The sequence below is a fragment of the Megalops cyprinoides genome, chromosome 12 (assembly GCF_013368585.1).
Source record: "Megalops cyprinoides isolate fMegCyp1 chromosome 12, fMegCyp1.pri, whole genome shotgun sequence".
NCBI classification, from domain to species: domain Eukaryota; kingdom Metazoa; phylum Chordata; class Actinopteri; order Elopiformes; family Megalopidae; genus Megalops; species Megalops cyprinoides.
Genome location: NC_050594.1, coordinates 9952010 through 10067290, shown reverse-complemented (window position 1 = coordinate 10067290; position 115281 = coordinate 9952010). Strand labels below are relative to the sequence as shown.

The 115281-nt window shown below is 45.8% G+C and overlaps 1 protein-coding gene across 2 annotated transcripts; it reads left to right on the top strand.

Moving 5' to 3' along the window:
• Positions 1 to 36091: 36091 nt before the first annotated feature.
• Positions 36092 to 109041, top strand: mboat2a (membrane bound O-acyltransferase domain containing 2a). 2 transcript variants are annotated; one of them, XM_036542024.1, is made up of 13 exons: positions 36092 to 36280; positions 75198 to 75343; positions 79840 to 79917; positions 90055 to 90150; positions 91953 to 92008; positions 97404 to 97458; positions 100496 to 100679; positions 102971 to 103163; positions 104505 to 104608; positions 104731 to 104795; positions 105135 to 105267; positions 106905 to 107056; positions 108472 to 109041. In XM_036542024.1, exons 1-13 carry the CDS (start codon positions 36197 to 36199, stop codon positions 108659 to 108661), a joined length of 1536 nt encoding a protein of 511 aa, XP_036397917.1. In that variant the 5' UTR covers positions 36092 to 36196; the 3' UTR covers positions 108662 to 109041. The 2 variants fall into 2 exon arrangements, with proteins under 2 accessions (XP_036397917.1, XP_036397918.1); XM_036542025.1 differs by lacking the exons at positions 36092 to 36280; positions 75198 to 75343 and adding an exon at positions 76801 to 76818.
• Positions 109042 to 115281: the final 6240 nt, after the last annotated feature.

The window sequence follows — 115281 nt, the reverse complement described above, 5'->3', positions numbered from 1 at the left end:
TAGATCACACGACAGGCAAAATCGACGGCTCATTTCTGTCAGTTTATGACCTGATTGTAATGACAAAAACGCAGGAGGCTGGAGCTCTACTTAAGTTTAATGTTCATTGCACAAAAACGAAGATCACAGGTGCACTGTAGGTGAAGAACAATTATAAATAACGATCTTATTTGCTGTTATTTTACAACAATTCATGTATTAATATTGTTGGTAGCGTGACATAACTTGAAGCTAAATATCGGCATCATTCAATTGTCTGTCGAACAGAATAAGTTTTGACGTTGTGGTCACTCACAGCTTCCTTTTTCGAGGAGTTTCGACCAGTCGTGGTTAACCAATAAAATACAGACCCGCTATTTGCACCTTTCAGAACATGGATTCTGTGCTTGCAAACAATTCAGTGTAACAATCACTACTTTAGAACAAAGTCGTTAATCTCCAAAAATACTTAATAAAACGTATTATTTAGAGAGCAAACAACACTGATGTCTAATTTTTACAATTCATCCGCTGTTTCACGGGACTATTTTCTGTCTCGTTCCCTAGTATTAAGTGACACCAACAATTTGATCCTATCTCATCTTCTGAGACAGCACACGCGAACCATGGATACAAAAGCGGGCTTTGAGGAGCGTAGTCAATTCCTTCCAGCTTCAAACAGACTGAGATAGTATCTACAATAAGGCGCTTTTATGTGCAATGTGGCCCTGTCTCACTACGTGAATTTAATCAAGATCAATCCGAGCTTGATCGTTAGCACAAGTGACCTCAGAGGGAAACCGCGAGGCCAGAAGCGTAACACAAACAGTTTCAGCCCACCACATAAAATGGAGTATTGTATCCGTATAGAAGGTATGTGCATCATGTGCATATAAAGATATACTTGCATGGGCTAATAAGCTTGATTTATTCATCATTTGTCATTTTTATACTCAGTGTTTCAGTAAACATAACAGGGCTGTACTGTGGCAATTTTACTCTGCAAGCACACAATCCACCAAGTGGCTCTCTACCAGTCTGCCGGTCTTAAATAATTTCCTATAGAATCTGGAAGGTTGCATGCTGCTCTTTTGTTAAGTCTGTCTATTCCAATGTTGTCCACCCTATTGCATTTTCATACCATTTGCGGTGACCAGCAGATTTCTCATTAGTTTGGACCACTTGCTCTCTTCAGTGTGCCTTTTATTTATATATTTGACTCATTGCAAACCGTCTGCCTTGTCTACGCAACTGGAGCTTTTTTTAACTTTCCATTGGTAACTCCAGAATTCTGGGATTTCAATTCCCTGAACAGTCGTGCATTGTTCCTTTCTTCTGCTGACAGTGAAGTGGGTTTTTACAGCAGCCTCTTCGAGCAAACGCTTCATGAAAGCAAGAAGCCGATCGCAGCCTTTCTGCGAGCCATGGAAAGCACATGCAATTTTAATACATCATCGGTGCGCTTGATTTAGATCGTGCCTTTCTCCCGTTGTCTTTGATGCCCCCTGCGTATGGTGACCAGATGCCTTGAATCCCATGTGCAACTTTCTTTTGTTTACCGAAAAAAAAGTGTATCTTTCAAGGGGAGGATTTTGAAAATAAAACATTATTTTTTTCATTGAGGCCGTGTCAAATTCAAAAAGTCGCCACCTGACCTTTCCTTGTGGTGTGTCAGCTTCACATAATGGATTTTGATTATTGTGAAATGTTATCTTCAGATGAGCAGACGGTGGAATAAGGGCTGTGTGCAAACAAGTGTCAGGCATGGAGACTGAGCCGTGGAATCCTCTGTCAGGCTGAGCTTTATCCATCTCTCCCTGGACTCACTCATCAAGGTGATAAACAGCCACAATGCTGACTGTATGTCACCTGGTTTATCTGTGCACGCATTGAAATATTAAATTATTCATGAGTAGATGTTATTTTCAGATGCCCCAGTAGCAGCTTTTGAGACCAGCTTTTAATATTTGCACCATTGTAAATTCTGCTGCATTGAGATTATGGCATACAGTGGCCCTCACTGCTGAGAAGCCTTCCCCGCTGTTCACCAAAAGGATGATCTCTGGCTCACACTGTCTCTCTCTCTCTCTCTCTCACACACACACACACACACACACACACACCCTCTCTCTTAAGGATGCAACGGATTTAACTTCTGGCTTGACAGAAGTTATGCAGTGTTTCCAAAGTATTTTAGGGCATGAACACATAAGACCAGCTGTCCTTTCCTCCCCTTCTCTCACTGTTCCAGAGTAAAACCTGGCTTTAGGAATAACAAGGAATGTAAAATAAAAGGTGTATCGTATTTATAAGCCTTGTATGAACAAAAATGAAGAAAAAAAATAGGAGCTGAATTAAATAGCAGATCTTGAGAAATGAAAAATATAGCCGTTTCCTTTCCAAAACATATTCACAACCAATGCTAAATATTTCTATTACTGTGAAGGTTTTATTTTAATGAGGTCCTCGGTTTGTGGCAGGCACTTCTCTCTGAGCAGGATCATGGTCTGTAAGCACAGAGGATTGTGTCAGCTGTCCTGAATTTGAGAAATACAGTACCAGTAAAAAATATGTACATGCCTACTCATAGAAGGGATTTTTCTTTATTTTAACTATTTTCCACATTTTAGAATAATAATAAAGACATCAATCCTATGAAATAACAAAAATGGAATTATGTAGTGACCAAAAACCTGTTAAACAAATCTGAACTATCTTTAGATTCTTCGAAGTAGCAAAAAATATTTTTTTTATTATATATTTATTTATTTATTTATTTTTTTTGGAAAGACATTCATACAAAGGCATCAACTTCAACTTTATATTTGTCTAAGAAACAAATTTAAACCATTTAAGCATAAGTCTTTAAATAAAAATGTCTTCGAATGCATATTTCTCATTTTAATCAGGTCTGTCCAAACTTTTGACTGATACCATGTGTGGCCCTTTCCTGGCCATATGTAGGACAGAACATGAGGAAATGCACCTCTGTTTCTACTCTACTGCCTATTTCCCCTGCCAACTCTTTTCATTGTGGCCTGTCTTACTGGAGGAGCTGTGGTCACTTAGGCATATATTTGTTTGGGATCTTTTATTCTGACATGTTACTGTGCCAGGGAATAGCCCTGGGTCAGAGCCCAACAGCATTTACTGGTTCCGTTTATTTCATCTTGTGAGTGTTTGATATATTTGGTTTTGTCAGCAGCAGTCAATTCTTTTGAGTACAGTGTGGATCATGTAGTTTTACCACTGCTGTTAAGCTGTTTTTTGAGAAATGGTTGTGACAGGCCGTGACTGTCTGGGCATAGCTGGCTACTCAGATGTGACTTGTGCTGGTGGGAGTGTTGGTCAGGTCAAGACTTAGGCCTAGAATTTTGCTCCTTTCTTCCAGTTGTTGGCAGGTCTAGTCTGGCTCTGAATGCATTACTTGAAGAGCTTCTGCATTGTGTGAAACGTTTAATTTTCCTTCCAGTGTTTTGTGGTTGGAGTTTAAGAGTGGACTCCAAATTCACATCCATAAGGATTAGTCCAATCTGTATTGGTGGTTAAAGTTGTATAGTATTATTATAGCTTATTACTCCCAGTGTGCTTGCTCCTGACGTGCATTTATGGCTGATGTGAAGCTGATGATTGGGAAGTGTAACTGGTGATCTATTCCAACGTGGTGTCACCTAGATTGAAGTGGTACCAGGTTTTTGGTGAGCTTGGTATTGTCTGGAAAACCATCATTACAATGTAGTTCAGACTTACTGCCGGTGCCCAGGTGTGACAGTACTGCTGTAACAGAGCCAGGTTTCACTCCAGGCCCTGCTACGCTATCCAAAAACAACAGAAATGGGTCATCTGCAAATTTGATTTCTTTGTCCCCAGGCTCCAGACTGCTGTAACACTCCAGCCAATTCATTGATATAGATGCTTAACAAAGCTGGACTCAGACTGTAGCCCTGCCATACTCCATATCCCTGGGTGAAGAACTGTGTTCTTTTGTTTCCAGTTTTCATGCCACATTTGTTTTCTGTATACAGTGATTTAATAATGTTATAACTTTGCCCCCTCTACCACTATGAATAAGTTTTATAAATTTGTCATTCAGGTCAAGCTGTGGCAGTGCAGTGTAGTGGTGAGGAGCAAAACTTGTAACCAAAAGGTTTCCAGTTCAATTCCCCACTGGGGCACTGCTGTTGTACCTTCGGGCAAGGTACTTAACCTAAAATTGCTTCAGTAAATATTCAACTGTATAAACAGTTAACATGTAAAAAATTGTAACCTATGTAAGTTGCTCTGGTTAAGAGCATCTGGTAAATGCCAGTAATGTAAATCCTTTTTTAAATTCATCAAGGCAGGGTGAATATTTTTCCTTTATTTGTTTGGTGGACATAGTTGTTAAAATTTTTATTTAATTTATAAAATTTTTATATATATTGAGGTTCAGGTGGAATTTAGTTCGTAATTTTCTCTTCCTTTGTAGAGATGTTTAAATTTTTTTTCCAAACATAGCCACTAGTTGTGTTAGCAGTGTTTTATCTAATGTTAAATTTTCTCCATAAATCCCAAACTGAGTGGGCTTTGTTTAGCCCCCTTGTGTGATTTGGGACAGTTTTCCACCATATAGTATTTTTTGTCTGTATTCTGTGAGGGCTTGTTGGTATTTTAGTGTCACTCTGAGTCGTTGGGGTTCCTGTTCCTCTTATTGTGCTGTCTTGCTAATGCTAGAGGTGCCACACCATTTCGTATGAATGAATGTATTTATTTATTTATTTTTCCATGATTGGATTGATTTTATTTCAAACCTTGATTTTTTTTTTTTGCAGTTTTATAAAATGTTGCCTGTGTTTTTATGCACATTTATCTCTGCATATTGGGGTTGTTTATTCAGGAAGCTTGTTAGCATGCTTTGAGTCTCAGCAGTGTCTCCATGTCGCCTGCGAGTCTGCAGTGTTTCCCTGTCTTCCCCGTGCGGTCAGGAGTTTGCTTGCAGGGCTTTGATCTTCTGTGGCATGTTTTCTGGATTCATTTTCAGATACAGAGTTATCTGACTGGCCTGACAAGAGGCGCTTGTGGCGTGACGATAAGTGCGTTTATCCGTTCTGGGTCCGTGTCTGTAGTTGCATAGGCCACCATGCTGCTACCCAGCACTGAGCCGTGCGTGAATCTCCCTAAGAGACCGCCCGCGTCCTGCTGCTAATGATGCACAGACCAAGGCCTTTACGGATGTGCAGTAATTTGTTTCCACTCTGATTCACCGCACTGTCATAGCTGTGCCTTTGTGTGGTACAGAGGGATGCCTCTAAACAGGTGGGTATTTCCCTCTGTGCTGAGATAGGATATCTCTCTGCCACCCTCTCTCTCTCTCTCTCTGTCTGTCTGTCTGTCTGTCTCTCTCTCTCTCTCTCTCTCTCTCTCTCCCTCTCTCTCTCTCTGTCTGTCTGTCTGTCTGTCTCTCTTTCTCTCTCTCTCTCCCTCCCCCTTTCTCTGTTGGGTGTGTGGTGTCCATGTTTGTGATGCTGAATGGCATTCCATCAGTAGCTGGGACCTGCAAAATGGACTGTGGGTTCCCTGCCAAGAGTGTTTGTGCATATTTGTGAATGTCTTTGTATGTCTTTTTGTATGTGTGTGTGTATGTAAATGTGTATCTGTTCAAATGTGTGTCTATGCATGTCTGTGTGTGCATGTACACTTTTGTGAATGTGTGTGTGTGTTTGTGTGCATGTGTATGTGTTCAAATGAGTGAATGTCCATGTCTATGTCTGTGTCGGTGTGTGTGTGTGTGTGTCTGTGTCTGTGTCTGTGCATGTAATGTGTGTAATCCCACTCTGAAGCTGATTTTGAGTTTTATTGTTAAATATACTGGACACTCAATCCTCCCTGATATTTTGAACCCATTTGTTTTATGAATCTCCGCAGGGGTCTCTGAAAGTTGTGTGGAAGGAGCATAATTGGTTCAACTCTGAATATTCATTGCTCATTAAGATGCAGGTCATGGTTTATTTTACTTCACAGGTATATCCTTCTCTAACAGGCCAAGATTTCATCAACATTCAAAAGCCATGAGATTTTTCAAAAGCTCTGGGAAGAGTGCCACAAAACTAATTTTTAACCTGATGTGTTTCCTAAACTGTTGGCAGCTTAATTGCCACCAATTTAAAAGGATTCAAAACATTTTCTTTTCACAGCGCACTGATCCTGAACAAAGGACTAATTAAAATGATAATTGGAGGAAGGAACTGTTATCTCTCTTGCAGTGCATTCTATGAAAATGTATGTAATTATTATAACTAGTCAGCCTTTTATTACCATAACAAAGACCACTTGTCTCAAGGGGCAGACACTGAATTGCTTTTTATGAATATTAGTCATAAATAGTTAGGAGTATGTCTGTTGGGGGTGGGGCGTGAGGGCTTAGTATAGCACCCAAACATTAACAAGGAGGAGAAAAACAATTCATTCATTATGCAGTGGACTTTCTGAGGAGTCTCTCACGCCCGGGTTTTTCGCCGGCTCGGAGGAGCGATTCACTGGGTTCCCGGAAAGATCTATTTTGCCCGGGCCCTTTGTGATGAAAAAATCTGCTGACGTCCACCGGTTCATTCAGCCTCGGCGGGACAGACGTTGTTATAAATAGGGACGCGGCAGCAGTCTGCCGAGCTCCGACCGGGCCTGCAAATCACTGCCTCTGCGCTTCTCTCCTTCCTCTTGTCTTTTGGCTCCACGGTGCTTCACTGCCAAGTTGCCGAGTTAAATCGCCAACATGGAAAAAAAAAAACATCCCTCGCCGACGGCATATCGTTGAGATCAAAAGACGCACTGGTCCCGCGGACGTCTGCATAATAAGACAGACGAAGCAGACGAACATGGAGCTTCTACCCCTCAGCGAAACTTGCATCTCATTCATCAACTTGAGGGGATTTTGGAATCTTTTTTGTTTGTTTGTTTGTCATCCAGACATAAAGAGCTGAAACTCATAGTATTTCTGCCAGCGCTGGTGCCAGTGACTGTCAGGCTGCCCGATAAGTTGAATGCAGAGTCTTTATGAGTCAGCAGGCAGCCGGAACAAGAACCCTAAGAAATCTGAAGTCATTTTTGAACACTGTGGACTGAGCAGCTCGATGCATCATTCCCTCCGCTGACACGGTCTCCAACTTTCTAAATGAGCCAATCCGCTAAAGCAGGAATGTTTGCTCCAATGTGAGATTTTTCTGTAACATTCTGTCACCAAAACAGTCCAGTACAAGGCATTGAATGCAATGTGCGCTTTAAGGTCATTGGCTTGAAAAATATGTGCCTTGAAACAATTAAGAGGAAAAATAATGTTTGGTGACGTTTGACCTTTGCAGTGAAATCATTGTGTGTGGTCGATTAGGGACATTCCATCTTCACTTCATCTTCATTCCATCTGGAGATGCACATGCTCTCTCACACACATGCATGTGCACAGATACACATGTACACACACACACACACAGGTATACAGATACACACAGAGATGTACAGATACACACATAAACACATACATACACAGATACACACACACACACACACATAAATTTGCACACGTACACGTACAGACACATACACATTCACACGCTCACGAGCACACACGTACACGTCACGCATATATTCAGGGGATATTCCTGTAGACTTCCTTAAACCGAACGCCCAAGAGCGAGATAACAACGGCCCTGCCTCCAATCAAATCAGAGAGCCCTTACATAATGAAAGCCTCCATCAAAGGAAGAGAGAGGAAACTCTACATTGTCTGTGCTCAGGCTCTATGCTGCTGATGAAAAACCAGTGAACCAAATGCTCCAAGATGACCCTATTGTCTAACAGTCATTTTAAACACAAAAAATGTACTAAAGGTCTGATGGCTATTCAATTCCAGCACACAAACATATACACAAACAAATTTATTTTATTGCTATTTTCAATTTTTTTTTCATTCATACCTTTGGTGACTAGGTGTGTCAGGTACAAAAAGGTAACTACTGCTTAAGTGACAGTTGGTAAAATCACAGAGCTCCCCTGATCTGAAAAGAATATTCAGTATCAGACAGAGTAAGCGGAGGCTGATAAAATGCCCAGAACCAGACCAAGTTTTTTCAAGAAACAAAAGTCCTGGAAGATAAAATAGTGCACAGACAGTAGTAATGGAGGATGTTGGTTTAAAATGTAAGCCTGAGGATAAAGCATCAGAATGGGCAGGGGTTAGCTTCGCTTATAGAACGGGCTTCCAGAGAAAAACAGGCAGCAGAACAAGTTCCTCCACATTCCCTTGCTGGACCACAGTTTCTTGTTGTATCGTCATGAGAATGTTTTACACCAGTCATTGTACAGCTTCCCCTTCCCAAATTAAGCACTTTCATAGGTTATATGTAACCATTTTGTCAGCTTTTTGAAGTATATACTTGGGTGTTTTTAGTGTTAGTGTTTTAGTTTTTAGTCTCAAGAGCAAATCGTCTGTTTGGTATTGTACCATAATTTACTGTGTCCATATTTCATCCTGTGTTAAATAACACACAGATTAATCACATTGTTGCTGCCGTTACCATCACTCTGTAATTCTTCTTGTGCCGCTAGAACACCATTACAATTCTTTGAAGTTATATCCCCTACTGTTTGGCTTAAAATATGTTAAATGTGCTCTGCAATAATGTCTTTGTTGAGAGCACTATATCAAATTAAATCTGACTGATTGGTACACAATGCAGCTACTGTGATTTGCTCACATTTCCACGGTAGTTGAGCCTATTGCCTGCGACGAAGCAACACAAGAGAAGAGGTTTTGTGTGGTGACATCTAACCCTCCAACTGTCCGGTTCCCTTTCGTTGACGGGAACTGGATACGACCGGATGACCCATGGCTGTGTTGTAACAGTACTATCATTCTCCATGGGCTCATTGCCAGACAAACTCCCTTGTTCATACGATGGTGATATTCTGCAAGTATATGGCAGCGTGCACTGCAGGGATGTTATGCCACATTGCCTCTGCAAAAGGGAGGGGTACAGAGGAAATAAAATGCCATGGTACAGTGACTCTGCGAGACGATGCACAGACGATCAAGGTCTTTGGTGACATCACGCTCCACATAAAAGATCCCCTTGTGCGCCCTGTCCTTAATAGCACAGGGGATTAGAATTCTTCCCTCAGATCTGGAAATCACATTTCCCAGCTGCGAAGCCCAGCACGCAGTAAAACGTATTTTTGTTTTTTTTTTGTTTTTTTTTTCAAGGCAAAGATGACGGGTTTTTGTGCTGCACGCTTTACGAGCTGACAATGCATGACACTCATTATCTTGTTTGTGGAAAAGAGCAGGGGAGTGGGAGAGAGAAGGAGAGGGAGGGAGAGAAAGGGGGAGAGGGAGGGAGAGAGAGGGTCCTGCTGTGCTCCAGCTCTCAGGATCTATCAGAGCCAATTAGAACTGAAGCCATTTTCATACAGGACAACTTTTCCCATGTACCCAATGTATTTATTTACCTTTTTATCCACCTCAGGATAGTCTTGTGAGAATTGGCCTTTTGAGAAAACTTCCTAAGATTACACCTGACCATAAGTATATGGCTTGCCAGTATACTTGATATTCTTGTTCTCTAGTGCATCTTGGGAAAGTCAAATGAAAAGATGCGTTTATACTTGGTATGATAGTACATTTTTTGTTACCCGCTGTAGGATTGAGGTTCCTTTTCTCATGCTTTCTCATGTTTATTTTGGTTTGCAGGCTATTTATCAGTGTTTAAGTTGTAGTATTTTTGTTTATGAAAACATAATGCAGGAGTCATTGCTGGATTGTTTTGTAATAGAACCCACATCCCACCACTAAAGAACACGTGTGCAAGTAAATGAGTCCAGGAAGTGGCAAGTGACCAAGGGTGATGCGGCGGGTTAAATATCTAGGGAATCTCAGCAGAATGAGTCCTGTGACAGTAAGTCTACAGGCTCAAATGCAGTTTTCTTCACTGTGTTTAAGAACACAGTAAACATTTTCTCTTTCTATAGTCTTACATTTGGATTTTATAGGCATCTCTCTGATCATTTTCCATAATACAGCATTTTCCATAATACACATCCGCAGCAGATACATAACACTTCCTCTGTGACTGTAAATTTCTTCACTCATAGCTGAGTTCACTGGTTAATTGATGGGATGAGTGTGGTGTAGTGGTAAGGAGCAGGGCTTGTAACCGAAAAGTTGCACTGCCTTTGTACCCTTTGGCAACCTACTTAATCCAGAACTGCCTCAGTTGATGACAGTAATTGGGGGGGATGGCATGAATGGATCCAGCAACAGGTACTAGTGTTAAGAGGAGAGCTCTGCAGAGAAGAGGTGGCAGATATTTGTCAGAGAGAGACCAATAACTGTGCTGATCCTAGGGGCCTCTGGTTTTGTCATATACTGTATCCTTATATCCTTGTATATCCTGACTGCTGTCTAGGAGAGTTTGGCAGGTAATGGAACGGTTCAACGTTTGTTGATAAGGTCCCATGACCAATGTTTTATAAATACATACATGAATTTTTGAATATAATAATCTATGATAGAGATCAGTCATGCTATAATACTTACACTAACTATTCTTTCTCTTCTTTTTCTTCTTCTTCTTATTATTATTATTACTAATGTAGTTTGTATCCATTAGTCACTTCAGCCAAGCCGTACCTATGGCCCGTATGAATCCTACTTACTATACAATTCCCGTCATTCCCTGTCTTTGCCTCAAGGTCACCCAGAGTTAATGAGTCACAGACAATGCTGTTCTTAAGATGGAACACACGTCCTTTGTGTAGAGGAGGGCTGTAAAAAACCCTCCTCTCTTAGGCTGAACGCACACATCAGTCAAACATGCTCCGCTTCTGCAGAACCAAGCAGCCCATTTACGCAGCCCAGTCACTGTGAGAAATTAGCCTTCCTCGGGGACTGATTTCTTCCCTGGGTTAAAAAAGAGTCGGCCCCTTCAGCAGCACCATCTAACGTTCACACGGCAACGGAAGCTGGCCTTCCAAGCCCAGCTTTCTTTCTGGACTCTGTAGAAAATCTATTTTTAAACCCAGAGCCGCTTTCCCTCAATTTTTTATATTCCAGCCACAAATAGCTATTGTGGTGCTCACAGCGAAAGGGCAGAGGTATTTGTTTGTTTGGCTTTGAGGTTGGACAGACCAAAGACGTGGGTGTTCGAAATGTGGCGTTCCTCTGTCAATTATTAAAAAAAAAGTGACTTACTCATCTGATGTTCTCTAATACCCATGAACTTCAGACTATCTACAGTCTACGTTTATGCAACACATTCTATGCTACATGTAGTATTCGGGTAAATACTGAGGAGCAGGTAGCGAATGTGTTTTTAATGCAGCTGAGCTTGTTTGATGTGAGTATACAGTAAACTACCTCTCCTGATTGCTGAGGCAGAGTAGCAGTGGCCATGATGGGTTGTGTCCTCATTCCAGCAGTACATCACATTACATTACATTACATTACATCATTGAGCAGACGCTCTTACCCAGAGCAACTTCGAAATGAGTGCATCACCATGCCAAGAGTAATAATGGAGAAGTATTTCAGGGGCTGAGTAAGATACTGAGTTAACTGCTAAACTAGTGTACAGTGCTTTTTTACTAGAAAATAGGGATAGATAGGATAGATAGAGAGGAAGGTAGACTAGAGATACAGCTTGAAAGGAAGAGTGTTCAGCTTTCTCTCGAAGGCTCCCAGGGAGTTTGTTGTACGAGTCTCGACAGGAAGCTCATTCCACCAGTGTGGAGCCAGTACGGAGAAGAGGCGGGTCCGAGCGATGCTGCCCTTGTGTTTCGGGACACAGAGGCGACCCGAGGTAGCGGAGCACAGCGCTCTTACTGGCTTGTAGGCCCTGATCGTGTCCTGTAGGTATCGGGGGGCTGATCCATTTATCCCTTAAAGGTGACAGCAGTAAAAACAGTAAAAGTGAAGTGTGTAGGAATGCACACAGTATCGCAGGGTACAACAGCTGAAGCCACAAACACACACACACACACACACACAGTGCAGCCACTGAAGCCAGTGGAAGTGTGTGAGCAAAAGAGTGGCAGAGGCCATTTGCACACTGGCAACTGCATAGACACACACATACATACCAAATACACACACACACACACACACACACACACACACACACACATAGACACACATACCATATACACACACAAATGCCTACATATGCACATACATACACATATACACACACACACACACAGAAACAAACATGCATATGCTAGCAATCATTATTTGCTAGGCTGATATATCCCTGTAGCCAGGTCACACTCTTTCGAGCTTCATAAATGCGTGACACAGGTATTGTAAGGCCTTGGATTGTTTTTATCCTCAGTTTGTTGCAATGTGCTTTAGCCCACAGAGTTCAGTACCGACTTATCTCTCTTGTCCTCGCTCAAATTATGCTTAACTGAATACAAATCCAAGCTACGTGATTAATATTTCCTCTCAGTAATCGTCTGAGAAATGTCGAGGAAATTGTTTTTTTTTTTCTCACAAGCATGAGATTAGCCTGTGAACATTTTGCGAATGTATTCTCCTCTTAAACAACCTCTAGGGTGGTTGTATGAGAAAACAAACCTCTGGGAAAGTGTACAGTTGGATGTACCCATCACTTATAAATCTGCCTTTTAAGGTTGTTTGTCTTACTGTGTGCCTGGTATGTCTGACATTTTATCTCATTTACAAATAATTACTGTCTTTATCCAGCACACAGAAACTGCTTTCCAGCTCTAATTACATATACATGTTAAACGCTGGGTGCTGGTGTTTATTTCCCTTCAACAGCCCCAGGGGCTTTATGTTCCCACGCAGTATAAGGCGTGGAGTAAGGCAGAGTAAGGCGTGGTGTGACCTCTGTCACCTGACTTTACTCCCCCCCAAGGTTCTCTCTCACCCGTAGCATTGTAAATGCGGGGTGTGTGAAAACGTGTTTTTCTGACGTCGTGTTACCCGCCCCACCTCAAAGGATAAACAAAAAAAGAACCAGGTTGTCCTTGTCGCCGCGGCAACAGACAATCTCTCTCTCTCTCTCTCTCTCTCTCCCCCCCCCCCCCCCCCCCAGGGGCCAAGAGGACTGAGTGTGTTGGTCATTGCTTCGCACTTTGCGGAGTGAAAAAGTCGATCGAAGCTGGCGGTCAGTTGTGGATGCTCCCACCGCTAGCCCCTGTGTCAGTTAGAATTGAGTTATCAGGTGGAGTTGAATCGATTTCTAGCACATCAGAAAGGCTAATTGCAAGCACGGCGTCAGCCTCCCCCCAAACAGTCAAACTGGCCGTGAGTGATGTCTGTGGTGGTGTCACTGAGGAATCAGGAGATTGTGCTGTAACCAATCAGGGCCTTGCCTTCCACATGCTGTCTGTCGTTTTCAAATCGGTATCATCTCACTGGACACCTGATTTTATTCACACAGTACGTAATCACGGATGTAGAAGAATTAAAAACATATACACCTATGATCAGGATTCATACTCTCAGATAATATAAACAGGCAAATGAAGAGCCCATTTGATGCTTATTCAGGGCTGAGCAGGCATCTTTGGATGCAGATTTGTGGCTCGTTCATTTCGTTTTACGAGGAAGTTAAGTGTCCCCGCAGAACTCCTCCCATGGCAACATTCGTGCAGGAGTCACCACAAATGAGAAGAGAAGGCAGGGCCTTATGACTCATTAGTCCATATGGGAAACAAGCTGGTGGCTGTGAATGAGTGACACCAATCCGTTCAGATTAAAAAAAGAATGGCCATTGTGAGATTTTTGTCCAATAAAGTCCATTTTACGTACCTCCATTGTGCCAGATCATGTTATGTACTGTCGCCATCATCTTATATGAGACTATTTTATATAAAGAGAGATATGAGCAGAACAGCTGAATGGAACATGCATGCTATCCCATGCTTTAAATGGATAAATATTGTTATATTTCTGTTGGAGCATAACATAACTCTGCCACAGCTGGTGACCCAGAAAGGAAGGAGATGGTGAACTCTGGATCCAGCTCTGATTTCACTGATTTTGCTGTGAGAAATAAAAACTGAAATTACGCATCTCCTCTGACACAGACAGTAATTTGAATCCATGCAACATCTGAGGCTCAGGATAAAGCATTATCAACAGCTTTTCCTGGGCATGAGCTACCATTCTGTTTAACAGTTTGTATGCTGTATGGAAATATTTATGAAAGTGTCTGCATATGAGATAGCCAAGTAAACCTGGAGGAAGGATTCAGATAAGATTCTCCCAGCCAGAGTAACTCACAAAATAAGATATTCAATAAACTCGAATAATAATTATATTTTTGAATGGAAAACATAATGAAACAAATATAATTATCATGAAAGAAGTTTGACTGCATTCAGTTCACAAGCAGCATCTCTGTTAAAGGAAGAGTAAGGAGTGGTTGACCTCAAAGGAAACAATAATCTCAAAGGTAAAACAATCAGACTGTTAGAAAGACAGATTGTGTTCTGAAGGTATTAAAATGGTCTGAATGAAAGATCTGTTCAAAAGCAGGCTGACTGCAGAGGCCTGGATTGATGTTTTTGTTAGACATTTTAAGTTAATAGGAGACTATGCAATTCTAATGCTCGTGGGCAGTTCACTGGAACAATTTGAAGGCAAATAGAAGATATGGCAGACAAGCAGATAATTCCCATTCTCTCAGTGCAGTTTGTATTCAGGTACTTCATTGAATTTTTGCATGAGGTAGTATTGTAGCAGTCACGTTCTGTTGCACTCAGTGATCTCTCAAAAGAACCAGGCAAAGGCAGCAAAAGATATTAAAATGAATAAAATTAAAATTGTTTGGGGCTAGGTACGTACCGCAATGACAACCAGCCAAAACCTTGGGAAGTGATGAACGTCTTACGGCTCCTGCAAAGTAATAAGACAATATGGGGTGAAATACACCGAGGTACTAGACCGAAGACACAATCAGGTTATAACACTCAGCATCAGCGCAGACATCAGTGTGACTCACACAGGGGAACGGCAGCCGGATTCCACTCTGTTGTGACAATTCCCTCCCCTTTTGTGAAACATTTTGCCCTTGTGTTTTTCTCAGAATGACTCCATCCTTTTTGAACCAATCGCTGCGTGGCATGGTGCACCTCCTTTGAAAAGGACCAGCAGCAACCTGTCAGACAATGACAAACACTGATCAGTATCCAGTTAACAGCTCCGTCAAACCTAATTAATTAAGAGCTGGGCTGAGATGAAATAGAGGCATAGACGGGGTGCCTGCCTGCTGCAGCTTGGCTCGGGGAAACAGCGTGACGGGCATCTGCAGCACTGCGCGTCGGAGATGAGTGACACAGCACCACGCGCTCAGTCCGCACACCCACGCTGGACTCCGTCTGGGTCCCCTTAATTATCACCCCCAAGATTACTTCCTCTAAGCCGCTGGCATATGTTTTAGGGATTTAAATCTTGTGTCTGAAAGCTGACTGTTTGTGTCTGTTCTGCCTGTCTTCCTGTTTTCTCTTGGTCTTCAATTTAAGTGCCACCCCCCCCCCCGGCAAACACACACACACACACACACGCAGAGCCCTTTTCCAAGAATCTTTCCTTCGCCCTGACGAGAATTCGACTGAGCACCTCCCCCCCCCCCCCAATATGCAGCACGCTAAGCACTAAGTGCTCCCTCCACATGTAATGCAACATGACACCATGCATTCAGTTCTGCATTACAACGGGCCGCCGTACATGGTAATCTAATGCACGCTCTTGTGCTGCACTCTCAGGGAAAATGCGTACAGTCGACACATGGAGCACTGGCAAGCCAGCGGCCCGGGTCGCCATGACAAGAGTCGTGGCAGTGACCATGACGAGCGTATGAAAGCCTCTTCAGACGAACCTTCCCCTAATAGATGGGATACGAAGCTCTCAACTGGGGTTTTACTCTGTCTTTTATTTCCTGCACAACACTCGCAAATTACCCTCGTGCAAGGGATATAGGGAACATATACAGTCATGGAGGTCTTCTGTCTCAGAGGCATTTGTGCTGACAGCAGTTCTTGCTGTGAATTTTTTTTTTTTTTTTGTTGGAAAATCTGAAGATGAGGACGGGTATCTGTTATTGACTACAAACAGATTGAACCAAATCCCATCTGATCACAGAAAAACCTGCAGCAACAAGAAAAACAAACAGTTTAATCACTGACGTTTACAGCATGATTATATGTAAATACACAGGCGTGATTAAACATATGGGCATGTTAATGTAAGTATACAACCAATATGTGAAATTAATGAATGTGTCAAAAAGCTGACACCATTAAAGGAAGTGGTGCGTGTTCGCACACATGGACGCACTTTCCAACGTGTTGCAGGAGCAGGATGTGTTGCGGAGCATGCACTCGTTCCATCAAAAGAAGTCCGAGCTTCTTTTGAAGTGACAGAATGCTGTAGTCAGCACGACCCGATGGCGACTCTTGCAGCAGACGGAAAAAAAACTCAAACTCCGGCGGGCGCTGCCAGTCTGTGAGTGCACTGCCCCTTGAAGGCTCAGTGTCTGTGTGATTGATCCGTTCATTAGCGTTTCGCCAGCGCTTTGCCAATGTTCTGCCAGCGCTCTGTCAACGTTGTGCCAGCTTTCTGTCAGCGTTCCAGCAGCATTATGTCTGCAGCGGAGGGAACTTTCTCTGCTCTGCTCTTCGGCTTTGGCAGGTCACCCTGGGGAAGTCTATGAGAAGAGTGAAAAGGTTTAGCTGCGCTTATGAATCTCGAAATGACTTTTACTAAGCGTTTTCCACTGTGAAGCTGAAACCTGGCAGGCAAAAGTTGAATCTGAAACTGGCTGACCCTGGCATTGATTTCCCATTTTCCCATTATTGCATTACCTGCAATCAGAGATGCTGCACATGACGTTACCCTGAAATCTGGCATCTGCCCAGATCGAGATGACTGCCTGGACTACCCCTGCAGTCCGAGGCTGATGTTCTCTCCACTTTAGGTTTGTCTGCTGATGCTGATGGAAGCAATGTAATTACTGTCTTCAGCTCACTTGTACGGTGGAAAGGAAACTGTAATATAAAACCAGCTCGAACCTAGACTAAACCAGACTGTCCAGCGCTGTACTGGGAAAGCGGTATAATGAGCCAGCCCGATTCCAGCTCTACAGTGAAAAAGGGGTACATTGACCCAGCATGGTTCCGGCTCTACAGCAGAGAACAGGTATAATGAGCCAGCCTGGTTCCAGCATTTGACTGGACTTTCCAACACTCTTTATCTTACTCCTTCAGTTTTTTTTTTTTCCCAGCAAATCTAAATAATTTTCTGTGTTCCCACTCTCTTTTCCAGAGAAAAACTAGGTGCAGTTTAATTTGGTGGTGTTAAACCTTGTCATCTCAAGTGACAAATGGGATTTTATCAGACATGGCGGGCGAAATGAAAGCCGCTGTGTTTGACCAGCGAGCGTCACCTCCCACTGACTCCTGTGGAGCGGCCTCGTCTCCTCTTATTCCATTTCGCATCGAGCCAATTACTGAAATGGATTACCCTGTGTGGGAGGGGGGATGCTCCAGGGGGCGGGGGCAGTGTGACTTGTTTCGGCGTAATTTAATGTAACCCAGGGAAACCATCACAACTACATGAGCTCCCGAAGTCAAGGCGTCAGTGTCTCCCAGCTTTAATCAAAAGTGACATCACTGATAGCCAGGCAAAACGTTTCAGTGCCTGGGGATGTTGGTATTGTGTTTTTTTTTTTTTTGTGAATCCAGGGTGCCTCACAGAGGTTACTCTTTTTACACATTGCCCAGTTTTGATGGCTGGACATCAAAAACGGATCACATTTAGAACTTTTATCAGAGTGGTTGATTCAATGATTCAACCAGAAATCGAACCTGCAACCTTTTCTGCCACAGGGAGGATGTGAGTGGCAGAAAGGTAGTGGAGCTGTGTAATGTGGGGTTATAGAAAGGGAGCGCTGGCTGCCGCGGATGAACACAGATCTCTGGGGCCTCGTCACTCACTCGAATCACCGCAGCACCGGGCGTGTTGGACTCAATCCTGGTTAGTCACGCCCCATTCTTCACATCTGTCACTTTGTCTGGTGGCAGCACATACAGTATATTGAATTTAATAAACAGGTATCAAGCCCTGTGTTTGCTACTTTCTCTGAGACTAGGAGGGTACAATTAGTAGTAGTAGATTTCACTGCTGTCTGAGTTGCTACCTATGGATCGTCTGTCTTCAGCCACATTGATATTCATAATGAGAGAGCAAATCAAATCACTCTTTGCTGTGAGAATGGCACAGATGAAATTTCCAGTGTTAAGGAAACGGAGTGGAATATCTGTCCAGCAAGTAGGCTATCTGTGGAGGCTGTCACCTTGAATCTGTTGTCTGTGGAGTCTACTGAATGAATCTGATCAAAGAGTGGGAGAGGGGTTGGGTTAGAAGTGGGGCAGCCTCAACCTTCGCGATCACCACGGTGATAAATATGTTGTGGTTCTCAGTGGAGCCCGGGCCACGTGCATGGGTAATAGCCCATGACAGGGTCATCACCTCCTATATCCCAGTGTGGGATTACAGTATACTCCATCACACTGGTCTCACAGTCACTGACGGTTTACGGTGGATGTAATCACACACAATGGCCCTTGAGTAACATTCAAACCCATAAAAGTGTTCTGCTGGAAGAATGCATCTGGAAAACAACAGCAAACATTTCCTTCCTGGCTAGCATCTGATTCTTCTCTGACAGATCGGGCTCTTCTCTCTGAGCTACAGGGTAGATAAGCGAGATCTGATTTGCTGATCGATCGCAGAGACATTGGTTTATTGACCCCGCAGAGTATGAATGTCACCTTGAATGAAAGTCTTGTGTTCATCAAACCCGGCAGTTTTTTTTTTAAAAAACTGCTATTGTATGCTAATCATCCGCCGGAGGACACCAAATTAGCCCAGACCACCCACTCAGAAATGTAAAATTCGCTGTGCTCTCTCCCCTCTACAGCTGAATTCGATTCAGCAGTCTCACACCCACACAATAAAAAACCAGCAGGAGACGCAGAATAATGGACTCCTGTTGAAACACGATTACCGCAGATGGGCCTCCTTAAATTTTGGGTTTGTATGCACTCTGAGTGCTTTTCCCCCACCCCCCCCCCCCCCACCGCCCTATTTTAAGACGTGTGCAGGTCCTTTGTCTGTGTGCTCATTGTACTCTCAGCCCCTGCTCTGATTGTGCTCAGCTCTGCTGGAGTGAAAGTCTAAGGAACGGGTCTGAGAGACAGCACAGAGTATACCCAGGTGACACCTGACACACCCTTTCTTTGCCGTTGGGGATGCTTTATGTATTGTTTGTGTGTGTGTGTGTTTGTGCATGGGATATATATGTGTGTGTGTGTGTGTCTGTGTGTGTGTGTGTGTGTGTGTGTGTGTGTGTGTGTGTGTGTGTGTGTGTGCGTGTGTGTACGCGCCTGTGTGTGTGTGTGTGTGTGTGTGTGTGTGTGTGTGTGTGTGTGTGTGTGTGTGTGTGTGTCTGTGTGTGTCTGTGTGTGTGTGTGTGTGTGTGTGTGACAGAATGATTTGTGGTGGTTGTACCTCAGTTTGTCACCTGCGCTGTGGACTGAGCTGAGAGGCACTGCCGTGACCACCACCCCCCCTTACCCCTGCAGCACTCCACTCTCCTCTGAGCGAGGTCTTTCACTCGGTGAGCTCTTTCACTGAGCAAACCACAGCTGGACTGGGTGGCTGTGGGAGGCAGTGGCCAAGGTGACCCAGGTTAATTTCCCAGCCATTGCCGTTGTACCCTTGACTCGGGCACTGCTGCTGTATCCTTGGGCAAGGTACTTAACCCAGAATTGCCTCAGTAAATATCCAGCTGTATAAATGGATAACATGTAAAAACTGTAACCTATGTAAAGTCACTCTGGATAGGAGTCTCTGCTAAATGGCAATACTGTGTAATGTATTGTAATGTAACACCCTCCTGAATGAGGGCAGCTTCCAAGAAAATAACTGATGATGGAGACAAAGTCAGACTGACTGTTAACCACAGTTTATTGCGAGGAAAATCTTCAAAACTCAAAGATCTACCTCTGATACAACCCTGTTGGGTGTCTGTACAGCAAGACAGCCAGCCAATCGCGTTTCAGCATTATTTATTCCCTCCCAGGGTGGACTGAAGGATCCCCTGCAGGGCTTGTGCAGGACACGGGGATGCGAGAGGAACGTGCTATCCCGTGACTTTCAGACACGAGGCCGCAGACAAAACAAAAACAGCAGCAAGAGTCTCCCCGGCCGCAAGGCCCTGTGCTATTTCCAGCGCGTATGCACAGCGGCTGAACTCTGAATGCTCTCCGCACACAAAAAGACTTCCTGCCTCATCTTTGGAAACAGAGGCTTCCCCCCAGAGAGCCCAGGTCTGACAGAGGGCTGCTCTTTTGCTATATAAGGAGGAGGTGGGGTGACGCCAGCTTCCAGGGCGGCTTCTGCTGTGGTGAAGTGGTTAGGAAGTCGGGCTTGTAACCTAGAGGTCACTGAGTGGGTTCCCAGCTGGGAACGCTGCTCCAGAGAGCTTGACCTGAATTGCTTCAGCGAATATTCATATCTATAAATGGATAATTTGACAGTTGTGAGCTCTGAAAGTGGGCCTGGAAAAGGGTGAAATGAAAAAAACTGAAATGAACAGGAAGTCTGTTGCTACATTATGGGAGCAGGGATACAAAAAAAGATTGTGGCTGGAGGAAACGGTGTCACAACTTCTGAGCAGAAAGTCAGCAGTTCACTGCTCACAAAAGTTGCTAGGGATACAAATTTAATGATTACATTTTTGAGAGGATTGACTAAGTGAGTGACAGTTGGGTGAGTGAGAGAGTGAATGTGTGAGTGAATGTGTGAGAGTTAAAGTGAATGAGTAAATGTAAGTGAGTGTGTGTGTTAGTGAGGGATATGGATGTCTCTGAAGTTGCCTCCTCCAGGTGCATGCGGAAAAGGCTGCCATATTCCCCCAGTGACGGAGGGGGTTTTTCACAAACCGCATGGCCTTGACTGGGCAGCTGAGTTCAGCCACAGTGATGCTGACAGAGTCGGCTCAGCATAAAACTCTGAAAGGATTTCATCTCGCAGACAGCTGTCTGAAACACCGAGAACATGCTCCACCCTCCACTTCTCTCAGTCACACATGCCACATAACACAATCACACATATAGACACTCTCAAAATACAACCACACAAATACACACACACACACACACACACACACATGCTCCACCCTCCACTTCTCTTAGTCACACACACCACATAACACAATCACACATATAGACACTCTCAAAATACAACCACACAGACACACAAATACACACACACACACACACACACACAGACACACACACACACACACACACACACACACACACACACACACACACACACACACACATACACCACATACACACACCACATAGGCATACATACACATTTACACAAAACACACACGCATGCACACACACACCACATAAACACACAAATGCACATACACAAAAACACATTCCCTACCCCCTTCTTGTTCTCTCTCTCAATGAACTCTGGCCCATTCATTAAGATCTGTCCATGCTAATGAACAATGATTGTTCATTAACACAAAAGACAATAGTAACAGTTCCAATAGCAATAACCGAAATGAAAACAATGGTTGCTAGGCTGTAACGTAAATGTTTTATTTAATTAAACAGGACTAAAGTGTGCTCTCTCTCCCTCTCTCTGTGATTCTCTCTCTCTTGCTCCCTCTCTCTGTCTTTTCTCTTTTTCATTTTGTCAGGAAGTTTTCTTCTTCACCAGATCAATTTCAGAACCAGCATCATTGTTTCCACCAAATATCCTTTATCTCCAGGAGAACACTTTGTGTGGCAGTGTTCAGTCAAGGCCAAAGACTTCTGCCCTGGATTGATTTATTAAAAAAAGAGGGTTTTAAAAGGAAAAAAAAATCCCCTCCTTCTTGTCTCTCTCCTTCTCTCCTTCCCTCCTTCTCTCTCCCTCTCTCCTTCCGTCTCTCTCTCTCTCTCCTTGTGCTGATTGCTGGGCGGGGCTCCAAAACACTGGGCAGCATTGATGGAGTTTGTGCAGCAGCTGGAGGGGTGTTACCATGGAGACAGCAACACAGCCGGCAAAGCAGGACCGATGTGGGAGCTTTGGGGTTTTTAACCGGTCAGTCCCGTCACACAGGCTCCAGTGGCTCGGACGTTTATGAACGCGACACGCTGTCTCTCTCCCTCTCCCGGGGGTCCGCACGCTGGATAATTCACAAACGGACCTGCTTCTGAATTTTTTATTGCGGTTACGTAAGCTTCGGAGAGCTTGCTCCTTCTGACAGGCACATCCAAAAAGTAATAATGAGGGAGAGTGCTGCTCTACGGAGGCAGAGATGGCAAATGGAGAGCGGCGACTGAATTTCCAAATCATTTACAAACAAATTGGGCCCAAGTTGCTCAAATTTAGAAACCGCACCCAAATTGACACAGGCCTCTGAGCTGATAATTTCACTGTACAAGGTTTATCAACTGACTAACCTAAGCAGACACAGAAATACTCCACATCCTTTGAGATGACCCATGCTGATATGAGCGGGACACCCGTAGATCAGAACCTGCGTCTGGAGGTGGACCCACAATGCATCTGTGCATCACCGTGCTGACTGGTCAATTCAGTCCATCAAATCACCCCCCCAAGCCCCCCCTTCCCCCTAACTCTATCCCCTGACACAACCACGCCCACCCGGCATTTTTCAACATGTCAATATAAATCACATCCCACTGCGTGTTATGCGCCTCACCCTGTTAAAATCTCCACATGCGTGCGTTTCCTCTGATCGAGGGTCAATGCCGCCCCGCTAACTGCCCCATTCATCTGAGACCCCCTGCTAATGACGAGTGAGAGAGAGAATTGCCTGGGACTGGGAGCATTTCTCGTGCTTCCTCTCAGTTCTCACAGACTGCTCTGACAGCTGCCTTACTGATTAAACCCTCCACACAGGTTGTAGATAAACTTATCTGTAACGATCTATAATATCTACGAATACCCAACTTAGCTCCACCCTCTCCTAATGACCTCAGAAACCATGCCACCAATACCCAACTTAGCCCCACCCTCTCCTAACGACCTCACAAGCTGCCCCACCAATACCTAATTTAGCTCCGCTATCTAGATGAAATCTGCATCACCAAGACATTTCATGTCATGTCAGTCCTGGGAGATTCCTCCAGCAGCTGCACCGGAGAGAGTGAGTGCCTAACCCTGGCCTCTCTGCTCCCTGTGAGCGCGACCCCTAAGATCCGCACGCTGTCCGGAATGAATAATTCAGAGCTCCTTCCTCCTGTCTTGCTGCAGGCATGACAGCTGGCTCCCGCCTGACCTCTCTGTCAAACCTACTGATCTGCTGACGCGGCTGTGAGAGGCCCTCTCCCCATCACGGCCCTCATGTCTGTGCACCTTCGGGTGTGTGCTCTGCAGGTGCACACAGGTGGGCCCCGGCAACAGAGGCCAGTGCTCAGAGTGCTCACCCACCTCACCACGCTGACCAATACACAAGGGCGGGGATGCTGATTGGAGGAAGCTGAGTCCTGTTGTCTGACAGACAGCCTGAGTTTCACCTCACTGCTATAATTTTAATGCAGTTTGAGTCATACATTAATTGTAAGTTTTTCTGGAAACAATTAGCCATTTTTAAACAAGAGAAAGGTTTATTCACACATGCTTGGTGTGTGTGGCAGGTGGAGAACAGTTGATTTCGCAATGCTTGGCGTGTCCAGCCAAACGCTTTCCCTGGCTTTTATTTTTCTCATCTGACCACACCCCCGTGGTAACTGACAGCGTGGGAAAGGCCGTTTGGAGTAAAAGGAAGTTGTCATTACATCACAGGCAGCTGCTAATCATGTCGCTGTGTTCTGCCTCGCATCCATCCTCATGAGACCCATGCTGAATGATATAAAAAATCTGTTTAAATGCCAGCGACAGTGTTCTGTGATACATTCATAATCCTGCTGAGAGTCACATCCAGTGATGTCATCCATTCCTAATGTAATAGTCACAAACACAGGCTTAGCTATTAAAACACAAAGGCGCCGTGCTCAACTGCATTAAAAATTCTTATGATCAAAGGGTAGGGTCTGGGTAGCAACTTATATTAAGTCCCCATTCATTAATGATGTTTAATTAATACATTAAAAGAACATTAAAAGTATGCTGAGGTTGTTAACCAGAACTGAGTGTTTTGCAGTGCTTGTCCTATTGTAGACTCTGCTCATGCCTTATAAAAGATTAATGAATGCTCAATAGGCATCAATTAATGATATGAAGCATGGCTCGACATGGTTTTCAGTGCCTATTGAAAGTGTGTGACTTGTATTTTTGGACAGACACCAGGAAAATATCTTTTATTCATATGTTAATACAAAATGTTATCATTTTTGGACATACTATCTTATAAGGGTGCTGTTCATTGCATTAAAAAATCAGTTCGATAAACAATTGTATTTCTGTTATTTTGTGTCTCATTTTTTTTTTCTGACATCATATCACATCATGACATCGAGGTTTTTAGTAGTATTTTTCCAATATTCAAAGGAAATTAATGGAAACAATTCACGTTGTCAAGAGCAGTGGAGTCATTTTTCCTTATAATGCGGAAATGATTTTTAAAATGTAAAACTTGCACTTTCTTATTTTAATAAATTCTTGCCTGTGACATGTGTTCTGGAGATGAAGTTTTCTTGGCAGTGAATGTACGCAGTGATCAATAGCAGCAGGAGAGTTATGGTTACCTCTTGGGTTTCCCAGTCAATATGCCCCCTTTGCCTGGACCGATGGCAGCTGTTGTGGTTTTCAATTACCAGGATCCATCCCTCACGCTCACATCCTTTCTTTGCCTGCAGAATAAGAGTGTTCAAGCCATGAGAGAATGGACCCGCTCCTCAGGCTGACCAGCACGATCTGGTAATGCTCAGGGACGACAATGATGATGATCAGTATGTATTGGTCATGGTCAGGGAATATGACCAGCATTATCTGGATAGGTTCAGGGATGATTCCAAAATCAACATGATTATAGACAAAAGATGGCATGACTCAGTTAGGGCCAGGTAACATGGCCGACATCACCTAGTCATTACATTACTTGACACTGTTGTCATTTAGCGGACGCTCTTATCCAGAGCAACTTACATAGGTCACAGTTTTTACATATGATCCATTTTTACAGTTGGATATTTACTGAGGTAGCTCTGGGTTAAGAACCTTGCCCAAGGGTACAACAGCAGTGGCCCAGCGGGGAATCGAGCTAGCAATCTTTTGGTTACGAGCGCTGCTCCTTAGCCACCACACTACACAGCCGCCTTAAGGTCAAGCAAGACACTGTGAATTAAACTTGCTATTGGTGGGCGTCCCAAACAGCTCAGTCAGTTAGGAGAGCTAGCTGCAAGTGCAAGCTGAGCTCTATGGGTCCAAGGCAATGTTCAAGCTCAGCCATATCGTCTGCTGACAGCAACTGGGAGCACACAGAAATGGAACAAATTGGCCTCATTCTGCCAGAGACCGGGGGACTAGGTTGGCCAGAGCTTTCATGGCTGAACTCAGGCACACCGTGAGTTGTTCGGGTGCCTGTGAGTTACTCAGTTGATGTACCTATCATCAGGGAGATGTACCTGTCGTCCTTTTGGAATGTGTTTGGGCCTGAGGCACTTTCACTAGTGTGAAAAATAATTGCAGTTGGTGTGCATTATGTATCAGCAGATTGTATTCACTATGCCCAGCGTTCTTTCATGACAGCAGACATTGCCACAGTGAGACAAACCTAATTTACAATAGATGATTACAAAACATTTGCTGAAGAAGTGGAAAAAGTACAAAAAAACTCTTCAACTTTATATTGATATGATAGCTGGTGAGGTCTTCAGGAGAGAGTGGAACTAAATTTGGTATTGGTGGAGCAGATTGAGAGGTCATGAGAAGAGGGTGGAGCTAAACTTTGTATTGGTGGGGCAGCTTTTGAGGTCGTCAGGAGCAATGGCAAAGACCTTCAACACACTGATCCTAACAGCCTAATCGGATAAGAGCACTCTCTGCCACTGTTGACTGTAAGTTCACCTCTTTAATGCAAAAAGGTACAGGACATCACACAGACTGTCACATACTCACACATTTTACATCATGCAGATGACCAGAGATACTACATAAGCAGATGCCACCTTCTAGCAAGCCATGTGTTCAAATATCATGATCTTTTTTTCCCACGGTAAATGTCAGTCTGTGATCATTCACGGAGATGTGCACCATCCACACTGCACTGCCCACTGCCGAGGGAATTTTCTTTTTGTGACTCCTGGGAACATGTGCACAGCAATGGCATTAGACTGAGTACTATGAAAATAAGAGTCCAACAGCGCCCCCTGCTTTTTACACATCAATAGTACATGTCATCTTATCCACTGCTGCACAGTTCAGGTTAGGAACAGGAAAAACTAACATTTTGTCCATTTGTTTTTAAATATATGTGTCAGTGCTTCCTCTTACAGAGAAAAATCACCTCTCCAGAGGGGATCCTCCAGTATCCTCTTCACAGGAGCAATGATGTACAGCAATTTCTCAGTCCAGTCAGATATGAGTGCACCACAAATAGGCCTAGGGGTGGGAGTAAACCTTCATGATCCCCATAATCTGCAGACCTATGTTGTGCTGTCAGTCACTGACCTATGAGGACCAATCAAAAGACTTCATTCCTGCCAGCCAATATGATTGGTTCAAATCAGTGAGTCACTGACAATGCATCATGGCCCTCGCCTTACCTCCCTATCACTAGACCTATGCAGAATTGTTCTGAGGAATATAACCAGCTGCACCCACATATCTGAAAATGAAATGGATTCTGAGCTATTGCCTAAGGTTTTTTTTTTTTTCATAACCCCAAACCGAGAGAGTTCATATTCTGTATTCATTACAGGAAAAAATGCATTACCATAGCAACCCGGCTGTTCCGCCACTGATTAGCGATGTGGCTCTCAGAGGAGAGGAGGGAAATTGCAGAAGCTGTCCGTCACTCTGCCTGAGTCATAAGCTCGTCAGTGAGTCAGGAAGCAAAATACAGCCGGATGAAGACAACAATCAGACAAACTGAAAAGTAGGCAGCCTCTTCATCCAGGTCTCTCGCAACAGCTCTCAGCACATCCGACACTCCCTGCATTGCTCACACATTTTAACAAGGAGCACTTCAAAGAGCTTCAAATAGCACGCATAAAGCCTTCATAATGCTGGTCCTCTTAATTGATAAAGTGTTCATGAGCAGCTGAAGTGCTTTATGACAGTAATCATAAAGTAATATATGTAACAACATTTTATCAAAAGAAACATAACCAAGCATGTGATAAGATATGGTTTATCAATCTACGTCACCTATCACAGAGCACAATTGTAACTATTTTAGGAAGTGGTTACATCATGCTTATGAAAGTGTTACGTATGTGTTATGAAGTGCTTATGAAGATAGATTTAACATAAACAGTACCCTCTTTATCCTCAGCTAACCATTTTTCTGCTTGTTGCTTCATAACTCAATAGCTGTCAGTGACTGTGTCCCAAATTATAGCCTTGCATATTGTGGAGGACTCCTATAAGTATGTATGGCTGTCATGTATGTTCATACATTGTAGTAAGGATCGAACAGTACTGTTCAACTTGTTTGGGTGCCATGTTGCAATTGCCAGAAAAAGAAGGATGCATTTGGCTCTGCAGTTTCCAGGAAGTGCTTCAATAGCAGATGAATAATCCAGGTTTTCAGTGCTAGTTTTACAATGACCGGCACAGCCCTTGTTAACAATAACAGAGCATAGTTCAAGTGATGAAATGACTGTTGCTGTGGTAACGCCTGGTTACCTCCAGTACGGTAGCTATTTATTAGGGATGCAAAGCCATATGTTAGGCAGGAAAAAAAAACAACACTGAATCAGGATATGCAACTTTCAACAAAACATCTCACAACATCATTGTCCCCAAAAGGGAACAATCTCTGATTTCTGATATGATAGAACAAGAATAACATTGCCAAAAACCACATGATTGCAATGTTATTATTGCTGTTCGTTACCACTGTATTTTCTAAGGAAACCCTTCTGCTTTGTGGTGAAAGGCAGAGAATTGAAGTTTTCCTGTATTTCTTGGTTGATTTGTGCCCCCCTGTGGACAGTACATAAACTGCAGATATATTTATTAGTGAGATGGATTCCATTACAATGGGCACAGAGGGACGCTTCCTTATTAAATTAATAAGCAAACATTCTTTCATAATTGTTTATTCATTTTACTGTTCCCCTCAGTAGTAATATTACATGTAAACCTAATACAAGACAGAAAAAATATTTCCCTTTCACTAATATGTTCTAATTTAAAAACAAACCAAAATGATGTTGTATTTATATTTATTCATTTATCAGATGGTCTTACCCAGAGTGACTTTAAAAAAAGCAAAAGCAGGAATAAATAATGATGTACTAATAAAGCTGCGGGAACAATGAAGCAAACAGAACACAACCAAGCGTGTCCTGCACACACGTCTGTCCTGCACACAGTACTGTGCTAGCAAGCTCTGCCAGAAATAAGTACATAAATATTGCAAGCGGCCTCTTGATTCTGTTGTTCATTATATTGCTGAAATGACTGAACATAATAAATTACTTCATTTATAACGGAACAATAATGATTATTTAATGATGTTGGTATAATGAACTAAGGGTATTTGACTTTTTTTCTAACTTGTTTTAAATTTTTATGGATTGCTCCTGGTAATTATGCACAAAGTCCCAGGAGGTACCCATTACAGCAAGCCCTGGGCAAAACGGAGGCAATGATGTAACAACACCTTGCTGCACCTCTGTGAAGTAATAATTGTGACAGAAAATAATTGCACATAAAGCATTCCTACTGGTGGAAGCATGAGCTCAATCCAAACTTGGTGAATATAAGCGGCAGACTGTTGAGATAGTTACGTTTGCTTTTATGACAGAGACCTATAAACAGACAGGCGGTGAAATTCAACCACACCACAGATTTTGTAGGTCCTAGTGATGTTTTTAATCCTTAATTAATTCACCAGGACTGTAAACATTCGAACAGGGGTTGATTGATAAAATACACATGGTTTGGGGGCTCCAGAGTGGCTCAGTTAGCTCCACGGCCAAGCCCAAGGCTCGAGCTGTGTCATTTGCCAGCAATCATCTGGGAGTCCACAGCAGTGGAATATTGGCTTTGTTCTGTTGGGGTAAGGTGGATATTTGTCAGCCAAAGTTCCCATGTCACATTGCACTTGGCACCCCTGCAGCTTCACAGGTGCCTTTGAGTTGCTCATATGATGTTTAGTAGGTGACTTTCCTCCACTCTGCATCCATTCCATCCTACTGATGCAATATGGAAACTGTAGTTGTCTGAAGTAGTCATTGTCGGTGTGCTCATGTATCAAAGAATTGCATTCACTGCGCCCACTGTGGTGAGACGAATGAAATGTACAGCTGGTAGTTCCAAAGATAGGGGTCAAAAGGGGAAGAAATTCATAAAAACGCATAGTTTGAAAGCTAAAAAGAGAGGAGCACTTGCACCTGAAAGGACAGAGGTTGGGACAATGACCTACCTTTACTGATTTATAATATTTGTGAAGTGTCGAAGCTTAGGTAAACAATACTAAAGCAACAACTGCAATACCAGCCTCCTGACTACCTCCTCAGGACACAGGCCTCTGGCAGAGGTGTGTTCTTTTGTTTCAGAAAATGCTGTGTTGGAAGACTGAAAACAAAGAGGAAATAAAGCCTTTCCGTATTAGTTTCTTTATCTGACAGCCTGGATTAGTGAACCCGATAGGGCCGATTGAAACTGATGTGGTTGGACCCCATATTTGAACACAGCAAAATATGCTTGCATTCGACCAATGAGGGAGATGTACCTATAAAATCCCTTTGATGAATAACACCTTGCCGCTAATTGAAAATTTCACATCTGTCAGGAAAGTAAATGGCCTTTCTGTCATTTTTCAAAATGTTTTTTTATTTCATAGCAACGTATGAGCAGAGGCTGTAAAACTGGGGGGGTAATAAAACTGTATTCTTTTTGTGGTTTCAAAGTGTCTTTATATTTCTGGGACTTTTTGGGCACTGACTGGAAATTTACTGAAGGGCTTTTATGTATTCTCTGTACTACCTCATGAGTTCCCAAAAATCTACTTCTTTAGTGTTTTCTGTTTTTTCCTGAGGATGACTGAATGTTTTGGTGCATTCTCTTATTGCTCTTTCAACAGATATGCTGGCATCATTATGGAAGTTAAGGGAAATGCATTTTTTCTGGGTAAAAGAAACAAGTATCCTCCTTTCATGTAGACTAGATCAGAAATGGTTATTGGATTGGTCCCAAATAATGGTTCTTAGATTGACTGATGTTTATATAAGGGTGTGAACTATTTTATCACCAAGCTGTCTTAGCCATAGCCTGCTTATCATTTAAGATCCTGACTGTTGTTGGTTTCAACTTTTGTTGTTGGTTTCAACTTCTCCAATCCTTTTGATTAAATTTCTTTGCTCGTTGTTGAACCTGGGTCTTACGATCTATCGGGCGGCAGTGTAGCATAGTGGTTAAGGAGCAGGACTCGTAACCGAAAGGTTGCCAGTTCGATCCCCGCTGGGACACTGCTGCTGTACCCTTGGGCAAGGTACTTAACCCACAGTTGCCTCAGTAAATATCCAGCTGTATAAATGGATAACTTTGTAAAGAACTGTAACCTATGTAAGTTGCTTTGGATAAAAGCGTCTGCTAAATGAATAAATGTAAATGTAAACATGTTGAGACGAAAGTCTTCTAGATGTTGGTGAAGCACAGTGGAGATGGTCAGCAGCACTGCCTGTCAGCGATACCAGTCTAGAAAGAGCTCAGATAATTCATACAGCATTTTAGATACTGTGACAAATTACCGACCTCTAAAAACCTATTCATTCCATATCTTGTGCATCAGTTCAAATGACTGAAAACTGAATGCTGTTTTATTAAATTGGCAGGCAATGGATACAACAAGGCAGTCAGACTTGTGGTCTACATATAAGCTCAACACAGACAGCATGTGTGCAAAGTAGGACAGATCAAGTGTAGGCAAGGAAAAGTCTAGAGGTATGAGCACCCAATGACCTATCCTTCCCTTGTTACCCTGTAGTCTCAGAAGAAGAAAGAACTGGCATTCATTAGACCTACTACCTTAGCTGTTTAGTTATACTCGACTGAGTAATCATTTGAGTTTTTCCTCATCATTCATACAACAGTGAAATATGACAGAAAATGCACAAAATGATGGTGTTTAGCTTTCACCAAAGGCTGTCCATTTATAACTATGGCATCACACAGAGGCAAAACATCTGCTAGATATGCAATTTGCTATTTATAATGCCTCTGAATTGGACAATATCTTTTCCTACATCAAATGGTCTTAAATCAGTAGTACATATTCATTCATATCAAGGCTTCATTTACTCTCTTCTTTACTTTCTTATCTGATGCACGAATTGAGGTACATTTTCTGCGAAAGTTTCTTAGCATCTATTTCAGTGTATTTACCATTACTGATAATGCTATGCTTAAACCAATGGTGTGTTTGAATTAGAACATATTAAACACCATTAGCTAACTATTCACTTCTGGCTATATTTGTACTAATGCAGTCCTCTCTCTTTAGCTTTCCGGCTGTAGGTATCTGAAATAAGTCTCTCCCTAATACCTCTTCTTCTACTGCACTTGTGCTGCACATTCTTCTGTGTTGTACTTTAAAAAAAACTCTCCTGGCAGTAAGTACAATTTATAACCAGTAACATTATCCTCAACACATGTATTTGAAGGCTTAAAACAGTGAAGTCCACGTCTTTTACTTTTGTAATGAGCTGATGCAGAAGCTGAGAAGCAGTTCAACTGCCATTCGCAGCTTGAGTGTCTTTCAGGATAACTGAAAAAAAAAAAACAATAGAAGTTTGCTGGGCATGACAAGAGGCAGTACACTCAAAAATGAGCTACTTATGGATGGGTATAGTTGGATATTCATTTTAATTATCTCAGATCTGTGTTTGCAAACTCCACTACATCATAACTGACATCTTCATATAGTAGACCTTTGCCAAGATAAAACTGAAACTGCTGACTAGAGAAACTGTATTTCTCCTGAAAAACCCAGGTGGTTTCATGCCAAAGGAAGCGGTAGGTGACGCTCCTGCCTCAACCCCTCCCCTCCCCTCCCCCAGGCCCCGCTGTGATTGGGGTGTGGCACCTGTGCCGTCTTCCTCTGTCCTGTGGTGCTTCTTCTCACCAGTGGTGCAACAGTAAATAGTTGGCTTTAGCTTTTCCACAGTTTGTGTCATCTTTGAACTTGAACTCAAGGTTTCAAGAAACAAACTAAAAATAGCAACTGAAGTTTACAAAAGTCTTTGAGGGGTTGGTCTAATGTCTTATGTTGTGATATACACATATATATATATGTGTGTGTGTGTGTGTATGTGTGTGTGTATAGAAAGACAGAGGGAAAGACTGCTACTGTTGTAAGCCCTTTTTGTTATGTGCTATTGCTGGTATAGTTCTCCAACACTACGGATGAGAAGAGTTTTTAAGCTTTTTTTCCTCTTTATGTAACCCTCTTTCTGAATTGCCAATTGGCTTGTCTCACCGCGACAACCTCCTCTGCCACTGCCCTTGCAGAGGAGCACTGAGGCGAGACAAATGCAATCCTCCAAAAACACTCACACGCAGCCAACGGCTATTTTTTGCGCTGCAAATCGCTCAGCGCCCTACGGCGGAGGATAGGGGCTGTCCGCTGACGTCACCTGAGCAACTCGCAGATGCCTGACAAATTGCAGGTTGCTTGAGAGACAGGCAGCCAACTGATGACATGCCTACCCTCATCCAGGTTATTCCGCCGATTTGTTCCATGGCCGTGGACTCCCTGTTGTCAGCCAATGACATGGCTAGGTTCCGACCTGGTCCGCGGCACTCAGCTTGCAGTCAGGGCATGCCTTATCCACTGAGCTACCTGGGAGTCCCCACAGAAACAGAGAATTTTTCACAAGACAGCCTTGCTGGTTTGTCACTGTACAGTCTGTATTATACATGCAGTTGGGTACTTTCAAAGCAGAATGAAACAGGATGATGCCAGTGATGGCAGGGTGCTTTTCGCTGTCAGACATGCGACCTGCTGTGGTGCAAATTCCAAGCTGTGCTAGCATCACTGTTTACGTCACCGTTTCCTCTGCGATCTATGGAAAAGTAGAAACAGAGAGCCACCATACCCAGTATTCCTGCTTTTATGCTGACTTTTTAACACATATCACACGCAGGCTCAACTCAAACAGCAGGTTACAAGAAGACAACCGTACTGTCCAATTTTGTAGAAAAGCATCAAAAATGACATGAATAAAGCGACCAAATTTTTCTCTGTCTTTGAATATTGACCGGTTTCAAGGGATTTGGAAGGTAGGGGGTGTATGTTGCTTTGAGATGTAAGAGCATTTGTTGTTTCTTGTGTAAAATATTTTTACAGTTTTTTAAGGAGGCTAGTGGGAGACTAAATACTCAGTTTGTTCTGAGTCCTTTGTTGTGAACGTGTGGATTGATCTCTTCCATTAAACACTGACGTAAAGGTGCATTGTTAATTTGTACTGATTAGTTGAGATGCAACCAGCAAAGTCACAATTCAAATTCAAATTCTATACTCCATTTGTGTTGTACCAGTCAGCAGGTTGACAGTTGGACAGAGTGTTCTACTTGGATGGCCAGGACCCTGCAATCTGGACTGCGTTTTTGTGGTGTGGCCACAACTTGAGTTCAAAAGCACCATCCAGCCGAGATTCAGTAAAAGGCCTGGAACGGTGGCCAAAATGTTTCGAGGCACCCTTTTTCGTGCCTAATTCATTGAAATGGTGAAAAACAGAAGAGCAGAATAATATTACAAGGATGCAGCCTTCCCTCAGAGCACACTCTGCTGGTTCAGCGAGATGCAGCAAGAACAAGATGCAACCCCACTTAATGTAAATGCGATGAATACATTACCTTACAATATAGCAACGATGATCATGCTGACACTACAAACTGCACAAAAACCTAACAGGATTTTTCAGATGCAGTAGGTATGTTGGTATTTGTTAAACTGATAAGTGCAGGGAGATATAACACGGACACTAGAAGGGGATGCAAATTCCGGGATTTCGACTTCGCAACTGCGTGAGAACATTTAAGTGAAAACATGAAAAATGTTTTTCATAGATGCCAGAAAGGTTATGCCAGGAAATTATGCCATCAAACCAGTAACTATATTTGAACTATGAAAATATTTACTTTTATCTTTTGTATTTATGTATAGGGGCTTCACAAAATAAATAAAATTAATAAATACTAATAGCACCAATAAATAAAATTACCTGTTATCACCACGTTAGCAAGCAACTGACTTCTGTATTTCCATTCTATATTAAACACACACACATCAGTTATAGATTTCTTGCACGCACCTGCAATATTGTTTTTCTTAACACTTTGCTAACCGGCACTGTTTCCTCTTGCTTCACGTGCTGTATGACGTATTGTTCAACGCTGGAGCAAAGATCAGTACAAACATCAGCCATCGTACATGTGGTTATTTAAAACATAACCAGCTCCTGTGGGTTTCAAAACACCGCAATTCCCCTTTAGGCTGGTAAACCGGTAAAATACCATGAACTGAACAGTTTCAGCTTGTGCCAACAGACAGGTTCTTTTTCATATCCTTAAATCAAATCACGTGTTGTATGCAGGGTACACTCCTATGAAAATTTGTCAACTGACCAAAAGGGCTTAATTCCAGGCAGTAAAATAAAGGGGTGAATTGAAGACACCTAACAGACACGCACTGGATGACGCAGCTTAATTTCATTTTGACGGCGCTTGGAGGTTTATGTGACAAGTCATTGCCGCTTTTGCTTATTATAAGCCCGGCTGTATAAGTGTTGTGACAACGTTAAACACACATAAACACTAAACATTACGAATGGACTAACTTATATCCACCACAGCTGCCTCACTGTTCATTTTAGATGTTTTGGACGCTTCACGTCAAATCAATTGTGACACTGTATTCCCATAGGACCCTCACTACCATATTGCTCTAGAGCACATTGAGACCAACTCAAGGTGATTACATAAAGTTTTTAAACAATAAATAGGTGACTATATCACTGGGCAGTGGAAAACATCTTTTGTAACGTCTTTTGAGAACCGCGGTTTTATGGTAGGTTACTATATTAAAACAAACTCAATGTGTAGGCTACGTTTACATTTTTTGAACAGACAATATGTAGATGACCACGTATGTTGAAACAGTGAGATCTCAATAACAAATCAAGCATTTAATTCCATTTGACACTTCAAAAATATGGATAATTGTTATTAAAAACATATTAGAATCGTGACACTCCTTTAGTGACACTCCTGCCTTTAATGATCACAATTGACAAAACGGAATCGAATTTTCATTGCAAAGTCATTCATCTGTGAAATAAAACAGTTTTCAAAGAATCTCAAAACAAATTTTAAATGACACTACAAAAATGTCAAAAATGATGACAGCGGGGCATCCATTAGAGCCGCAGCAACAGTCCTTGTCGAAGTTAGATTTTTCTGTTAAAACATTTCTTAGAAAATGCCAGTACAAATGGTCAATACTTTTGCCTCACGCACTCTTTTGAAATAACGCCACCTCCCACTGACACACATTTCCTCTGTGCAACTTCACCGGTGTAATTCTTAAAACCCCTACATTTGGGGGAAACGTCGATTCGGGAACCCTGGGTGCTTATCAATCTTTTCTGACATAGATGAACGATGCATAGAAGACCAGAAGTCAGTGTCGTCCCGAGTCTTATTTCTATTTGCTTTATAATATATCCATCAAAGTAAAAGGCCAAACATACTCCTGTGATTGGACATAGTCTCCATCAGTTCCCCGACTGATTGGCTGGGAGACGGGGCTTCACGGGGGCGGGTACACGGGTCCGCCCACATTTGGTTTTGTTGTTGTGAAGGCAAAAGTGGTTTCGGCGGTGCTACAGCGCGGATAACAGACAGCTAGCTAGCCTGCAGCAGTAGTCTCGGTACAAGCCGAGGCGAGGAGCTTCGTATAAGGGGAAAGGGGGAAAAAAAAAGGATTCACTCAGCCCAGACGGAATCATGGCTACTGAAACAGTATCTTCTTGTACTGGCTCCAATTTATTGCAGCCGATCAGCAAGATTATCAACCTTCCTCTTGACCAGGTAAATACTTGCTGGTTGATTTTAAAAAATAAACTGAAAAAACGTTATTATAAAACATACTGTTGAATGCAAGACATCGCATACTATTGGTTAGCGATTTGGATGAAAACATCTAATTCATTTTATAGGCCAACATTTTTATTGTTAATATTTTTATACCCGGTTAGCTGTGCCCACACAAAGGCTTTAGCTGGCTAGCTAAATTTGTGCAGTATCTGAAGTGTTGCCTCTTTTGAATGGTAACCTATCATTGCAGTATATAGACACTATTTTTATGGCTAGCTACTGTCAAACGTTACGACAGTATGTGATGGATTCACTTGAAAGAATGATTATCCTAAAATAATGATGTGTTTAGCTGGTGTTAGCTAGCTAGCTATTTGACAGGAGTCATTTTCATTCATTGTCTTGTTGGAATCTTGTACAGACATCGCTAGCAAGCTCGCCATCAGATTAAATTTAAACTGCGCTTGTCTGGCTATTTGGCCTGGTGAAAATATATTATTAAAATTGGTTATTTTGGTAAGAAAAAAATTAAAAACACTTCGCCGCTATTCTTTGACATTGCCGCACAACACGCACCGGGGTTACAAATTTCCAACTGCAATTTTTATGTCGAGGGACAGACGTGTTTTAAGTTGGTCTCCTCCCTGTTTGTATCCGCGTTTAACTATGTGGGTCAGCTTTTATGTCGTAACGTTACATTGTTAATTGGTTGAACCGTATTTCTGTGATGAAAATCCATTATCTCGTGAAACATTTCCGCTGCAATATGGCAATGAAAGTTGTCTTGTTTTCGTCATGAACGTTTTGACTGGGCGTACAACGCCTTTTTCTTACTCAGCTACATTTTTGCGCTGGAGAGTGTAGGATAGAAACTTGATAATTAAGTTTGCAGGGACGCGAGCTACGGAGCTTGCTATAGAGCGATTTCTGTAAACTAGCAAAAATAACTGTATTCATTTAATATTCCGTGGGGGTTTAAGGAATGTAAACCTTTAGTGCTGTTGTAAATATTCGGTGACTGATAAACAGGGCATGGTGTACGCCCTTTCCCCGGCCAACTCGATATTCATTGTTTCTGGTTAAAATAACCCGTCTGCAAATGCACAGTTCCAGTCTGTATAGGCCTTCTTACGTGCCAACCGAAAAAATGTGCAAGAACGCGAACCACGGTTTTCCGCTCTTAAAGTAGTCATTTACATACTGTCAAAAGGCATACATCGAGTGTCACGACGCGCTTGTCTATTAGCGGTAAATCTATTACTTTGATAGCGGTTACCCATATAATCCCTTTCTGGTTTAAACCGATTAGGCTACCTTTCCCCCCTACTATACTCCGACGCTGCTCCGCGGAGCGCTACGTAAACGCGCGCACGTGCGGTTTTGTAACCAACCTTACTCAATGTCTACCCTTCGCGTATTTGCTGTCATACTGACGGATGATTTACGTAAGGCCCGACGTTTCATAACCTACATTCGACGAGACAAGAGTCGGGTCACTGTGTAACTTGGAGCAGATAAATCTTTGGATTAGTTGATTGATCCAGCTTTATTAATAAGCATGGTTTTGAAGTCAGCCGCAGCTATAACATCTGAATGCCGAACGACCCAAGGTTTAAATCCGAGTTTCTGTATTGTCTCGCATTAAAAGTTCTCTCCGTCATGTTGATTGCTCGATGGTCCATGTGGCTAAAGATGGCATTAGGCATGAAAGAGCCTATTAGTCTTGTTAGAGGACATTTCCAAGTCGAGAGACCTGCATGCTTTGATCACGATACAAGTGCTTCTTGATCGGAAATCCTCAAAAACTAGAAATTCAATAACGGTTGTTAGATGTTGATAAGTATTTTAAGCACATCACCTCGAATTTAGGCAAGTTCAGGATTCGTTATTGCCTGTGCAGCTCTCATTCCAGGTGGCAGTGCTATATATTACCTTAATGGCTACTTTTGTTCCGTTTGTAGTGCATGGCATTTTCTCAGACCGTAAGAAATGTTTTGCACAATGGAACCACCGTGTTGGTGCTGTGGGCGTTTTGTGTTATCCTCTGTTTTATGTCTGTGAAGCTACGCTATTCTTGGAGGCATTACAGATTAGATGTACCCATGTCATGCTAGCATGTGCTACCGACAGAGGTTTACAGTGCCCTTGTTTGAGGCTGGATCAGAGTGTCCCTGTTGATGGGTAGCGTTTAACAAGTGCATCTGGGACTTGTGGGTCTATGCTCTCCCTTCGTGCCTGATGGGTAATTTAGTTTTGTCATGAACAGCAGCAGCTGGTTTCCCCCCTGCAAATTAAATGCCTCTTCTGTGGTGTAATAAGCAAACATACCATTTGCAACATTTTCCCTCTGACGTTTTTGGGAAGTGTTGTTTTGTAATTCTCTCCAAATCCAAAATGTCCCTTGAGGGGCAGTGGCATGCCTTTGCATTTCAGTGGCTGGCTGTGGGATCCTGGCTGTGGTGGAATCCTCCTCAGGCCGAGAACAGAGCAATGAAAAAGTTCTGCCTGGTCTTCCTGGCCATTGGCCTCACTTTCTGATGACTGCTTCTGAATCACCATTGTTTACACAGGATGGTCCTTGACCTTATTTTTTGGACATAAATCTGATTGGATATTTATAGATTGTCTGTACAGCCTGTTTTCAGTTTGTCGTGGACAGTATCCTAGATGTTCATTTGCCCAATTCCTTATCATGTCCTGGACTGTACAGGTCAATAATAAACGACAAGGGTCAAAGCATGAAGGAAGAGATGGGATGAAATATTCTGCTCCAACAATAATCAGCATGCTCAGTCTAGATTTGGCCAGAAAGCCATGTGACCTCTTTGTGTCAATAGTTCAGTTGTGTTTACTGCATACTGAAAAATCATTCATTAATGAAGATAAACTGGCTCCTAAAAGCATTTTCTCACATATTGTTGTATCAACCTGTAATGCAAAGAATTCTGGGACATCAGGACAAAACTCCCTTAGACAAAATTTCCCATCAGAGGGAGGAGAACACTCCAATCACTATAGACTCCAGATGGATTGGTTGGCCCTTGTGGAAGGGGAAGGAGTTTGGGCCACAGGTTCATTTCTTTCCCTCTCTTGTCTGCATGTTTCAGACATTCAGAGCATTAAGTGTTAAGCCAGTGCGTGGGCTACTGCTTTCTGACAGAAGGGTGTGAGATGACCTGTCAGAAGGACTTTGACTGTACTTGTTGTAACCCGCCTCACCTCCAAGTTGGCAGTGTGTCTTTTGCCCGATATCTCAGTGTTCTGAGATGACTCACTTGAAAGTTGCCCGTGGCAACCTTGTGCAATTAACCCATGTGATACAGTTCCCGAGTCATGGGGTGTGTCTGAGGAGAATCGCGGTTGGTCGTATGGGTCTGCCTTTATTGCAAAAGGAGCAGTGTCCAGGGCCATCTTTCTGAGCTCTTGCTGGGCTGTGGTTATGAAGGTGGTCTCACCTGGACAGGAAAAGCAGCTGATGTTTATTGTTGCTGATCATTGTCCCAGTTTAATTAAAATCAAGCCAAGCAGTCTTGTTGTTTCCCTCTTGCATGAGTGATGATTGTTATGCTCCGCTAAGCAATGTGTACAACTGTTGAACTATTCTAAAAATGTATTTGTTTTAAGTCAGCTAAAACTGAAATTACAAATACACCAACAGCCAGATCACTGCAGTGATTGCAGCCAAGTATGACTGCTATGCTCACAGACAAATATATTTGAAAATCATGATATATAATATATTATATTTATATATATATATATATATATATCAATATATATAATATATGTATATATATATATATATATATGGTAGAGAAGCTTGCAGAATATATTCGTGTCAGGGAGGGATGTTCTTGTAACCATAAGCAAAGTGCTTAACTGGAGCTGCTTCTGGCTGCATAAATGGATGGTGGTGGGAGTGAAATGCAAGCTGTGGAAGTGTCACATGCAGGCCGGTTTTTATTTTGGTACACACGTTACTCTCGCCCGCTGCAGAGCCCTCAGGTTTGGGGAGGTAACGTCTGCCACAATGGCCGCCCAGCTCGGCGTCTGAATTATTAACGCTCCTGGCATCAGATACGGCCCGCCGCTCGGCCCGCGAGGAGTGGGATTAGTTTAGTCCCCCCTGTTTCTATGCTTGTCTTTGCTCAGTTGCTTTTACCATTTGTTTTGGAGTGCCAACCCCCCCCCCCCCGAGAAAGTTTGGGTTTGTTAATAGAAAAATGATTTTTCAGCAGTGTTCCTGTCTCTGTTCTGCTGTAGATCTGGAATCAAAAGCTGGACCAAAAAGTCTTGAGGGCTCAGAGCCGCCGTCATCAGAGACCAAACTGTGTCTACCCGGAGAGTCTGAAGAAGAATCAGATTTGCATTTGTGTGTTTTCAGTGGAACTGTCACAAGTGTTCTGAAAGGCTAGAGAGTGAGTGATGAAATCGACATGACTTGAGAATTTTCTACCCTTGTGTCCCTTATCTTTAATTCTAGTCCCTTGTGTACCAACAGGGAGGACCGTAAGAGTCGCCCAACATTTTTATCAGGGGCTTTATCAGGAGTAAAGTTGTACAGAATGCTGCAGGAATGTTGGCGATGACACAGTAACTGTTAACGACTCTTTCTGGGGAAGCCGCTGTGAAGTGTTGCTTTGACAATAAAATCCGGCAGCAGTTTCCCGTTCGGGGAGAGTTCTCCTTGCTTTCTGGGTGGGGATTTGGACTCCTTGCAAATTTTTGGACTCCCAGTATTCCTCTGACTGACTGCTCAGCGTGTGGGAAATCTCACTCTGTCACGTACCTGTGCCTTTGCCTTCCTGCTTCGGAATGCTGCCTGTTGAAAAAATTGTAGCGTTGCCCCATGGGAGAGGTGGGTGTGTGTGTGTGTGTGTGTGTGGAGGGGGGGGGGTGTTCTTGTTCCTTGGCCAGCCCTGGGCTTCCCTGCATCTCCTCCCCCCTCTCTGTGATTTGTTTTTGTTTTGGCTCACGTTCAGAAGCTTGCTCCTCCAATGAGCCCGCCTGGTGGTCTGACTGAGCACGTCGGTGAGGAAGCGGTCCTGCAGAATCCTGGATCAAACAAAATGCCTCAGCAACTATTAGTTGCATGCAATTCATTATTATTACATTTACTTTAGTGACATTTAGCAGACACTCTTATCCAAAGCGACTTACATAGGTTACAATTTTTACATGTTATCCATTTAGACAGCTGGATATTTACTAAGGCAATTCTGACAATGTCTGGCCCAAAGGTACAGCAGCAGTGCCCCAGCGTGGAATCGAACCATCATCCTCTTTGGCCCTACTCCTTACCACTATGCTACCCTGCCGCCCCAAAAAATGTATTTTTGAAAGGCCCTTGTCCTTCATCTGTTGCTTCATCTGCAACAAAGCTGTTTTTTTTTTTGTAAATGAACGTCTTCCAGTTGCTTTGTTGTCATTCTGGGAGAGAGCAGCTGGTGGGAGACAGACCGCTGTTGTGCCAGTTCTTCCAGGTTTGTGCTGGAGAGATTAAGTATTACTTTTAATCTCCTGTCAGAGATCTTAATTCTAATGCAGATAACAGCAGTACTGTATGAAGGCTGGATAAAGAGAAACAAGCACAGTTATGGTTCCAGGCCTGACCCCAGAACAGTGAATATCCTTTACCCGACTTGTTTTTGTAGCAAACAAATCCGTCTCATCCAGGTGTATGAGCTCCCCATTTTTATTTTATGAGAACTCTGAGTGGATCCGCTGTACTGCAAACTGCCACGAGATTGTCTTCGGGAAATTCCCTTTCCTTCTTGGTCTTTGCATCGCATCCAGGATTTTCCAGACCGTGTAACAGTAACAGATATGGAGGGTAAAGCTTTAGCCAGTTGGAGACAGCGTCAGAAGTCTGGAGAGGTAGTCAGTAGCAGAGTGCTGCAGGTTCAAAGCCTCAAAGTGCTGCAGATACTCTCTTTAGCGCAGCACAACTCAGGCTGAGTTCCTGAACACTGTGTCTGGGTTGAATTAGGTAAGTTGTTGTGGGTAAGGCTACCTGCCAAGCAGGCTACCAGTAAGAATAGGAATAACAGCAACGAAAAGCACATAGCATCACTTCTTTGGGCCAATGCTTGTGCTTCCTAAATTCCATGGAATCAACACATATTTGACGTGTAGGTAGCTTTAGGCCAAACCCCACTCTTGGGTTAACAGGGCAAAATTTGACGACGAAGCCACAGGACATGGAAATGAGCTCTCAGTCTTCAGCCTCCAGTATTAGTTTATGAAAATTTGTCAATGGGCAGTGCTGGGAGCTGCCTGCCACAGGCAGCTGGGGACGGTCCTCACAGCTGAGAAGTAGCAGCACCCTGCAGTTTAAACTTTACCCACAATCCCCTCTGCTTCCCGCCGCACAGTTGGCTCGTCTCTACTAAATGGCTGACCTTTGACCCTGAGTGCTCGATGTGGGGTGGGGGTCAGCCAGATGCCTCCTGTGTGGCCGGGCTGTCACCTCCGCACTGGGGGCCGTGCCAGAGATGCTATTAACACGCTGCTAAATCGATAAACCCTCTCGACGGCATCGTGTTGCCGGCTTTCCTCCGCGCCCCCACCAATCAGCGGCCGCCGACGTCCTGGCACGAGTACCGGGGGAGGAAGGGTAGAGTGGCGTGGTGCCAGGGGTCCGCTCGGGCTGTGGAACGCGACGTGCCGTAATCCAAGTGGTCCCGGAGCAGAGAGCCGCGCCCCCGCCACAAACCAATCAGATTGTGCGGTTTTACTGATAAGTCATGACTCACCAATGCGCTGTGGGTCAGTGTGCTAGGCTCCTGTGAGTCTTTGCTTGTCGCTGTATTCATTTGCATGGGGCTTACTGGCCCAAACTCTTGGCTTTGGCTCCTGTGCTCTCCCTTTGGGGGATGCAGAGAGGTGGGGCCTTGGCAGCACTCCAAGTCTTCATGCTTTCCTGTGCTGGCTGCCTCTGTGGCCCCAGAGCTTGCAAAGGCATGCGTGCCGGGCGGACTTATTTTTATTTGCTTCGCAAACAAGGCAGCTTGCATGGCCAGGGCACCGCATCCAGTGCCATGTTAAAAGTGACATCTTATCTATTTATAAATTTGACTGTTTACTGAAACAGTTCAGGTTAAGTACATTGCTCAAGTATAAAACACCACTGCCCCTTTCCGGATTTGAACCTGCGGCCGCTCTGCTACCACAGGAAATTTTTATATTGCTGTCAGAACTGCTGTCTGAAATCATCTTTGCCTGAATCCCTCTCCCAGACTTTCAAGTTCTAAGATGTGGCCATGATCTTGTTAACACAGAGCTCTTTGCTTTGAGGTTTATCGAATGTTGGTACATGTTTGTATAGATCCTTTTTAGTGTAATATGTCACGGGCATTTGAATGTTTTTAAGCCCAGACAAAGTGACACATTCTGGAGCTGGATGCTCAGTTTGCCTCAGGCACAGATACCAAGGAGTCTTATCTGTGGGAGTCCTTAGGGACGGAGGAGGGTTAGTCTTCTGTGCATATTTGTGTGTGATTTCAGTATTCCACTGTTTTGCAGGAATTGTTGTACCATTAGATTAGTCTTAACCCGCTTGTGTATGGATGATTGTCTGTATTTGTAGTCATGTCTGCATTAATGCCATATGCTGTGGGTCACCCTGGGCTGGCCTGACCTGACCGTACTCATGGTGAAAGTGCCAGGAGTGATAATGCACAGCCAGTAAAAGCCCCCTGTATGCTGGGATCTATATCTGATTGTGCTGTATGCTTTCAGCTGTGCTGTATTTCCTGTGTTGTGTACTTTAACTGTGTTGGCTACTCTTTGACTGTGCTGTATACTGACTGTGCTGTGCGCTTTGACTGTCCTGGAGACTGCTCATTGCCAGGATGACGTCATCCTGCACAGTAACATGATCCCTGGTGTGTGTGCGTTCAGAAGGCTCTCTGTCTCAGCGGAATGGAGGGTATTTGCATGGGAAATTCCACAGGAGCACACTGGCTTCCACAGCTGGGACGGGGTCGGATATCAAAGGTCAATGATGAAAGGTCAACAGAGTTCAGCTGCTGTAGTTCCTGTAGATGTGCTATACATCTGAGGGTGTTTCTGTGCCGGGCCAATCAGTGGGAGGAACAGGACAGGATGCCAGTTGGTGTGAGGGCAGTGTAAGGGCATTGTATTTTAGCTCTACTTAACATATGGTCAACTAGAAGACTTTCTCGCCTTGATGCATGTTGCAAAACTAGCAGAGTCAGAGACTGTAAAATTTGGAATTTGGAAAAAATTTGTTGTATGCGCTTATACCCTCTCGGCCTGGTCACACCTGGTCACATCTCACTTAACATGTTATGGAAGCCACGTGCCAATTTGACCTGGATAGTCATGAGATTGCATGCCAGGCCTGGGAGGTGTGACTCCTTAAAAAATATGGTTTTGGTTGACCTGTTTAAAGTCGGGCCAGTTTGCCTCAGCACACCTCAGGGCAGGTGTGTGGGTGGCACCATGAACATGTCTATAATTAGTAAGGCTGTTGGAGGTTGAATCAGCAGGGAAGCGGGTAAACTAACCTTCTTCCATGACCCCTCTGTCTGACCGAATGTTTGACCAGACATTTGTGTTCCCCTGTGCAAGGTGCTTCACCTGAATTGCTTCGGTAAGCATCCAGCAGAGTGGGTGGACGAAACGTAAAACAAAAACTGTACAGGTTGCCCATGGCAACAAAGGGCATCTGCCAGGCAGATAAATAATAACCGTGGCGGTGTGAATTTGTTCAGTTTGCGGGTTGTGCTAAAGCGTGCAGGGTTTGGCATGGAGTTGGCTTGGAGTTAGTGTATGCAGTGAATCCTACAGCTTGCTTTGGCATGGCAGTTCTTTCTGGCTGAGCGACTCTCGTCTGCTTCTTTGCCGGAACACTGCAACTCTGGGGGCGAATGGGTGCACACACACACACACACACACACACACACACCATCACACACACAATCACACACATCTAGTAAAAGCCTCTACACTTCCAGTGAGACACCTTATGTGTGAAGTTGTCTGTGGAGCAGCAGTGTGCGAAAGCGTCAGGGTGGAAACTCGCAGGCTCCTGCCATCCGGAGGGCCTCAGCACCGCAGTCTGCTGACCGATTTGCCGCTGAAGGCGCCTGTAAGCTGCCTGTGCATTAAACACTGGCCGCCCTGGCTTCACCCTATCGGCTGTAGTCAGGAAGAATGGCACCTTGTTTGCTAGAATGGCACCCTGTTTGTTAGAATGGCACTCTATTCGTTAGAATGGAAATGTTTATTATCAAGATCCCCATGTGGTGAGCTCTGAGGATTTAAATATATTAGATACTCTCACATTTGGCCCATGTGTGGGTTTTTCATGTCACAACACTTCATCAGATTTCCTCCCGTAACTTTTGCCTGACTACACCACCACTAGAAGCCACTTAATCATGTGGTTGGGAAGTGGGGCAGTGTCGGCAAGGGATTACAGACTGCTGGCTACTGGCGTGTAGAGATACAGGGATTTGGTGATGGCGGTCTCTAGCTATGCACCTTGCTCCAAGATATCAAGAGATACATGCTGCTATAGAGATGCAGTGTCATAGCTTCTAGAGTTTCCCCACTGCTGTGGTTTGTAGAGATGTAGAGCTGCTGTAGAGCTGCTGTAGAGCTGGCAGAGGGGTTTGGTTACACCCTAAACATTTCTCCTCATTTCCAGTTACATTTTCCACCTTTTCCATTTCAGTTTGTTTTCTGTAGCATCCCTATAATGTGTTCTGTGAAAGTCGCCGTGACAGTAAGTAACATTTCTGCAGCCTGGTTTTTTTTTTTTTTTTAATTCACCACACATGAACAGAATTTAAAAGTGATTTTAACTAGAATTCATATTCTTTTTTCATGGAGGGAAGAGTGAAGATACAGAAGTTCCTGGTGTGATATGAATCATTGACAGCGTCGAGGGGTTAAAGGATCCACTAAGTACCGATAAAGGGCCCTCAGGCGTGTGGGTCCTTTCACTTCATCGGTATAATACCCTCTGATTTCAGTCGGCTCTGGAGGAAATTTTTAATGACTTTGAAGTCTTGCAAGAGCGGTGGCTAAACTTGTGTGAAGAAAGGCCTTTTTCTATGCTCCTCCGCCGCTCCGTTCGCTGGCAGAAATGGCATCTTCTGAATGTGAAATACCAGCCTCCTACGGCGAATATCTGTGCTCCCCGGGCTCGGAGCCGTGGCGGTATCCTAGAGGCCTCGAGAACACAGGCCTCAGTGAGAGAGTGGGGAGCTCACAGTGACACAAGGGGGTGGGGCCGGGTGACTCTGGGAAGTGGGATGTGTATGACCTTCACTGTTCAGCTCCAAGGTCATTGGCGTTCTGCCATGTGTGAGTCATCGGTGACCACACTCAACCCCTCCCCCTCCAGGTGCCCCTCTTCCTTCCTACTGGCTAGCACAGACGAGGGAAAGCTGACAGGCACAGCACTGGCCCCAGATTTACCCCTCGTATCTCACGTTTGCTGGGAGAGTCCTGTGTTTGACAGCTCAGGTCTTTGTTAGGGTGCCCTGCCCTGCAGGAAGGGGGGTGGCCTTCATTTCTCTATTTGGTCTCTGTGGCACATCGCAGCGGTGGCCTGGAGTTCCCTAACCCTGCGGCTCTTGGCTAAATTGATAACTGCCTGGTCAAAATTTCTCTGTGTGCGTCACCACAGCAACCGGCAGCCCCTCTGTCATCTACTCACGGGATGCGCTGCAGTCTCGCAGCTGCTGCTCCATCATCTCGCGGTTTGCCTGCAGAATTTGTCACCAGCTCTCGTCAACCCAAATTTTCCCCTTGCTGTTTCCTATTTAAATCTCCAGCGTTATCTGTCACCCTCGGCTGGGCGGGGAAAAGAACACATCCCCCCGCGTTCGTCCCCTGAGGAAGGTGAAGAGGTGAGTGCCGTGTGAGAGCGAGGCCTGATTTCTCCGAGGAGGTGCAGGCGGGCTCTGCTCTTTAATTAGCGGGGCCTGCGGGGAGCATGCTCGGTTGATTGATTCCCGCCGGGTGACTCAGGCCTGAACAGGGGACCAGCACGTGCGTTAAAGCTACCTGACACCAGGGCGTGACACTGTTGCTCATTCAACTTGAATGGATACACTTATGGTCTATTGTGCTGGAAGTTGCTCTGGATAAGAGCGTCTGCTAAATGCATGTAATGTAATGTAACGTACCTGATTTCTTCTGGGATACGCTCCATCCGGTCATTCGAGGACAACTGTGCCCTGAAAAGGGGTCAGTGGCTTACCTTATGGTTTGATGCCATTTTACCTCATGTGTCCAGCTTGATCTGAAAATCAATTTGAAGGCTGAAGTAGGAAACACCAAAGGATCCCCAATCGGAGGGCAATAATATCTGTCTGCCATGTATTCGCCCAGCAGCACAAGCCTGCCTCAGAGCTCAATGAGTTTAGCTCACCTTCTCTATAATTTCTGTCTTCCCCTGATTATTCAGGAGCTCTGTTGTGTTTGCGCTGGGTAAACCTTGTGGCCCCATTCAGAGCAATCAGCCGCAGCTGCGGAGAGGTATGCCAGATTGATAAAGGGTTTTTGTGTACGTTGGAGATGATCTTTGCTCCTGTACACAGATGGCCCCTGTGTTTGCTGTACCGGGCCTGGCCCCGCCACCTCTCTGTCCCTCCTTTATCTGCGTGCGGCTGGGAGGGCCGGGCTGACCGAGGCAGCTGGGAATCAAGGGTCAACAGCCTGCTTTCAGCGCGGGTCTCTAAAACAAGCTGTTTTGTAACAGACTCGAGGAGGCCGGGTAGATGTTTCTCCTCTCTTTTGTGAAAGGAGACTGCGTGTTTTTTGTCGTGTTGTTTGGTGAGGCTTTGCCTCTTTTGAGAAGCAGTCATTTCACAATCCTGTTGTGAGTTGTGTAACGTCTTTTGATGGGAAGTTCTTCTAATGACATCACTACGTAGTCTACGCTGTCAAAGTGTTTTAGGCCTCCCATTGTGGGGAGGGCCCAGGGCCCAGGGTGGAAATGACTGATGGAAGGGAATGAGTTTGCACATGTAGCAGCCTCTGATTCTGAGATTAGGGCAACACTGAAACGTGCTGGACCTTAACGTTAGTCTCCGACATTAACCGGAGAACAAAACTCAGTTGGGCAGACTGAATGGTCAACGCTATTTTGTTGTGTAAGGTCGTACGGAGGCTCCTGCTTTGAAATGAGAAAAGAGGACGTATTGGGCAGCTTCCAACCTTTGAGAAGACCTTGCGCCCAGATTTTGGCGTTGCTCCATCGGTTGTCGATCACATAGTCATGTTACAGTCATGTAAAAAACAGGCTATCAGAGTTTTGATCCCGTCGAACCTATCACCAGATATCATGTGCTAAAGGAACTTGACTTTGTAGCCAGAAAATTGCTGGTTTGAATCCCAGATGGGGCATTGCTTTTACACCCCCAGAACAAGGCACTTAATCCGCTTGGCTACAGCGAATATCCAGCGGTATAAATGGGTAGTATGTTTACTTTGAGCTAAGAGTCCTGCTAAGCAAATCAATAGTGTAAAGCAATGCCTGTGAGCATCAGTCACAGTAAAGAGATGCTAATTTATCCGCAATCACAGCAGTGACACTAGTTCGGCTAGAAGAGAAGCAGAAATGCAGAAAAGATGAAGAAGCAAGTTTAAAAAAAAAAAAAAGAACCGAAATATAATATACCCACTGTTGACCGCAGTGGTTAAAGAGCATTTGAGCTGCGGTCGCCCTTGCTAAGGCTGTGCTTCTGGGGTGTGTGCCCGGCACAGACAGGTGTGAGGCTGAGTTTCGGTCATGCTTCGTGTCTCGTGGAGGGCTGTCTTCCACACGGTTCTCTCGGACCTTGTCTGTGGTCAGTGTGAGCGAATGCTCTGGCCTGTGAAAACCTGCTGCCGAGACTCTAACTGCAGTCAGTTCTCGTTTATCCCAGGGGCCTCTTACCTGCAGCTGAACAGCCGTGGAAACGGTTGTGCCTCTCTGTCTCACGCAGTAGAGCGACACCTGAGGAAACGACGGTGATAACGGTAACACTGATAATATCGCTGGCCTCCGGTGGTACACAGTGTACCCTTTGAACAGCCATCATTTTATTGACGCACGCTATAACAGCAGTCATCTGGATCTTGCCAGTAATCAGTAATCAAGCTCAAAATCTGATTATGTGTAAGTGCAAGTAGCATTGCTAGCTACGTATAGCGAGCCAGAGTCATTCTGAAGGATATGCAAAGTAAGGAAAATTACCACCAACGTGAACGTAGCAAACATTAGAGGCACATCTGGACATGCAGGCTGTATCGGTGTGGCCAGTTTAATTTGTTTTCCAGCAACAGGCCACCTGCTTGCGTTATGAAAAGATTTCTGTTGTTCTAATCCGTTACAGTGACACTTTTGGGTTCAGCGGCGTTCAGTAAAAGAACTTATTAATTTTTCAGTGTTTCATTTCAGTAGCATGCCACTAAGACAGATGGGGGTGCTTTCAGCTTGAGTGCAACTTTGGGAAGTTGTGTTTTTTTTTTGTGAAAAAGGATGAGATTCTGTGAGTTAAATGACGTTAGTGGGTTTGAACATGCGGAGTAGGTGTCAACCTCCGACAGTCCGGTTTGAATCTCGCCCTGGGGGTGTTGCTGTGCGTTTGATGTTTGCAGTGAGTTTGTCGAGTTGAAAGGTGAAGTCTCCCAGCTGGTGAGAGGTGAAAAATGTGTTTTAATACGTTTGGGATCCTGCAGGCGGTGTGGGGGGGGGGGGATGGAGGTGTAACAAGCACTTAATATCAGCCAAAGCTGCTCTGTAAGAAAAAAATTCAGTGCTAATATGATGGAAAGGTATTTATAGGTGTCAGAGCTAGTGGTTGCTAGGTTACGGGGGGTTAGGATGTCCACGCCAGATTTCCCTGACAGTGCTGTAAACCGCAACCTCCTCTTTTTTTATTTTTGTTTGTTTCCTGGATTTTGTGCCAAGGCTGTCAGAGGATTCTCGGGTTTGTTTTCAGGGGTGCAGATGCGCCGGGCTCCGAGAGATTTGTCTGCTTTATGTGCCAGAGCACGCTGCCTGGGGGACTGAAGTCTGCCCCCTCTGACACACCCGCAAACTCCTCGTCTCCCAGCTGATGGCCTTTTTAGAAACCCCGGCAGGATGCGCCAGATCGGAAACCCGATCCTGAATTTATTTATTTGTTGTCATGAACACGTCGTGAATTCCCATCAGGGGTAATAAAGGCGGCTAACTGATGGACACCTGTCGAGGCTGTCAGTCAGGGCTTCGGCCAGGAGGGTCGTATCGTGCGGTGGGGCGGTGCCAGTTAGAGGCGACTCTTATAATTAGAGCATGGATGGATGACTCACACGCTGTCACGCGCCCTGCTAACAGCTGTAAGAACTGCACCCTTTCCAGCAGAGCCCTCAAATCTGCATCTTCATATGATACAGGCCAAGTGTCACAATACAAAGGTCATGAGATGATACGGGTCATGACAGTCATAAATATACTCGCACCGCATTGAGCGAGCAGAACTGGACTGGCGCTGTCTGCAGGCTGTGACTGTTTTTGCCACCTAGCGGTAGCAAAAAGAGAGAGTTTTTACTGGCAGTGGGTGAGGGGTGAGGGAAGCTTGCTTCTACTGCTGCTTTGTCATAGCTAAAAATAACAACACAAGGCCTGCAATGTGTGTGGTTTTCACTGCCTAGATGTAAACTTCCTTCTGTAACTACAGTTAAAAGTTACGGCAGATAGATTATCCTGGTAATCTCCGCCCGAGGCAAAGATACAGATGTTGTATTGACCTACTCGGATGTAGTGACTCACGTGTGAAACTGTGAGGAGTTATGTATACATTTACATTGAGAACAACAGACACAGTGATCATTCCTACAACCCCAATGTCATAAAGAAAGAAAGGGCCAGCGTTCGGTCAGTTTAGTGTAGTGGTAAGGAGCGGGGCTCGTAACCGAAAGGTTGCTGGTTCAGTTCCCCACTGGGGCACTGCTGCTGTACTGTTGGGCATGGTACTTAACCCAGAATCGCCTCAGTAAATATCCAGCTGTATAAATGGATAACATGTAAAAACTGTAAGGGAGGTTTTGTGCACCCGCTGAGCGTGACTGTCGGGCGCCTCTTGTGGAAGGCAGAGATGGTCGTATCAGTTGGTTGAGATGGCGATTGCCTGCTTTTTCTAGTCCTGATGGTGTCTGTTTCAATGGGTAAAATACTGGGTCCACCTCCATGCTGGCCGGCCTGTGTGCTGTTAACTGTAGAGCTGAAGTTTTGATTTAAAGCTGCACTGTCATCACAACTGCTTCTTGGGTGCAGAATAAAATCGATCTGAGGCCTTTGTCCTTTGGAGATCTGTATCGATTCCTTCAAGCTTGATCATTCTCCCGCTGTGTAAATTTAAAGCACAAAAGGAATTCATCTTTTTTTTTCAGGATGCTGGCCTCTGTGAGAGATTGTCTTCTGGCCCCAAAAGAGTCTGCGTTTAGGTGATTTTTGTCATTTTAAGGGTGAAGTGAAATTTCAGTCTGAACTAATGGCTAAAGAAAATTGGCCAATCGTGGCTTTGTTTATTCATGCGAAATGGCAGAGTTTGCATCTCCACACCCGCTCTCAACGTGCGGCCTTGCAACGTTGTCGCAACGTACACCTCACATAATGTCCGAGCGGCTGTGTTGTAAAATGGACCTGTGAGTGGCCTCTGGGTCTCCTTCGGGTTCGAGTGCGCCATCGTCATCAGGGCCCTCTGCTCTTCTGCTCTTCAGCCCGCGCTTGTCTGCAGGGAGACGGTCTCCTAGCAACAGGCGTCCTCGGGATGCCTCGTGTTACAGGGGCCAATGAGATCCCTCTCAAATTCCCTGTGTTTTTTTTCTTTTTTAACCTCCCCCTCCTTTGGTATTCGGTTGAATGGAGGAACGGCTGGGTGCAGAAGCACAGGAGCAGTGATTGGCGTTCAGCAGGGCTGTAGAACTGCCTTGCTCACTCGATAAGACTGACCTACATACAGAGGCCTCTCCGTGGCGTGGACCGAGGGCAAAGAGCTTACTTAAGAGGGGAACCCACGAGTCAAACACAGCCAAGAAAATCGGGAACCTGCTGGTGGGTGTGCAGACAGGCCCAAAGCGGTGTTCACTGCATGACCCCTGAGGAAGTGATTACGTAAGATGTATGAGCAACCTGAATGCCCCTATACTGATGGACTGAAACGGATGTGGCATTGCGTGCAGGATGTCAGCGCTAATGTACACAATGTGAAAGGAATTTTACTGTCCTTGGTTTCATGAAGGAAAGGTATTGTTTAACATTGCTAATCAGGTGTTGCTAACCACTGTTAATCTAGTGTGGTGCTATGGGTAAAGAAGTGGGCTTGTAACCAATAGGGTGCTAGTTTAAATCCCAGATGGAACACTGTTATTGCACTGTACCCTTAAGCAGAGAACTTTACCAGAATTACTTCAGTAAAATCTAAATGGAAATGTAGAAAAGAAAAATGAACTTTGAACAATGGACCATATAAGGGCATCTGCCATGCAAAAAAAAAAAGATTTCATTTTAATTTGTCATTACACTGCCCCACCAGCAGCCAGATTTTTTCTTTATTGCTTATTTTATCCATTTGCCTAAGAATGATTTATGAACACTGCTCGCAAGGACAATGATGCGTGTCTGTCTGGATCTCGTTTGATGAATAATGCATGCGGTTTTCAGGCTTCAGCCGCTACCCTCCAGAAAGCAGTGCGGGGGCCCCCCTGCTCACACACCGCTCTGCGTTCCACACACGCACGGGCAGTCAGCGTGAAGGGGAGGCGTTCGGGCGTGGCCCTCGCCGCGGTGAAAAGACCTTTCCCGCTCCGTCAGTCCCTGCTCTCCAAGTTGGGGCAGGGCAAAACCCTCTGGTACTTTTCCACCAAAAAGCAAAAAAGAAAGCTGACGTCTTGTGGGCTGGTCTTCGCGTTTGTGTTAGTCGTCCGAAAGGTTAGGCCTGTAACTGCCTGGAAACGTCGCTGTGTCTGACGGTAGACTCCTGGTCGCTGTCGCTCGCTCATATTGTCATGATTTTGCCAGAGGAGAAACAGATCTCACGGTAGATCTTAGACTGACATAAGCAGATAGGGGCTTGGTATTTTGCCATTGTCTGCTTTGTTGCCAGGGTCTGTTTTGTGGTAAGAGAGTGTGCCTGCAGGTGGTTCCTCCATTACAGAAGAAGAAGTGTTTCCTTTGTTTTGACTTCTTTGTCAATAAATCGGATAACAATCTTCTAATACTGGTTTAAGATAAGGCTTTCCGAAACACGATGACTGCATTCCAGTGCATATATATTTGTCAAAGTGTGATGCTTTACAACACACTAAATTGTTGCTTCCATTTGCTTGACAGAAATGCCATCCCCTGTATCTTATTGTGTCTTTACATTGCATTAGTCATTTTAGCAAGCGCTCTTATCCAGAGCAACTTACATAGGTTACAGTTTTGTTACATTATCCATTTATACAGCTGGAAATGGATAAATGTATATCTTACCTTTGCACAGTTTGTGTGCTTGAGTGCCTTTAACGTCAGAGCTTCAGCGCCCTGAGAATCAGAAAACAGTGGATGCGGAGTTGCGTGCAGGATGTTAGTGCTAACGTACACAATGTGGAAGGTATTTTACTCTCTCATTGGTTTCATGAAGGAAAAGTATGTTTAACATCGCTAATCAGGTGTCATTCACCGTTAATCCAGTGGGCTTGTAACCAGTAGGTGGTTGGTCCTGTGCACATTACTCATGTGAGCAGAGCTTCCGTGAGGCTGTGAAGATGTTGTGCTGGCACAGGGCCTCAGTTTATATGTTGGCACCCCGCTGGTTGCGCCCAGCCCTTCACCGTCGAGTGCTTATGCGGGCGGCGTGGCCGGGAAGATCCCATGCAGCGCGGGTTCTTCAGCAGCTGTTGATTGTGATCCAGCTCTCTGCCTCTAAGCCACGCCCCCTCGTCCAGCCCCAGCTGTTCTTCCCAGAGTCTTAATTTCATGCATCGGAGGACCGGTTCCGATTGCGCTCTTCCTGTCTGTCTGTAGGACAAATTGGAACAGACCGCTTCCTTATTGTCTGCTTCCCTGATTGCGAGCTGCTTCCAAAACTATGTTGCTTAGTAGTAGCTTTACTATATAGATTTGTTACAGTAGCTTTACTGTTCAGATTTGTTACAGTAACTTTGCCGTTCAGATTTGTTATAGTAACTTTGCTGTTTGTGTTTGTTACAGTAACTTTGCCGTTCAGATTTGTTATAGTAACTTTGCTGTTTGTGTTTGTTACAGTAACTTTGCCGTTCAGATTTGTTACAGTAACTTTGTTGTCTGTATTTGTTACAGTAACTTGGCTGTTTGTGTTTGTTGCTGTAGCTCCTCTGTTTGTGTTTGTTACGGTAGCTTTTCCACTTGATTCACTTGCAGTTGCTTTTTCCTGCCTGTTAACTCTTGGTATGCTGATCTCCTCGGCGGTAGGCTGACCTTGTTATCTGATCTGATAGTAATTGCAGTCATTTGTAACGGCAGAGGAAAAAACGGTGTGGAAAAACTGACACCCGGTTTTTTTAATCGCTGAAAGCCCAGCAGCTTGTCATGCAGAGAGAAATCTGTATTAAAGCATTTTTTCAGCCTCACAGCCAACGGGGCTCCAGGTTTCATGGGGTTCTGCCAACGCACTGTATTTCACCACAGCTGTCTGTGACCAGCGTGCCTTCTGCATTTCACATCAGCTCTGTTACCGAGGAAATGAAAGCTGACATCATTTGCTGTGGTATGGAAAACTCCACCCACTTTTAAGTCCACCACTCAGAATCAGAGCTGGGAAGGAAGATGAGTTTCATGGTGACTAATACAGTGGTAGTTCCCTAGAGGAGGCCCAATAGAATTATTGGTTTGTGCTCTCCTGGAAACTTGGCCAATTTTTTTCCTTGAGTTTCAGTTTTATTTTGCGATAATCAATCGCATATATTTTTAAAGGAATCAGTAGAGCTGTTCATGAGAAAACTCAGTGAAAGCCTCAGTCTTTGGTTGGATATACTGAGATTTGCTTGTTAAATCTTTTCCTGGGGTTAATATTCAAAAAGTTTTTTCCCCACTCAAGTTCACGCTTAATTTCAAGCCCTAATTAGATATACATGTTAAACTGTAGTACTGTTTATTATTATGTAAAGAGCTGCTTTTTTTCTTTTGGCTGATTTTGCCAGAGCATGACCTCGCTAAGCTCTTGTTATGAAAACACAGAAATCCCTGTCTTAGGAGAGCTGTCCAGTGGTTTTCTCTCTGGCATGAAATCTAATTAATTCAGCTGGTATCAGAACCAGCAGGGCTGCCTGTTCTCCTCGGTGTCTGAGAGACAGATCAGCCATTTTGTGTGTGCGCTCGTCTCCATGCAGGATTTGCCATCCTCTGCTTTCTCTTCTCCACTTCATAACCTCCTGTTCGCCCATGCTCAGAGCAACCCCTAAAGCTGGCTGCCCAAAGCGTCTGCATTTGGCAGGTACAGAGGGGGTCAGGAATCCCCTGATGGTGGGGGGTGGGCAGGGGGTAGAGGGTGTAAGAGTACAGAGTGCAGTATGGGCGTGGGGGTGCAGGGCGAGACATTTTGAGGGTGTGGAGGCACAGGGTGGGATGGTATTGGGGTGCAGGGTGAGAGGGTATGTGGGTGTGACAGTACAGGGTGAGATGAGAGAAAAAAGCAGGGGTGGGGCATATAGTCCACAGCACATCACCAAAAGCAGCAGAGTTCCTGCAGGCCTGGTTCTGTAGAGGTTTCCTTCAGCGCCAGAGTTAATGACTTCATAATGGGTTTTCTGGTCAGGTGACCTCTTCTTACAAACCACTCCTAGCCCACACAGGAACCTTCTGTGTTTGAGGAGGGAGAGGGTCTACAATTAGATGTTTGTTTTTTTTTGATTAATAGTTTTTCAAAGTTAGTTAATGGTGGCAAGGTGTTAGCTGGCAGGGTGTGTCCAGAGTGGTCTGGTGTTAACTGTGGGGAGGTGTGTGTCAGAAGTGTCTCGTGCTAGCTGTGGGGGGTGTGTTCAGAGTGGCCCAGTGGTCGCTAGGGGGTGTGTCCAGAGTGGCCCAGTATTGGCTGGAGGGTTATTTGCTGGTGTTTAAGGGAACAGGGCAGGCAAAGCTGTATGGTACACAGAGTGGACCAACGGTCCTGTAATCACTGCATCAGCCCGGCACTGAATGTCTTCTCAGTGTCTCTGTGTCTGTATTTTTGTGTGTGTGCCTGTCTGTGTGTATGTGTCTGCGTGTATGTAGCCAAAACGCCTCATCACGCTTCGCAGCACGGTTTCAATCCTTCTGCATTCCAAAGACATTCCATAACTACGTCCCCCAGAGGCCAGACTGCTGGGCTGCCGAAAGGGAGTGCTAAGATTTGGCAGTCCACAGTAACAGCTGAGGGGTATTAAAATGTGGCCGCCTCAGTGCGAGCGAGCGATTAACCACTGGAGAGTTTGAGCATGTGCCCTGCGTTTGTGTACAGCTTCCTGTAAATTTTGAAAATAACGTGCTCTGTTTGCCATGTGCCTGGTGCAGCACACTGTTTAAAATCAGTCTGTGTGCAGGCGTCCCTGCTCAACAGGTGGGTGTTTCTGCAGGAGAGGCTGGAGGCCCTAGCTGTCATTCAGCTGATAAGAGCAGTTGTGATGGACATTCCTAATTCTCTTTTAATGAGCTGAGAACGCCACAGCCTTGTCCGGACTCAGATTGTTTCAGTTTTGTTTGAGAACGCCACAGCCTTGTCCGGACTCAGATTGTTTCAGTTTTGTTTGAGAACGCCACAGCCTTGTCCGGACTCAGATTGTTTCAGTTTTGTTTGAGAACGCCACAGCCTTGTCCGGACTCAGATTGTTTCAGTTTTGCTTGAGAACGCCACAGCCTTGTTCAGACTCAGATTGTTTCAGTTTTGTTTTGAGGCCGTGCGGGTGGATGGGGTCCTGAAACAGGCAGTGCTGCGGGGTGCTGATGGATCTGTCAGTGTGTGCACCAAAGTGTGGACTGCACTCAGCCAGGAGCTCCACAGGAATAGCACTGGGTTTAGTCTCCATCCCTCTCTCTCCTGCCCTGGCCACCCCCTGCTCTCGCCACCTCTCTCCCTCTCTCTTCACTCCAGTTCCCTCTCTCAGTCCCCCACCGCCCTCCATCCCTCTCCCCCACCTCCCTCTCCTTCTCTCCCCCACCTCCCTCTCTCTACCCCACTCCCCCCCACCTCCCTCTATCTCTCTCCTGCACTCCCCCCAGGCCATTCTCCCGGCTGCCTGTGAGGCCGGTGTGGCTCAGCGTCTCTGGGCTTTCCTGAGGGGTGATGGGGGGTCAGCAGGAGGGGTAGGGAGGTAGGAAGATAATTTGGGTTCCCTAACAGTCATCATCAGCATAAAGTGTGCTCCAGGGCGCTGCCGGTGTTTCAGTGATGTACATACAGCAAGCACAGCTAGGATGGGAGAGGCTGAAACTCCGGGAGCGCTGGGTAAAGCATCTGAGGACACAGGCCTCGGTGGAAGTGGAGTTTTGAGTTTGGTTTGTGCTCTGTTTCAGCGTTGCCGTACTGTAGAAGAGGCTGACTGGTGACTAGGTCAGGCTGCGAAACACCGGGAACCAAAGAAACACGATGTATCCGGAGAAACGCATCTTTTAGAATTTATGACTTACGCCATGCTTGTGCCATGTTCCCACGTTATCTGTATGCCATGTTACATATTTCATTATGTGAAAGTACATTCCTCAGTACCACACGGACTGCTGATGCCCCCTTGCAAACGCACAGGCACACACGCATTCTCTCTATCACGCATGCATGCACACACACATGCACTCATAGGCCATAGGTAGCATACTGTAACAGCAGTTGGGTGTATCCTGACATCAGTGTGTACTGTCGATGTATCTGTGTATATGTGTATTGATACACAGTATTACCTTTACCATTTTTTATCAAATTGCGCAGCCCTTAATTATTAATTTATCACAAAACTGCACAAATGAATGACACTGCAACTGTTTATTTTTATATTACATATGTTAAAAAATAGCCTTGATAGATGTATTAGATTTATCAGGCTAGCTGCTGCTGTTTATTTCAGAACATAAATTAAATATAAAATGAGCTCATCCGGCAGTTAAATTTGAAGCGGAAATATCGAGGAAACAAACAAAAAACAGCTATGGTTGCTTTGCTTGGGCTGCTTGATGTTCCTGTTGAGAAACACATAATGTTACATAAATGCGTAACTGTGGTTTAGTGCATTATTTACAGTAGCAGAAGTGTATGTGCGTGCACATGCACGTGCGAATGTGTGTGTGTGTGTGTGTGTGTGTGTGTGTGTGTGTGTGTGTGTGTGCGTGTGTGCGCATTAGTCCTGTAACATTTCTTACCCATGTAAATGAAAGCAATTGTCTTTCCTGATAGCACTCTGTGACACATTAAGAACAGCCTTATCTGGGAAAAACATACTGTCCATATGCCTCACAGTGTGCAGCAGGGAGCCATGATGTTTATAGCTGCTGTGGCCAAAGTGATCATGTTCATTAAAACTGTACTAAATGGACAATAATGTAATTGGGCTGCTTGTGCTTGCCTAGCAGAGACCAGTTCGTTAAGAGCTTGTTTAGTCTCGTTAGTGAAAATTAGTTTAGCTTGAGTGACCTGGGTCTTCTGTGCAGTGGGATCCGCATGTGTGGGGGGGGGAATGCTTGGTCACATGCCTCACAATTGTGTCACAATTACAAATACGAGTGGGGGCTGGGTATGTGAGAAGAGGGTTGCCAGTTCAAATCCAAGGGGGAAATTTCATCCTAGAGGAATTACTGTTGTTCCCTTCAGCAGGGTACTTCATATTAATCACACAGATGTCTGCTGTGTCACTGGGCCTCACAGGAGTGGAGACAATGGTGGTGTTAGTGGAGGGTTTGCTGGCCGTTCCTGTTGTTATTTTGGGATGACTTGCGTTGTGGGTTTCCCTTGAGCAACAGGCGAGGGCGGCATGACTTATTCATCAGAACTGAAAGCCAGACCCGTTTTTTTCCTCCCTCCCTCTCTCTCTCACCCTCCCTTCCTCTGGCGTTGATTCGTTCGTTCCTTCCTTCCTTACCCGTTGTCTGCTCGGATTAAGATCTCGCCAGCCCTGTTTGGGCCGTGTCTTTGAGGCGCATCTGCTTGCCGTTTCCTGAATGGCTCGTTTGAAGCATCCGAGAGGCAGCAGCGAGGCTTAAAAATATCCACATGCAAACGAGCCGCTATTTTTAATTGGGTTTCCTTCGTATCCCCCGGTAACCGGGTGAGCGCCTCTTCGCCGGTCTGAATGAAAGCTCGCTTCCTTCGGAGCGCCCTCAAGAGATCTTTCCCTTGTCCTGATATCCCCTCCATGTACTCGTTTAAGAAACTTAGAGTCCCACATGCTGAAGCAGCCATGCCCAGGGTTTGAGCAGATGGCTGTGGCCAAAGTCTGCAAATACAAGGTTCAATGGCACCGGGTTTGGTTCTGTGAGGAACAGGAAACCCAAGGGCAGCTTCTGGTTGGATATTCCAGGGATTTCTAAACCATCCTTGTGAACAGCCCTTGACTTGAGATGTGTTTGTCCAACTGAACACTTTCCCTGGGGTTCATTCTGTAGTACGTCTGTAGTATATAATGTAGTACATTAGATTACATTACATGACGTCATTTAGCAGACGCTCTTACCCAGAGCAACTTCCAGATAAGTGCATCACAATGGCAAGAGTAGTTATCGAAAAGTACTACAAGAGGTCAGTGAGATACTGAGTTTTGAGCACAAAACTAGTGTAGAGTGCTTTTTTTAATAGAAAATAGGGATACATAGGGTAGATAGAGAGAATAAATAAACTCCCAGTCATTTGTGAAGTGGTAACTGCTGGATGAGTTAGCGGTGGTGGTAGTTGGAGAACAGGGCCGGGAGCTCTATTGCAAACGACACCGTCTCCGGAGAACAGCAGGTGCGGGCTTGTAGCAGGTGGTAGGTGCAGTGGAAGATTCCAGCAAGCGCTGAAATGGGAGTGGCCTCCCCCTTGGAGAAGTGTGCGCAGGGTGGGGCCGGACCACGTGGGACTGGACCAGTGCTGTGGGGGTGTTTTTCAATTGGCCCTTTTCCCCAAAATGACACCTCCGGGAGTCTATGCTCATTCTCACCGATCTTCAGCTCCTCAGGTGGGACACTGCTGTTATACCCTTGAGCAAAATACCAAATATGAGTGGCTTCATTAAATGTACAGCTGTATAAATTGACAGTATGTTCGAATGTGAGGTATGCAGCTCCTCTTGAATAAGGGGGTTGCTAATGTAATTGACTTATTTTGAGTATGGAGTGTCCTGCCATGAGGATGGCTGTTAGGCAGGGCTCGTGCATTGGTGGGGTTAGACTGAGAATCACAACTGATTCAGCTGTCTCAAGTCAGATTTGCAGTACCATCTTGCATACCTCCATAATCAGGAAAGTCTTTTTTTTTTTTTTTTTTTACAATTTTTAACCTTTTTCTTGGTCATCGGTCTGTCTGGAAGGCTGTGCCTTTATCCTCTTGTAATTGTGGGCACTTTACCTATTGAGCTGATCCAGAGCTCACTGAGTGTTTCTGTTTCTGCTCTGGACCTGGCTGCCTGAGGGGTCAGGTAAGCAGATAGTCTGATCTCAGTACAGCTGCTGGCTGAGGGCCCATGGCCAAAGCTGAACCTGTTGAATGGTCAGAGAGGCACTCGCTTCCATTGGAATCTAATCCACTCCACACCTCCTCACCCATTCTGCTATTAAATAAAGCTCCCTCACAAACAAATATCAACCCAGTATTTGAAACCTTTGCATTTTTTAGATTCTTGGCAGGAGGCTGATGACCCTGCCAAAGGGAGTGTTAAACTGGGGGGGGCGTAAGTGACATCACCGACCGCCTTTGACTTGCAGCACCGAGCCCCAGTGTGACAGCTGCCGGTTCAGGGAAGTACGGCAAGAGAGAGGGGACAAAAGGCACTGGCGGAGCTGGATGATGTGAGTGACGGGTCATGCCTGCACCCTGGCCTTGGGATCGCGGGTGCGGTGCCAGGTTGGCCCGCTCCGCACCGCTGCGCGGTTTCCAGGCAACCACAGTCCGGAACGCCCTCGGGGGGCGCCCGCGGACCCTAAAGCCAGATGTGCGGCACATACATTGGTCCCCGCGAAAACAAAGGCCGCGGCTGTTTGTGGTCCTGAACAAAAGGGCCAGCTGCCAAGTCGCATAATACGCCTCAGCGGTGGTGGCGGTACAGGGTGCGGGGGGCCGCTGAATGACGGCTGTGTGTTGCATTGTGGGAAGCGACAAGCGGCGATTGTCCCCCCTCGATGGTGCGGAATTCTGCAGTACCAGCTAGGTTTCTCCTGGGCTTTCCGACCGCGGAGGGCAAATGGTGCCACTGTTCCCCTAACAAAGACCAAACATCCTGCACAATTTAAGGCCATTACCCACCAACAGGCACCCTTTGAGGTGCGGTCTGTTTCCCCTATAGCTTCCCCTGTCCCTGACCCGACGCTCTCCCTCGCTGCTGTTCCCAAATGTTTCTGCTCCTTTGGCACTTCTGCTGCGGTGTTTTTTTTTAAACGACAGAGCTGACATCTGCAGTCTTGTCGTTTTTTTTTCTGATACGAAAGAAGTCTGTGTAGCAGCTGTGTAGAAACCGCGTAGCAGCCGGGATTTTGCATGTGTGTCCTTGTTCTTCACGACTGATGGCTTAATCTGCAGTATGGTGCAGAATATTTACCCCTCTACTTGACCCTGGAACAGTGTTTTGTGGAAGTTTTTCACCTCTCTTTGCTATTCTCTGAGCTTTCCCTCTGTTCAGTGGCAATTTGCGTTCTCGTATATGTGCCTGCTTTCTGGTTTCCCTCTAAAGCACTGAGTTTGATAATGAGGACATTTTCAACGGCTTTGCAGGAGTTCTGAGCGATTTGAGCATGTGACAAGGTTGTGGTGCGTGACGGTGTGACGGCACTCTGGCCACCCTCTCTAGGTGAGCCACACCTGTGAAAAAGTGCCACGGGGAGATTAATGCCAAAAAGGTGCTCCTGAGAGCCAGCACGGGCCATCTGTCACGGCACAGAGTGACCCAGGCCCGTCGTGTTCCATGGTTAACAGTGTCACCTGTCTGCCAAAAAGTCCGCAGCCCGTCACCATGTCTGCTGATGGAAATTTTGTGCCTTGCCGCCCAATGGAGCAGCCGGACCATACGGCTGAGGTTGCTGCCACCGCCTCTCTAAATCTCTGACTTACCCGGGGGGGGCTGTGTCTCTTTAAAGATGACGTCTGTGTGTTGTCACATACTGCATGAAACCCAGATGACCTCAGCCTGTACTTCCCAGTGACAGTTCTGTCCCTGCAGTATCATTTGGCGGTCTGTAGCACGTTCAACATTTCCATTAGCCGACAGGGTGAAGCGCAGACCGTAGTCTCTAAGGTGATGAATGGTCTCTGGTGTGGCCATGTTTGACTCCAAAGGTTAACGATAGTGCAACTGACAATGTTATCTGTAAATTCAAAAGCTCAAATTTGAATGATAAGTGCAGAAACGCACACGCCTTTCTGGGCTCCTGAGGAACCGGTTGCTGCTGGTATCGTGTATTGGCGTCATTCTGTCCTTCAGATCAATAATAGCAGGTTCACGAGTAAACGCAATTCATTTCCAATGCGCTGTGTTTGTAGTGGAGGAGAAATCTGAGTCTGCATATGACACAGCGGTTATGTTACACTGGAACAGCTCTTACAGCCAGGTGCTAATCTAAGCAAGGGCATCACATTATACAGACAAGATATTATATGGATGTTATATTACAATAGCGAACAATATGTAGATGTCATTTTACTTACACAGAGCAGTATATAGTTTTCATATTCCACGTGCAATGTATTGCACATGCAGGATATAGATGTGCAGGACATTGTGTAGATCATTGTTCATCTTGTATGCCAGATATGAATGGGCTTTTATTGAGTGTGTTTGCCTGGAGCAAGCCGGTATTGCTGCAGCAGCAAGCAGCTCTCTTGTAAAAAAGACTTTTACAATAGAAATGCTGTGTAATATCAGAGATCTACGAAGGAATAGTCACAGTGCAAATTTATGCTTTGTGTTGAACCGGCTGTCATGCTGTAGAAGGGAAAGCAGACTTGTTTTAGTCGTTAAACAAAGCAGTTTTCCGCATCTCTGTTTGGTCAGGCTTCAGGGGGACTGCACAGCTGTGGAGTTTATGGAAATTCTGTGTGCTGCTGGCCAGATGCTCAAAACGGCCCAGAAATCATGTTGCTTTAGCCAACAAACATGAGGGCCTCTGTGCTAACTCGTGCTTGACCTTGCGTGCATTTGCATGTGTGACACTTTTTAGCGGAACAGCCACTCACCAAAGAAGAGCGGGAGGGCCTGACTCTCATCCTGACTCTCAGTGTTGTTGAGGTGATTATCAAGGGCAGGTTTGATGGCATGGGAATTGCCCTGTGAGAAAGCGAAACTCAGGGAAAGTGTCTGTTTGGACGTACCGGAAGCATTTCTCAGTCTGCTGTGTGAAGGCCACTGCCTTGTGAGAGACGCACTTTCAGTATGTTGAGTATGTCCAACCAAACATTAGCCCTGGGTTTCATTTCCACAGCTCAGATGTGTGAGAGAAAGCCGTGCCTGGCTGCGATGTGTTGGCGTGTTTGATGATGTGTTGAAATGGCTGTGTCTTAAACACAGCAGCCGTAGGGGAAGCGCCTCACTCCTCACATGCACAGCTGCTCCTCCTTACAGCTCAAAGTGTTTATGCAGTGGTGATGGCCCTTTGCCCTTACACCCAGACCTTCTCAGTGCTCAACACAGCACTCACAAAGACCCTCTGGGGGCCCCGTGACAGCACTCACAAAGACCCTCTGGGGGCCCTAAAAGTGATAAGGAAGGATGAAATAATTGGATTAATTCATTATATTACACACTTTATTTTTAATTTTTTTAACAAAAGTGTACGGAATACTAAGTGTACGGAAGTCGGAAGTCTCTCTCCTTCATTACGGTTTACCTCGAGCCCCTTAGCTGAAATTTATGGGGTGCAGTGGATCGCGTACAATAATTTGACCGAAAAAAGGGATTTACAAAATTTTCACACCTACATTCCCCCCCTGTACTTCACATTCCCCCGTATATACAAAGGTTTCCCATGCCTTTAGATGCACTGGACACAAAGCCAAATATAACAGCCAGGTACTGCAGCTAAAGGGAAAAGATTATACCAGTGTCCAAGTTATACTAAACACAAAATGTGCAGAAAGGTTCTGAAATGCAGTAAATGTGGATTTTGGACAGGTGTGAGAAAGCTGTAACTGAATGTGACAGAGTGTTTGACTGAGGCTAGGCTCAGAGGTACCTCAGCGTTCGGGGGATTAAGGTGAGTCAGGCTACTGAAAATCAAAGTGAAGGAAGGATGAAAAGGCACCTGAAGCCCAGGTCTCTCTCTGACTGTTTGCCCAGTCGGTTCAGGCCAGTGAATCTGTCTCGTTCCACTTAAACAGCTCATTTCTTATGACGAAATACATAAAAATGGATTTTCTCTCAGTTAGTTTATAAATATGTTCCCACAGCAGTGTTATTAATGTAGTAACCGGTGATTCCTTGGCAATTACGCATTCCGTTCTGATGAATGACTGTAGGAAAATATGATTAATAAAATCTGACATCTAGGACAGCTGCTGCTGAATGTTGTTATCGCAACAAGACACGCGGCCTGGTTTCCTAGGAGATCTCCAAGCACTGACAAAAGTGGCACGCCCAGTGTCATGAGAAGGTTGTAGGGTGGGCTCATTGTGCGGGGCCGTGGGGCGTTCTGATTGGTGACAGTCAATCGATTGTGAAAGATCTGAAACTTCCTTTCCCATTCGTGAAACCTGGAAGCTGTTCCCGATCCTGACCTAAGTTTGAAGTGGCATCTTAAATGTCAGAGCAGAACATATAAGCTGTCAGCCTGGTTCACAAGCCGAACATTTCGGAATTATCCACCGCCGGGTTTGACCACCCCCAGGGGTGCACGGACAGAGGGATGGACCCCTGACCCCTGCTCTCGCTGTGTGCCTGTGTCAGTGTCCTTGCGTGCGTTTGGAGTTCGCCCACTTCCTGCCAGGCACAGTGCTCTGAGGACGTGCTTTGTGGCCACGCACGTGCGCTCTAACAGGGCCAGCGTCCCTCCCATGGAACATTCCGGAAAGCCGTCTCCCTGGAGGCCGTGCCATACCAATGCGCGTTTTTTTATGAAATATGCATTTCCTTTGCTACAAAGCGGTATTCCTGTATGTATTGTGTTCCGCTGCATTATGGATGCGTGGCCCCGTGCTTTCGGTTTCATTATTTATCTGCTGGGAGGATGACCTCACCAGCAGGCGGCTGGCGCGCTCTCCTCACCCCGCTCATTCACACAGCAGGGGGGGTTTCCGCTGGGACGGCCGAGGGGAAAGGGCCCGGGCCTGGGGACGCGACCGCAGCGTCCTTCGCAGGATTGAAACACGCAACCCTCCGGCTCAGCGCTCTAACCGCTGCACCACAGGCGGCCGCCGTGCAGTTTCACTCAGTCGTTAAGCGTGTAAAGATCTCCTCGCTCCTAAACAGGGCCTTCAGCGCAAAGGCTCGTGCAGCACGCCGGGCGCTCGGATTCGTCTCTCTTGGGAGGCCGGCGTGCTGGCTTTTTTCAGTGATGTCCTGAATTCTGAGGGACTGTGCGCGGGCACGCACAGTGCCTGCTCGGCGCGTTGGACGGGGAGAGGAGAGGCTGGGGCGCTCGCGAAGCCTGTTTTTCCAGCAGGGTGTCAGCGCGCTGAGTGGGAAACCGATAACCCAGTATTTTTAGAAACGCCGGCTGCGCTGGGCCTGCCACGGGGTTCTAGAATTAAATCTGTGCCTGCCCGCGGAGACAGCGGGCTGCTGGGTACTGGCGGGGGGGGGGGGGGGGGGGGGGGGGGGGTGGGGGGGGTCAAGGGCGGGGCAAGGGCATGCAGCGGGGGGGGGCAAACGGGGGCAGGGCACAACGTGGGTCAAGGACAGGTGTTTAAGGGGCTGTTGGCCAGGCCAGAGGCAAACACAGGGTGGATCAAAGACAGTTAGGCAGCTTATCAAGGGCAGTGAAGAACCAGGTCACAACCTTCTGTTCTGGGTCTCCTTTCTAACAGGCCTCAGCTGTAAGACTGACAAGTGCAAGCTTGTCCAGACTGCCTTGTCAACGAATGTGACATCCCTCCATCTGGTCTCTACAATTTCGGCTAGAGTTTGTGTTTGGGTTATGGTTTGCTTATGGTTCCAGTTAGGTGACAAATATTCACTCCCCAATTTTTCTTTCAAAGGACCCCTCATGGAGTGAACACAGCATGCCTGTACCAGCACAGGATTTAATATCCAGAGTTACTGCGCCTCATTATACTTTCCCCATCTGGAGTGAGGCTTTCATGTTGGGTTATGTTGAGGGGTGTCGCGTCCATGAACGGGCTGGCTTTGGGTGGGACCGTCCCGTTTGACAGATGTGCCTGTGTGAAGCCAGCCTGGGCCTCTGCCACGGCTGATTACAGCTGCAAACGTCCCTCCAGGGGACAGATCACAGCATCCCCATGTGACGAGTTCAAATGTTCAGCACTAATCCCCCCCCCCACGTTTGAGCCGGGAGAAACATGTTTCCTCCTCCGTCTCTAGGTTACCCACCGCAAATGAATAACACAAGGTTTTCTTTTTTCTGTATTGTGTCTGAAAATTCCCTGCGTGGTTCTGATTTCATTAGGAACAGCTTCCTGAAGTAAAGATTTGGTGAAAATGGAGGAACACGGAGAATAGTACCCCTTAAATTAATTTGTTCGTCTCCTCAGATTTGAATATCGTAGGATATTTTTAAAAAACGTGGTCTATTTTAAGGTATGCTGAAAGCTTGACGTGCAGTGATGAAAATGTCCCGTATTTGCAGCGTTTCGTTTGTGTTTAATGAAAGTGTTGTCTTCTGTCCAAATGGATGCTGTGTGCACCGGGTTTATGAGTTAAGCAGGGAGGGAGGTGGTTGATTGCGGTTACGCAACATCTGGATTATGGCGACGGTGTAGTAGAGTGAGATTACGGAGGAAAAGACTGTTGCAGCTCCTGTGCTTTTGTAAGCAGTGCGTTTTATGTGGCTGTATGATGGAGAGTGGTTGAGTCGTTTCGTGATGTTCTGATTGGTCAGGTCCTGAAACCAGAAAGGAGGGAAGCCGAGGAATCTCTAGCCCTCCCCGATCTCCATCTCTCTTTCTTTCTTTCTCTGACACATTGGCTTATTTTTTCCTTCCCTTCTTTCGCTTGCTCTTGGGTTTTCTCTCGTTTACTTCCCTCATTTGCTGTCTTTGAGTCTTTTCCTTTCTTCTTTACTTGTTCTGACCTTCTTTCTCTCCCTCCATCCTCTCTCTCTGCCATTTTGACTCCTCACTTCTTATGGAAGATGAATTTTGATGAAGGGATGGAGACAGTTTGCACAGAATGGGTTTACACCTCATGCTCCTGGCCCTTGTCGTTCAGGAGATGGGCAGTCACGTGACCCGTGACCCCTGTGTGGCTCCTCCTCCTATCTCTGGCCCCTCCCCCAGAGGTCACAGGTCATGTAGGTCAACCCTGCTCCAGTCATCTTCTAGCTTTTTTGGGCCTTCATTAGAGAGCATCCTCTCTGCATTCATTCCTGCATGCATGATTCTGCATGCCAGATAGAGGCCTAATCATCAGCTTGCATGCAGCCTGTTGGTACCTGAGCATGTGAACATTTAAATGCAGGACCTCAGGGTAAGTCTGCGTAACAAGAGCAAGGCCGAGAGGTTGGATTCTGGACGTGTTAACACCATGCTGTTTGACCTCTCATTTACGAATGTGCTCCAGTGGATGGTCTGAATCAATACAGTGCTCTACTATTGTATGAATAATATGTGTTTTTTGTAAGAGCAGTCTGTGAATGAAAGATGAAGACATCTTGCAGAGATCTACATTAGGCTGTCATGTGTATGGCAGTAGATTATCATTTAGATGCCAGTGAGTAGTGTGTGATCATTCAGAGAACTTAGAGCATTTAATGATTATCCAGAAGACTTGAAGCTGTAGATTATCATTTGGAGAGCCTAGAGTGGTACATGACTTTTCAGACAGCCCGGAGTGGTAAATTATCATTCAGGAGAACTGAAGCAGTAGATTAGAATTCAGAGGGCCTAGAGCAGTAGATTATCATCTGGATGGTTTGGAGCGATAAGCGGTCATTCAGAGATCCTACAGCAGTAGATCATCGTTCAGAGGGCCGAGAGTGGCAGATTAGCATTTGGGGGACCTTGAGCTGTGCGTTATTATTCAGAGCGCCTAGAGTGGCAGATTATCAGGCCGGGGGTCCTGGGCAGAGTGTCTCTCATTCGCAGAGCTCCTCTGAAGATGCCTGTGTTCCTCTACAGCACACCGCTAATGAAGCGCGCTCTGCCAGCATCTGCCAGCAAACTCTCTCACACGCATCACCGCCGCGCTGATCTCAAATTCAGGCCCGACATTATTTCTGCGTTGCTCGACTACGCCGGTGGGGGGTGGGGGGGGGGGGCCTAGCAACAGCGCGGGGCCGTTGCTATGATGTGGTCAGGGAAATGGCTGGTGCCGCTCGGCGATTGAGGCGCTCTCCGGAGCTGCAGTGCGGCGACCGGCCAGTATGGATCATCATGATTGGCTAGTGTCACACAGCAGGGATCGTGACGATTGGCCAGGTCACACGACAGTTCAAAACTAGTTCAAACCTAGATGTTTTTGAGCTTTTCTCAGGCTGGACATTGTTTTACAGTGACAAATGCCAACCTGTCATGCATGTCTTTATGTAGCGCTACAGATAAGAACAACACCTGTGAAATAAAAGCCATTTTAATACTGTCACTTTAGAGTAAGGCTGAAATTGAGCATTGCTTTGTTAAAACAGTCCCACCATGGGACGGTCGATCGATTAGTTTGATCAATGTTTGAATACTTGACAAAATAAAGAAAAAATCATTCAGTTTTATTCTTTCTTTAGACCCCGAGAACCCTACCTAAAATAAGAAAAATGTCTGAAAGTGTCTGAAAATGTGTCTGAAAAATGTCTGACATTAACAATTTTTCTGTGTGACGGGAGAGGGAGACTGAATGCGAATCTCTTTGCAGTGTGTTATCATGGTATTTAAACCAAAACCACTGGAGCTTCACACAGCTTCACACAATCAAATGGGTTTGATTGTTTTAATATTTGATGCTTTCAAATATCAGTTGAATTGAAATGGGCTTCAATAGTGTGGATGGCCTGAATGCTGCTCTGCTTTGAGACAGTTACTCTTATTTATTACTGTGTAATAAACATTGCCTCATGTAGGATGGTGCTGTAGGAGAGGTGCTGTCCTAACATTCAAGTGACAATGTGTCTTCCTGTCACAGGGTCATGTGGTTCTATCCTCATTGGTGACCCTCTTTCCCACGAGCCCCGCCCACAGTAGTCAGGCAGATCTGATTGGCTGTCCCGGTGGGAGCATGTGATTTATTGAGTGGAGAGAGAGGGGAGGTGCTGACGAGTGGCACGCGGGTTTTTTTTTCCATCACCTTTGCCACAGTGATTTTGTATGAGATTCCTGCAGTCTGTCTCAGCTCGACAGATGCTGACAGGTGAGTATTGTTCCACTGGGGGCGCGGGGGGGTTCAGAGGCACTCCAGAACCTGGGGTAACGGAATGCAGAGTCCCAATTCAGAAAACCGGAGGCGATGGCATGCGGTTCGGGGCAGGGTTGATCCACACGGCCTGGGATGCCGATGCCGGCCTCATCCGACACAGCTGAGTAAATGCTGAGTGTTAACCGTAAGACCGGGCCATGAATCCCCGTGTCTCTGCACCATGGTGTCCCGCCGAGGCCCTGACCCGGGAGAGGGCTGCGCACGCAGGCGGTGAGTGCCCGCTCCTGCTGCTGGGGGCGACGGACAGAGGTCAGAGGTCATGGTAATGCTTACCAGCACGGATCCAGGTGTTCTGCGACGTGAGGGTGCCACGGCAGTCCCCCTTATCCGCTTTCACTGGGGCGTTTTATTTGTGCGCTGGAAGCAGGGAGCTGAGCTGCTCTGATCCTGGAGGGCCAGCAGCCTTACCACCCCGCAACCCTCCTGCCTGGAGCCTGAAGCTGAGCAGGGCTGGGACTGGCTAGTGCTCCAGTGGGGGACAACCTGGAAATGCAGTTTGCTGCTGGGAGTGATGTCGGTGGGCCAGCAGGGGGCAGTCCTCTGGATTAGACATGACACCAAGGACCCAGTACAGCGATAGGAATCTTTATGAGATCACTACTATTATGATGATTGGCTATTGTCTCTTAATTCTTTCATCTAAAGTGGTTGTTTGGACAGGAAGCTGTCCCCCACCTGTTGCTCCAGGTGTGAACCAGTTGCTGATTAACTGACTGGGACCCTTCCCTAGTTTTCATGTACCTGTCCCCTGACAAGCCTCTGGCCCTCGGGGGTTGAAGGTTTTTAACTAGTTGGGGTTGGGGCGCTGCTGTTGTAGAGCTGGGCAAAGTTCAGCGAAAAATTCCAACGGTGTGAACTGCTTACAGAGCAAGAAGGGCAAATTCCACACATTTTACGGTTTCCTTGGGCAAGGGTGACTGTTAAGCCAGTGGAGTTCAAATAAATGCCAGGGTTACTGTTTCTGTGGCCTTGTTTAAGGTGAATGCTCGGTTTGCCCTCTGAAGGCTGTAAGTGTGATGGGGTAAAGTATGTTTGGGATATGTGTGGTGGGATACAGTGTATTTAAGATATATGTGTGGTTGAGTAAAGTGTTTAGGATATGTGTGTGGTAGAGGTGAAGTTTAATAAGACAGAGCAGAAATGGTGCACTGTTTAAATGTGAATGAACGTGTGACAGAAATGTACCTGTCATCCCGAGATGGAGCACTGGCAGCCAGGTTAATGCCACCATTCCTGTTCTGTACTCTCCTCTTTCACCTAAAACACTGAAACACAGGTAAGCACTCCGAGCAGGTCCCTGGCTGTGTTTCAAACGCAGTAGGAAGGCAGCTCTCTCTCTACACTTTCTGTTCCCTGTAAACAAGAACTTTGCCTTTAACCTAAAGGCATGGTAATTGCGTGGGATTGGCCTTGTGTTTGAAATGCATATGATATCGGAGTCACGCTTACTGAAGATTCCTCACGTGTGGGAGAATCTCAGGAAGGTTGTATTTCATATTTCTCTCTTAAGAAAGACATCATCACAGAGGGCCTCATAACAAATGGCAAAGAAACAACCTGAGCCGATGCAAATATAACTAGAAGGGAAGTGCTAGGGTTCTTTGGCAGCAGCTCATGAGCCACGCTGAGTGCTTGTAGTAGAAGCAATGACAATATCTATCTATGCTTGATCTATCAGAGAGATATTCTAGCGGGGCACCATGTAGTTGTATATGGGAAGGTATCATGTAGAGTGGTTTGCCCTTGACAGGATGAAAAAGCTGATAAAAATTCATAACTTGGTGAAGGCAAAATAGCATATATTTCCTCTGAGTCTACGGAGCGGGACCCCCTAAATACTGGTGACATGATCTTTATCTGTGTCTTCTTTGGCTCTCACTGAATCTGCAGTTCCAAAGCCGTCCCTCTGCTTTTCTCTGTCCAGCCGGCTGATCCCAGGTCAGCTCTGACCTGCTGACTGATGTCGGAGCTCAGGCAGCGCCCAGCTGTTTCCCAATCAGTGAAGGATGCAGCAGGAGAAAGGGAGGGGGAAATGACTCCTGCGGGTGTGGCTGTGCTGAGGGTGTTGAGAGAATGTGGGTCTGGGGAGGAAACAGCTGAGACTGGTCACAGCACGGTGTGCCCCAGACTGCACCCTAGTGGCAAAGGGTGGAACACTTTGTGACAGTGATCACGGGGGCATCCCTTTTCTCCAGCACCGCTGACCTGACAAAGGGCTTAAATCAAAGCCTCTTTGGTCAGAATTAAGCTGCACATTAGAAAATGAAAGGAGCACCTTACACACTGTGCGTAACGCACGCCCACGCTCCACCCTGGCGGTGGCAGCTCCCGGGGGCATCAGCGTCACTGGCAGCTCCCGGGGGCATCCGCGTCACTGGCAGCTCCCGGGGGCATCAGCGTCACCGGGCTCCGCACGGCACTGTCCAGCGCAGTGCCTGTAGTTTCCTCCTCCTGTCTGTCGGGCCGTGCTGCGCAGTTGTTTCCCGGCCAGGGGCTCGGTGTTAAACCTCCCGCCGTCCCCCAGCGTGGTCCCTGGCGGCAATCCCGCTGCTCTCATCCCCCGTTTGATCCCATGGCGCTGTCACGCAACTGCTTTGATGTCCACAGAGCGCGCTGCCGTGGCGACCCCCCGGTCACGCGACACCAGCGGAATGCTCCGGATGCTCTGGGTGGATGTGAGTCGGGTGTTTCTCTTTCCGTCTCGTTCCCACACTACTTCTTTTCCTTGTGCTCGCTACCTGTGCAGGGTGGAAATGCATGTCTGTCTCCAACACTGACCTGAGGTCAGCGGTCTCTGCCTTTCCTGTCTCACAGGGATCATGTAACTGGTATTCTTTGCGATGCAGGGTGCTCTTTCGGTCTCTCTCCACTGTTGACGGAGGTGACACAAAGTGGGGCGTTTGCTTCAGGGGCCTGATGGGGAGAGGTGCACACATAAGCAGAAAGCCAATCAGAGGAGCCTTCAGTTTTGGGAAAAGATTTTGCAACTGTCATCACGGAGACACTGGTTAGTCTGATGTTGCCATGAAGGAGATTTTTTGGGAGTCTGCTGCGTTGCCTGAGAGAGAGAGAGAGAGAGAGAGAGAGAGAGAGAGAGAGAGAGAGAGACTAGATTCAGAAACACCCGTTACGCATTGACAAGGTCACATGCATAGCCATATGTGTGATTGAGTCTGTATGTGTCTGTTGTCATGACGACCTGGTCTTTTTGTCATGGCAGATTACGAGAGAAAACAACATGAAACGGAGGCTAAGAAACAGCTCTTCTGGAATATCTGTTTCTGATAGCTGTCCATTACCAGCGTTGTGAATATGTATTATCATCCCACCTCGCCCTTGGTGCCCCTCGTTTCCTCTGAAATTCATTGTGCCTTGGTGTGTGTAAAGCCTGGTGTGCCACTGATCGCTGGGAGTCCACACTGCATGCTCTTGCGGCTTTTGTTATCACGTCTTTCATAACATCTGTTTGTTAGGCACCATGTGGAAAAGGGCAGGGGTTGGTGATAGCACAAAAATGTAAATATTCCTCTCAAGCACAGATATCTGCTCCCGTGCACACCCCCCCCCCCCCTTTGGGTACTTCCATCTGCCACTCTGGGCCAGGCCACTGCTCCGGTCAGCTCCTAATTACTTAATTGACCCTATTAAGTCAGTTAAACTCTGCCCGGTTGTGTACATTTTATGGGAATTTTTGTTTGTGTGGAATTCTTATTCTTCAGAGCTTAAGTTTCAAGTTGTAACCCACATACTGAAGAAATGTTCTGCTGCCTTGTACTTGGAGGAGCGCACTGGTTTCAGTGTGTATGACTGCTGTAATGAACCAAAGGGCCTTACTGGGGGAAGCTGGCTGGGAGAAAAATGAGCCAGCACACAGCACTAACTTTAAGGCCCACAGCTTTCAACTGGAGGGCTACTCATGTGCTGCCAGTAGGCGCAGTTCAGCTCTCTCGCCCATAGGGCTGCAGGTTCAAATCAAAGTGCTGCACAGCTGCTGTACCTCGCAGACATTGAAAGGCAACCAAGCATTGCTCATCTTGCAGGAAATGCGTTTTGTTCAATATCTTCTAAGCTGCCTCAAACTGTTACATAAAGGGGAACTTACATTCAGTATGTATCCCGCATGACTAAATATAACACCATACGAGATGAAAATATTGCAGATTGGAACTTACACCCCTACTTATGTATTTTTTTCCTTCCAGCTGTCATATTTCAGAATGATGGCTTGACCTGTACAAAAATATAGCAAAATACCTTCAGCCAGCCACAGGACACTCATTTGAATATGAATGAGGACAGCGCTGTTTATCTCAGTGAGGCAGGGAAATGACAGTGTCCTTGCGTGCGCTCCATGCTCTCAAATAGTCTGGCAAAGATCAGAGTCCAAAGTCCAAATGCTGCTAATTATCCCAGTTTAAAGAGTGCGGCGCGCTCAAATTCAGGCATGGCTCCGCGCCACGCCTATAAAGTGTTTACAGAAACAATTACAGAGAGTCGTTCTTCACAGAGTGGCCCTGTGGTGCCCTTTTGGATTTATAAGTCATGTTTGAGCATGCATGGTTTAATCTCAGATGTGGATTAAATGTCTTCATACTGTTTTCAGAAAAGGGCAACAGAAAAAAAGCAATGAAAACTGAATCAAGTAATGAGAAGACCAGAAGAAACTGCCCGTAGTGTTTCCTGAGTATTAAAGAGGTAATTTGGATAAATGAGAGACTGCAGTCGTGGGCTCATTTGTAATAATGGTCCTTCTGCTGCCTCCCTCTTTCCTTTCTCTCCCTCTCCCTCTCCCTCTCCCTCTCCCTTCCCTTCATTATCTCCCTCTCTCTCTCTCCCTCCTCTCTCTTCCTCTCTTTCTGTCTTCCACCTCATCCCTTAACCTCCCTCCCTGCCTGTACCTCTCTCTTACTCCCTCTCCTTCTCCCCCATCTCTTTCTCCCTCTGCCCCCCTCCTTCTCTCTCTCTCCCCCCAACTCCTTCTCCCCCATCTCTTCCTCTCCTCCCTCTTTCTCCCCACTGCCTCCATTCCCTCTCACCTGTCCCCGCCATTCCCCCCCATCCTCTCTCCCTCCCTCCCTCCCCCCCCCACCCTCTCTCCCTCCCTCCCTCCCTCCCTCCTCTCTCTCACCCCCCCCCCCCCCACCCTCTCTCCCTCCCTCCCTCCCTCCCTCCTCTCTCTCACCCCCCCACCCCCCCCCCCCCATCTCCCGTCCTCTCTCAGGTGAACTTCGTGGTGTGCCAGCTCTTTGCCCTGCTCACAGCCTTCTGGTTCCGGCTCTATCTCCACCCCAAGAAGACCAGCCCTGTGGTGCGGCATGTGGTGGCCACGCTACTGGGCTTCTACCTGGCCCTCTTCTGCTTCGGCTGGTGAGCACCTTGCATTCCTCCTCCCTCACACAGCATGGCCCGCGGGTCCTTTTTTGGGGTAACCGAGCCCCAATTGTAAAGCCGTTCACTTTAGAAACGGGACCTGGCCTCTTGGTTGGCTGCCACCTTGTTCCACAGGGCAGCTGGGTGAAGTCAAGAAATGCAAGCTGGGCTGTTGTACTGCCAGATTTGACGTTCAGTCGTGGAGTGTATGTTTGATCTGAAAAAGGGGATCATCCTCATTATAGCTTCATTTCTTCTTAAAGTGTGACTTCTGCTTAACTTGTCAGTTTCTTGTAAACAATTCTCATCGAATGACTGTATTGTTAGTGTCTAAATAACAGATATGTCAGGCTTGTCCTAGACATTAGTGATAAATCCTTCCCTGGCTGCTCTTTGTTTTGAGGTGAGTCAGAAAGTCAGGAGGAGTTGGTAAAGGTCCATTTTCACTTCATTTTGTGGTGGCAAGTACGTGCACTCTAAATTCCACAGAACTGGTCCTGAGGGCACGCTGTTCATTGAAACTGAAGCTCAATTAATTAGGTTTGATTGTGCTGTTAATTGGATACTGAGATGGGTTTGTCTTCCCCTGACAGGTAAGTGCTATTAGTCTTCTGTGAGAGAGAGTACATGTGTGGTGTGGAGGGTGTGGTATCAGACCCTTTGCTAAGCCTCGCCCCTGAATAGCGTTTGACCCATCCTATCGTAGCGATGATTGCTACCTGCCATTTTTCAGACAAACCATACAAGTAACGTAACTCATTTACTGGCATAACACTCGTCGCTGTCTAACAAGTTGTAAAACTAGATTTAACCATCTTAAATGGAGCTCCTGGGGCATCTGTAATAGTGACTGCAGGAACCAAAGAAGTTGGAGGGAGCATTTTTGTTCCATTTCCAAAACACAGGGCTAACCAGTCTTGTTATCACTGCAAATGTTAACTTCACTGTAAATGTCCTAGTATTAGCTTTACCTGTTGTTAACTTAAACAAATGTAGCTTGGTAAGCGGCGTAACAGTCATTTCAATCCTGGTCCTACCTGTGCTTATTTTTTAAATGTTGTTATAATGTGTCATGGATGTAGCCCTCAATAGCATAAGGTAGACCGTTTTGCCGACAATTAGATGAAATTAAACATGTTTTTCCAAAAGCTGTTTAGTACTTCCTGAGGAAGTTTGCTCAGGAAGATGGATATTCTCTCCATTGTTTTGCTGCAGTGTACATTGCGTGGGTTACGATGCTTTTTCCTACACAGGAACAGTAACTTAGGGGGGTGGGGCTTAGCAAAGGGTCTGTCGGTAACACTGTTTATTAAAGACTTTAATTAACTATGTGTTACTCGTTTGAATTTACTGAGCAACCCCTAAAGCTTAATTGAGACCTGGACTGGATCTGAGGGCTGAACGTGGACACCCTCGGCTGTTTTTCTGTCAGCACAAACACACCAACAACACACCTCAAGGACGCGCAGCAGGTGACTGTTGGAGTGTCAACACCATGTCAGTATTCAATCAACAGCTCATTCAAACCTAACTAAACAAGAGCTTTGCTGGACCGACTGAAGAGTGAGGATACAAACCACAGCTGCAGAAAACTCACAGATAACTCACTCCAGGTCACTTTATTCTGCACTGCCTATCTCTGGACACAATCAATTTTAATAACTAGAGAAATAGATCCAGCCGAGGCAAATGGAACTATGAAATGCACCCAGAGGTTTCAGAGGAGGGCTGCCAGCGCTTTTAATTGCTGCTGTAAAACATTTCAACTAATTGAATGAGACACATTGGCAGAGACATATTTAAGTGTTAAATGGTGTTTTGGCAGGCTGCAGTGTGTGTATATCTGTGTGTGTGTGTGTGTGTGTGTGTGTGTGTGTATATGTGTGTCTGTGTGTGCATGCTTTTTTTCATTTGCGGACATTAATCCTGAAAGGAACTGCAGTGCTTAGCAGACATGAAAAGGTGGAAGAACGTTTGTAATATAAATCTGCAGCCTCTGGCCTCTCGTTACAACATGCTGAATTACAGCTCCTCCTCTGTGCGGATGGATGACCTCACCCTGTTGCTGGCCGTGGAACAGGGGTCACGGCGGTTCCGAAACTCGCAAACACTCTGTGTATTCGGCTTTGTGTCGTTCTTCGGTCCTGTGACTGCTCCGTGGCAGCGGTGCTTTTTTGCCGCGCGATGCCGTCAGGTGTGTCCCCATAGGGAGGCTGTGTTCACCGAGGCACTGCGGTCCCATTGTCATCATTTTATCGGAAGCGTCAAACAGGATGTAGACGCATGACTAAATTCCAGTAAGACAAAGAGGAGCTTTTAAGTGAGCACAGAATCTCTCTTTCTCTCTCTCCATCCCTCCCTCTAACCCTCCCTTTCTGTCTCCTGCTCTCTCCCTTCCCTCACTCAATTTTGATTAAATATGTTGCCATAGCAATTGTACATAATAATACACTACAGTCTCTCATCCTCTTTCCCTCTCCCCCCCTCTCTGTCTCCCTCTCCTCATCTCCCTCTCTCATGGAATGAGGTGTATCAGCGGGAACAGTTCATGCTGTTGGAATGGTTCATATTATGAGTGCGCAGTAGAAGCAGTAGGAGGGGCCTTCGGTGAGCCGGTCCTGTGTGGTGGCAACAGGAGTGCATTGTGGGACAGTGGTGGTGCTACTGCCAGAATGAGAGTGAGGGTGGTACCCCACCTCCCCATTTCAGTGGAGGCTGGTGGCATGTTGACCCACAGTTACTGAATGGAGATACTGAGTTTTGAGAGGAAAAAATTCACTTTGTGTCTCAGGTTTGGAGTCCATTGAGTGGGTCACCTGTGTACATGCTGTGTCTGCAGTGCAGGAGTGGGGGGACTGAGCGGTGAGTGTGCTCTGGGAGGGGCGGCTCAGCCAGAGCATGTTAAATGAGGCTAATCTAGATTGGAAGGCCCGGACAATGGAGCTTCTCTGTTGCGATTCAGTGCATGAATCACGGTCAATTAAACCCGGGAGTCCCGTTTGGTTTCGGGATGAAGGGATTTGGCCCTGCCAGGGGGCTTTGGGGCAGTATGGATGGCATTACGACAGAAAGGGAAAGGCCGTGGTCACGGGCAGCTAGGGGCCGCTGGCAGCAATGAGCTCTGGAGACCGCAGAGATTGTATCTGCTGGTCGAGGTCTATACTAGAGAGCACAGAGGTGGTATCTGCTGGCTGTTGTCAGTATTGGAGACCACAGAAGTGTTGTCTGCTGGCTGTGGTCAGTATTACAGCTTACACAGATGATATCTGTTGCTTGGGGTCATTGGTAGAGACCACAGAAAAGATATCTAATGCTCTGCAGTGTGGCGTAGTGATAAGGAGTGGGACTTGGCAGAGAGAAAGGTTGCTCGTTTGATTCCATGCTGGGGCACTGCCATTGTACGCTTGGGCAAGGTACTACAAGGTACTTTGGGTACAAGGTACCCAAAATTGCCTCAGTAATTATCCATCTGTATAAACGGATGGTATGTAAAATTGTAACCTCTGTAAGTTGCTCTGGATAAGAGCATCTGCTGAATGTCAATAATGTAAATGTAGTATGCTCACAGACAATTTTAACGTTAATGAGACTATGAAACTATGATTTGAGGTCTGAAACACAAGGTCATGGTGTCCTCTTTTGTTGGACATGCAGATCTTAGCTTTCGCTCCTTGGACGAACAATGTTGTGCTGCAGTGAGAAAACTTTGTGTGTGTGTGTGTGTGTGTGTGTGTGTGTGTGTGTGTGTGTGTGTGTGTGTGTGTGTGCGCAGAGTATGGTGAGTATCTGAGAGTGTCTGCCCTAACATCAGTTCCCCATGCCCACGCTCTGCTGTTTCCCTGAACACAGCGTGGAGATCTCCCTCCTGTGGCCTGTTGGGCCAGCGCTCTTCTTGTAAAGGTCACGGCGTGTTTGGACCAGCGTGCACCCCATAACGGTTCTGTTGTGTTTGTGGGTTATAGTCTCCAACAGCAGCCTGCCATGGGTCCACTGGCAGACCATGACACACAGAGGGATGAAACCTGTGTGAAACAATGGCTATTTTAGGTAAACAGGATGACTGTGTTTGTGTGTGCGTGTTTATGTGTGTGGACAGGTAATGACAGGAACAATGGCTGTTTTGAGAAAACAGTGTGAGAGTGTGTGTGTGTGTGTGTGTGAGAGTGAGAGAGAGAGAGAGAGAGAGAGAGAGAAAGAGAACATGTGCCTATGAGTCCTTGATTCCATTGTCAGACTAAACCACAGTTTTTTCACCTCACGTGCATCTTTTAGTCCAAAAGAACATACAGAAAAGTTATTTTACATGATTGCAGTTGTCAGTCTCTTGCTGGACTCATCCAGTTGGCTTCCACAGTGTGACCAGGTGGCGAGACGATGCTGTCCTGTGGGCGGGGCTTGGTGAGGTGCAGACACAGACGCTGCAGTGCGCTTTTGTTGGTGTGGAGTGTGAAAGTGAAGTAAAGCACCTGCTTCCTTCCCTGTGTGTGCCGCAGGTACGCCTTACACTTCCTGGTCCAGAGCGGGCTCACCTACAGTATCATGATCTTCGCTGGACTGGAGCACATGCACAGGTGAGCGATGAAGCGAAATGCTCCGGGCTCGCCCTCGCTCTCCGAGCCGTGTTCGCGCCCCTCCCCTCTCTGTGGTGCGGGTACGAGTGAGGTCGCACCCGTTGAGAGATGCATGCAACCACAAGGCGTTCACGCTCTCCTCCCCCCCCCACAGGGATGCCACTAAAAATACCATGGTCACGAGTGAGGGAGAGGGAGAGGCGGAGAAGGGGAGAGAGCGTTATTAACCGGAATCAACCGGATGCCATCCGAGGTTGCTTTGTTTAAACACTGAGCAGGTTTGGTGACGGTTGCTTGTTTTTGTAGATTTTTTTCACAGGGCTCTGTAAGCGGTAAGGGTGAGTGCATGAACAAAGAGAGCAGCACGCAGACGAGTCAGAGAGAAGAGGGCACTCCATTAACCTATTGAATTAATCAAATCCAATTATAACAGCGCACTTTTATTCTTAAAACAAGGGACACTTGGAGAAATACTAGAAAGGAATCAGAGATAAAACAGGCGGTTGTTGTAGGAATTGTGGTTCAGAATCCGTTTTAGCCATAGTGGTTGTTTTCACATTATTTATAGCCAGGGGACATTTGCTACAGTCAAGTTGTTGTCAAACCACAAACATCTGGGCTTAATGTGTCAGTGAACAGTGCATGCCATGTGACCGAGCTCAGTGATGTCACTTCCCTTGTGGCGTGGAGCGCTGCTTTGGGCCATGAGTAAGGTTTTTGTGGGGGGCCAGATTAGACCGATCAGGTCTTAATCGCCTGAAATTCATTAAGGAAGCTTTAATCGAGTAATTAACCTGGCACCTGGCCTGGCCTCCGCATGATGAACTGTGTCCTGTCACGACCGGTCTTTTTATAATTAGACCTCAGTGGGAGTTCAGGGGCATCTCAGCAGGCTGGTTATTAGGCACTTAATATTTTCCCCTCTGAATGTAATTTTAATTTAAGGGCGACTACATTTATATGTCTGAAGATTTAATAAAGCTGGGCTTTTGAGCGGTTTGTCCCCGGCAGCGAAAGGATGAAGCGGAGGTAAGACTGAGGACAGGCTGAAATTGGGCACACTGACTCAGTCTGTCAGCAGTGGAGCTTTGGCTCCGCAAGAGGTCACCCGTCCGCTAACGCTGCCTGGGCCAGACCAAGTCTGCCTCGGCCTGCCTTTTGCACAGTCCCCCTGTGTGACGCACAGCATGGTGACCAGGCCACATTGAGAGGGTTTGGTGACCGTTGGAGGGGGCAGGGTTTTGGTTTTGACTGACAGCTGAACGGGTGCTTGGTGAGCCCTGACCACAGAGCTGGAACTTTGAGCCAGCTGCCACTTCTGCACCGGGGGCGTGGACGTGGGATTAGAGAAGCTCCAGGGTCACCCAAGGTGTAATTGCGGTTTCGGCTACACGGCGGGGCAGGTGAGGACTTTGGCCGCTGCCTGGGATCCTCAAACGGGACACCTGCAGGAGTTGCAGCCAAACTGAATAATCAGAGGCTATATTAGTAACACGGGTCAGCTGAAAATGGATCTTTGCCATTACTGACAGCAAGGCAACTCAGCCGTGCTTTCGGAGGGCTGCGGTGTCTGCAGGGTTACTCTGCCCTGGCCCTGCTGCTCTGTAATGTTTGCAGATCTGCTCTTCCCTGGTGCTGGAGGGCTGCAGTGTCCACAGGACTACTCCACCCTGGTCCTGGAGTCTGTCACTGTATTGACTGAACCAGTTCAGCTTCCCTCTCCGCTTAATTTGCTTAATTCAACCCTATATTGGAATCAGCAGTTGTATGCCATAGCAGGCATGTCTCACGGCAACACCACAACAGAGGAACGCAGTCCTCCAATACACTTCAACGCAACCAAGGTCTCACCCTCACACTGCAAGTCATACTTGCATTGCAGCAGAGAGGGTGATCATTGGAGGACAGGCACTACTCTACTGACATCATCTGAGCAGCTCACAGGTGCCTTTGCCACTTCTCCAGGTGCCTTAGCCACTTCTCCAGTTCTGAGGGTTACAGAGGTGTAAAAGGGGCTGGGATCACTGCCCTCTGGGACCGGAGCCGTGCGGCCCTGCGGGTGCTGTGGCCAACCACAGAAGGTCACCTGGAAGGTCACGCTCAGCTGTAATTGGGCTCCTTCTGAGGGCTGGAGGGCTGGAGGGAGAGATGTCTTTGCAGTCTCTAACAGCTGACTGGCCTCTTGCAGAATGCATCAAAGGGTTTCTATTTTCAAAGTGACAGAATGTTAAAAAAGGCTAACATATCAAACCAGATGAAAAGAAGATGAAAAGATATGATGGTGTATAAAAAGCACTGCGAGCGATAACCGTCAGTGTGATGTGTGAGGGTGAGTGCTGGTTAGCGTATTAGAGTGTGTGCGTTTGTGTGCTATCTGGAAGTTTTGGTCAGTCCCCGAGGCTAGCTTTGTACTGCCTTCCCCTCTGTGCCCCACTGATTGAAACATAGATGTAGATACAGTGTAATACAGACTGTAATATTGACTGTAACCCCCTGCAGCCCGTGTATGTGAATGCACGCCCTCATTGGAGGCAGCAGTCCCAGGATTTAGGCACCGCCAACCTCGGAGTCGGGCTCTCAGACAGACCCCGCGGCTTCTGTCTGTCAACATTCTGCCGTCGCCGTGGAGATGAGGGGAAGAGCAGACCCACGGGGGGGGCAGATGAGGTTTCACATTTCCGAAAATTCTTCTAATCTGTGAACCACTGTTTACAGCGCAGATGAAGGTAAAGATCCTATTGGAGGGAGATGCTGAAAGTGTGGAAATGGCAGCTTAATTTGCCTGCTGCTGCTGTACTGCAAGAGAAGAGGAACAATAATTATTATAATACAAACTACTGTAATTTATTACTTGTGGGACCGTTTGGTTTGGAAGTGGGAATACTTTTTAGTTTAACTGTTCTTGTACTTTTGTTCTTAGTACATTTTTTTTTCAAGTGTCTCCACAGCTTTTGGAACAAAAGGTAACTTGTAGAGCAAATAAATTAGTTATGGATTTTAATTTGAGAGGGAGAGAGAGACAGGGAAAGAGAGAGAGACAGAGGCAGAGAGAGACGGAAGGGGAAAGAGGGAGAGGGAGGGGGAGAGTAAACAAAGATGACTTGAGTTTTGAAGAGGCTGTTTCAGTAGTAGATCTATCCTATCTAGGGCACGAAGTCATTGACCAACAGGTCTGAAAGCCACCACACAGACATTTTCTGGAGGTATTACATAAAGTGAGAGAGCGGGAGGGAGAGGGAGAGAGAGGGTGCAGGAGGCAGGGAGGAACAGAGAGGGAGTGAGGGAGAGGAAGAGATCCATCCTTTACCTTTCCCCTGTCATGCTCCATCTCTGTGTATTATGAATTCTTTAACCTCTGCTCTGGAGCAGGGCTCTGGGCTGTAGTGCAGGTTCCTGGACGGTGTTAAACACAGCTGATCGATGGCGTCCAGAGCCTGACGCCGCAAACTTTGAGCGGACCCTCGGGACCGAGTACGTCTTTGCAGAAATGAAATGGATCAGAGCAGATAAACACAGGCGCGGATCGATTCCATTCTCCAGAATCCATTCTCAGCAACGGACTGCAGATAAATAACACCCCGTCCTTCCCTACAGCCATAGCTACACGTTTCTCCTGTCCTCAGGGTCTCAGCCAATCGCCCGTCTCTCTCTCACGTTCCAGTTAAATTGGGTCAATTTTACACTAGCCTCCGTGAGGCACAGTTTACTGCTGCTACGAAGAAGTCTCAGAGCCGCCCGAACAAGGGCTGCATTGAAGGGGAATCAAAGGGACACTTTCCTCTGAGGCCCCCTCCTGGCTCACGCTGCGTCCGGCAGTATTTCAGTTCTGTCGTTTAAGCCGCAGCTCTGAAAATGTCCTGCTCGGCTGTCCTGTCCTTTGTGCGAGAAGGCCGTTGGAATAATGTTCTGGTCGCCCTGGTTATGCGTGAGAAAGGCAGGAAAAGAACATTCTGGAGCGGCTGTCCCGTCTTCCGCGATCTGTGATCTGTCCCGTTCTGGCTAGGAGCTGGGCTGCTGGGCGAGGAGTCACGTGCCATGTCGTCACGGTCAGCCTGCTCTGATGGGTGGCATCGCCGCGGTTACGATGACCTGAACCATGGAGTCTGTGTGTGCGGCGGGGTCACAACCTGACTAGTACAACGTACAATGAACTCAGAGCGGGAGGAGAGAGAGAGAGTGAGAGAGGGAGAGAGGGAGAGAGTGAGAGAGAGGGATGCAGAGGAGAGGGAGAGAGACAGACCTGCGGGGGTGGGGGGGGGGCTTTGGAGATAATCTCCGATTGATGATTACACACACTCTGAAGCGTAGGAGGGAGGTGACAGGGCCGAAATAGGAAAAGGCCCAGGGTGAAGACCCAGACCGGCCCTGTGCTAGAAATGGATCACAACGCTGGCACCTCAATGACAGCGAGTAAAAACATGGCTGCCCCGGCCTTTTCCTGACGCCTGCATTATACACGCCAGGGCCATTAGAACAAAGTGCTTTCCTTTTCTGTCCCATTGTAATAAAGTAATCGCCGCTGTACGGGGTGATAAATCAGAGGGGCGCTCCGCGAGGCCTCCGTGGGAGACAGACGCTGGCCCTCTCAGATGCGGCTCTCAGACGGGCCCCGCTCTGCTCCCCCCCCATGCCGAGCGGGGCGCTCCGTCCGCCAGCTCGTTTGTGAACGAATCCTCGGGATTGAGCGCCTTGGGGAGTCGCGACGGTGTCACGGCTGCCAGCGATCGCTCCTGCAGAAATGCTGGCCGGAGGCGAGGGGGGAGAAGGTCATTTTTGGCTCTCGTCAAAACCCCTTGCTGTTATTTTTGTCTGTTTCGCTGATGACTAATAACGAGAGGGGGGCTGTTTGCGGCCGAGCGGCGGTCTGGCATTTATAAAACGTCCTCCGCGAGGAGCCTTGCGATCTCACATTCAGCTGGGTGCTATTCTCAGCCACACTCAAAAGATCTTTTCCAGCATCTTTCAGGCGTGTTTTCTGAATGCAAAGTGTGTACCTGCCAAATTCAGCACGCACAAGGAAGGAAGTGAATTCCTCTGTATTGAGTTTGTGGTATGTTTTCGGAAACTACTTACCAGATCAAAATTAGTGTCTCTCTCGCTCTTTCACACACACACACGCACACACACACACACACACACACACACACACACACACGCACGCATGTATACACACACACACACACAGGTGTGGCTGGTTTGAGTTGGGGGCAGCATGGTAAGTAAGTGTTGTAGCAGTGCTCTGGATTTCCCATGGATCATTCCTGCTGCCTCTGGGGAGAGTGCAGAGCAGGGGGTGCTGGGCCGATCTGAGCTCCAGCATACAAATGTGCGTGTGCATGCATGTGTGTGTGCGCCTGTGTAAAACCGCATCCATGTGAGACTGTCTGTGTGAAACTCTTGTGTGTGCATTTGTGTCTGTGTTTGTAAGTATGTCTTTGTGTGCACGAGAGTCCTGCTCCTTCAGTGCTGCTGGCCAGAACAGCAGACCTGGTCTTTGCTAGAGAGCTCTCCTAAAATTAGCGTGTTTGGGCTCCTAGGGGGGCAGAGATCCCCTGTCCTTCAGTCCGCATCGGGCCCAGCTGCGGCTCTGTGTCTGTGGGGAAGCGGTCCACTCAAGATCTGGGCCCCAGCTGGGCCTCAGTTCTGTAAGGAAGCTCCAGCCGCCAGCAGTGCTGTGGATTACAGGACTGTAGGCCCCGTCACTCATTGTATTCCTCCATGGTAGGAAAAAACCATGTCACCAACAAGATAAGGACCAACACATTTCCCCCCTTCAGCTGGCTCTTGTGTTTTGTGATACCGGAGTGGTTTTCATGAGAGGCTCCATTCTAGGCACTCTCAAACAAACCACCAGGATAATATTGGCCCGATCCCACCTGCAGAACACCTCTCTTCCTCCTTCCTTCCCCCTCTCTTTCTTTATATTTCCTTTGTGTCCCTATTCCTTTCTCTCTCTCCCTCCTCCTCTTTCCTTTCTTCCTCTTCTTCCCTCACTCCTACACACTCTCCTGCCCCTAGTCTCTCTCCCCTCTTCTCCCTTGTCCCTCCTTTTTTCTTTGTTTCTGTCTCTCCAGTCTTTTGCCCTCGCTGTCTTTCTCTCTCTACCTCTCCCTCCCTCTGTCTCCCGCTCTGAAATCCAGTTTTCTCGGCTGTAATTTTCAATGTGCTTTACTGACGTGACAGTTCTTCCAAAGCAGAGGTGGCAGAAAACAGCACGTAAGTAATTATACACTTAATGTCTGACAGCTCTCAAACACACGAATCAGAGGAGAAACACTGATGCGAACAATAATCCTAACAGTAATTAAGACTGAAGAATGAAACAGTGGCCACAGAAGAATGACAGTACGTGTTTTTTTGTAATGTGTGTCCACACAGACACAGGTCGTTCACTTCCTGTGTTTGCTCTCTGGTGATTGCAGCTGCATTTGCAGCAGTGGTGGAAGGCCCACCGCATGACCTTTGTCCATTGAAACTGCTAATACGTAGGGGCAAAGTGGGGAAACCTTTTCCTTTTCTCGGTAGAAAACCTGAATTTTTGTGTACTTCTTGTGACGCGGAAGGAGGTGCATCTCTGTCTCCACCTCTCTTGTGATCACATGACCTGTGTTCTTTGGGTCGATAGGTTCTCTGTCTCTGTCTCTGTCTCTCTCCCTCTCTCTGTATGGATATCACCATGGATACAGTGCACCAAGGGGGTGTATTTTGCGTCCTTGCAACCATCTGCTCTATCATTACTAGTTCCCACTTAAGCCTAGTTAAAGTAATGAGTAAAGTCCGTACAAATCCAACAAAGTGAAGCTGCATAGTAACGCCTGAGTTCTGACTGAGGTGTGTAGGCACGTTCTCACATTCTGCACCATTTCTGCTGTGATTTACTAATGTATTGGCCTTCAGTCATTCAGCCATTTCATCAGTCAAACCGTTATCTCTTCATTGATCAAAAGAATGGTGATCTGAGGACTTACTTGTATCTACTGCCTACCACTCCCCAGCACAGCATTTACTGTGCATCCTGCCTTAGAGCTACCGCCACCATCGTTTATGTTGTCTTAGCCTGGGTGTTGAGCAAACATCAGGTTCACTTCATCTTTGCACATTATTCCCAGTTACAGCAGGGCAGGGAACACAGCCTTCTGTATGTTGTCACCCCCCAAATGCGTTCATTGACTGAGATCGACAGACTTGCAGAGTGCGACTTTAATTTGCACCTTTAAGTTGCATTTTTGGAATGCGCTGGCTGGAGTTGTGTGACCGTTTTGATGGCTTTAAACTGCACCCTCGCAGGCTCCTTCCACAGCGTCACCCCGCAGGGGACAGGCGGCTTCGTGCGTCACGAAAAAAGTGTGTGAAATCACAGCAGGCCGAGAGGCCCTGCCCGTCGGGGGCCCGACCAGCGACAGACGGCGAGTTTCGGCAGCTTGTTGGAACTTTCAAGACGTGCAAAAGGTCCCTGTCAGAACTGTGTCAACCCCTGAACTGCGGTGCGCTGTGATTGGTGGAAGTACGTCACTCGCAGAGTTCTGTGTGTGCGTGTGTGTGTGCGTGCGTGTGTGTGTGTGGAACTCTCTGTTGGGATAGGGTTAAAGTGTCGAGAATACTTGCCATGAATCCAGGAAGGGAATGTTAAGGAGATGTCACCAAAGCTACTATTGTATTTCTGGCCATATGTACGTCCAGTATTCTGCTCAGATTCTATTCCATGTGGGTCCAGTATTCTGCTCAGATTCTATTCCATGTGGGTCCAGTATTCCTGTTTTTTGTCAGCCCTGTCTGGTGTTTCACTGACCTCATCGTTCCAAAGAGATGCACTGAGCAAGTGAACCTATGAAAAAACTTGGAAAGAGTCAATTTGTCATACAGTACCCCTTGTTTTTTATTAGCCTGTGCAGTAGCCTGAATGTTGTTTTATTTTATTGCTGTGTTTATGCTCTGCTGAACATTTCTGTGCTTTGGCAGTATTTACGTAGGACGTATTTCTTGCCAATAAAGCATTTTAAACCTGAGAGAGAGAGTATGAGAAAGAGCATGAGAGAGAGTGAGAGAGAAAAAGAAACAGGATGAGTGAGTAACCAACAGTTATTGTTAATCAATTTCTAACCAATCAATTTTAACATTATGTTAATTAGTTTAGATTTGTTGCCATTATTTATTTATTTGTTTTTTTTCTAATCGTGGTATTATATGACTTGCATCGGCAATAACTACACATATTATTTCATGCCAATAAAGCAACTTTAAATTGAAAAGTATAAAATGAAGACAGAGAGGGTGAGAGTGAAAGAGAGATGGGGGCCCTCTTTATGACTCTCTCTGTCTCTGGACAGGATTCAGCTGCAGATGAACAGCTTTAGTGTGTCTGGCTGACCCTCCCCTGCTCAGGAGAGAGGGAGGGGGGCAGGAGGGGAGAGGGAGGGGGGCGGGAGGGGAGAGGGAGGGGGGCAGGAGGGGGGAGGATGCTCTCCCACACCGCTAATCCCGCAGACCAGCCCTGACAGGAGTCTGAATCCCATCTGAAGCACAGTGAGGCAGCTGGGGGAGAGCGGAACAGGCAGAACTGGACGAGCAGCTGTACCCAGTACAGCGGAGAGAGTGAGAGTGCCGCGTCTGTGTCGAAACTCATCTGCCTGAATCCGCCCGTTTCCAGCTGTTAACAGAAACCAACTTCAAATCCACCTGTTGTCAGTTATATATGCAACTGAATTCAAATCCGCCCATTCTCAGTTATGAATGGACCCAGGTTCCGATCTCCCAGATTTCAGTTATGAATGGAACTCAACTCAGATCCGTCTGTTTTCAGCTGTGAATGGACCCAGATTCAAATGTGTCCATTTCAGTTATGAATGGAGCTTAATTCAAATCTGTCCAGTTTTCAGTCATGAATGGAGCAAATTGAAATCTGCCTGTTCAAGCTTGGAGTGCAGCCAATGATTTTGTGTCGCCTTGCCCGTTTCCCCTGCAGGTTTGGGAATGTCTGAAAGTGTGCCTTTCACCGCAGGATAAAGGAATGGCTTCCGTATGACTCCCAGCAGGAATCACATGTCATGCGACAGAATGAGGGCCTAGATCTTATCCTCTGTGTGACTGCTTTCAAAGTGCTTCTTTAAAAAAAAAATCCCACAAACAAACCAAAGCTTTCTCCATTCTTAACTTTAAAGAAAGAAATGAAACCCTTCTGTTTTGTTGCTCCCAGACCGTTTAGTTGGTTTGACTGCAAGTTGCGGTGGGAGCCGTCTATGCAGGGGAAGTCAGCCAAGTCCCTTTGACCGTCTTGACGTAGGGCTTGTATCCTAGTCAGCATGCCTGTGTGCACATGCAGGTGTGTGTGTGTGTGTGTGTGTGTGTGTATGGAGTACAGAAGCTTGTCTTAATGGAGTTCTGGAATACGGAATAGAGCTGAAATACAGGGGTCTACCAGGAGTACTGCAATACTCCACATTATTTCCTTTGACAAAGCATTTTGGGGAAAAAAGAGATGCCTTATGACTTCAGATTTCCTCACATTTTGTACAGTGCTGCGACCCTACTGTGCAATACTGAAACCTTATCTCAACGAGTCAGCCAGTTAAAGAGGGTGTGGGTTTGAGGTTCAGTTTTATGCCATTAGGTGACAGCATTTGATTGTTTCCCCTTCTGGGATAATGTTGCTTTGGGGAGTGTAGCTTTGTGCTGTCAATCATAGACTCATTGGGAATGATCTGATTCAATCAAATTAAATATCATTGTCACAGATATTATATAATGGCCAGATACTCATCTCCTGTGTGTCTTCCTTTGTCCTCTGTCCAGGAGGTTCAGATTGGTACCAGGAAGTTCTGGTGCTGTTTGTGTTCCTATACTGACTGCACATGTTCTGTTTTAGACCACACCCCTTCTTGAATATTAATGAGCCAACAAACCAGAGCCCTTGTACCTTCAACAATGGCAGAGACAAAACTTTCAATGTGAAGCGCACTGTGCTGGCAGTCTGGTCATTATGGGGGAAAAGGCATTGATTTGTGCACATCAGTGAGTCATTGGTCACAGCTGATAGCTTCAAGCATTGGAATCTTGGTCTCTCTCCACTGTTGGTTCCCTCTGTCCAAACTGAACCCTGTGGTTCCCTCAGCCTGACTCAGTGCCCCTGTTTTCCCACAGGTACTGTTTCGTGATGGCCCTGGGGTACCTCAGCTTTTGCCAGATCACACGGGTCTACGTCTTTGACTACGGCATGTACTCCGCTGACTTCACAGGGTGAGTCCCATCTCCCTCCAGCAGGGGGCACTGTCTCATATGTTAAGCGCGTACAAAACAAAACCCCAAGGGAACTTTCTGTACACCAAGCATTTACAAATTTGCCTTGTGACCTTTTGCTTGATATGTCCATGGGAGGTCCAACAAGAAATTTTCGTTGGGTTGAACTTACATACTTACCGACCTTCTGCATTAAAACTTTGTTGAATGGATGGGATCTGTGGCGGTATGCTTGATGTTTATACAACCAAAACTAAGTGTGTGTAAATTGCACAGTTAATCACAGAGCCATGTGTCCGCAGGGAATAATGCGATTAAAACACCTCTGTCACCTCTGTTATCAAGTTTAGCTTGCCACATGCATTTGCAGTGAAGTCCACAACACACCTGTTCCACACCTCCACCTGTTCCACACCTCCACCTGTTCCACACCTCCACCTGTTCCACACCTCCACCTGCTCCACACCTCCACCCATTTCCACACCTCCGCCTGATCCACATCTCCCCTCAGTCCACACCTCTATCTCTTTTAAATTTCTTAAAAGATGGGCCTTTGAAATGGGCCTTACAGAGTGGTGATACAAGGCCAAAATACATAGCATTTAACCACACTTGTCTCTTCTAGACATTTTTCAGAATTAATGGGTGAGCTCTGGGATAAAGTTGACATCTGGATGAAAGAAATTGACTTTGACTGTTTGACCACTTTGCCCAAAAATCTGACACAGTCTGTTCCCAGAGCAATTTTCTTGCTTGTCACACGCGAAGGCATCTGACGCAAACTGTCCTTAGAGCAGGGTTCATTGTATCAGAGATAAACTGCCAAGCCCAGCTGGGTGAAAAAGAAAAAGCTTTTGCCATGCTCACATTTCTTTATTGTAATTCCATCTATCTTTTATTGATTTATTTTGAGGAAAATCTAACAAGACAGATACATGAGCGTTTGCAGCGATATCTCTGCCAAAGCAGCCTCAGTAGCGATGATGTAAGGGTTGACCTGAGATGACTGTCCGGGCTGGAACCGGAGAAGGGGATGGAGTGCAGTTCCATTTGTTGGTACGGCAAAACCTAATGAATAATGCACAATGCTACAAGGGGCGAGTGTTGCAGTCGTGAAAACAGAGCCCACCGAGGGAATCTCTGGGGAGGAGGTGTGTCTGTGTCTGTGGAGGGGGGGAGATGGATCGCTGGTGTCACAGAGTCAGTGACAGGGGCTCGGGAAGTTTGGACTTGCTTAAGGGCTCACATTGCACAGACCAGTATTGCATAGTTCGGCTCTAGATTTCCGGGCGGAACGATACGGAGGGGATGGGTATCAGGCAGCACCGCCTCACGCAGCTGCTGTTCCTGTTTTCATTAATCCCCATTGGACACAAGGGAGATGCGGGAGCCGCGGGCAGCGAAGATGGAGCACTGGGCCACTTCAGCCTTTCTGAGTCAAAACCGCACGGCGTCCGCTTTGTTCTGAGTTAAATCTCCACGGCTCCTGCTGTGTTAAAATCGTGTGGCGCCCGCTGTCTCCTCAGATTGTTCTGATACGACTTCAAGAGAAGGATATAAACACAGCAGGGTGCCAAAATGAAGCTGCCAAAATAAAAATAAACAAAAGATGTGATATTTTGGGTCTCTCCCTACTGTGCTCACAGAGCCGGTGTCTTGGTGCTCACAGTCCTGTAGAGGTCAGAGAAGCAGCAGGCAGTGTGGCGTGGAGTGATGACATCACGGCAGTCTAGCCCCTGTGTTTGTGGGCAGTGCTATGACTGAAGGTCACTAACTCCCCCATTCTGTGCTGTCTCCCGTAGGCCCATGATGGTCATCACTCAGAAGATCACCAGCTTGGCGTTTGAGATTCACGACGGTAAGGATTCCCTCAGCCGTCTTTTCCTCTAGAAGGTGTCCTGACTGTTTTGAAGGACAGTAGTTGTCTATGGAAGGCATCTGATTTTCCAGATCACTTCCTTCCAGATGCTTTCATGCCACACTCAGGGATCAGATAAGGGAGATATAGCTCATGATGTAAGGAAATGTTCTCACTTTTCCACTCAAAACAACAACTACAGGAACAGCGCTTTGCAAGACATGAATACTGAAATATTTAATATGCAAGAAATCCTCTCACAAGTGCTTCTGCTTTTTCTTTCTGATCCAGACATGCAGGATATAAGTACTTTCCACAGCTCTGTAGAGCAGAAATATAGTGATCTGGTAGTACACTTGACCGTAAATTGTATGAAATTCATTCCAACGGCCATTCAGACATTAAATGTTGTGTGATTGTACAGCTGACCACCTTTAACAAGGACAGAAAGTGTATGCCTACCACCTGACTTTGATACTGAGTCTTACCAGGTGAAACTTTTCATCTGTTTTGTGGTGTTTTGTGTCTTGTTTTATGTCCTGGCATTGTGATTTGTGTTCCATCTTGTTTTTCTTGGTTTTATCATCTGTTACGATCAATTCATCTGTTGCAGTTCCTAGTCTCTCCCGAACACTGTTGAGTAAACATTTGTGTTTCCGTCATCTTGTGTACAGTTTGGCCTATGAGACTGCAGGCTGTAGTACAGACGCTGAGATTCTCCGTGCACCGTTAGACAGGGAGGGGGGAGGGGCCAGAGCGGTGCCCCATATCCCTAGCAACAGGCCTCTGATGCTTCCACAACTCGGGACACAGGTGCGATAAACCAATCAGGGAACTGGAACGAATTAACGATGGGGAGATGGACGGCGTGGCCGTGGGGATTAAAAAAAGGGGAGATAAGGCCCTGGCAGCTCCGCTCACAGAACACTCATCCCAGTGTCACAACATCTGCGTTGCGTCTGGAGAATCTCTGCTCTCCAACAAACAAAAAAAAAACCTGCCCAAATGGCAATGTTAGTTATGGCATGAATGTTATTCATTTCTTCTCTTGTATCATCAAAGCCTCTTAATTTGCTGTCATTTCGGATTGCCTGCATTATTTAATCACGGCGTTTCTCCCTTGGACCGCACTTCAAACGGGAGGCGCTAATTACCGCAAAAGAGGGGGGGGGGGGGGGGCGCGAACCGCACTTGAACTTGAACTCTCGGCGTGGCTGTTGTCGGAGTGAAATATGAATTTGGAAAGGTCTGTCTCCGGGGAGGGCAGGCGAAGGCACGCCTCAGCGCTGAGAAGACCGAAGACGCGCTCATTAACATTCACTTGAGTTTTTGCTGTAAACGCGACCGGTTTGATTGCTCGTGTTAATCTAGCTGCACGGCGCACCCTCAGCACCGCGCGCCCGATCGTGGGGGAGGCACGGACCCTGGCGTCCTCACACGACCCCGACATCAAAGCCCCTGAGCTGAGCTCCGCGCCTCTCGCATACTTAACACGGGCTATGCTACCCAATAGGAAGCTCACCAACAGAGTGGTTTTCATGCAACCATGACATTATACAGTACTGCTTTATATAGCCTTGACAGCTGTGACACTATGCAGCATCATAGTACAATGAGTTCAATTGCCGGTATACATTATAACTGGGTTAATCTCAAATTCTGCGTTAGTGGTTTTTTGGAGGTGGGCTTCACTAGCCCTTGTGTAAGAACTGTGGGATATTAAGGTTGCTCAGTGATGTATGTAAGATGTATGTAAGATGTATAAGGTAATGTACCATCTTCCCTTTTTTTCTTTTATGCTAAATTTGAGCATTTACTACATGATTATGTACATCATAGTTTTGTAATTCAACAGCATGTTAATTAAATGAGCATTTTCTCCATGTAATATCTTGTGACATAACACTTTAATTAAGGGGTTGTATCTGTGCAGAGTTCAGATTTGACATGTGTCTAGTCTGGTCATGTTTCTGGCTGGCGGATGCTGGCATGTAGTCTGTTTTGTTATTCTAGTGTGATCATGTGTAAGGTAATGTATTGAAAGGTGTAGATAAATTATTTGTTAGATTAGTCTAGTCTGGTCACATTTAAGGAGGTATGACACAGTTAGACCTAGCCTAGCTCACGCGGAAAGACCTTGTCAGTCTGGACAATCCTGTCTGAGGCAGAACAGGAAAATTTGCGTGGCCTCTGAAGCAGGTGAACGCTTGCATTGCCCTCTGTCACGGCCTCCTCGGGCTTCCGGCGGCCTGTTCCGCCTCTCCTCGGTGAACGTGGCGCCGTCAGCGGCGGCGCGCGCTTTAGCAGCAGGCATTAACTGAAACGGAGCGTGATTAGGTGTCTAATCTCGTTATCGGCACGCCGGCCACGGTAAACAGGCAGTAATTCAGGTCCCCGTCTGCTGGTCCTCTCCGCGCTCCCTGAAGGGGGATTTCAAGCGCGGCTTGGGGAATGAGATGAGTGGGCGGAATTTTTATGATACCGGGCCTGCAAACGAGCTCTGGAGTGGCGAACGAGGTTCTTCGCTGAGAGGAAACGAGGACAGGCTCAGACGAGTGACACTCAAGAGCCACCTGTTTTGCAGGGTTCCCACGGTCATGGAAATCCTGGAGAAGTCATGGAATTCAGTAAATTCATTGAAAGTTTTGGAAAAGTTATGAAATTTGATTTTGTCATACCAGGGGTGTAGGAGATATAGGCGATAAAGTATATCTTATTGTATATTTTAAGGATTAATGCAACTCACAAAATGTGTTGCTGTTACTGCTGTTTAATTGTCATTTAATAATTAGGCCCAACCTGTGGAGTAAAGTACGCAATTTTGTGTACTTGTAGGTAGTGAAAGCTTATGGAAATTTCATTAAAGGTCATTGAAAAGTCATGGAAACGTTTTGAAATCTGGTAAGTGAAAATGGGTGGGAACCCTGGTTCTGGAATGTGAAAGTAGAGAATACACCTCAGGGAAAGTGTTTGATTGGACGTACATCACTGAGCGTGTATAAACCAGCCTACATGTGTGTGGGGTGCTTTTGGCTGAACGCTTTCCATGGGGTTTCATTATCAAATGCTGTTTGTTACGTAACACTTCAGTCAGCTCTAATTAGGTGGACATGTTAAAGGGCAATCATGCAGTAATTAAAGGTTTCAACCACAATCCAATTTAGGTATTTCTTCTTGTGGTTCTTCATTCCAGTGTAATTCAATAAGTTAAACTGAGTATTTTCACTTTACCAGCTCCCCGCTGCCTGGCCTTCTGCTTGTGTGTGCTCTTGGCACTGGCATGTGTGTAACCTTTTGAAGTCTCTCACCAGCAGCTATCATTCAGTGTCGTTAGCATCACAGCCTGAAACCGCACAAACTTGATCGAAAGCCGCCTGGCAGTTTGGTTGTAGGGCTAATCTGGTGCGATTCAGACGGCTTCCAAGTGCTGGAGCTTTCATGTTTCCTTACCACAGATGGACCCCCCCCCCCTTCACCCCCCTCACCCCCCCTCTCATTTAATGGAAACAGCGAGGGCCCTGCAACCTCGACGGTGATGTCATTCTAAATTTGGTCATGTTTCCAGGCGCAGATGGTCCTGTTCGGGACTGAATACCAGAATAACCCGCCCTGTGGGGGAGTGTCTGTGCTCTCAGTGGGGTTCTGCCCTAAAAGTGTTGAGTTTAGTAAGTGGAAAGATCAATTGTTATTTTAGCAGTTCTGTCAGAAACATTGGTTCTGTCAGGCTGAACCTGAAAGCAGAGTATTTCTTTAAAAAGCGAATATGACTTTCAGTTCTTTAAAATAGGTGTGTTAAATTGTATTGCTTTCAATTATTTGACATCAAAAAGTCAAATAGTCAAAAAGTAGTTTTACAGTAACAACACTAAATCTGAAATAATACATTCATTTTTGTATGTAAATAAAGAGAGATTTAGTTCAGATAGTACTGTATGTTCAGAGCTGATTTGTGGGTGCTCTTTAAGGGGGTAGGAGGTTGCTCTAACCAGTTTGGAGAGGATTTGGGGCAATCTGGGGTCACTTTTGGTCGCTGCTATGCAGAAGACACTGAGTAATTCTGGCTGTCGGTAGAACCCTAAAGGCCTGCAGACTGGACAGCCTCCCGCATCTCAGACAAAGCATCTGCAAGGGGCTGGTTTGGCCTGTGTGCTCCTTGAGAAAAGAACTGCTTTCTGTACTACCTTTGGTGCTGTTCGCATGCACTTCACCTGATCCCACATGCTGTGGTCGTAACACAAATGTTCGTAGCTTTAAAGAACACGGAAATGAGTTACATTTCCCCAACTCATTAGCGCAAAACCTTTCTCAGTGAAGATGTGCTCTTCCTGTTTGTGTGCCTGCTAATAAGTGGTGGGAAAAGAAAAAAAAAAAAAGAATAGCATGAACAAAGAGGTTTTGATGAGGTTGGGTGTGATGGAGGAGCGGGGAGGGCGCTGAGCGAGAAGGTGATTGTTTCCTGCCACTGAAATGTGGTATGTGCTCGTATCTGAGGAACTTTACACACACAACTGCACACATAGGTGAAGCTTGGCCATGCTGTGTAGATACTGTTTACTCTCATTGCACAGTCCACATTGATCCACGGGTTATTTTTGGCGTGGGTTGAAAACATATTGATATTAGTGGAAATGACCTAATGCTGAGGTCAGATGGGATGAACATTATCTGTGCCACACCCTAACAAAAAAAGAACCTAACATGGGTTTAAATAGGAGTCATTTTTCTTGCATATGTATAAAAACATTAATGCATTTATGCATTAAAATAAGCACCCACCCTCAGACCACTTGTATGAGTTCAGATTTCCCCACGAAATCCGTGGCCTCAGTCGCTTGTGTGATCTTGCGTACGATTGCCTGTTTGACCGCGCTTTTGGTTGACCGTGTGACCGCACGCTCAGTCACTCATATGATGGTGCGTTCGGTCGCTTGTGTTCACGTCATCTCTTTGAGATTAGTTTGTACACAGTGTTCCAGTAGCAGACTTCTCCTAGTAATCTGAGCTACTTCAACAATGACACTGACTGTGGCTGAGAATTTGAAAGAAATGAATCCACAGGTGTGTCAGACAGTAAGGCGACTGGCAGGGTAGGATAGCTTAGCATCCTTGTTGTGCGTAGCCACCATTGTCAATGTCTGTGTGACTGTGGCTTCACTCCTGTCTTGGAGTGCATAGACTACCAAATCTACCCCTATCCAGGCACGGTCATATTAAGACATATCAGTAGAGGAAACAAGTCTTGAGTTGTATCTCATTGCTCTGACTTTACATGCAGCAGGGAGCTGAGTGTCCCTTCATTGTTGATGCAAATAGGATCAGTTGGTTAAAAAAATGAACATACTATGCACATTGTGGGAACGTTGTTGGAACGTCTTGTGTGTATGTGTTCCTGCAGGACTGTTCCGGAAGGAGGAGCAGCTCAGCCCGAGCCAGAAAATTCTTGCTGTAAGGTATGTTTTAAAGGTATGTTTCTTCTGGGTGGAAAAACCCCACTCCCTGTGAGAGCGAGGGGTTAAAATCTCCTGCCTGGGCTTCAGTGCTCCTGCTTAATTTTTTTTGCTTGACAGACCCCCGTATCCACGGCAACTTCTGTAACTTATTATTATGAGTATTATCCATTTCTACAGCTGGATGCAATGGTGATGAAGCAGTCCAGGTTCAGTAGCTTTAGGGACGATGGCAGTACACCCCCCCCCCCCCCCCGACAGAGGAGACAAACTAGCAACCTTTTGTACAAGCCGAATTCCTTGTCGGCTCTGTAACGCCCTCTGGCACTGGCCTTGTGCTACTCAGCGGCTGAATATGGCTGACGTCCTCGCTGTGGAAACTTTGTGATTATGTAGATGTTCACGCCTTTGCTTACCCGCTGAAACGCCTCCGAGGTTAAAGCAATCTCAAAACCGTAATTTGAAACCTCACGCTGACGCTGAGAGTTGTCAGAGTTGTCTAAACTTAGGAGGATTTGTTGCGCTGGCAGAGATTCTGGGGGTACTTCCTAGCGACCAGCCAGGACGGGCTGTTCTTGCGGTTACGGGTCCCTTTGTTCAGTCTTCCGGTGACCGCTGCACAAAGGGAGAGTGTTGTGCCTCTATTTCTCCACCCCTTCAGCGTGCAGAATAAAATCCCATTTTTGTTCCTTTCTCTGTGCCCCGTGTTGGTGTTAATGGCAGGGCCCTGTAGGCTCAGGACAGGACGTGCTCCTCTAGGAAGTAGTGTGCCCTCTGGTGGGGGAAAAAGGCATTTCTGTGTGTTTTGCTGAGCGCTCACGCTGATGTGACTGCGTTGTGCACTGCACGGCGATGGCAGCTCTCATTACTGTAAAGATGGCACCGGGGGTAGGCCGAGCGGCGGCCGGGTCCACAGTCGCACAACGAAGGATTCTCTTTGTCGTCGCCAAGGCAACGGCACGTTCGCTCAGAACCCGCGTGACCAGTGTCTGCACAGGAAGCAGTCGGAAACGAAGGAGAATTTGCACAAGGGGCGGGAGAGAGGGAGAGAAAGAAAGAAAGAAAGAAAGCGAGAGAGAGGGACCGGCAAGGGGATGAGTGAAACGTCTTAACGATCGTTAAAACGTCATTAATAAACAATGGAGCACTAATGAGCTGAGTGGCCTTTATCTTGCTTTCTCCCACCGTAGGATGGTCTAGCAGAAAGTAAAATTTATGTTTTATTCATGAAAGGGTGTATCAAACACATTCCAAGGTAGAACATTATGTTAATCACTAAATGGCTTTTTAATTGAACCTGGCCAGATGAGTAGATATTTTATTGAATTGAGTTTGTAGTAAGACGGTTGCAGATTCAGTGCTGTTGTAGCCTTCGGCAAGGTGCTCAGCTGGAATTGCTTCAGTGAATATCCAGCTGTAGAAATGGGTAATAGGGAATGGAAATGAGAGCTATTAAAGTTACCCTGAATTACTCCATCCACAAAGCAAATACACTGTAACTATAACCGTATACTGCAGTATTTTACAATGCTTTTTTGCATCACAAAAGGGAACCCAGTCAAATTAAGATGAAAGATGATGAGTTAGTACCTGTGATGAGTTATAAGATGTGTCCCTTTCCTGTCAAAATATGAATCATAAAAGCATGTATGTGGCAGCAGTGTGGCGTAACAGTAAGGAGCAGGGCTTGTAACCAAAAGGTTGCTGGTTCAAACCCCTGCTGGGGCACTGATGCTGTACCCTTGGACAAGGTGCTTCACCCCACAGTTGCCTCTGGAAATATCCATGTGTAGAAATGGAAAAAGTTTAACACATGTAAGTCACTCTGGACAAGAGTGTCTGATAAAATGACAATAATGTAATGTACCTCACCAGATAAAAAGACGCCCTTGCTGAGGACATGCTGTGAATGCATTTTGTGTACATAGCAGGTCGCATCCATTGCAAACACACGGTGCTGTCTTCACTTCACTTTAGTTCATCTCAGTAAATCTCTGTGGTCCCTGCTGGGTGAACCCAAAAACGCCACACAAAGTACAACATAAATACAAGTGAGCAGTACACATTAAAACGTTGCAGCATAGCTAATTAAAACTATTAAACCTAATTTAAAAATTATTACCATAACCATACAAGGAGTTCAGCCAAGGAATCAAAACTACAAATCATAGTGGCTGCTTAGTGGCTGCCCCAAAACAAGTTCAACAAGAGTTATTATTATTAAGTGCTGCAAGAACAATAAATAACTGCAATAAATGAATAATAATGGAAGAATAAGTGCCTTCATAAATTTTGGTCCACGGTATTACTGTCCTGTTATGCCTGGCTGTAGCTGTAAAATGTATAATCAGTATTAGTTGCCTTCGATGGGGTGTTGGGTGGAAGGGTTCTGCTGAACAAAGAAACAGTAATGCAGGTCCTGTCCAAGCAGGTCTAAGGAGATATCCCAGCACGTCCCATATCCAAGGACTTGGGAACGCTATTGTGCAGTGAGTTTTTCTGCACTTTTAGTACAGAAATAATCCACTGGTAATGATCGCTTTCCTGGGTTACTCATAACCGGTAACAACAAACAACACAAACAATTGCGCACACAAACGCGCATACGTGCAATCACGCACGCACGTACTCGCGTATACACACACACACGCACGCACGCACACACACGCACACACACACACACACACACTGCTGTCCTCTCACTCCTGCCACACACCGCAAATGGCAAAGTGCAGAGGTCAAAGGAAGTCCCAAAATGCAGTCCAAGCATTTCAGAGCCCTTATCAGAGCCCCGTTTGCAGAGCCATAACTGCTCTCCTCTTGTTTGTGAACGTTGTGACGTGTGACTGTGGATAGTCAGAGGAGTTCATGTGTGGGTCTCTCCACGGGTTGTGTAAGGGTCTGTCTGTAAATTTGTTCTGCACAGTGACATTGTTGCTTCTGTTTCTTGGCTCTTTGCTCTCTTTTTTTGTGTGCTCTGTGTGTTTGCGGCCCCTGTCGGTGACGGCCGCGTTTCTGCGTGTCTCGCCTTGCCTTGCAGGCGAATGCCCAGCCTTCTGGAGTACCTGAGCTACAACTGTAACTTCATGGGCATCCTGGCCGGCCCCACGTGCTCCTACAACGACTATATCGCCTTTATCGAAGGCAACGCGTACCAGCCCAAACACCTGGAGTCCAATGGGAAGGAGAACGGGAAGTACAAGCAGAGCGACCCCTCGCCCAAGGTACGCCATGCTCTCTGCTCCCTGTCTCCCCCTGCTGGGTGGCTGACTTCACTAAATAGGATGTATGAGTGTAGTGCATTATGGATTTGTTGGGTCATACTGGAGGGGTGACAGTTGGCAAGGAGGGATTGTGGGAGGTTATGCATTTCATTTATAATTTAATTATCACGAGATGGCTTCCTTTTTGTGTCCGTCAGTGTCCAGCTGAAATCCAGGAAGTACCCAGATGTTCTGTGGAACTTGGGAATATCTGAGAGTGGACATTTGAATTCATGGCTAATGTTTAAATTCATTTTTCAGCAGAGACAATGAGGGTAAGCCAGTTGCAGAACCCATTCAGCTGTGGGATGTGGAGGTGGTTAGGGTGTGGCCGCATATCTGAAGCAGCCATCACACCTGCTTCCAGCTCACCCACTCTTCTCCCCCTGAGAACTGATCCAGGATAGCTTCCTCCAACCCTAAACCCAACCCCAGCCATAATGGTGAAAAATGTTGATTGGGGCTCAGAATCTGTTCGCACCAGTTTGGGGAAATGGAGCCTGGATGCGATTGGAGGCCAGTGGAGTGATGGACAGGGGCCGTGTCGGTGCCGGGTCAGAGGGTGTGTCGCCCACATACAGTAGTTGGGTTACCATTGGAAGGAGGGTGGAGGTGAGGGCAGGTAATGGACACCTCATGAAGCACACACCAACTGAATTCACTAAAACAAGCATGTAGACTAAAAAAAACAAAGAAAAAGCAAGGAGACAAAGAGTTAAAAAGGTGATATGAGGACACTAGTGTCAGTCTCTGGATGGGAAGGCTGCAGTTCACTGTGCACGGTTTGGACCAGTGAGGGGAAAGCCTCCAGCCTGGATGAGAAGGGGAGAATTATGGGCCTTATTTTCCCCAAACCCCTAAATCAGCTTGTGTCAGCAATCAATGCCCGCATTCCCCTCTCTACAGGACAAACAGGTGTCTGTTCTCACAGCTGCTTGTTTACAGACGTTGTTTGAAACCACCTGGAGCCCAGAGTCAGCGGTTTCCACTCCAAACCCAGGGTTCCTTATCTGCAGCTCACTGGACCAGGCCGGAAAACAGTAAATCAGCCTGACACCTAGTGAAGGATTACCCCTGTGTGCTGCCTCAATTATCCTATAATGCACTGCTTCTCTCTCCGGGGGGGGGGGGGGGGGGGGTCAGGAGGAGTAGGGTGAGGGTATGGGGGCTGTGGGGTGATAGAGAGTGATTAGTGCCCCCTGAGGGTATGGGGGCTGCATCTTGCAGTTGACCTCAGCCTCACCTTGTTACTCCAGGACAGCCTCCAATTTTGCCCAGCCAATCAAAGTGATGGTCCAATTAAGCAATCAGTATAGACATGCATAGAAAAAACACAAACCTGCATGCCTCAGGGTTACTTCAGGACTCGGGTCTAACATGGCTGTGGTTTTTCTCAGGACTTCAAAGCAAATCTTTTTCTTCTAAAAAAAAAAAAAATCCTCTTGAGCGTGTTTGTATCTTTGGCTTTTAAGATGAATTCTTTCTGTGTGGAGTGAAGCGTAGGTCTGTGTGAGGCTGCCTTCCAAGAAGATAACAAACAAAAACACTGTGTCTGCAGAACTAAATATAGCGGATTTGCGAGGAAAGGATCGTCTGAATGAACTGCTGTCCCAAACATGCCCCAGCTCATGCTGTATACCTCGCTATCTGAAAGAGACAAAGACAAAGCAAAACACACCGGCTTTGCAGTGAAATTGCAACAATAAATCTTAGTGCTGAAGTGACTCATGTGGAAAAACAGGCCTTTGAAAAGCAAGTTTTTAAGGGTCCCAACAGGAGCTTGTTAAACACAGCAAACATCGCATCGACTGAAGATATGTCAAGTCGTCCTTGTTTTTCAGTTGTCCTTACTCCTGTTTGTGCCAGTAGACTCTGAAACCATAGAAAAACAGACACTTTTGTTCTGCTTTTTCTGGTCCACTGTTCAGGTGAAAAACGGGAACATATTTGCAGTGTTTTGCGCATTTCATTTTAAAACGCACCGAGAATGGCCTTATGAAGAACATAATCTTGGGAAACTTTTTGGACGTGCTAAAGACTTAGCGCCTTTGTGAGCGCCGCCTTGATGTGATCTTGGTTGATCCCAAATTTGGTTTCAAGTTCCTGTCTTTTCTGCAGAGGGGTGAAAATTAACGCTGAACTCCATTTAGGCACCGTTGCCAGTTATCTTGTGATGGAGTAGTGATGTCACGAATCTGACCCCTGTTCCCAAATCCTCTCCCCCAACTCCACCCCCTCCCCTGCCTCCGCAGAAAGACGTGATCTACAAGCTGTGCTCCTGTGCCGTGTCGCTGCTGGTCTACCTGTCCGTCTTCAGGATATGCCCCGTGGAGCGCAACATCGACGACCACTTCATCGCCACCACGCCCTTCTACACGCAGGTGCTCTACCTCTACCTGTCCATGCTGGCCACCAGACCAAAATACTACTTCGTCTGGACTCTCGGTACGTGTGCAAGGGCCTGCTTCCCTGCTTCCCACGGGTGTCCTTCCTTTCTCCCCATCTTTCTCAAACAAAAAACAAAAAATTATGTGTTCAGAAATACACTTTACAGAATTTAATCAGAAAATTTAATCTAATTTCTGTGTTGGTTTATTGCAATATATTTCTGATTTATATTAATATGTTTTAATAGTATTTGCAATACATTCTTGGCCTGAACGACATACCTCTCAATACATTACAATATATTGAATTTCCTTATGGGTTCACTCTGAAGTATCAAATTCCTAGAGACTCACACAAATGTGGAGATAACCTTGTTGCTTCTGTTAAGAGTGCAGACTAATTTCATAAGTACATGACTTAAAGGGACCGTAGGCTGATGTGATTTAACAGGAAACTGAATCGGAGGGAGAGTGAGTGGTTGGACGTACCTAGCTTTCGTAAGCCGGGCTTGTAACAGGGATTGGCTCAGCATGCACTTGGAAGCTTGGCATAGTGCACGCCTATGTACACTTTCCCTGGGGTTCTTTCTAAAACACTGATTGGCTTTTTCCAGACAGCTTAGATGGATCTCAGCATAGCCTTAATTCTGTGTGTTGAAGGGTAGAGTACTGATCAGGACTTTTTTTCTACAATGAGATCATCCAGTTATCTGCAGCCTGTCACCACCTAAAAAATTAGTTGTAGCTTACTAAAGTGGGTTCTTATTGGCTGAAGCAGAGTTCACTTCTATAAATTCAGTCCAGTAAATTGGTTTTTCGTCACATGGAGGTTTAGGAGAGGGTAAGGTGATAGGCCCCTATCGCTCTGTGCTGTTCCACCTCCTCTGGGATTTAGCATGTGATCTTGTTATTGTTCACAATCCTCAATCTCCTGATCTTAACAAGCAGGAACATTTAAGATCTGTTCAGCTGCACATCTCAGCTCAGGGTCTTTGTGTTGTGTTATGCTGCCCCCATCAGTCTCAGTTGGGAACTGCTGGTAAAAAAAAAAAAAGATTCTCCTTGAGGCGGTTTGTCAGAGGCAAATTTCATTATTTTGATAAAGCTACCCTTTATTGTTAGTATTGCCTATATGCTTGCTGTCTTTAACTTCATCTTGGAAAGTGTAAAAAATGACTTGTGTGGGGTTTTGTCCACAGGATGCACTATCAAGAAAATATCAGACATAGACATAGAAAGATATATTTGGCATTCTGTGTAGATTATCACAAGTATTTTGGAAATGTTTGACTGAGACCTCTGAATGACTTTGGATATGCTCACCATGTAGGGGGGAGTGTTGTCGGGGGGTGAAATGCATTGTTGTAATTGTAGTTCTTGCCTGCTTTTATTCGGACAGCTGATGCCATCAACAATGCCGCTGGGTTTGGTTTCAATGGTTACAACAAAGACGGCACACCCAGATGGGACTTGATATCAAACTTGAGAATACTGGACATCGAGGTTTGCCTCTGTCTTGAAATGATTTCATTTACCAAAGTTCATTTTACTTTTTATTTTTACATCTTATTATATTATTATTATTAATTGTTAGATTATTAATATTTTTTCCTTTTAAATTGCAGTTTGCCACCAGCTTTAAGATGTTCTTGGATAACTGGAATATCCAGACAGCCCTATGGCTCAAAAGGTACACAAGGACAGTAGAGGCACCTTAGTTAGGCCTGAAAGTCAAATTTCATGGATGCTGTTTAATGTTACAGCTCTCTGCTGTGTAGAATTGGTGTTGTTGGTTCTGTCTGGAGTAATTGTGCTGTGTACAATAACTGTGCTGTGTATAGCAACTACTGCAGGGGCTGTGATGTTGGTGCTGTGTAGAGTAACTGTTGAATTGGTGCTGTGTAATTACTGTGTAACTGTAGTCTAGTTGGTTGTGTGTGGTATAACTGTGCTGTGTTATTGGTGCTTTGTTACCGCGCTGTGTTGTTGGTGCTGTGGATGCTGACTGTGCCGTATTTGCTGTCCGCAGGGTGTGTTACGAGCGCTGTCCCTACAACCCCACGGCAGCGACCTTCCTGCTGTCGGCCATGTGGCACGGAGTGTACCCGGGCTATTACCTCACCTTCTTCACTGGCATCCTGATGACCCTGGCGGCCAGAGCGGTGAGGACAGCACCGCTAATGGCACCGCGTCACAGCACTAACGGCTCATAACAGAGCCATGCCTGTGGTCCTTATAGCACTAATAGCTCACACTACAGTGCTAAGCATTCACATCTTAGTGCTAACCGCTCACATTGTAGCGCTAACTACTCACATCATAGTACTAGCCGCTCATCATGATGCTAACCACTCATATTACAGTGCTAAGCCCTAACTTCGTAGTGCTAACCGCTCACATTGTAGTGCTAACTGCTTAACATGGTGCTAACCGCTTATCATGGTGCTAACCGCTCACATTATAGTGCTAACGTGTCACGTCACAGCACTAACCAGTAAGAGTCACATTAAAGCAACAACCACTCACATTAAATTACCAGATGCTCACATCACAGTGCCAACCATTCACATCACCGTGCTGAACACGAAGACTCACATCACTGCACTAACCATTAGGAATCATATTATTATAGGGCTTACCACTTTGGAGTGAAAGTGTAGTATACACTCAAAAAGACTAGTATACTAGTCTTTTGAGGCTCTCAAGATGAAATTTTACTGAAGCCCTATTTGACATAAATGGGTCCACCCAGGCCTGCTTCATTCTCGAGGCATATAATAGTTCAATTGCTATATATGCAATAATAGTTAATGTTAAAGGGAGAAAGAACTGGGTCAGCAGTTTCTGCAAGTTATGCTATAAAGATCACAGTAATATGCAGTTAAATGGCTAAAGTATAATCAGATTTTCTGTATGCTTCCAGTCTCTCTTCCGCTCAGATTAGCTTAAGGCCATTGGTTGTCCGTCTGCTGCAGCTCAAAGCAAATCTTTCAAAGGAACATAAAGGGTTTATCTTTCCCATTCTGCTGTCTGAAGCCTTTGCTACACTGAAACCTGATGGCAACAGCTACTTGGATTATAGGGTATGAAGATGTAGAGAAGTGCTGTTAATTCTCCTGGTTTTGTTCAATGTGTGTTGTTTGCACTGCAGCATGGAGACTTCAGCTGTGCTTGGCAAACTTCGGCCAGCTTTATACGATGCAATACAATGCAATACAGTGCAATACAAGACAATGCTACACAGCAGAATACAGTGTACTCCAGTACAATACAATACATTGTAAACCAACAGCACAGTACAGCACAGTGCAATGCAGTACAATTCAACAGGACTTTGTTTTCCTACACAGACAAGGACATTTTTTTGGCAAGATGACAGAATTCACTCACTTGCATAATTTAAATAGTATTGTCATCCTTAGCATACAGGCTGCCTAATAATTTCAGGAATGTTCAGGAATATTGAGCGGTAAAAATGGATGAAATTGTAAGTTGCTCTTTGCAAGAGAATCTGCTAAATGACAATAATGTCATGACTTGGAATATTGTTTAAGGTCATCAGTTTAGCTTAGTGGTAAGGAGCAGGGTTTGTAACCACAAGGTTGATATCCCTGCTGGGGCACTGCTGGTGTAGCCTGGGGCAAGATACTTAACTCAGAATTGCAAGTAAATATCCAGGTGTATAAATGGATAACATTTAACAAATGCGACCTATGTAGGTGGCTCTGGATAAGAGTGTTCGCTAAATTCTCACGATGTAATCTAATGTTAACCGAACTCTGCACTGGTCCCTTTTCAGATACGACACAATGTCAGACAGTACTTCCTGGGTTCCGCCACACACAAGCTCATCTATGACGTCATCACGTGGGCGGCGACTCAAATCGCCATCTGCTACACGGTGGTCCCGTTCGTACTGCTGGCAGTGGGCCCGTCGCTCAAGTTCTACAGGTGAGCAGGGTGGCCTTGCCGAAGCACCGAGCGCCCCGATCGATCAGGACGGTTCCCTTGAGCACCTCAGAAGGGTCTGCCAGAAAGAGGCTGAAGGAGCTTGCCACTCCGGGGGCTCCTCTAACGGTCACTTAAAGTGCAACCTTTAAAGGAGACAGTTTGACAGCTGTGAGCTGGGTAATGTAGCAGGGGGACATAAAAAACGGCCTTTTTATGGCCGGGGGCCGGCATGCGTTAAATGAGGTCTGGAGTGTCGTTTGAAAGAGGTGAAGGTGACGCTAAATTTTAACATGGGGAGAGGGTGGCTAAGTGTCTGGTGCAGTGGAGGGGATTGTGTGTCGAAGGGCTGGTGATGAACAGCTCTGCCAGGCAGACGCAAAAAGAGGCAGTTCAGTCCCTACATTCGAAAGTGTCTCTGACCCCTGGGAGGATGTTAGAAGGGCCCCCCCAAAAATGCCCCCCCTCCTCCTGTGTTAGAAATGCGGTAGAAAGTGTCAGCTATTTTCATCCTTAGTTATGTTTCCACCCTGTGTGCTTGACACTGCTTGCAAATTGTCTCACCTGCTGGGTAGTATGTTATGTTCATTATTGCCCAAACACAAAATTGTCCTTTCAGATTTTATGTGTTTTTTTTTTTTCTTAAAGCCTCGTTTCACAGTTATGGAAGTTATAAATCCGATGAGAATGGGAACCCTGTTAGTTTTATGCCAGCTGAAAGGACAGGCCACATTACCTCACCCACACCAAAGAAGCACTATTTCATTTGAATGCTGCCCAGTATTCTTAACATGGGACTTGGCCCTGTGGTTTCTCATTTCACCATCTGAACACAATATGCTTTATGTTTTGGACTGGTAGAAGGCCGCCATCCTAAAAATGCTCCCTTTTTGCTAATTCAACTGTGTTGAGACTTTGATTCTGTTTGTCTGACCCCCCTCCCGTTCTCTTCCACTCTGTCTCCTTTCTGTCCTGCTGTCCATTTCTCCCTCTCTCTCCTATTCTCCTCTACTTTCCTTCTGTCCTCCTCTCTCCTCTTCTGTCTCCTCTTTTTCTATCTCTCCCTGTCCCTCGCTCTCGCCCTCCCCCATTACTTCTTCTTTCCCCATGTTCCCCTCTCTCTCTCCTTACTTACTCTACCTATTCTTCTCATACTCTCTCCCCTTTTCCTTCATCTTCCTCCCTCTTCTTTCTATCTTTCTCTCCCTGTTCCTTTCTCTGTCCTCCTTGCTCTCTCCTCTATTCCTCTACCTCTCTCTGTCCTCCTGCTCTCCATTCTCTGTTCCCTTATCTCCTCCCTGTTTCTCCCTCTCTGGCTCTCTCTCTCTCTCTCTGGCTCTCTCTCTCTCTCTCTCTCTCTCTCTCTCTCTATCTCTCTCTGGCTCTCTCTCTCCGTTCCTCTCTCCTCTCTCTTGCAGGTCCTGGTATTTCTGCATCCACCTGACCTGCCTGCTGATAGTGTTTGCTCTACCAGTGAAGCCCAGACACCTGCGGCTGAAAGAGCAGCACAGCAGCCTTCAGCAGGCCCCCGCCCAGACAGAGGGCGCCGTCCAGAACAGCCACTCCGCCACGGACAACAACTGCAACCAGAAACGGAAAGCCACATGAGGGAGGGGGCGACGCGGTGGCCGTGCAGATAACTTTTGAACACTGAGTCGAGTGCGGAGATTTCCTTTTGTTTTTTACAGACACAAACAGTTCAAAGCAAGACAGACTAAACAAAGCAACAACAAGAAAAAAAAAAACCTTCAACCTTCCAGTAGCAACAACACTCGAGAGCGAGGAGCTGACACAGCACCGTGGCGGAGCGAAACCAAATGGCGAGATTTAACGAGTAATAATAACACTACATGGTGATGGGGAATCGGAATGCCGGATTGCAGAGGAATGCAAAATAACTTAAAAAAGAAAAAATACAGAAATAGAGAAGAAGTTGCCTTAAACCCTCTATGTACTCCACAGGATCAGGGCTTGACGGTCGGGTGTGGCGGGACCCCCTCTCTGTCCACCCCGGGAGTCACATGGGAAAGGCAACAGAGCTCTCACAGTTCCAGGAGGGCACTGTTCTGTCTGGCAGGTCATGGTATTTAGAGGGTTTTTGTCATTGTGAAAATACACTATAACCTCTAGTAGAAAAAAGTTTTAAAAATATAGAAAATTGTATAAAAGAAAACAGTTGTAACACTCTGTTGGATGCCAATCTCCTCGAATAGGCCTTAGGATATCCCCGTCTCAGCCATCATTCATTTTATGTCGTTTTTTTTTGTTTCCAAGCCAGAAAGTCTTTCTGTCTGTTGAGTTCACGTCTGCCACTTTCTCCGGACAGCCTATGCTCATTGGAAACAAAGCCACGCAGAGACGGGAGTGTTCGCTTGCTGAGTGCGGAGCAGAATTTTCTGGAATTTCTGCATAACAAACTTTTTAACACCTTTGCGCTTGCCTGTGGGGTAGTGTGTCTGAAACCCCCACCCCCACCCCCACCGTTGTGTCAAATGAAAACTGTAAGCACGATGACGGTTTTTAATTTCTTAAATTAAACGTTAAAAAATTAAAAGCCGGTGCCGTGCCTTTTTCCTCTCATTGTAATTTCTTTTCATTTTGATTTGGTTTCAAGGGCTTTTTTGGTGGGGTTAATCCAACACAGGTTTCTTCAGGGCCCAAAGCCTTGTGTATCTTTCCACATCATTGACTTGGTTTCACTCAATACCCATTCCAGTGGAGGATTACCAGAAGTACTGGATTGTTTCTACGCTTGAAGTACTGGTCAGTCTTGATCCTGAATTGCTTGGTTGCATTTGTTTGTCAACCATTTTTTATACAGGTACCATTGTATAGGTACATGTACATATCAAATATATTTCATGTTCAATAGTTTTGAACCATTTATTTGTAAATTCAAAAATAGTGAAATTTGGTCACCAAATAAAGAGTGGTGGCAACAGTGTTATCCCATTTCACCAGTGCAGAATTTCTGGTAATGGGTCATATATCAGGTGTCTAGCAAAAGTTGCTTTAGACAAACTCTAAAATTTTAGTTAAAGTTAAATCCCTTCATATGTAAATGTTCGTGAACATTTGTTTTCTGTAATTTAATTTCAGGGCTACGAGATATAACAACAGTGCTACTGGGTAAACTAAGCCATACCAAAACCTCAGTAATGTAATAATGATGTAGTTAGAGCTTCATGGCACAAAGGGGTTTAGAACCCACAAACACGTGTGTCCCTTTCAGAAAGGACATGCAACAGACAGGATGCCGTTTGTACTGAAAATTGGGTAAATGTTGCCAAACGAGGTGAGATTTCTCTGCCTACTGGAACGGCTGTACCCTGAACAAACCTGTGACGTCTTTTCATGTTTGTTTAAAAAAAATGTAACCCCCTGCTCCCCAAATGACCCAAGTACAAGTTAATTCTGATGAGGTCCCCCCAAAGACCTGGTTTCTCGACTATCCAAGTTTATGCATAACATTCTCCCAATGCACCCGCATATTTCAGAATGTTACAGCTTAAACTGGGGTCTCTGCTTTTTGAATTGGAATGACTGGAAAAGCTGAGACTTTGACTACTGCCCTGTTTTTTCCTCTGATGCAGCGCATGCTGTTACTATCAGCATGACCTGTCACCCAAACTCAGTGACGTGCCAAACTCAGCTGGGGACTTGGACTCTCGCTAGGATGGCTAATATGGAACGTGGCGTAAAAAATCTGCCGTCCCGCAGGCCTTTGTGGGTGTCCCTCCAAACTCCAAAATTTAGGTGTCGCCTTCAGCAGTCTGTGATGCAGGAGGGAACGATAGGGAGGCCACAGAGAGTGCGTCTGGAAAACAGACATTCAGCTCCTCATGCTTAATGCTGAAAATGCCGTCTCTGCCACGTTCAAGCTGAAAGTGTTCTTATTAGCCGTGTAATTTATGAATATTCATGAAGGGGTGTGGTCAGGGTCAGAATATCCAAGATAGCTCACCAGCAGAGACAGCAGCAGACGCTCCGCTTACTGACCCGAACCTCAAAGCGTGGCGAGCGAAAGAAGCGTAATACAGAGGGTCTCGTATTTAAAGGTCTCTGGAGAGATGTCATTTCATGCTGATTGGCGGTCCTGCCAGCTCCACCCAGACACCGCGCAGGGACGTCTGTGCCCGCTCAGGTTTTTAAGCACACAAAAAAGATATTTTCTCAGCATTAAGTGTTTGTTAAAAAAAGAGAAAAATACAAAAATACAGTAACAAATGCCGAAAATAACTCATTTTTTTCTCTTCTGTAAACCTCCGCATGTGGCAGCCGGTTTAAACGGTTAAAGATGGAAAGTAGGAGGTGGAATAGATTAAAGTTCCCCTTTTGTTTTCACCCACCTTTTACTCCTCCGTTCTACTGCCATAGTGACAGAAATCTTTACGTTTCTGTTTTGTGCCGGACTTCAAGAAGGAGAGCTGGTGCCATTTTGTGTCTGAGCAGGATGACTGTTTCACTGCACAAACCAGCAGATCAATGCAACCTGCTCCACCGCACGAAGTGCCAAACCATATGTGACGTACAGTGTCTTGCAGCTGTAACAAAGAAGATATTACACTTCTGTGTATCTGGTGGTTGGGGGGTGGTAGGTATAGGACAGATATTACCTTTATTTCCAGTTACCTGTATTACCATGAAAATTAGATTCAGTCAAATAAAGAAAAGTTATTTTTTTAAACTCTTAGAAAAATAAGACGCTCCCTCGGTTTTGCACTTTTAGAAGGGGTGAGGTCATGCAGCGTTACGTAGGCTAGAGGGCACAGCAATGCAAGGGAATGAGGTGAAAATCCAAACCGGAAGAGGAGGAGAAAAGGAAGAGATTTCAGGACTCCAGTCGCTAAAAATGCCAGAGTGTATTGGGATCCCTCTACACCCACATGTATCCACCTATACGGCCTCGTCTCTGTGAAGAGGCAGGAGGCAGAACTGTAATGAATTTAGGAGTAAATTTAAAATTTAAAGGAAAATGTGCATATTGGAGCTTGAATATGGACATAACCAGAATGTGTATGTTTTGATTTGAAGGGAGACTATTTGCTGGGTTTGGTTTTGATTGTTTATGAATGAATATCTTAAAAGCAAAATCCCAAGCAATCTGCTTTATCAGTCACACACACTCACACTTCTTTATATGTATATATGTCAGAACATATGTGTGCATATATATGCATATGTTTGTAGTATGTGTATATGCATTATACACACACACATAAATCATATATGTGTACGTATATAATATGTATGTAAAATCTCTATATGATTGAGTTACAGTCTCGTCTTTGGTCAGATTTGTATGCATCTATGATTTTTCACACTGGAAAAAACAGAGTCAGTGTGGAAATGGCTCTGAAAAGATGGAAGTGCTCAGCAGTGTCAGACTCATCCTGGTGTCTCTCACATACAGGAAGCCCCAAAGAGGGATGATCCCAACCGTGCCGTGCTTTGGGTTGTCTTTGTGAGGGATGTGTTTGTGGTGTTTGGATGCGCACCACAGTAGGTGACTTTCTCTCTCTGGTCTTACACTGGTCTGTTCTCCATGCCAGGATAAAGACCAGAGGGAGTGGTATTAATCAGTGCTGGTATTATGTACTGTGACATCATGTTGTCCCGTGTGTGTGTGTGTATGTGTGTGTGTGTGTTTGTGCGTTTGATTAGTTCTCATCCAGTTTCCAGCTCTGTGCAGCCGGTCACGGTCCCTATAGTGTGGTTGGAACCCTTGACTCTCCCTCTCCGAGAACGTCTGAGAAGCAGTTACAGTTACCCTTGCTCATTCTGTTCCCGCCCCTCTACTGAATGACAGCCAATCAGGAGCCCTGATTCTACCCGCAGTCTCCATCCAGCAGCTTCAAAAACAGCCATATTAGAAAGTGTTCACACTCATACAGAATTACTTGTGCATTCTCTGAAAGGCTTCTGGGGGGAAGACGAAACAAAAAAATGAACAGCATCTCATTCATCTTTTTTTTTTCTTTGGTTAATGTCTTTAAGATTTAATCAATGTTTTAGAAAGTTGAAGTAATAACCTTTAATTGGTGGGTGGAGGGATCGTTACCTAATACTCTGTCGATTTGTGGGTGTACTTATGGCTAATGGTGACTAGTGAACTGAAGGCCATTGGAACAGCTCTGGAGGTGTACTACACTCATAGAGAGGTGTCCTGCCACACTCCTACACTTTATGGCCACCGTTCTTGAACAGGGTTTTGAGAATAATGACTTCACAATGAAGACGAACCAAATTTGCCTTCCCTGGGTTCACCTGACTGTTTTTAAATTTTATTCTTTTTTTTTTTTTGTTGATGTTGTTATCGTGTTTCTGAAATACATTTATTTTTAAGAAAAAAACGAGTGACGGTTTTAATCTTATTTACAAAAACTGATTGTGGTGACGGTGTGCGCGCTCCGAAATTGTCACTTTTGTCAACACTGTGATGCATTAATCACTATTTTATACTTTATGGTAACAAGGCTTTGTAACATTCTAGTGGCTGTTCTAGGGGCATTTGTACTTCTTTTGTCTACATTTTCATTTGTATTCTGGACGTTTGTCAGTGTGTGTTTCTTGGCAGTACTGATTAAACCAGCTGATACAACCGGTTTCACTCATTGTACCTTTTCTACATTTGCCAGTCCCACACTTTATACCTATTTGTATGTGGTACAACCACGTTACAAATGATTAATTGAAGACCGAGTTGAGGGTGTGTAAGTGAGCAAACTGATTTGGAGCCCATTAGATAATGACTGATATTTATTTCAGCCTATGCACATTTGCATTCTCTGAAGCTGAGTAACAGGCCCAACAGCACTTGCAGTCTGAGCCGTTATATTGCCACAGATTCACTGGCTTTGCTGTTGCCTCTATAGCTATTTTATCACACACTATCCATTTGTAGCATTTGTGGATGTCTACTGAACCAACTCTGGTTAAACTCCTTGCTTAGAGGTACAATGGCAGTGCCCAATGTGGGAATTGAACCTACAACCTTAGAGTTAGGAGTTCCTCACCCCGCAAGATCCAGGCCGTAATATGTTAAATCCTGTGTCGCAGAATGACTCTGAGCTTAATCCCTCACTTGCAGAGAACAGCTTTACTTGCACATTCCAGGGTCTCTGCAAAAACTGCTTTCACCCAGAGCTAACACAGCCCACTTAAAGTCCACTCTTTAGGGTTGTGGGTGTAATCATTGTGTAACATGTATTTCTAAGAGGAAAATGAAATTTATTAATTGTAGTTTCTCTGGAATTGTAAAGTTCTTTGACATTGGCACCCAGTGATGGTGTTAGGTTTATGGTACTGTAAAAAGCACACACAGGTCAATGACCCTTGCAAGGTGGATTCATAAATGCTTATTATGCCCATCCAAACAAACTTCCTCTGGGTGTCATGGACCTACCAAACTTTATTAACAGGTATGCATACTGTACAATCAAATCCTAGTTGAGGATAATTATTACAAATGCACTACATCCTTGATGATTAGTGCAGACATATTTTCGCCTGAACTTACTCCTGATAAAAATCACACAGATGTGCAGACCTTGGAAGAAAATATCCTGAGCTAGACAGGCGGATGAAAATGGTGCAGAATAAATATGGGTTGTACAAATAAGGGCTCTTCGGATATGCTGACGCACTTGCTTCAACGATCGCACTCACTCGTCAAGAATGTCTGGGGTGTGCAAACAAAACGTAGCAAATTAGCCAACATGAAAGCCAGCTGTAGCTGGTGAATGGAAAAGCACATTTGAACATCCTCTCTATTTGCAACAAAGTTGGAGCTACTGTATTTCTTAAAGTCGCTATGACAAAGACAGATGGGAGGGCATGTTTTTTTTTTTTTTTTAAATAGGCCTACAACAAAGTTTTGCAACCAAAGTTGGCTACTGGTCCTCCCCCCAGATCCTGATGATCACAATTAGTGCTCAACATGGATAATCTGCTACAAGTTTTTTTTTCTTTTTGCCTAGCCATGAAAAATGACACAATTAAAACACTGGATAGGCTACTTTTTAATGAAAACTCAGTCCTATATTGGCAGATGAAGTTATATTCTAGTTCTTAATGGTGCTGATATTCATTGAATTCAATGAGGTGAGACAGCTCTCACCTATCCTTGGTCAGCCTGTTCAATGCTAGCTTACTTTATGTGCATGTCTACTTATTTATCTGGTCTGCAACCGCTAAGCTCAGCATTATGTGTAAAAGAAAGAAATGGA

Coding starts and splice junctions, on each gene's coding strand:
- mboat2a (XM_036542024.1), top strand. CDS start 36,197: ATGGCTACTGAAACAGTATCTTCTTGTACTGGCTCCAATTTATTGCAG. Junction 75,344..79,839: donor GCCCTCTTCTGCTTCGGCTG/GTGAGCACCTTG, acceptor TGTGTGCCGCAG/GTACGCCTTACACTTCCTGG. Junction 104,796..105,134: donor ACAGCCCTATGGCTCAAAAG/GTACACAAGGAC, acceptor TGCTGTCCGCAG/GGTGTGTTACGAGCGCTGTC.